This window comes from Equus przewalskii, chromosome 6 (assembly GCF_037783145.1).
Source record: "Equus przewalskii isolate Varuska chromosome 6, EquPr2, whole genome shotgun sequence".
Taxonomy (NCBI): Eukaryota; Metazoa; Chordata; class Mammalia; order Perissodactyla; family Equidae; genus Equus; species Equus przewalskii.
The window spans coordinates 55,455,741-55,599,919 of record NC_091836.1 but is presented as its reverse complement, the minus strand read 5'-3'; positions in this window follow the sequence as shown (position 1 = coordinate 55,599,919).

Here is a 144,179-nt window from a genome sequence, read left to right as displayed (position 1 = left end):
ACACACCAAACTTGCAGCTTTACACAGAGCAATTCCCTCTGCAAGAAATCCAGAAAGTGGCTGAGTGACTCCTACATATCAAGCAAATGAGAAAAAGCCCACATCAACACTGGTAGGAGGGGCTGAGACACAACCTAACCATAAACCCCATTCTTGGCCTAGTGACGTACAGTGGGGAGGGAACTGACAACTTCCGGCTTCTCCTTGAAGAGTGAAGAGTCTGTCCCAAAATCTAGCATCCCATTTTCAATACTTCTACCTGAGGGATGAGCCTCCAAAACACCTAGTTCTGAAAGCCAGTGGGGTTTGCTTCCATGAAACCCACCAAAGTATAGCAAGCAAATAAAGCAGTTTTAATGGGCTTCAAGGACTGCCTCGGTTATTCTCCAAGGGCCCAGAGCAGAAGCAGTAGACAGAAATGCCAAGCTCCCAGTCTTTCCCTGGAAGAGGCCTATTTGTATACTTTAACAGCTGCTGCCTGAGGGTCAGGTTTCTATTTCAACACACCCCTAGGGATGAGCTGAAATCTCTTCTGGAAGCCAGGGAGGCTGGTGGGCACCATCACTGCATTTTCCCCCTGGCTCTCTCCAGGTCACCAGTGTCTACCTGGAAGGAGCTTATACACATGTTTGTGCCCCTGTTTTTGCAAATGCCACCCAGGAGATACACTCTTTAGTCTCCTAACTCTGGTGTGCAGTGGGCTTGTGCTTGTGTGTCCCACACGACTGTAGCAAAAGGAGAAAACAGTTCTTATCTGGCTGTTCTGCCAGGGCTCAGCACAGAGGGAACAGACAGAAATGTCCAGCTCCCAATCTTCCCCTGAAAGAGGTTTATTTGCGTAAGTTAAAAGCTGCCACAGGATGGGCCAGCTTCCAATCAGCCTGCATCTAGGTGCTAACTGAGATCCCTCACTTTTGGGACACTGAAAGGTCTTGGTTCACTCTCAACTACTGGGAATCACTAAGAACAAAAAGGCTACTTGGGCAAGTACAAAGATTTAAGAGACAACATGAGCTAGGGCCAGGCTGAATAACTTTAAAGAAATGGAGATAAGTGATTTACCTGATAAAGAGTGCATATGGTCATAAAGATGCTCACCAAGGTCAGGAGAACAATATAGGAACAAAGTGAGATTCTCAATAAAGAGAGAGAAAATATAAGAAAGTACCAAACAGAAATTATAGAGCTGAAGAATACAATAACTGAACTGAAAAATTTAGTAAAGGATTTCAACATCAGACTAGATCAAGTGGGAGAAAGGTTCAGCTAACTCAAAGATAGGCCAGTGCAAATCATTCAATCAGAAGAGCAAAAAGAATAAAAGGATGAAAAGATATTTAAGGAATTTATGGGACACCATAAAGTAGACCACTATTCACATTACAGGAAGGAGACCAGTGAGAAAAATGTTAGGATTGCTTTTTTCTATTTCTGTGAAAAATATCATTGGAATTTTGATAGGGGTTGCATTGAATCTGTAGATTCTTTTGGCTAGCATGGACATTTTAACAATATTAATTCTTCCAAGAAATCTTGATAAAGAAGAACAAAGCTGAGGGTATCGCACTTCCTGATTTCAAACTATATTACAAAGCTATAGTAATCAAAACAATGTGGTATAGGCTTAAAAACAGACACAGAGATCAATGGAACAGAACAGAGAGCCCAGAAATATGCCCATGTATATATGGCCAATTAATTTATGATGAAGATGCCAAGAATATACAATGGAGAAATATTATTTTCTTCCATAAATGGTGTTGGGAAAACTGAATAGCCATATGCAAAAGAATGAAATTGTACCCCTATTTTATACCATACGCGAAATCAACTTAAAATGGATTAAAGACCTGACCATAAGACTTGAAACCTTAAAATTCCTGGAAGAATAGATAAAGGGTAAGCTCCTTGACATGTGTCTTGGTAATGATTTTTTGGATTTGACACCAAAAACAGCAAAAGCAAAAATAAATAAATGGGGCTACATCAAAATACAAAGCATCTGCACAGCAAAGAAAACCATCAACAAAAGTAAAAAGCAACCTATGGAATGGTAGAAAGCATTTACAAATCATATATGTCTGATAAAGGGTGAATATCCAATATACATAAAGAACCCATACAACTCAACAGCCAACAAACAATTGGATTAAAAATTGGGCATAAGACCTGAATAGACATTCTTCCAAAGACATACAAATGGCCAAGAGGGACATGAAAAGATGCTCAACAGTACTAATCATTAGGGAAATGCAAATCAAAACCATGATGAGATATCACCTCACACCTGTTAGGATGGCTATCATCAAAAAGCCAAGAGATAAGAAGTGTTAGCGAGGATGTAGAGGAAAGGGAAGGTTTGTGCACTGTTGGTAGGAATGTACATTGGTGTGGCCACTAGGAAAACATGTGGAGGTCTCTCAAAAAATTAAAAATAGGGGGCCGGCCAGGTGGCATAGTGGTTAAGTTGGTGCGATATACTTTGGCAGCCCGGGATTTGCCAGTTCAGATCCTGGGAGTGGACTTATGCACTGCTTATCAAGCCATGCTGTGGCATGTGTCCCACACATAAAGCAGAGGAAGATGGGCACACATGTTAGCTCAGGGCCTTTCTCAGCACAAACAGGAGGATTGGCGGCAGATGTCAGCTCAGTGCTAATCTTCCTAAAAAAAAGAAATTAAAAATAGAACTACCATATGATCCAGCAATTCCACTTCTGGGCCTCTATCTGAAGGAAACAAAATCACTATCTTGAATAGTTAACTGCATTCTCATGTTCATTCCAGCATTATTTACAATAACCAAGACATGGAAACAATGTAAGCCTCCATCAAGGGAGGAACTGATAAAGAAAATATGGTTTATATCATATTATTGTTCAGCTATAAAAAAGAAGGAAATCCTGCCAATTGCAACAATATGGATGGGGCTTAAGGGTGTTATGCTAACTGAAATAAGTCAGACAGAGAAAGATAAATACTGTATGATCTCACTTATAGGCAGAATCTTAAAAAATCCAAACTCAAAGATACATACAACAGATTGGTAGCTGTCAGAAGTAGGGGATGGTGAGCGCATGAAAGGGGTGAAAGTGGTCAAAAGTGACAAACTTCCAGTTACAAGATAAATAAGTCCTGGGATGTAAGGTGCAGCATGGTGACTATGGTTAAAAGTGCTCTCTTGTATATTTGAAGGTTGCTAAGAAAGTAGCTTTTACAAGTTCTCTTCAAAAGAAAAAGGTTGTAACTACGTAGTGATGAATGTTAACTAAACTTATTGTGGTTGTCATTTCACAATATATACACATATTGAACCATTACGATTTATAAACTAACACAATGTTATATGTCAATTATATCTGAATAAAACTGGGATAAAAAAAGAGAGAGGGCAGCTGAGTTGTGTCCTCCCAGAATTCCTATATAGAAGCCCTAACTTCCAGTATCTCAGAATGGGACGGTATTTAGAGATAGGGCCTTTAAAGAAGTCATTAAGGTAAAATGAGGTCAGATGTGTGGGTCCTAATCTGATATGACTGGTGTCTTTTAAGAAGAGGAGATTAGGACACAGACACTCTCAGAAGGAAGACTAAATGAAGACACTAGAAGAAGACAGCTATCTAAAAGTCAAGAGAGGACAACATAGAACCCAACCCAGACAACATCTTAATCTTGAACCTCCAGCCTCCAGTAATGTGAGAAAATAAATTTCTGTTGTTTAAGCCAGCCACTCTGTGGTACCTTGTTATGGCAGTCTGAGCTGACTAATAGAGGCCTTAATTAGGAACAGTGGCCTGGAAGAGATTTAGGTATACGGGTTTAATAAGAGAAAAATTCAAGGTTAAATCCTGTTAGTGACATTCACACTTTGATACAGAAGACCCCAAACAGTCTGTCCTGAATACATATATATTCAAAGTATAGTTTGGCTTGTAGAACAAGAGATTTGACATCTGAAGAATTGGTTCAAGTCCTGGTTCTGTTTTCTTACGTTATGACCTTTGAGAGCCAATAATCTATTCTTACCATCATTTCTTTTTCACCCATTAAATATGAGTAGTGGGATAACATTACTAATTTTCAAGATTGTTGAGAATATCAGACGTGGTACTTAATAAAAAAGCCCTTAACTTTAGCATTGTGATTAATAACGACAACAAGAATACCATTTGATGAATTTACGTTTATGAATATTATTTATGAAGCTATGAATATCATATTTATTATTGATTTAACTGACATTTAAAATGAAATTCTATGGCAATGTTTGATTGATAACAACACTGATGTTTTAATGAATAATTTGTTTTGTTTGGAAGCATCTACATTAGTTGTATTCAGGTATTATCTCTAGCTCCCTACTCATTAATAATAGAAGAATGATTTAAATGTTTTATTTACACTCTAGCAAATTAACTTCCCTGTAAGTGTGTAGCAATTTGAATTTAGAACGGAATTCTAATAGGCACACCTAGCCGGTTCAGTTTTAATTTGATGAAGGACAATCAATTTGCTGGTTGTGGCTTTAAACTTCTTTAATGCACTTATACATTCCACCTTCCCCCAAGTTTCTATGTAGACGTGCAGGTGTTACTGTATTCGTTCTACAGATATAAAGAACACCAGACTAAAGAACAGAAGGGTTTAGGCATTTGTGCACCACAGTCCCGATGTTAAGACCTAAATCCCAGTTTTGTTCCCTTACCAGTAAAATAATTCGAATAACTAATTGCTTTGGAATTTTCTTTCAAACTTTCTCTACATTTTTCTACTGATATTTTATTACATCATTTCCTTTTTGTTTGCCTCACCTATCTCTTATTACTCTAATAGATTCTAATATCTGCTCCTATTACTCATCCGAAGTGGATGAGAAGGAAAGAGCTTTAATAATACACAAGGAAACAGAAGCATAGAGTGTGGAAGGAAAGAGAAATCAGTAACTTAGAATGTGCCAGATACTAAGTTATGTTCTTTACAGGCATTTATGTCATCTATACTTCCAAAAGAACCACTGGGTAGGTGTCTCTTTCATCTACTTGTCCCTTGCCTCTCAGAAAAGTGAAGTTAAAAAGTGGTTAAGAGATGGAACAGAGATTAATCAGGTCAAGGTGATTCCTAAGTCTATATTCTCTCTACGACATCAAGTTGTTCCTCAAGGAAAATGTTATTACTTTGCATTTATCCCAGTTTCTTGTGTGCAGCATGTACCCCATAGGAACTCCTTACTGAGCCTTTAAGTCTTTCCAACTCAACATTCTCTGAAGAGATTAGTTATTCTGGGCTCCTTGATGCTCTGTTCTCTCTAATCTCCCCGGCTGAGGTCTCTGAAGTTAACCTCACACATCTGTATGTTTCCACTAGCAAACCTCTTATCTCTTTTGATCTGTAGCATCAGATCCTCGGGGCAAGCTTTGAGGATCCATTCGACTATTCCCAACACACTATAAAATAATCATTTTTATTAGTTACTTTCTTCTCATCTTTAACCAATCCTTTTCTCTTCATTAAAAAATATCTATCAGCACCTTCAGTTACCTAATCATCTCTGTTATCTTTATATTCCAGTCAGTCCTTAAGCAAAGTCATCAATATTCACCTGAACCCAAACAAATCACTAGTTTGTAAAATATGAGGTTCTATGTTTGACTCTTTTTCTCCTTTCACCCATGGGGTTTCATCATTGCAAATGTATTTTAAATTGCTTTATATCTCTTTACCCTAAACGCATCCCGTTATCTCCTTCACTCATCATACAAAACAGAGATTTTTTTTTAAAAAACTGTGAAGTAAGGAAAAATACAATCTTCTAAATAACAATGATGTTTTGATTCTCGAGAGAAATTCAGTTAGTGCATTCAAGTTTCAAAGATATGTTTAGCAACCTGTTGGCCTTGAGGAATTCAAAGTCTAGGGTGGACGACAAACCATTACTGCAGAATAGAGGGAGGAAAGACAATAGCTGCTATAGACAATTTACCCTAGGAGCACAGCGGGGGAATGAATAGCTCACCCGGATCAATCTTCAGAGACTTCATAGAAATGATGCTTTAGGGGCCAGCCTGGTGACGCAGTGGTTAAGTGCACACGTTCCACTTCTGTGGCGCAGGGTTTGCCGATTCGGATCCTGGGTGTGGACATGGCACTGCTTGGCAAGCCATGCTGTGGCTGGCGTCCCACATACAAAAAGTAGAGGAAGATGGGCACCGATGTTTGTTCAGGGCCAGTCTTCCTCAGCAAAAAGAGGAGGACTGGCAGCAGATGTTAGCTCAGGGCTTATCTTCCTCAAAAAGAAAAGAAAAGAAAGAAAGAAGGAAAAAGAAATGATGCTTTAGTGCCATCATAAAAGATAAATAAGCAGCATTTAAAAAGTCAGAAACTAAGTCATGAAAAGCTGACTTAGCTCAAATTGATCTGGTCTATGAAACAAGAGCTCTGTTGGGTGAAGAAGAGTACAAGGTTTGGATTCAGTAAAGATGAGGGAGACGTCCTCCTCCGTTAATTGCTGTGTGACCTGTGAGAACTCTGACAAATTACTTAATCCCTAAACCATGATTTTCTCATTTTTAGGGAGCAATCCTCTCTACTTCAGTGAGTTGATCTGAGGATTAATCAGGGAAATTTACATTAAATTCTCGACATATAGTGGTATTCATTCCAAGTTAGAGTCTTTTCCCTACAACCAAATGCAATGAACAGCTTCTCTGAAGTAAAAGGAAAGGCACCAGAAGGAAGAAACCATTTGGTTCTGAGTCTTCAATGGACTTGCAGGGCAGTGTGATAAGCAGAGCAAGAGTTTGGCAGTGACTACACGGACAAAGATTGAGAATCTGGACTCGTTCACTTATTACTGAGTGACTCTGAGCAAGTTATGCATCCTCTCTAAAATCCTCAGTTTCTCATCTATAAAGTGGGACCCTGATATAATTGTCATCAGTATTATTATTATTATGAGAGAATTCGTGTATGTAAAGTCAAGCACAAAAAAATCTTTCCCTTCTATCTGCAAATTTTCTTTGGCTATCTTTTTACCACTTGACTTTGGTTTCTCTTTTGTGTGGTTGCAGAAATCAACCTGCTCCCTTTCAGCACGTCATCCAGTCTTCCTTAATGTATTTAGACAAATTCCAAGTAAAGGTTTGTTTGGCCCAACGCCTTCCACCTTTTACCAGCTCACCACTTATGTTTGATCCTCCTGTCCGTTGGAGCTAACAACTGATTTATCACACACGTTACCATTAGATTGAGATAAGATCAATAGGACAAGGGCTTTGTGCACATTTGTTGGGTTCTATAAATCAATATGCTAGTTCAGCATCCCAAATAAATAGGCTATACATGTTTTTTTTCCAAGACAAAATGAAAATATAGTCAGATGTAGCTTTTATTTGAATCTGCTTCTAGACTTCATCAATTGTTGCTTGGTTAAATTTGTTCAAAGCACGTCTGGAGGGGGAAAATAATACTTCACTAATTCATTATTTAAACAAGTGAGAGTCTTCCTTTGAGTCAAATTCTCCAATTGTAATATGGGAATAATGATACCATGAGGTCCTCAAAGGCAGGGCCATGTTTTATTTATATTTATGCTACCATAACCCAGCAGACAGATGAACATAGGTGGCACATAAAGAAGTAAAATAACATTTGGTGAATTAATTATGTACATCTTGGCATTGCACAGAGGAATGAATAATAAAAATGATGCTATACAACATTAATGAAAAGTATACAAAATGCTAGACACTATGCTGAGTACTTTACATTTATTATCTCAAATTATTAAATAACTTTTGAGGTAGGTACTACAGTTGGCCCTCCCTATCTGTGCATTCCTCATCCACAGATTCAATCAACCTTGGATTTGGTTGAATCCACTAATGTCGAAACCATGGACATGGAACCATGGACAGGGAACCGTGGATACTGAGGGCTGACCAAGTGTCTTGAGTATCTGCAGATTTTGATATCCTCAGGGAGCCCTGGAACCAATTTCTGTTGCTTACTGAGGGACAACTGTGTTATCATCGCCACTTTATAGATTTAAAAATAGTTTTAAATAGTCTAGTGACTTGCCCAAGTTTACATAGTAGGTGCTAGAATCAAGATCTAAACCAAAAATGGTTAAAAAAGAAACTTCAGGTTTTAATCACAATGTTAAACGGAAAATGTGATAACAGAATTAAATTATGAATTCCCAAATTTTGAGCACAATCATAGATTTCTCCCTTGAATTTCAGATTCACATATTTAATTAACATCATTGTCACTTGCATATTTTAAAAAATCTCAAAATAATATGTCCCCAAATGAACATTCGCTATTCCCCACATCCATCCTAGCTCCTCCTTCAGTATGTGGCACTCCATTCCCCTCATTGTTCAGGAACAAAATGCAAATGTGTCACTTTCCTCTCTCATCCCATGTCCAAGTTATTAGTCTCTCCAAATGGCTGCATCTTCAATATATTTCCTAATTTTGAGCACTTCTCATCACTACTGCCCTAGTCCATCTGTTCATCATATAGCCTGCTGCTATGGTCTTCTACCTGGTCTCCTTGCTCCCCTCCAACCCTCAACACCCTACAATATATTATCCTATCAAATTAGAAACTAACACCGCCACTTATTCCATACTAAAGGAATAACATGAATCTATAAAAGGGAATATAAAGGATCTCCATACATTGAAAAGAAGTAGTCTAAGATATAGTGTTAAGTGAGAAAGGCAAAGTACAGAATAATATATACAGTAGGAAAGAGGATGACATGAACATGTACATGTGTTTCCTTATATTTGCAAGAAAAAAACACCGGAAGTATAAACAAGCAAACGAAACAGTTACCCAAAGGAAGAGAGGAATCAGCAATGAAAATAAAATTCCTCTAAATATACCTTGTTGTATAGTTTTGACTTTGGACTAATCTAAATGTAACACAATTTCAAAAATAAAATTAAACTGAAAGGCAAAAAAGCAATTCCTAAAAGTGAAAGCATACAGAAATGAATGAACCTGAATATATATCAAGTTGGTGACATAAATCTATATTTTTTCAAGTGACTTCAAAACACAATATTTTGATTATACATGCCAAATGGAATACAGTCAAAGGACAAATAAAGCTGGGGAAAAGTCTTAAGCTTCTCTCAGTAGTCTTATTTGGAGTACTAATATTATTATTGCTATTTTGATATTATTTCTACATTACAGGATAAAGAAAATTAGATCATTATTTAATACCATTTGGAACCGGTATTTCCTGGTTAAGAGAAAAGAGTTATATGTGCAAAATAAGTAAACTTTAACTATATTACATTCAATTTAGATATACCAATATGAATTCTGATTTTTTCCCCTAAAATTCTTATTCCCTAGTTCTAGCCATTGAAAATATCAGTAAACAATAATAAAGCCTTAGCAATGAATAGACCTACTGCTCTGATAGTGGTCTCCATCATTCTTCACTAAAACAAACTCAGTTTCTTGAGAGGATTGGCTAATTCCAGGATGGGGCAGGAAATATAGAACACGAGAAGGAGCCAGAAAGCAAACAAGCTTTCAAAGAACAAGGTTGTTTCAGAAGAACAAGAGTAAATACTCTAACTAAAAAAGTCCTCACGGGACAAAACTGAGAAAATCTGAGCATCAAAAACAATGATTACTACAATAGATTGAAGCATACTGAATATATAAAATCCATGAATTCATATTGATATTCAAAAGACAGAAGATACAGAGAGAGAGTGATACCATTGCTGGTAAGTAGAACACAAAATTCTTTCTCTGAAAATGGCCATTCAAGAAAAAGACTTTGACAGATATCTTGCCTTTCCTGTGCAAACTCTATTTAAAGGGAACAGTAGTCCTTGATATTTAGAGAAAATTCTTTTATACATAATTCCAGCTGATAAATATGGAAAGACTGACAGAATTAGAAAATTGTCATTTAGTAAACCCTAATGAAATAACTGATTCAGGCAAAAACCATCGAGGGATGATAAGATGAAATCTTGGCGGATTTTACAATGAAGGGATAAGGCTGTCACTGCCTGAACACACAGACCAATCTTAGCCTCAGTAATAGTGGGACAACTCTGTGCCTCATGCTGTGATGCAATCGGAAGTACGTGGCCTCATTCTTTTGGAAAAAAATCCAATCAAGACTTCTCAGTTAACTTCTAGTTTACAAAATTTTAAAAAAGAGAGAGAGAAACAAAGGAAAAACAAGTTAAGTGACACCACAACAGCGCAAACAGACAAATCCTTCCTGTGGGACATTCTATAGCAAAAGCAACCAGATGTATTCAACAAATCAATGGCATGGTGAAAATGAGGTGCTGTCGGGAGACAGAGGCACTGCTCTAAATTAAAGCAAATTTATGAGAAATAATAATCCAATACAATGTGTGTAATGGGTTTGAAATCTCAGTCCAATATGGTAGCTGTAGGAGACCACGTTTAAAAGAGAAATTTAAATGTAGACTGAACAGTACATATACTGAGGAAATATTACTTTTGTTGAGTAGAATAACAACCTTTAGAGTTATACATTCAGCAAGCAGAAGTGATATGAGATCTGTGTTTACATTTATTTCAGAAATAAATAAATAAGCACCAAAATGAGATGGATAGATAAAATTGTGTGCATGATAACTTCTTAACAACTCTTGAATATGAGTAATGGGTATATGAGTGTTCAGTGTACTCTTCATATTTTCTTATAAAATACATAGTAAAATTTTAGATTATTAAATATTAGATCATGTTATCCACTTGCTCAAAACCCCTCAAAGATTTTGTGTTAGAGTCAAAAAGAAATCTAAGGTCTCCCTAGGCTTTATATTACCTAGGTCCTTGCTTCCTTCCCAACCTTATCTCTCACACTTCTTCACTCACTCCCCCTGCTCCAGGCACCTAGGCTCCTTGTTTTCCTTAAAACACAACCAAGCAAGGCTCCATCTTAGGTGTTTTCTGCACTTTTCTTTCTTAAATGATCTTCCCCTATTGTATGCACTACACTAGAGGAGAAGTTGAATAACAAACATTTAAATACGTTTAAATGAAATTGGTAAAAGATTTTTTTGTTAAGTAAAATACACAGGATTTGATAGATTCACAGAAGACTCCAGATCTGCTGTGTTCCTTTTCATTTCTTTCTGTCCTTCACTGTCTCTTAGGCCCAAGGCCTTTGTAATCCTTGTTGATTTCTTTCTGTCCTTCTCAGCCCCAGGGAATGATGCTGCTTCTTCTCTTTAAAAGCTCTGAATCACTAACCAGATTTTTAAAAAAGCTTAGACATGGTTAGAAAAAGAAAAGTTCATATATTTTTGCCAGTGATATAAAAATAATTGTCATCCAAAAAACCAGGTTAACATCCTAAAAAAAATGGGCACTGCCCATTCTTGGGCTTTTGGTATTCTAATAAAATTTCTGATCTATTTTCAAATATATTTTAAACAAAGACAGTACCAAATGTCTTGAGCCCTTGATTCTCAGAGCATGTCCCTAAATGCACACCATGCAGAGGGCTACAGATATCTATGCCAGTGCAGCTGGGAAATTGGACCTACAAAAAATAGTGCTCTCCAAGAAATGAAAAGATATTGGAGTTAAAATTGTGTGTGGCATTTAGAAGTTGTATCTTAAATACCCTAATAACTCTTGAAATGGCTAGACTAGAAAGCTCATGCAGCAATGAATGCACAAACATGAGCTCCCAGCTCCAACTGCTCATAAGGTCTGATATGCCATGTAGCATTATGATTGCTTTGCATTTCTCTTCATTTGCCACATGGCCTATATAAATCAATAGAGGAGATTTGCTATATAACAAGGGTTAAAGAACTGGCTCTTACTGATTGAATTACTCTACAAGAATCTACCCCTTTAAGCTATTATAAAACCCAGTTAATAACATTGACTAAATGACAACGAATTTGAAGCAACTTTGTGATTCATATTTTTATAACTCACTTTTCTTTTGGGAAAAATGCTTCTCAGCTCTTCTTTTATATTCTCTGAGAAGATAATACATTTTCTCAAATTAAAATGAGTGAAAGATGTAGCTGTGACACTTGTCTCTCATTTTTTAAAAATTAAATTGCCATATTGCTGAAGTTCTAATTCTCTTTAATTAAGTAACCATTAAAAGGATTCAAGTTGACTGTTGCAAAAATTGTAGCAGATGTGAAACTGATTTGTTAATCTGGAGATCAGTGCTAATAGCCATGTCATTACTGTCATTTGTATTCATTTGCCATTTAAAATTAGAGGAATGTCCACTAAAGTTAAAATCTGAGTTGCACATACCCCACTTTACAGGCTACTGTGTAAGTGACAGTTGGAACTGCAAGACACTGCCAATTTTTATTTTCTCTTTGACAGCACTTAGCATATGGTACCCAAAGATTTCTATGGATTTTGGTTTCAACATCAAAAGTAACACCAAAGCTATAAAAATATTTATTTGCTCACTATTAGATATCTGTGATGGAGGCAGACAGCTTACCTGCTGTAATTACCTAAAATCTGTTGACGAGCAATCTGTAAAGTAGCATGGCCGATGCTTCGAGCCTTTCATGGCAACCTCATTTTTTGTGAATACAACCAACGTGGATTTATAGAAGGATTCAGAGTCTCCAGCAAGATTGTTGCCCTTACCCCTGGCAACAGTTAAAAGATAGAGAAAGGAAAGACATCTGGAGTGTGTCATTGAAGTCCTGATTTCTGCTCCTCTATACAAGCTTAACAAGAGAGAGAAAGGCAAATTATTTAATTTGGATTACACAGCAGGATGAAAAAGACAGATTTTCAGATTTACTTTTATTGATTGTCAGTAGGTCAGGAGATTTGAAATTAATTTACATGGGCATCTGCCTTGATGGTCAATTGAGTTTATAATCATGAATTGATGCAGAGCTGCTGCTTGCACTGAATCATGACAATTTCCTTTTTCTGGTCCCAATATGCATTTCATGTATGAAATCTAATGTAGTTTATAAGAGTTAGATTTCAGAGTCAGAGTTATGTTTGAATCCTAGTTCTACCATTTTCTAGTGGTATGTTATGAGTCTTAACTTCTCCAAGCTCTATGATTCCTCATTTGCAAAATGGGCATGGTAAAAGCAGAAATAACTTTATATGGTTGTTGTAAAAATTAAATAAAAAATGCATATGAAACTGTTAGCACAGTGCTTGGTATATAATTGTTCAATAAAACTGAGCTATTTATTTTTCAATCATTCCATGCTCATCTAATAGAAGAGAAAAAAATCCTGTCTATCCATTAAAAAGAAGTCCTATGCCTTCTCCTACATAATGTCTTCCCTGACTATCTCAGGAATAAATGAGTCTCTTTTTCATGTGCAAGTCTCTTTCAGTTAGAGTACATCTCCTTCCTTCTTTCTGTTAATACCTGTTTGCTTGACCTCCCTTACTTGTAGCCGTGCACTTCAGGGACACAACCATCACTCCCAGCTCCAGAAGTGGTCTGTTTTGTTTCAGGGTAGGACAAAAAGCAATACAGTATGGAGATTGAGTGTAGATTCAATTGCTTGACTTGGCTGACTTGCATCCTCACTTCCTCACTTTAAGAAAATTACTTGACTTCTCTCTCCGTTAGTCTCTTCAACTTTAAAGTGGTGAATCATTATCATCATTGTCATAATACCCATATCATAGAGCTTTCCTGAGGATTAAATGAATTTGAAGCACATAGAACATTGTCTGCACCTAGCAAGTGTTCAATAACTCTTGCTAGTGTTATTAAGGGCAACCCATTCCTCCTTCTTACACATGATTCAGGAGTGGACATATAACTCATCTATGAACAATGAGACCAGAAGGAGCCTCTGTGGGGAAGCCTGTGTGGAAATTTTCTTTGCTACTAAGACAGAATCATACGAAGAAAGAATCCCCTATTTTCCCTCTGCATGTTGTTGGGCCTGGTTCTGACACTTGGAGCCATTTTGCTCTTAGCTTGAGAGTAAAGTCAACACTGAGGATGACTGGGCAGAGATTAAAATAAACAGAGTCTTTCATGACATAACTAAGCTGATTGCTATACCTGTCCTGGATTTTATCCTACCAAAGATAGTGTGTCTCCTTATACTGTTTCCACTAGAGTGTCTATCCTAATTTAAATATCAACTATGAGGTCTTATCACATGGTGTCTTGCATTTTGTTATTTGTGTATAATTTCTACCCATCCATCCTCATTCCCACCACCACTAGCTTGTAAATCTTTGAGAGAAGGAACAACAGACTGGTAAAACGTTCATAAGCTTTGGAGTTGGATAGGTTTGGGTAAACACCCTGTCTCTGCCATTTCTATGCTATAAAGTTTTGAAAAAGTTACTTATGCTTTCTGAGTCCCAGTTTCTCCATTTCTACATTGAGGAAAATAATATCCACTTTGCAAAATTTTCTGAGAATTAGATGATATGTATGCAAAATGTCTTCCAGTATTTGGCCCTGAATTGGCACTAAATAAATGTCACTTCTATTTTGCCTTCCCCCTTTTAATTTGCATCCTTTTCTGTCTTACTTCCAGTAGATACTCAACAAATATCCCTTGCAGCCACAATTGCTGTTTCTAATTTTTGCATAAGGGCTGCAATAACTGTCCTGTGAATTTAAGAGCATCGTTCCGCAAGATAAGTGAAGCTGGATATCAACTGGGCCAATGCAGACAAGAGTGAGGATGCCGTTCCAGACGTTCCATAATGTCATGCTCCCTCCTGTCCAAGTTTCTGAATCCTCCCTAGCAATCAAGGCCCAGTTCCAATCTTTGCTCCTTGGTGAAGCTTTTCCTGGCTCCTTAGTCCACAGTCCTCTCCCCTGCCTTGGAATTCTGGAGTGGCTACATGCCCATTTGCAACCTAACAGCATGTCTCAGTTTATTAGACATCTGTTAACCTGTGTACAACTTATATTCACAATTACAAAAAAATTGAAGGCACATTTTCGCTTTGCTTCCTATCTCCTGATATCACTATTTAGTAAATGAGAAAACAGACTCAGAGGGAATAAACAACCTGTCCATGCTTACACATCTAACTTGAACCTAGCTGTTCTCTTGGGAACTTGGCCTGGTGGACAATGCATAGACGTGGCGTCAGACATAGTACGTTCCCATGCACTCTTCATGCCCACTCAAAGAAGCAGGACAGAAAGCAAGTTAAAGGGAATGATGTTGAATCCATTCTAATTATTTTAAGTCAATAATTCACAAACTTCACTACAGTTTTACTACTAATAATAAATTACTTATTAATAATAAATTATTTATAATTCAGCTTGCAAATTACAGCAACACATCAATGCCTCACCACATTTGTTTTGAAAATCACTGGTCTAGAGTGTATGGGCAGAGCACAAGTATTTCTGTTCGCTGAATCAGAAGGAAAAGCTAATTTCTGGTATCTGGAAGGTCATGTTTACTTTTTCCTAACTTTGCCTCTCTTTGCATTCCTTACATTTGAAAGCCAAATTATCTAGTGATAAGAATACTCTGAATGTCCATGTTGTATTACAGGGGAACAAAATGATAATCCAATTTAACCAGCGTCTGATGATCAAAAAACCCTGTTGATATAATAAGCATCAAATTTTGCTGCACCTCAAGCAAAGGATTCTGCTCGACTTTGTTATTCATGAGTTCAGGCTGATGGAGGACCTATCTCTACACACGGTTTCATGATCTTTGCAGCAGGGCATGAGGACATGGCAGATTGCACACCGGTTCTTCATGCCTGTGCATAAGGGACACTCAAGGTCCTGCTCACATTGCACAGGCCAAAGCAAGTCACAAGGCCTCGCCTAAGGTCCCAGAAAGTGCTATCCTACAGAATTGGAAAGAAACTCTAGTGCTTGTGAACAGCCCTAATCAATATCACAAAGACATGTCCAGTTTCAAAAGTATTCCTGTTATAAGCTGTACAGGATTCAGGAAAGCCAACATTCAAGGTTCTGATGATAACCTTGTTTATAATAATAATAAGTATTTGACACATGTATGTGTGTATATATATATGTATAAATATACATATACACACATAAATACAATATATATCTATATAAAGTTCCTACCTCCTTTCCTCTAGATACTTTTAGTACACACACACACACACACACACACTCAGTATTTATTCACTCTTCAGCTCCTTAAAAATTGCATCCTTCTCTGCCTGTGCTGATCACTTTCCATCCTTCAAGGACAAACTTTAAGTTGCTTTCCATAGAACATTTCCTTAACTTCCAAAACTAGATTATGTTGCTCTGTTTAACATTTTTATTGAAAGTTAGTTTTTTAAGGTCACTTATCACAACTGTAATTACATGAACATCTAACATTCCATCTCCTTCTGCACTTTAAAAAAATTGACCACAGTGTGTCTGGTGTCTAGTACAATATCAGGTACAAGATTACACGTTAAACATTTTGCTGAACTAACCAAGATTTCCTGGCCACCCATGACTGTACTTTTCTGAGAGTAAAATCCAATATAGATCTTGGTCCTTCTCTACCCCTCCCCTTGGTTTCTGTTCTTTTTAAAGAAACCATCTAAGCAATTCGAATCAGGTTTTTGGAGATACTGATGGCTAAGCTTCTCCTTGAACCTAGTGACAGGAATTTCAGGTGATCAGGGTTTTATATTCTATTTCAGCAGAATAACTTTCAAATGATTTATACTCTCAAGTTCACAGGACAGACGCAACAGGATTACATTTTCCTGTTCTTTTTTATTCTCCCAACATTTGGCAAAAGATTCAGTGTATCACCATAACTACCAACTCCCTTGTCTCCTTCTCGGCTGGGCGCTGAGTTCTTATGTTCACTTTAAAACCTAATCCCAGGATTTATACAGTCCCTGGCCTCTTCATACACATTTCATTCTGCTGAACTCACAAAATCCATCTTGGGATGTGTCGCTTGGCTCCTTGATTTTCTTCTCTAGAGAATGTCCTTGTCATATTGGAACTTCCCAATCAGAGTACAGACAGCTTGGAATCTGTGCTTCCCCCTAACATCTAAATTTATTACGCAAATTGGTATGCTAAATAAATTCAAAAGTAGTAATGTGGCAAGACTTTATTAGCACAGGACAGACAGTTCTACCTCTCTTCTTCCTCTAAAAACGACAAACAAATGAGAAATGAATTTAATACGCTATGTTCCTGGCATCGATTTTCCCATCTAGCCTACTTCTGTCTTCTTTTTCACTTTGCTATTTTACTTAATATCACTAAATTAATTTTCTCTGGGTTGAATTTGTTAACCCAGTCACAAACAATGAATAGTAGGAATTTGCCTGTGCATACAAATTAGGTAATGCAAACCTCACGTTGTCCTCAAAGGCAAAATCTAACCTAACATCTCAAGACCCCAATTATAATGACTGCTTACCTTTGAATAACTGGAACTTGTTCTGAGTGTGCTTTAATTACTTAGTTCTTCTCTAAAGACAACATTTTTCTCTTTGTTACTGGCTAGGTTTTCTCTTCTGGTCTTTTCATTGTGACTATGTCTCAAGGGATGAAATTTTAAGCCTTAATGTCAATTTATTCATTGCATATGGGGAAAATATGTATCCTACATAAAACATATATCCATGTTCACTTTGGAGAGATACCTGAAAGGAAGTCAGGGCCTCTCCTTGGTCAGTCTTTGGAGAGGCCGTGTCAGCCTCAACTCTGGCTGTCCTGTGTGTGAGATCCATGACTGCTAGCCAACCGTGTTTTCTCTCATGGAACTTGTCTCTTCAGACAATTTAATACATTCAGTGTGATTATAGCCAAGGGTTACCCTGCCTACGTATATATCATTCTTTAAAGAGACTTTCATATAGCAATTCAAATTTTTCATAGTTTACTTTCTTAGACCTACATTAGTTTTCCACTTTCAGATTATCTTGGAGATGTGGATGAAGCTTGAAGTGAAGGTGGATTGAATAAAATTGGAAACATCTGAGTACTTTATTGTACTTTTCTCTTCACAGACATTATTAGAACCTAATCAATTACTTCCTGTTCTATTGTTTTTAAAGATTTTATTTTATTTCCTTTTTTCTCCCCAAAGCCCCCAGTACATAGTTGTATATTCTTCGTTGTGGGTCCTTCTAGTTGTGGCATGTGGGACGCTGCCTCAGCGTGGTTTGATGAGCAGTGCCATGTCTGCACCCAGGATTCGAACCAACGAAACACTGGGCCACCTGCAGCGGAACGTGCGAACTTAAACCACTCGGCCACAGGGTCAGCCCCCTTCCTGTACTATTTTAATAGCCTTCTAAACTAGAGTAAACTTTTTAAAAATTTATATTTTATTTTGTTAAGTACATTTAACTTGCGATCTAATCCCTCAGCACATTTTAAGTGTAAAATACAGTTAACATTGGGACAATGTTGTGCAACAGATCTCTAGAACTTATTCATGTTGCATAATTGAGACTTTACGTCCATTGATTAGCTAAAATTAGACTAGTGAATAGTCTAAATTGCTAAAAATACCATTTAAGGTCTTATGTAACATCATATCAACCCACATTCCAGCTTCATTGCGCAAACCATGCTGTATATTTTCCAAACACTAGTAAAACTACAGGACTTTCTACTTTTAAAATATGCAGTATCCTTTCTCATGTCCCACATTTTGCTTAAACTGTTCTTTCTCTAAGAAATTTCTCATCACACCCTCCTTTGCAATCACCAGCAACAATAACATTGCTACAATCCTCTATTCTTCAAGTCCCTGTCTGCAAAGCACTCTCTTTATAAGATTTTTCTGATTGCCCCTCAATCAAACATGATCCCTCCCTCTTTTTAATCTTCAAAGTAATTTGTTTTCATCCTTTTATGACATGCATTTCAATCTAGTTTCTAAAATATTTTATTTATGAACATGTCCTCCTCTTTCACCATTTGTCTAGAAGGCTTTGTCAGACACTGCGTCCTACTCACCTTGATTCTGCTGCAATGTCTTGCACATAGGGCAGATGACTTGAAAAAGTAAGTTCTTTTATCTCTACAAAAAAGCAGTGCTCTATAAGCCTCTTTCTGCCAACTTTAGACCTAGTTCTTTGCCTCCAAACATCATTGAACAGTTGATAACTCTCTTAGTAATTCTCATAAGTGGACATCCATGATAGGACACTCTCTAATTTCTACAAAACCATCATAAGGTATATACACCTAAGACCCCTTCCTTATGATCTAGAGGTGAGCATTTACATCCTAGGTTCTCACCCAGAATCTAACATACCTGTGCAATGCTACATTCTTACCTTGCTCTTACTCAAGATGATGTATTTCCCCTTCCCTCTGAATCAGTACATGATTTCCATGGCAACCTGCCTCACTTTGATGAAATAGGCCTTCCAAATAATGGAAGAAATAAACAGAATTTGAAATGTGCTAGTGAATAGAGTGCTTTGGTAACTTACATGACAATGAACATTAACTTTTACTTAATTTAGATAAATTCTCAAGGGGAAATACATCAGTCCTCTGTGTGTACATGTGCTTATATGAAAAGCTTTATCAGAATCTGCACTGTCAAACTCTAACTTTACTTCCTGATGGAGCTTCATACTGTACTATCTTATCGCCTCTGAAAGTCACCATTAGAAATTAATTAATAAGGATCCTATCTCAATTAAATCATGTTACTTATATTGCTTTCTATTCTTCCTAATAAAATCAGACATTTCTAAGATGTTGATTAGTTCTACTTTGTATGAATTTTCCTAAAGTAGTTTTAGTCAATGAAATTCTCAGCTATAGATTTAGAAGTTACTTAATTTTCTTTTAACTCTTTTTATTCACAGCTGGTTATGGCTGTATGCAGTAACTGGAATTGCATATATTTGATCCATCAGACATATATTCTAGTCCACTGCTACCCAAGTATATTAAACAGTTAAAGTATATTCTTGAAACTTGCTCTCTCTTATATGGAAGCTCTAAGAATAAGACAAAGGTAGAAGCATAAAGGATTTCAGGCTTCGGGGGGTGTGTGTAGATATGCTATCACTGTGCTTTCTCCAATTTTGTGACACTGGAGGATTGAAAGAGAAATGTCAGCTTATGATCTGTATCAGTTAGCTGTTGTTGCATAAAAATCACTCTAAAACTTAATGGCTTTAAGCAACAAGTATTTATTATTATTAACACGTCTATAGGTTTGGTCGGGGAGCAGGGGGTTGATTGATCTAGGCTCTGTTCACCTGGATGGCTCTACTTTAAGCTAAGGATCTGGCTGAAGGTGGCTCCTTGCTGAAGTCTGGGCTCTGGTCTACTTCATGTCTGGTCACCTGGGCCCAAGATGAGGAGGTAGGAGCTCTTCAGGAGTAGTACTTTTCACTGAGATGAAAAGCAAGAGGGAAAGCAGAAACATATGAGGTCTTTTGAGGGCTCAGCTCAAAGTTGGAACCTTGTCACTTCTACCTCATTTTGTTGGTCAAGGCAAAGCACATGGGAAAATCAAAAGTAAGGGGTGGAGAGATGTTCGACGCTCCTTTAGTGGGAGAAACTACAAAGTGGCATGGCAAAGGGCATGGATAAAGGGAAGGTTGAAGAACTGAGACTAATAATGGAATTTAAGATGTGTAGTTGTGTATTGACATAATGTTATATAGTTAATTTGCCTAAATACATTATATCTTATTCCTAAATATGGTTATTTAAGCCATCTTAAATATGGTTTCATTGTTTCATATACCCAGTAGCCTCTCTCCCTGAAAGTTTTTTAGTTAAAGAACAGCTATAATCTTGCATTCGTCAAATGAAGGTAAGTTACATGAAGCCTTTATCCCTATTCACTCCTTGAGGGCAGGTACCATATTTTATGCTCCTTCTAGAAGTATGGTCCTAATAGCAATTAGAAGCCAAATCCATGGAATAGTTCTAGTCTTATTTAAATGTTCCCTGTAACGACAGAAAAGCCTGATTTCAAACATTGGTCCCATCACCAACCAATTATGTCACTTTGATTATGTAGGCCCTCTGGCCTCAGAGTCTTCATTTGTAAAATGGACGTTATGATATCAACTTAGTAAACTGCTGTAAGTACCAACGAAAAAATTTTAGTAAGCACTTGAGGTAGTACCTGATATAGAGTAGTATTCAATGAAGATAGATGTTCTTAGGCTGAAACAAATTGTACCTATCATGAGCAACCGTGAAAAATATGTACTGATACTAATGTAGCAGGTACAAATTTTGAAGCATTGTACTTAAGCATATAATGATAAAATTTCCTTTTATTTTTAATAACTTGCTTCTTTGATAAGTTATTTATTCTGTAAATGTATCTTGAGTGTCTTCTATGCACCATGCACTATGTTCTAGGCACTGGAGAAAAACAAAGAATAAGAAAGATGAAAACTCCTACCCTCAAAGCAGAGGAGACAGATAATAAGCAATACATATAATTTTTATATACATATTTTCATATATAAGCATGTATATATCTAATATACCTACTATTTATATTATTTATTTTCCCACTCCCTTGAATCAGATTTAAATGGATTCCTGCCATGATTTGAAGAAACAGTCCTTCCCAATATTGGAACAAGTGGAGTAGAACTTGAAACATGTTAGTGAATGTTCACGTAAAATTACCAGTAACTTACATAACAATGTAACTTACATGATGATAAAAATCAATTTTTAGTTAATTCTCAAGTTTCAACTTTCTTTAGATATATTGTCTTATTTGAGATGAGGAAATCAAGATGCAGAAAAGCTTGCCAAAAGTCACACAATCAAAAAAACTTTGGGGGCAGGCCTCGTGGCCAAGTGGTTAAGTTTGTGCGCTAGTTCAGATCCTGGCTGCAGACCTAGCACCACTCATCAAGCCATGCTATGGTGGCGTCCCACACAGAAGAACTAGAATCACTTACAGCTAGGACGTAAAACTATGTACTGGGGCTTTTGGGAGAAAAAAAAAGAGGAAGATTGGCAACAAATGTTAGCTCAGGGCCAATCTTCCTCACTAAAAAGCATAACTTAAAACAAACAAAAAAATAAACAAACTCGTCTCCCCTGAATTTAAAAAGAGAAAAAGAAAATGTCAAAACCAGTGGAGTTTCCACAAAATGCATTGTCCAAATCATGAATTTAAAACAGAAAATACCTCTAAGATTATGTAGTCAATTCTGCTTATTTTTAAAAAAGGTTACTTAATTATAGTTTGCTGTTTCAGCATTTAAATGTCCTATGTACAGTAGCCTTAAATGCTTAATGCCTGGTAAATTCTGCTGCTAGAATGATGTGATCAAAACAGTTTTCATATCTATTTACCAAATGCTCTGGAGTGAAAAGAACTGTATTATTACTATTTAGGGCAGTTTCCCTTTTCATAAGCTCTTGTTCTCAAATGACTGTTCCATATCTCCAGGGTATTCTTATCCTGAAATCTCCAGACATCTGAAGCACTGATTTCTTTTCTTTGATAACTTTCTGAACATTTTCTTTCATCCAGCCTGATCTGTTTTTATCCCTGCAACAGTTATTATGAGGAGTCTTTAAATATAAAATACTTTTTCTTTGAACAGGCTGTGCCATCACCCATTCTAGTATCTCATTTTACTTAATTGCACTTAAGCAAATCTGACAAACTTTCAAGTTTGATATTTTTATCAAAATTCAGAGCTTTATTCCTCCCACGCTTTCTTTAGTTTTGTTGGGATGGGTGGTGGTGGAGGGAGGAAGAGCGGTAAGGTATCTGTGCTTCTAAGACAGACCCACCCAGTCTTATTTATTGCTCATTTTGAATCCCCCTGAATTTTACAGGTACCGCACACAACATTTGGAGTGAATATTTTAATTTCAGGCAAATCTCAGAAAAATCACAGTGACAAGAAAAGAGTGGAGATTCTTTTACAGGCTTTTACCACGTTAATATTTTTTCACTTTCCATTTTTCTTTAATTTCATGGGCAGTATTTAGTTTTGGGAGATCTTATTTCCCTTTGAGTTTAAATAGTGACTTCTGATGTTCAGAAAGATGCTCAGACTCAGACATTGACATCTCAAAAATTAATCTATCTAAATCCAGTAATAATAGGTGATTTTAAAGTAATGGCAATAATATTGACAGCAATAATAATAGCATGCTATATGCCAACCTCTGGGCTGTCTGTTATAATGATAATCTATTTAATATTTGCAACAAACATATAAGATAGATAGTGTTAATAAATGCTATAATGCTTAAGCCTCTGGAATTTCAGATTTTTTGATGTATGTAACCAAATCTAATCACAACTGCTACCTTTTGTAAGAAGTTAGGTAGAGCTGAAAATACTTATACATAAATTCCAGTTATTGAACATTGTAATATACACCCTAAATATTCCCCATCACTGTGCTTGTTACCACCACTGTGAGATGTCTGGTATCCACCTTTTATTTTTTTATTCTTTTTCTTTTATTTTTTTGATGAAAATTAACCCTAAGCTAACATCTGCCACGAATCCTCCTCTTTTTGCTGAGGAAGACTGACCCTGAGCTCACATCCGTGTGCATCTTCCTCTTCTTTATATGTGGGACACCTACCACTGTATGGCTGACAGGCGGTGCCATGTTTGCACCCAGGATCCGAACCGGTGAACTCCGGGCCGCCAACGCAGAACATGCGCACTTAGCTGCTGTGCCACCAGGCCGGTCCCTGGTATCTACCTTTTAAATTTCCAGCCATCTTTCATTCTTAATTTAAAAATCTGAAAAATAATTTTTTATTGGTACAGGTGATGTTCATACTATATTGTGAGAGAAAATTCATGCTGAATATATGAAACATATTAACATAACCATCCCTGAGGTAATGGGATGGTGGGAAGTTTAGTTATTTGTATCCGTATTTTCTAATTTTTATGTAATAAACATGGATTATTAGGGTAAATTTATATATTTATTCGTTTATTTATTTTAAGGAAAAGTCTTCTAAGTAAGAAGAATCTAAAGTATAAAGAGTCAGTATAATGCAAGCATAAGTACGAGTTCTGAAGCATGGCTGCCTGAATTTGAATTCCAGCTTTGCTGTGTGACTTGGGCTAGTTGCTTCACTTTTCTGTGTTTCAGTTCCTTCTATGCTGGAGTTAATGAAACTACCGATATAGGATTATTATGAAGTTTAAATGAGATACATTAAGCGTGCATAGTGTGTGGTACCTAGCAACTGTATTATAAAATCAACTATCATTGTAGAATAAAAATAGGGAGTGTGGTGTGAATTCCTACTTCTTAACTTCTTTCCCATCTACCTCAAAGTAGAATCTTTACAAGATTGTCAAACTAGCTGATATGCCCATGATTAATGCTGCATTTTATTGGTATAAGATGCTAAATCTCTAAGAGGCTCAGAAGCGTAATGCAAGTATTTCCAAGGAGAAAATATTTTAAATTTCCAATGGTTTTGCAGTGGAAATATACCTGGGCTTATAAACAGAAGTTACGGACTCCAGTCCCAATGCTGCCTTTGTTTAGGTATGAAATGGGAAGAAAATCATTTTATCTCACAATGCCTCTGGACTCTTATCACTCAGGAAAATAATTCCTTTGTCATAGGGTTATTTTAATATCATTCTTACAGGTATTAACAAAGAAAAACCTTAGGTTATTTAGAAAATATGATAAAATATCTTCATGATCCCAGGAAAAAAAAAATACTTCTTTAAAAAGTACAAAAAGCACAAACCACAATAAAAATGATTGATATATCTGGCCATTTGAAAATGAAATATTCCTTTTAACAAAATACACCAAAAGTGAAATAAAATGTTCAGCTACAGGTAGGAGAAGTGACATAGGCAAAAAAAGGGTTAAATACAACATATGTGAAGATTTTCTTCAAATAAGTAATGAATAGATAAATAGCTCAGTTTTTAAATACAGTCAAAATTTGTGATAATGATTCTGATGGGAACTTAATTGGTTAATAAAATGCACAACTTATTAGCAATGATAAAATAATGCAAATTTAAATATTAATGGAACACCGTTTCATTCCCAGATAGTTAAAAAAAATAATAAAACCGATAACACCAAATTTTAGTGAGGATGTGAGGAAAAGAGATATTTATTGCTGGTAGGAGTATCCGTTGCTACACCATGAGAGCAAATTGGCAGTATATGAAGAATTGAAAATCCTATAAACTTTACTCGTAACTGTTCTACTTTGATGAAAACTGTGCATGAAGGCGATACATCCAAGGATGCTTACTGCATCTCTCTATAACAAACAAATAATCCCCTACCTCTCCTTCAATAGAACTCATACATATCCTATGTCTCATTCATACAATGGACTATTATGCATGAATTACCGCAAATGAACTGTACTACAGATACCAACATGGATAAATCCATAATATTGAATGGGAAAAAAAGAGAAACAAATTAAGTAAAATATTGCCATTCCTGTAAAAATATAACATAAAAAATGATATTATATCCTGTGTATGGTCACCCCTCAATAAAGTAGAAGTACAAAAACAGATCTAAGAATGATACACATAAATTTTATGATTGTAGATACTTCTGTAGACAGCTATGCCAAATTATTCCTGGTTAGCTAAGAAATTTTTTGATTTTGTTTACTTTGTCATGGATGTTAAATTTTATCAAATTCTTTTTTGGTACTAATCATGATGATGATACAGTATATTTTTGTTCTCCATCTTAATTGTCATAATACTACTTCCCAAAGTTAAATGACCCTCAGATTCCTACATTAAACTCCACTTGGTACTGATAGTCATTGTGTGTGTGTGTGTGTGTGTGTGTGTGTGTGTGTGTGTAGCGCTTGAACAGTTAGCTGTTTCTTTTGTTATAGGCTGTTGGCTTAGATTTGCTAATATTTTAAGAGATATTTTTATATCAGTATTGATAAGAGCGATTGCCAATGGTTTATTTGCTCAAATTGCTCTCGTCCAGTTGTGGTAACATATTTATGGAGTGTTCCCTTTTTTATTTTTCTATTCTGTGAAGTAACTTAATTCAGATGAAGGTTACTTGTTCTTTCAGCACTGGCCTATGAAACGCTTTGGTTAAAAAGAAAATGGATGGACAAATTATTGTATATTCACACAGTGAAATACTACTCAGAATAAAAAGGAATGAATGATGGATACATGCAATAATATGGATGACTCTCAAATATGTTTATGAAGAGTGGAAGAATTGTTATACAACAGAGTATATACAATGAGATTCCATTCTATAAAACAGAAAATCAAGAAAAAAATCAAGAATGTTGTTCACCCTGTGGAAGTGGAAGGTGATGCTGGGAAGTCTCATGAGGAAACTTTCTGAGACAATGGTAATAGGAAAATATTATACGTCCTAATAGAGGCTGGGTTTCACAGTTCTATTCATTTGTAGAAAGTCAATTGAAAATTTATCGCTGTAGTGTGTGTAAATTTTACATGAAAAGAAAAAAGCTGTAAAAAAATGGAGTTCTGGTTAACGGTATGTATTCTGAAATGATTAGTTTGAAACATACTGATGTCTGCAATTGACTTTGGCAAACATCAAAAAATAAGATGGAATGACAGACAGAAAGAAGCATAGATGGATGAATATGTGAAAAAACAAGCGTTATAAATGTTAATGACAGAATCTAGATGGTGGGAAGATAAGTTTTTCCTGTTAAATTTTTGTTCACCTTTTCAATATGTTCAAAAACTTTCATAATAAAACGTAAGGACAAAAAATCCTTGGTATTTAAAAATGCCCCACCACATAGAGTTTTAGTGCTAGTTTACCACTCTGATTTCAGCTCTCTTCTGTGTTGGTCCCTTAAAAATACCCCTTTATTTATTCCAAAGACAACTATATATTTAAAAATATCTTTTGAGTTTCTCAAGTATAAAAACATTCTGTAGTTTGAGGAATTTTCAGAGAACATAGTCCTTCATATTTCTATAGAAGAAATGGTATTTAATCTTTTTCAAATATACTTATTTTGCAATCTCTATTTGATAAATTTATTATATGATACTGTATTCTGGGAAGTTAACACAGCCATCCTTCCTCTTTTGTTAAAATTATGAACTCATCTTTGTAACACGCCCTACCCTGAAAGAATTTTCTTGTAGGCTCAATTTCCAGTGTGCTTTTTAATATTTGTTGCTTCTGGCACCAAAGGGTTATGCCTGGTGTTTATGTTAATATTTACGTTAATCTGGGCCATTCAGGTAGTGTCAAACCCACATGAAATACCTGCCTTGACTTAGATTTCTCTGGGGATTTTTTTTTTTTTTTTCTCCTCACACAAAAGCAAGCAGAGATAAACTGACTGCTTTATCGTTATCCTGTGCTGGTGGGTCTATTTTTTCTACGCATTACTTTCGCTGATATGCAGCCGTTTATGGGTGCTGGATTTATGCAAGTGTTTCAGTATTGTCTCACCAACTGGAGACTCAAATCCTTGTCCCTGTCTTTTCAGTTCACACTGTCATGTGACTGGCATTTGTTACCTCCCACAGGGCAACCTCGGTGCCAGTTCCTGCCCTGACTACACTGTGATTCAGTTCTCAGTGCATTACTGGCACTTGGTGACTTTAGTTCTTTTTGGGAGATCAACTATGCTTTAAAAATAATGGCAAAAAACATAACTTTTAGGAAGTTAAGCATTTCTAAATGTTTCTTAAGGAAGAGTTTCACGTTACCTAAATCTATAGTCTTTTCAGCTATGCAAGTCCAGTCAACTTTTAACCAATTCCAATGTGGCCACTATTCCAATCACTTTTCAGAAAATGCTTTGGTTAAGAATATCATATTGACAGATGCAGTGGTCATTTTCTGCATTTGACCACTGAGTAGCTTTCTATGGAGGTGACTACATCCTCATTTTTGAAGCGCCTTTATCTCAAGGTCTTTGTGACACACTTCTCTGTTTTTCTTTCACTTTACTCTGGTTGATCTAAATATCCTTTCTACTTCTCCTTTGCTGACTCTTCCTCTCTATTCCACTTCTGAATGCTGAGTGTTTATTTTTCTTTACTCTCTTGCTAGGTTTTAAATATCCTACTTGCAACTTTTATATCTAGACCTGATCTCTCTTCTTAGACCCAACTCATATTCAACCATATAATTTACACATCCAAACTTACTATAATTATGACTTCAACCTTAAGATACTCAAAGCCCATCATTTTACTTTCTCACTAAACTCTTGGTGTGTGTGTGTGCTCCCAGTCTCAGTATATCACAACCCCTTAGGAATCATTCTTAATTCTTGATTTTCCTGTACTTCACATGTCCTATCCATCCACTTCCATGTCCTTGTGTGCCTACCTCCAAGCCATTGTATGTTCAGAACCACTCACTTCTCATTTCCACAGATGCCCTACTGGTCTAGGTATCGACTCCCTTCATCTGAATTACTACAATGGCTCTCTAACTGCTTTATTGCCATCTACCTTTCCTCCAATCAACTCTCCACACAAGAGCAAGAGTGAATGTTTAAATCAGAAAATCAGATTATACCATTCCAATGTTTCTACATCCTTCAATCATTATGTATTGAATTCAGAAGAAAATTCATGGCTTACTTTATTTTCTGATTTGTTGTCATGCTGTACCTCCTCCATGTTCATTTATGATGCTTTCTAGCCACAATGATCTGATGCTCCAGCAATGTGCCTAGCTTTTTTCTGCTTTCAGGCTCTCACAGTTGATGTTCCCTTTGATTGACATATTCTTCTCTGTCTCTTTAGGTGGTTGTCTTCTTCTCAAGCTTTAGGTTTTAGTTCAAGTGTCATCTATATGCCTATCTAAATCAGTGCTCTATTCTTTGGCTGGAAGGCTTCCCATCTCCTCCTGAGTGATCAGTTCTGTCTAACAATGGGTTTCTGGAAGATCATAATTTTATCAGGTTATAAAATATAGAGTTTCATCTTTTCTAGGAGTTTTCCAACCTTATATTTGCATAATTAAAAAATTCCACTCTGTTGATCCTCTCTGAAATAGAAGATAGCTTTCTTAATATGACTTGCCTCTTGGTTTTCAACTAGGAGCATTTAGCATTTTGGGTGGGACAATACTTCCTTGTATGGGACCATCGGGCACATGGCAGCATCTCTGGCCTCCTGTTACTAACACTAGTAATGCTCCCTTGTCACTGTGATAAGCCAAAAAGACCCATAACATTTCCAATTATTCCCTGAGAAGGCAGCACTGCCCCTGGTTGAGGACCAAAGAAATAGCTAATATATTCTGTTGAAAAGAAAAATGACTTTCATGTGTGCAAACACTCTATTATGGTTGATAATGTGATCTACATGTAAGAAGTTACGGCAGCTCAGAAAAAGGAAATAATTTGCCTAATAAGTAAGTGGTGAATGAAATATCAAATGAAGATTTGCAGGACTCCGCATTCCACCCTGCATTAGAGTACCTCTGCACAAGTACCCATAAAATGGGGCAAATTAATGTTAAGAGCCATGAATGTCAAAATGAGTGAGAAAACCCTGATTCCAGAGTTCAGGCAGGGCTTCTTAGAAAAGAAAGAATTTAACCTGTACCCAAAAAATAGCTACAGGTTTACCTGACAGAATGGTGTGATTCAAGCACAGAGAACATCATCAGCAAAAAAAAGTATGGGAAAGCTCATAGTAGGTTCTGAGAACAATAAAGAATACAATTTGACTATGCATGCAAGGGAGTCCTGGAAGCTTTTTGGAAATACAATTTAGGGCCATGTTATGGAAAACCTTAAAGAACTTGTACTTTGGGCCAGCCTGGTGGTACAGCAGTTAAGTTCACACATTCCACTTGGGCGGCCCAGAGTTCACCAGTTTGGATCCTGGGAGAGGACCTACACATAGCTTGTCAAGCCATGCGGTGGCAGGTGTCCTACATATAAAGTAGAGGAAGACGGGCATTGATGTTAGCTCAGGGCCAATCTTCCTCAGCAAAAAAGAAGAGGATTTGTGGCTGTTGCTAGCTCAGAGCTAATCTTCCTCAAAATAAAAAAGAAAAGAATTTGTACTTGATTCACTGGGCAATAGGAAACTTTTGAATGTTTTTGAGTATCAATGAGCTAACTGAATGGAAGGGAAAAGTCAGAGGAGAAAAGAATCACTCAGCTCTTGACCACTAATCACCTTGGGTCCCCTAAGAACAAGCCAGCTTTTCCACTGCTATAAATGGAGTGTTAACAAGTTCTGGCTTTGGACTCAGGAAGTGTATATTTGAATTCATGTTTACAAAGTTGCTGTGTAATTCTGAGCAATGTATGCAACCCTTTCTCAAATCTCAGGTTCCTGATCTGTAAAATGGAGTTCATGAGAATTTTGTATACTGTTGGAACAAAGAAATCACCCAAGAAACAACAGCTATTGTTATAAATAGTGTCATTAGATTATATGCTTCCTGGAGAACAAGCTGCCTTGGATGACAGAATTCACTAGTGCTTTTAAGTCTGTGGTACATGTGAGAATCTTAGGCTCTGTGTATGAACTCTGTGATGCCATTTCAGAGGTTAATCTGATTCTGCCAACAATTGGGACCTAACACTGTGCATGTGTGTGCACGTGAACGTGCGTGTTGGAGTGCTAGTTATCAGCTCACTGTGGTACATTGTGGCTTTTTGATGCTCTTCAATAATGCTTGAGTTGAAATACACCAACAAAAACTTCACAGTCTCCATTTTAATGGTGAAACAGTCCCAACACAAAATTCTCTACATCATGCCTTCCCTGAACTCTCTCGACAACCATCGGGAGAGCTAGTGAAATAGAATTACCTGTTTGGATTTCCTCCATAGTGCTGCTTATTAGGCTTGATATTTTATGCTAAGCCATTTTCAAGACAGAGGAGGTGAAGCAGAAGGCTAATCAATTCCATGGTAAACTCAGCCTAAATATTTGCGAAAGCTTTCTTCACCAATCAGCTTTAGGGACTGAACTCTCTAGATTATACTCATTATCCACATTCTACTTTACTTTTGACCAACAATCCTGGGCTAGGTTCTCCCTGGAATATGAAATAAGGGGAGGATAATTAACAATTATTCAGCTTCAATCACATCCCATGCATTTTGCTTAAACCTCTTCATGTTCCTCATGTAATTCTCAAGTATTCCACAGAAGTTAATAAGATTAATTAACTTATAACATTTAGAATAAGACTAATCAAAATGATGGTGACTTCATTTGTTCCCGTTCTCTATTGGTGCTTTGGGAAGTCATGAGGCTACTGAGCTCTAGGGCTATATTTCAAACACAGATCTGTTTAACTTCACTGAACCACATTCTTCCTCCACATTCTTCCTCAGGTGGGATTTCACTATTCTTTATTTTAAAATCAAGAGATTAGTACATATCTCCCAGTGGATATTTGAAGAGTATCGAAGAAAATAAATGTGAGCAAAGTAACTACTACGGCTGACCTATATTAAAAAGTCAATAAATGATTACTGTCTCATTTATTTGCAAACTGCCAACTACCATACAAAGAGAAGATGACGATAATTACTCCTATATCTCAAAAACTATCACTACCTGTTAACAATCAAGGACTAAACCATTCATTGAGCACCTAATATGTACCAGGTTCTTGGCCCCTGTTATTTAAATCCTGCAAGATGAATATTATTGCCTTGGTTCAGATGAAGAAACTGAGTCTCAGGAAAGAAAAATGCCATCCTTTACACAGCATAACTGGGACTTGTCACCAGGTCTATCTTGCTGCAAATTTGAACTCTTTTTACTGTATTTGCTGCCTCTTCATATTTGTTTGGGTTCCTTTCTTTTACAGCCAGGGCCTAAGCTGATAAGCTTATCAAGGATTCTTTGTCCTATACAGGGTTAGGCTTAGTACAGTTTGCCTTTCACTCTTTTAAGAGCTGCTTTCTTGCCTTGCATCCAAAATCATTGAGTTTTCAATGAAGAATCCAATTAAACTAAAAAATTAGAGCAGGAAATATTTCGTTCTTATTGTATTTATGAGCTACGTGTATGGTGGTGGCACTTGGTTGAGGGACATAGCCTTAGAAAATAAGGTAATTGCTTCAAAGATTCTGACACTCAGCTAATTTAATAAAAGTTATATGAAATATACATGAGTAAGAATGTTTTTCAAAATATTTCTTTTAAAAAATGTCTTACTGACTCACTCATTGTTCCTATACCTTTCCGATGCTATCTATCCTCATATGCTGGATGGTCCATTGGATATTTATGTTAGCACTCCCTCCAATGTGCATCCACAAGATCTCATACTTCTCTCATAGTAGCTCCTATCACACTGTTGGAATTGCCTCCCTGCTTGTCTGAATGAACCTCCATAATTTAAGGTCTGCAAGAGAAGTGTCCATGTCTATCTTATTCATATTGCATTCCTAGGAACTCATGTTTTCTAACTCTACTCTGTTTTTGAAATAAATAATAATTGTCTCACCAATTTCTAAAAGCCCAAAATAGCGTTGCCATAATGGTATTTCCTGATTCAAACCTACTAAATCTAGATCATTGTTTGTGTTTCTTACATGCTGAGCTCCTTCCATATGATGAAGTATAGCTACAGTGAGGGTGATATCAAGGAAAACATTCTATATTCCAGTAGTCACATATAACACTTCTACCCTTCACACCTGTTGGGTAAGAGTAAGAATTATTCCTAATGCAGTGGACTTGAGAGAAGTCCAGCCAGTTGTAATCTAAGAGGTCTGACTTTACACTAAGAAAATTCTATATCCCTTCAGATTTCTACTCTTAAGCTAATACCAATTATTGTACAAAACTCAGGAATGATAAGGTGAAGAATCTTCCAATCTTTTCACAATAATTCCCTAGATCATTTTATAACAGACATTCTTTCTCCTTTCCTCTAGTAGGGGAGTTCCCCTTCCCTTTTAGCATTTGCATCACCTTCATCTTTAAAGACTATCAGTTACATGGGATACTATATCCCACTGGATATGGTGACTGATACAAGAATGGGACAATGCCTGGAGGTCCCAGGATTCATCTTTACCACCATGCTACAATAGGGAAAGTCTGAAAAAGAAAAAAAAGAAAGCAGTAGAGTCAAGATATGGAGAAAATGTCAAGATATGGAGAAAAAGGGAGAAAGAACTAATAATTTTCTGAAACCCATAGAATAGGCATGCCTGAATCCAGAAAACCACAAGAACAGTTCTTTGAACTAGTTATGAGAACACCTTTTTTCCTCCCTGATTAAGTTAAATTGGATTTTCATCACTGAAATACAAAACATAAGCAAAATCTCCTTCCTCTTTTGACCATATGTACATTAAACTGTTGACTATCTATTCCACCTTGGGTCTGTCTTCCATGGGTTTAGTTAAATATGGGGTTGTCAAAGATAAAATGCATTTATTAAACTTGTCTCAGGACTTGCAGTCAAGGAGGATAAATTAGAGATCAGAAACAATGGCTTCTATCCTCAAAGAGCTTCAAACTAGAGAAGAAAACCAGATTGACATATATAATCTAACCAGGGTAATGCATGAGAAATTCATGGGAATAGATTTTCGAGTCTACTGAATCTAGCAACAGGAGGAATGCCCATCATTCAATGTTCAGGAAGAGAGATGACCTCCTTGTCTTGTAAATATGTCTCTACCACCTCCTTATCACATGATAACCATCTATAAGGGATGCAGCCTTTTTTCCCAATAAAATTCAAAATACCTCAGGAAAAAGGTATCATCTAGTTTTGGAATTTAATTGTTTTTTAGTACAAGATGAGGAAGTAGGTTTTCTTTTCTGTCCCAACTATGAACAATTGATACATTTTGCCTGATGTATTCAGTTGAAAGGGATTTTGAGGACACAGTCAACCTGAGCGATAAAGATTATCAAGATTGATGATAATGTCTGCAAATGGATAACAACAGTTAGGACACTATTTGTTATTCTTGCCTTAGTGTGAATGAATTTGTCAACTCTTTTTCCGGAGAGCGACTTGTGATTAATGGAGTGGAAAAGAGAGTAACAGGCCACTCAGGACAGAGAGGCCTAATTGGGGAAGAGACAGTGGGGAAAGTCTAAATGTTTGAGTAAAGAACAACTTTGTTTCATAATTTTTCTTGGGCAAAATACTTGTCCCAATTTCACAAATCAGAAAATGAAAGGGAAAATCTTTTAAAAGGAAAAAAAAATGAAAGAAGTTGTGATTATATTTATGTTTCCAAATATAAAGAGAAGCCATGTGGTCAACTTTGCTGTATCATATTTCCATATTGTATTGCCATTTCCATCTCTCCGATTCTAGTTTTTTGGGAAGTTTATACCTTCCTCCTCTCTTTCAATTTCTTGTGAGCCTTCTGAAGAAAGCTTGAGCACAGATTTCTCCAGGCCAGAAAAACTTCCCCCAGACAACCTGGCTTCCAAAACAGAAAAGCAAGAATTAGCAAACTTTAGAATACAGATATAAGGATAAAGTAACATAGACCAGGACAGATGTTTGAATATGGTTATTTCATTGTAATGTTGCATTACCTTTTTTGGCCAATAATTCCAACGTTTATAATACCCCTTATGTTGTTTTCATTTTTCAAATACAATTCCTTTTTGAAGGGAATCATAAAAGTTGCAAAAGGAAAACATCTGTTGAACTCATCAGAGCAATTTTTGTAATTAACTTCATAAAGGTAAAATGATTACTCTCAATCAGCTTTTCAAGTCAACAATTAATTGCCTTATAATCTGGGGCATCCTTGTGTGCCACAAGGGTGGGGTAAAAATTTAATACATAACAATTATATGTCTATACAAGAACTGTATAAAAACACTGTTCTTAAGATAAAAAGCTATATTCTACCCAAAAATAGCTGTAGGAAATAAGTGTAATGAAAACTTTGGTTATATGCATCTTTCTAAGATTCTCTTTTACAGTACCCTGCCAAAAAATCACATAAGTCACATGTAGTCCTGAATTCTTTTGGTCATGTGTATCTTGTATATACTTTTTCAGCCCGAGCCAAGCCAAGGTATATCATCAAGTCATTCCTCTCCAGCACTCCTTGGTTAAAAACAGAAATATTAGGAGAGGTGAAAATACAAGTAATTATAGTAAAAAGCCTAAGAATTATGTTGAGTATCAAATTAATTAACTTTATTTGTCCATAATTAAAATAAAATTGATGTAATAGAGTAATTAGGAATTAGACTTTTTTTCTAGATAAAAAATTCATTGCTTATTCAACTTGTGATTCTCTTCAGTTCCTTGTTAAATGAGAAGGGCGCATTTATCAATACAGTGTCCTCTTGATTTTCTGCATGGACATCCCTGGTGAAACCAGTTTTGATTTTCTAAATATACATATATAATTTATTCACATGTTCATTAAATATTTATGTTTATTTATTATTAATTACCTGCTCTTTATGCCACATGCTAATCTCAGGAAATACAGCACTGAATAAGTCCTATTCTGCAGGACCTTACTTTCAAATGGGAGATAATGACAATAATATGATATAAAAATCATTATGAGTGCTATCAAGAAAAACATTTTTAAAACTGATAATATTGATCTGGTTTTAGGGGTACAATGGGATCAGAGAAGAAATCTTTGAGGAGATTAGATCTGAATGAAGTTAGGAGGTAATTCATGAGAAGATCTGTGGTCAGAGTATTCCAGACAATGGATACAGCAATTACAAACATGCTGTGTTTGTCCTATTCAAGGAAGAAAAAGGAGGCTTTGGTGAGTGACATGGAGTAGGTTAGAGTGATGCAAAGCAGACTTCTACAGTCATGCGGGGCTAGGAAGATCATGAAAAAGTGTTTTTATTTTCTTCTGAATGTGATCTAAAGATGTTAACATTTAAAATATCTCACTTTGACTGCTTGGTGGGCCAGTTAAGAGGCTATCGCTGTATTGAGAGCAATAATCATTAAGATATGATAGTGGTGTGAATCAGTAAAGTAGTGGAGAAAGTCACAAGAAGCAGTCAAATTAGAAATATACAGAATATATATATTTTAAGTGAAAAAGTGTAACTGGAATATTATACCTATAATATGCTAACTTTAATGTGGAGAAGACGGTTAAATGAGAAAATGTACATGTATCTGCTTGTTTATGCAAAAAAGATAAAACAGCAGATGTAAAGTCAACCTTATCAGTAATAATATTAAATGTGAATGGATTAAACAATCCAATCAAAAGGAATAGATTGTCAGACTAGATTTAAAAAAAACAAATAACCAAACAACAATATCCAATTCTATTCTCTCTATAGGACACAAGTTGTACATTCAAAAATAAAAAGATTGAAAGAAAAGATGAAGAAAAGGTACTCTAGGCAAACAGCAAACATTAGAGATCTGAATGGCTATACCCATATGAGAAAAAATTGACTTTAAAACAAAAGAAAGATGGTGTTAGAAATAAAGACTGACATTTCATAATGATAAAGGGGTAAATCCATAAAAGCAGTATAATAACTATAAACATACATGTACCTAATGATAGAGCACCAAAATGCGTGAAGCAAAAACTGAGAGAATTGAGAAAAGAAATAGAGAAATCCCAATAGTAGTTGGAGATTTTAATGTCACACTTTCAATAATGGATAAAACAACTAGGTAGAACATTAATGATGCTATAGAAGTCTTGACAATGTTATAAAACAAGTAGACCTAACAGACATATGCAGAACACTCCTCGAAAGAGTAGAATACATATTCTTCTCAAGTGGGCAGGGGGCATTCTCCAAGACAGATCATGTCATGGGTCATAAAATAAGCCTCAATGCATTTAAAAGGCTTTAAATTGTACAAAGAATATTCTTTGACCACAGTGAAATTTAATTAAAACTCAATAAGAGGAAAATTTGAGAAATTTATAAGTATATTTAAATTATACACACTATATAATAACTATCAAAGAAAAAAGTCGCAGTGAAAATGAGAAAATACTTTGAGATGAATGTACACAAAAACTCACTGTATCAAAAGTTATGGTATGCAGTGAAAGAAATGCTCAGAGAGAAATTTCTAGCTATCACCTATGTTAAAAAAGGAAAAAGTATCTTAAATTAATAATCTAATCTTCCACCTTAAAATAAACAGAAAAAGGAGAGCAAATTAAGCCAAACACAGCAAGAAGGGAGGATACAATAAATCTTTCAGTAGAAAACCCTAAATAAAGAAAAGAAAAACAATAGAGAAAATCAATAAAAGCAAAAGTTATTTGTTTAAAAAGGTTGGTAACATTGACAAACTAGATAGACTAACCAAGAAAAGACAAAGAAGATTTAAATGAGTAAAGTCAGAAATAGAAGAGGGGACATCACTACTGACTTTGCAGATACACAGAAAGGATTTAAAGGAACTATCACAAACAACTATATAAGGACGAGTCAGTAACCTGGAAGAAATGAACAAATGTCTTAAAGAAAGAACACAAACTATCAAAACTGATTTAAAAGGAAATAGGAAATCTGAATACATGTACAAACATAAACATACTCAATTAGTAATTTAAAATCTCCTGCAAAGCAAGCTTAGGTCAAGATGGCTTCATTGCTGAGTTCTAAAAACTATTCAATCAATTCTGCAAAAGCTCCTTCAAAATATAGAATAGCAGGGAACACTTCTAAACTCATTTTATAAGGCCAGAATTACCCTGATACAAAACCAAAAATATCACAAGAAAAGAAAACTATAGACCAATATCTCTAATGAAAATAAACACAAGATCCTCAACAAAATGCTAGTAAACCTAATCTACCAACATAAAAATTACAATGGAAATTAGGAAATACTTTGAGGTAAATGACAAACAGTAAACATATCATCACTTATGGGATCAGTGAAAGCAGTGTACCGTGAAAAAGTGGGACTTATCTTTGGAATGCAAAACTGGCTTATATCCAAAATTCAATTAATTCAACAAACCATAGTAAGAGAAGAATGGGGAAAAGACCCTACAGTAATCTCAAAAGTTGCAGGAGTATTTGACAAAATCCAAATCCTTTCACAATTAAAAAGACTTAAAAAACCTGGGAATAGAAGAGAAGGGCATCTATTAAAAAACACACAACTAACATCATACTTTCCCCATTAAATCTGAATATTTTCCCAGCAAGAATAGAAACATAACAAGAATGTCTGCTTTTGTCACCTCTACTCAACATTGAACTAGAGCTTCTAGCCAGGGCAATTAGTCAAGAAACAGAAATAAAAAGTGTCCCTAATAGAAAGGAAGAAGTGAAACTACCTCTATTTGCAGATGACATGATCTTGTATTTGGAAAATCCTAAGAATATACAAAATAAACACTATTCAAACTGATAAACAAGTTCAGTAAGCATATAAGATCAATACACAAAAGTCAATTTCATGTCTACACTCTATTAATTAACAATCTAATTTCTTTTACAGAAATTGACTACCTGATTATAAAATTCATATGGCAATACAAGGGACACAGACTAATCCAAACAATCTTAAACAAGAAGTTGGGGAACTCACACTTCATAATGTCAAAACTTACTACAAAGTTACAGTACTTAAGACAGCGTGACACCGTGGTTGCTTAGGACCAGTAGAATGGGATGGGGAGTTACTGCTAATGGGTATGTGATTTCCTTTGAGGGAGATAAAAATGTTCTAAAATTAAATTGTAGCGATTCTTGCAAAAATCTGTGAATATACTAAAAACGATTGTATTGTATATTTATTTTTCTTTATAATTCTTTTATTGAGGTCAAAATGGTTTACAACATTGTGAAGTTTCACTTGTACATTATTACTTATCAGTTTTTCTATAGACTGCATGGTGCTCACGACCAATAGTTTAATTTTTATCTGTCACCACATATGTGTGTCCCTTTACCCCTTTTACCCACTCCCCAACTCCTTTCCCCTCTGGTTACCACTAAACTGTTCTCTTTGTCCACGTGTTTGTTTATCTTCCACATATGAGTGAAATCATACAGTGTTTGTCTTTCTCTGTCTGGTTTATCTCACTTAACATAATACCCTCAAGGTCCAGCCATGTTAGTTGCAAATGGGACGATTTTGTCTTCCTTTATGGCTGAGTAGTATTCTATTGTGTATATATACCACATCTTCTGTGAATTATATCTCAGTAAATCTATTAAAAATGAATTAAATTATATCTATATTTGTTCATTCATACAAAAGGAAATGAGGGAAAGAGAAGCCAGAGCATTAAGAGATTGATTACCTACAGGGAGCTGGAAGCAATTGTGAAGAAGGAATAGAAGAATGGGGGTGAGAATGACTTATCCAAATGCACCATTCGGTACAATCCTGACTTTTGGAAACATGTTAATACTTCACATACTCAGAAAAAGAAAATGAATAAAATAAATAATGATAAGAGAAAATTCTAAAGTGTAATACAAAAAGCACCAAGTAAATTGAATCATATTTCAAATTAATTATAGAACCACACTTGAGTGGTGGAGAGAAGAATTAATTCAACTATCTTTTGAAGACACTATTTGAACTATAATGTCCCAGGCTTGAATTTTAAAGTACTGAAAAGTAACCTTGTTAGCAGGCTTCATTTTCACAAAGTCATGGCTTAGCAATTTCTAAACTACTTTCTCTGTAATAGAGGATTGATAAAATAAATGAATATATTGTGGAAATATAAACCAGGTTTCTCATTGTCAGAGAAGTAAAGTACAAAGAAAGTCAAAGGATAAAAGAAACCTTGTGGTTTGGAATTGGAATTATTGTGTAAACTCGTGATTCTAATAGGAGATAGATAAGTAGATAGATAGATGATAATTAGACACCCTAGCTGTATCTGCTGAGATTGCAAAGAAACAATGACACCCTAGTAGCAATGAGGACATGTAGTGCCCAGATCTTGCTTTCCAAACATAATTCTCCATTAAAAAGAACCAAAGTACCTTGAAGAAATGGTTGATCCAAGGACTGGGGAAAGGAAAACAAGATTAGCCTAGAAGATCTTGTGCCATAAAGTAGGAAAATGTTCGAAGAATGATAGGGATTTATCAAGGATCATCACAAACATCTTGAAAGGACAACCACAGGCCTATTTACGACAATCTAAGCATCAAAGTAAGTAATTATAATAAAAGATAATAATCCATTGAATAAAATAAGAATGCATGAGTCCACACTGATGTCAATCAATCAATCACTCAAGATAAGCTTTTCCTTACAGTAGAAAACTAACTAATAAATGTAGAAAAAATGATAGACTTGCCATTTGGCAACTGTGTTAGTTTTCTGTTTGCTGCTATAATAAATTACTGAAAACTTGAGGGCTTAAAACTCTGTGAATTTCTTATCTTACAGTCCTGTAGGTCAGAGTTCTGACAAGGATATCACTGAGCGAAAACCAAGATCTCCGAAAGCCTGGGTTCCTATCTAGAGACTTTAGGGGAAAAATCCATTTTCTTGCCTTTTCCAGCTTTCAGATGCTTCCCGTATTCCTCTTCTCATGGTCCCTCCCTCCATCCTCAGACTTATCAAAAGTGAATCAATTATTTCTCATGTTGCATAACTTGACCTTCCATAGTCTTATCTCCCTCTGACTGCCCCTCTTCTACCTCCCTCTCCCACTTTTAAGGACCCTTCTGATTAATTCAGGTCCACCTACAAGATATAGGATAATTTTCTTTATTTTAAGGTCAGCTGATTAGCAACCTTAATTCCTTGTTCAACTTTAATTCCCCTTTGCCATGTAACCTAACATATTCATGAGTTTGGGGATTTGGACATGGACATCATAGGGGTGAGGATATTATTCCTCTACCAAAGTAATCATCATAACAGTAGTTGATTCAGGCAAGAATCATCAATGGATGCTAAAACTAGCGGGAGCAAGTTTTGAGTGACAAGATATTTACGTATCTTCTCTCAATATATTTACTAATTATACAGTGGAAAAAAATATCTTTATAGTGAAGACATTTGGGAGACACCAACATAATCCAAATTAGCACAACCAGTAATGGGACATATCAGCATCATGTCTTTGTTTATAGAAAATACATAGCGAAGTATTTATTGCTAAAATGGCATGTGTGAACTTACTCTCAATCAGTAGAGAAAAATAATTATGCATATCATATATATAATATGATAGGATATGTGATGCTTACTTTTTTTAAACCTAGGTAAAGGATATATGTGTACTATTCTTGCAATATTTCCGCAAATCTGAGATTATATTTCAATAAAAGAGAAAAAAAAGGAATATATTTAGATTGTACGGTTGACAGGACTTGCAGGTTAGACATGTGATTGAAGAAATAACAAAATCAGGGACTTAAAATTTGTATAAATAATAGTACATTTAGTGAGATTGAAAATGCTGGAGGTGAGGCATGTTTGGAGGAAAAACCCAATATTGCATGTGGATGATATTTAAAACCACAGGTTTAAGTGAGAACATTTAAGGAGAGTCTAAGGAAGCAGAAGAGAAGTGGTTGAGAACTACGTTGTAGGGAATAATGACATTAAAAATGTTAGAAACAGATAATAACAATGGCTCCTACTCAGAATGACTGGATGGATACAAGAGAAGATAAAGTCTTGTAAGCCAAGAGAATTTTTTTTCCCCAGATCCAGGATTGATCGACAATGTTAAATATTACTCAGAGACTGAGTAAAATGAGGACTGAGATTAACCACTGGATATGGCAATATTGCATTCCTTGATAACTTTGACAAATGAGGTTTCAGGGAAGTAGTTGATTTAAAAACTAACTGGTGTGGGTCCAGGAGAGAAAGTATGGAAATTGAAGAAATATAAACAGAAAAAGAAGAGAATATTTGACAAGGATTTGGTACAAAGGAGAACATAGAAATGAAGCAGTGGCTACAGGAGATGAAGAGTAAAGAGAGTATTTCATCTTGTTTGTTTTTTCATTAGGTGTTAGTTAAAAAATTTTGCTGCTGATGATCATTGAGTGGAGGCAGAACATTGATAATGCAGGATAGAAAGAGAAAATTGGAGCAGAGTCCTTCCGTAGGTGGAAAGGATCTACATTCACTGCAGAAGGGGAAGGTTTGAACTGGACAGGAACAGGTCATCTCTTCTTACAGGAGGGAAAACAGAGTTTATGGGAACAGTTGTAAGCAGGTTAGTATATTTAGTGGTGAGAAGATGGGGAGCTTATCTCCAGATTGTTTGTATTGTTCTCCATGAAATGAAAAGCTAGATGCTCAGCTGAGAATTTGAGAAAGAAAAGAAAAAAATAATGAAGTTTGAGAAGACAGAAGAAAGTGTACAACAGCCTTATCAGAAGGTGGATAATGAACTGACTAGTGAAATGTAATAGTATTACTAAATAATGCCAAGGGCATCTTTCATTTTTACGGTGGTAAATGTAAGGTGACATCAGTCATTAGGGATCCATATTCATCTTCTCTGAGCCAATGTAGAATATAATTGGATTCAACTAGATTGGGATTTTACAAAGGGTGAACCGAAGAAGGAGAGAGGAGCAGGTGAGTTGAGGATTACAGTGGGGACTAGATATAGTGATAGGCAAATGGACTTTAAGCAACACAAAGTGAAAAGGAGAACATGAGGTAATAGAGAGTGAAAAAGTGGACGGAGTCAATGATTGGCGGTCAAGTTGTGAACCGAATGATTATTAGAATTGGAGAACTGTAAAGATGGGAGTAGAGATCAGAGAGTGGGGAACTAGAACATCAAGATTTTGGGGCAATGGTACAGCGATGCTTAATGTTAAGAAACAGGGATGACCAGGCTGTGGGTGGCTCAGGTAGGATGAGCAAAGACATCATCAGAAATTAGATATCAAGGAACTGAGAATCCAGAGTGTTGGATTAATGAATATTGAGATTATAATGCATATAGTGATAAAGAGAAAACATTAAGTAAAGTATTGACATTTTCATGAGTGAGAAAGCGATTACGAGGATCATTTATAACGAAAATATATGATAGCATCACCTTCAAAGGAGCTAGTATTGTATTATGTTTTTCTCTCTCTCTCTTTCTCTCTCTCTCTCCATTTATTTATTTGTTTATTTATTTATTCATTTATTATTGAAACAGCAATGAAAAGCCATGTGAATCCCTATCTTACCTCCAGGCCCTATGTTGATATGGGACATGAGAAAAAAAAACACCTCTCCTTTAAGATGATTCCAGGGAAAGCAAAGTTTTCCGGGCATGGTCAAGTTAGAAAAAGAAGAAGAGGATATAAACGCTATCCTTAATCTTTGTGCTTTTGGTGATTCTTAAAACTGAGATTTTTCAAGCCTTAGAAATTTGCCTGTTTTCCAAATTGGCACTCAATGCAAGTGGAAAGAGGACATTCTAACCAATGCATTTTTGCTATGGAATATCCTTTTTCTTCTAACCCAACAGAATACAGAGGGCGGCCCAAACATCAGCCAATTTGTCTTGCTGCGTGATGGAGATTTCCCCCTCTAAAATTTAATTTGTGGGAATCGCTTATAAATGTATCCTGGGAACAATTTTGATTAAATCCAAATAAATGATAAATAGCATGCTTATGTCCATTTATATTTATTTCTCCTTTGTTAACCGTGTTGGCAACACCTCAAAATTTAGTGCTATCTGCAAATTTCATTAGCAGGCAATTTATTCTCCCCTGGAGATGATTAATAAAGATGGAAAGTAAAACCTGACCTGGTGCCAAATCTCCTGCAGCCCCCCTACTAGCCACTTCCTCACAACTGGATGCACTCCCATTTATCACCACCTTCCTTTGCACCGACTCCGCCAGCACGCGAAATGATGTGACAGTGTTCATATCCGAGCCAACTTGAAACAGGTTGGAATACTACTTTTCTGGGACACTAAATGCTTTAACTATTGCCCCAATAAAACACAGATTGTATTTCACAATGCTACTAGCTTTGCCCTTCCACAAACTGATACAATGTTTGACATCATTTATTTTTTTATAAGCCTACATGGTCATATTACTGGGTCTATTGTTCTCTAGGTGTTTATAGATTCCCTTTCAATATCTGGGACTTAAAGAAAAAAATAAGTGTGACATCACACATATCACATTGCTCTGATTACTCTTTTCTGTTTGAAGTTTTGCACCCTGTCTGCTTTTCCTCAATTGCCTGGCATGATTCCAGTTCTTAATGATATTTCAAATATTCTTCTAAGTAGTTTAACAAATGTTGGCCCACTTTTCCTGCTCCTAAGTGACCGTGAGTTAGGCTATTCTGATATTAATATTCTCCTGAGTTCAAGTTTAAATGCAGCCATGGGATCATGTGGGTTTTGGTTGCTTTCCTTCTTTTCTCCCCATTAGTATCTTTTGTTGAGGTCTTTTTGCATAATTGATGAATCAGTTGTGAAATTAGTCCTATTTGGCCGTTAAGGCTTAAAACATTAGATTAACCTTTACTTTTTCAAGTTTATTTTCTTAATGAATAGCATAATCTAAATTTTTATACAAGTCAAAAGTCAGTTTGAACTATTCCCACGCAAACTTGATTCGAAATCAGTTCACCATAAAATGCACTTTAACTTCAACAGCTAGGATTTTGTTTTGTTTTTTTTTGGCTTGTTTTTTCTTTGTTTGTTTTGCTTATTTCAGCATGAGAGTAAAATTTCACTATTATATATGTTAGGGAAAACTTGTCTGAGATCCAAAATTTCTAATTTGACTTAGAAAATACTTGAAAACTTCATTAATTTTATGTAAACACTGAAACAAACTAATAATTCCTTGTTAATTATTATTAATAAAATAATTCCATCAGAATTATTTTGTAAAAATCTCTAAAATATCTGCTTTGAAGAAAATATGATTATTGGCAAATAACTTTTCAAACTCTTATTAGTAGCATATATTTAATAATTTTGATAAAGACAGAAAGAAGTTGAATATTGCATCATCTCTGAAAATTAAATGTGAAGTTGTAAATAAACTAAAGAGTATCAGAGTGAATACTTTATATTTCCCAACAGCAGTAGAGAAACATCTTGTTACACTATTAATATGTATTGGACATCCCACAGCTTGTTTAAATGTTACTAGATTATTCTAGATACCTGAGAATTTTTGAAGAAATATCATTGCAGTTAACAGACTAGTATTCGGAATATTCATAATGTCTAATACATTTTTGTATATAAGTGTTTTAATATTTCCACTTTTTTCTCATAAACTGAAACTTCTAGCATGTTGGTGGGAGTAGGGGTATTTATCTGATTATTCATCGTTCAGGTTTCAAGAGTTGCAAAATAACAAGGGGAAACAAAAGCCATCATGATATGAAAAAATTCACTAAACAACTGATTACTTACAAAATTAGTTTCCAGTAAATATACCCTTATACTTGAAAGACGCTGACAGTTGAGCTGGCGTGAAAGTTTGCATTTGAATTTTAGGCAATGGCTTCTCTGCTAGTCTCATTAAAGTACAAATAGCATTTCCATGGTCAAGGTCAGATTAGGGACCTGCAATGAGGTAAGAAAAGGAGCAAAGCAAGATGCCAGGAAATAGGAATATCTGAGGATGAAGAGTCATGTAGAGGTTATCGTAGGTGAATCACAGTAACGGAGATTGGAAGCCAAGTGTGTGGGTGTTGAGTAGTACACCAAGAAGTTGGACTTTTTGTGATGGGAAATTTGAAGCTATTGAAGAATTTAAGCAAAATTATGTGAATAGAATTGAGCTATAGAACGATTAATCTACTACAGAATGGGGACAGGATGAGAAAAGAAAGAGATATAAGCAGGGAACTAGTTAAATAAATATTGCAAAAGACCGGACCAGAAGGAATTAATATACTCAACAAACATTTACGGAGCTTCCACTATCTGGCAGGTTCTCTTCAAGTGGTCAGAATACGGAAGTAAATAAAACAACAAAATCCCTGACCTGGTAGAGCTTACATTCCAGCAGCAGGAGACAGACAACAAATAAAACAATAGTAAATAAGGAAATTATATAGTGTGTAAGGAGGTGTTAAGTGATTTGGGAAAAAATAAACAAGGAAAGGAGATCAGGAGCATGAGATGGGAAGTGAGGAGAGTTACAATTTTGGATAAGACACAGCAGACATCATTGAGAAGGGGACATTTGTGGAAAACCTTGAGTGAGCAGGTGACATGGATATCTGGGAGAAACATGTTCCAGGCAGAGGAATGATGCAGGGGAAAGGCCCTAAGGCAGAAGTGTACTAGAATATTCAAGGGGGAATCAGGACGCCAGCACAGCCGGAATAAGGTGATGCAAGAGAAGTGGAAAGTGAGATCTTGGAGGGGAGTTAGGAAGACTGAAGAAGGTTTTGTAGGACTCTCTAAAGACTGCTTTTGCTCTGAGGGAAATGGGGAGCTTAGAAGGTTTGAGCAGAGGAGTACATGATCTTATTCATGTTTTAAACAAATAAATACGTTTTAAAGAAATAATTATGTTTTAAGGAAACAATTGTGGCTGATACAGGGAAAGCAGATTCCCAGGCCAGAGCAGGGTCCAAGTAGAAGCCAGGAGACTTACTGCAATAATAAAAGGCTAAAATGCAAAGGTGACTTGGACAAGGGTGTTAGTAGTGGAGCAGGTGGGAAGTGATAACAACGACCTGTACTGGGATGGCATTGATAGAAATGGAAAGGTCTGAATAAATGAAGATTGATAAGGCTTATTAACAGTAAATATGGAATGAGGATGAGGGAGTATTTAATCATTAATCTCACTGTTTTACTTAAGATGACTGAGAGCACTATATTGCCTTTAACAGAAACAGGTAAGTCAGGAATGGGGGCTAGTCTGAAGGAAAAACAGCTGGTTTTAATCATACTAAATATGAGAAGTTAGTGAACTCTAGCAAAGCACAGAACTCAGAAAAGAGGTTGGCAAAAAAAAACCTCTCTCTATATAGACATGCAAAATTATGGACAGGTTCAGATGTTGTGGGACCTGAACCTTATCAACTTGGGGGGAGGGCATCTTTAAGAAAAATGAAGGAATAATGTAAATACAAAATTCTGTTTGGGATCTTGGAAGTGCCCCGCGAAAGTGAGAGGTACAGAAGCTTAAACATCACAATGAACCCACTTCTGGTGACACCATAGAATGGCTAAACTCTCCAAAGGAGTGAGTTAGATCTGAACCTCACTTTTGGAGACAGTGAGAGAAGACACTCTTGACAAATAGGGAAGATAGAAGAAGAGGCAACTACAGCAGCATGACAGAAGTCCTGGTTTTTGATTTTAGGATCTAGAGGTGACTGGAAGGGACAATCATCTGTAAATAGCTGTATGACAAGTACCGTGCTAGATGCTGGGAGCGTGTCACCAAAGGATGTGGTGATTCAGGAGGCTCAGATGAAAGCTAGGTTACGAAGGTTGACACACGCTCCAGAAGCCAAAAATATACAGAGTTCTCATTTAAGAAATACACCCACGTGATTACCTGATTTTCTTGTTTCTCATAAGTATAGGCCTATCTTAAGCTAATCACTGCTTTAATGGTTGAGTAGGAAAATATACTGACTCTAAATAAATTAAATTTCTTACCCATGAGAAGCAACTTAGCATATATGACCAAGGACTCTAATTCCCTCAGAGACTTTTACGCTTAACAGAATCTATGCATCTGAATCTTTGAATAACCCATTTGAATTTACTCCTAGGGTTAACTTCTTTTTTTTAGGCCATCACATTTCCTGCTAACTCAGAGCTCAACAAACTTAAAAAAAAGAAAACCTTCTGCCGTTTCTTATTTACACAATTACACAATTTCATTAAAAGAAATTTTTATTAGTCATAATTTTCTAATTATCTAAAGTGTTTGACATAGGAAAAATCAAGTATCCTAAAACTATACTATCATTTATTTCATCGATTTTTTTGGTGAGTATTTTGGTGATTATAGACACTTTTTTCTGCGTTATACTTTAAGGTAGGGCAAATTATTAGCTATTTTAATATTTATGAATCAATCAAAATGTTACTGAGTAATAAGGACTAAAAGCAAAGTATTCTATTTTTTTTCAGATAGGAAACAGAATTTAAGAATTGTTTCCTCCACTGACTAACACTCACATGCACATGCACCCACGCGTGTGCACACACATACACATTCCAAATCCGTGAAAACTGTGTTGTTGTTTTACCTGAATTTCTCTAGGAAAGAAAAAAAGCCTAAGAGTTATTGAACAAGAAAATCCTTTTGAAAAGAAATTCCTTTTGAAAGTCATTTCATTCTCCCCAATGGCTTATAAAAATTCTACCTAATCTAGCGTCTCTGTTTTGCAAAGTTGATCCCAAAATTCAGGACTAAATCAATCAACTACTCTTATGTAATCATTACCAGAGCTTACAAAGACTCCTCTACCAACCAATATTTTGAGAAGTAATGTACCTTCATTTTCCTGAGGCTAGGAAATATATCAGATTACGTTTTTGGTATCACCAACAGCAACTACCTATTTTTGACACTCAGATAGAGAAAACAAACTTGTAATAGTGGAAAGAAAGAAGACTGTGCCATTATGAGGCCTGAGTTTGAATAGAAGTCACCTTACTAACTACCCGAGTGACCTCAGGCCTGGCATCTTACCTTTTAGAATCATATGTATCCAATAGTTAAAACAGGAATAACTATGCCTACTTCAGAGGGGTATGAGTGCATATATGCCCAATGTTGGCGCATGAGTAGATTTGTTATTAGCATTTTGAAACCAGTAGGAATTAAATACTGAGGGAAAATTAGAATTTATTTTTTAAATTTCACACAATTTTAGACAAAAGCAATATGAGCTATTTTGTACCCTTTTTCTCAGTGTTTTTTCGCTAGGTTTTCCTTGTTAATGAAGTATCTTCAGCTGTCAAGAGGAAGTCATAGATATGTTTACTTTGTGAATCTGTAGGAAGCAAGTGTCCTGAACATTTGGTTTATCTATTTTGTGCCATTTTCTCCCCATTCAGAGGTACTACTTTCTTCAAAGTAACTTTCTTGCCTAACCCTCATTCAAAATCTGATCTAAGATAATTAGTAAACTAGAGCATAAATGACCCATATCTTCAAGTGATATCTCTTAACAGGTCACCAAGGTGTAAGGTAAATAATAAAATTCAAAACATTGGACTTCAAAAATGTAACACTTTAGAAGGAAACCCATAAGCAGATTTCTGTTCCACTTCTGTGACAGGGTGGCAAAGTTGGCTGCCTTTAAATTTTCAATTTCTTTTTCTTGTTCAGTGACAAGAAGTTAGGAGACTAATGTGTATTCTTTATTTGTTCATTTATTCATTCAGCAAATATTACCTAACATGTGTTACTGTTCTTGTGTTTGTGGATATAGCGGTTACCAAAAAAAGTTTCATCCTTCTTGGACTGAAATTATTAAGCAGGAACAGACATATACCAATATTTAAATACACGTTTTATTTAACCTTAATAGTACTCATTGAAAGACATTGCTTGTCCACATTCTCAGATGAAAAACTGAGACTCTAAGAGTTAAATAATTTAACAATGAGTATTAGTTGCAAGCCTTTGAACTAAACTTGGATGTGTATGATTCCAAAGACCATGATCTTTCAGCCAAACCTTCCCGACGTGGATATTCTCATAATTGTCGCTTCCTTCCCCAGTGTCTTGGGTCTTTCTGTCTCTTGAGGATCTTTCTTTTCTGTGTTTAACACGCTTAATTAAGTCTCCCACTTAATGACAAAAATGCTCCCTTGATCCTGTGTCACCTCTACCCACTAGTCCACCTCCCCTCTCCTTTTCACAGCCCATTTTGTTGAAAGAGTTATTTATTCTCAGTCTCTACTTCCTAGTCTGACATCCATACAGAACTTACTACAGTCTGGTTTTCACTCCCCTCACTCAAATGAAACAACATTTTATTAGTAAATTCAATGATCACTTGCCAGTCCCTATTTATATGCCAGGGACAGAAAAAAATCCTCCTATAGATTAAATTATATAATCACAATACAATTAACATAAGTAGTATGGGGAATAAATACAATCAACTCTTGGTAGGCATGAAAATCAGCATTCAATATGCCAGGGTCATAAATCGGTGTATTTCCCTAGATTGTCAGAGTCTGGTAACAGAATGAGTTTAATACTTTACTTGTAGGTATTTCTATTTTTTCTCTCCCAGCTTTTCAGGAGTCCATCCTTGGGCTCTTTACTCACTGATCTAGCTACAAGAAGTTCACAGAAGTTCAGAAAAGCTAAAGTTATTTATGTAAGTAAGAAATCAGGTAAAGTTTTTAGAGGAAAGAAGGGAAAGATGGATTGGGGCAAAGAAATAGGTCAAGAGGAATTTTAGGAAATTTAAATGTGTAACATAGTTCAGATATGCCCTCCTCAGTGGCCACCGGAGATATTCTATAAAGATGTCAACATTTGGGGCCGGCCCGGTGGCCCAGTTGTTAAGTTCGCACGCTCTGCTTTGGCGGCCCAGGGTTTCACAAGTCCAGATCCTGGGCGCAAACATGGCACCGCTCATGAGGTCATGTTGAGGCAGCATCCCACATAGTACAACCAGAGGCACTCACAACTAGAATATACAACTATGTACCAGGGGGCTTTGAGGAGAAGAAGAAAAAAAAAGATTGGCAACAGATGTTAGCGCAGGTGCCAATCTTTAGGAAAAAAAAAAAGATGTCAACACTTTTCAAGACATTTTAGAATGTTATTAAGGCTACTTTTGTTATCATTTTACATGTTATGTTGTCTCAGTTCAATCAGGCTATATTTAATTATCAGCTAAATTTGACTTTACTGACTATAGACTGATATAAACATGTCACCTTTTGCTTCACATTCAGGCCACTAAATATGCTATTGGCACTGCCTGGACTTCTCTTCTCCTTTCTCTGTCTGGAATGGCTATTTCTTACTTTTTCTTCAGGCCCTAACTTAGTCTTTGAAAACCTTCCCAGCACCACCTACCCCCATAATACATACGTATGTAATACATACATAATACACACGCACACAGACCAAATCTGGGTTGGTATCTTCACTTGTACTCAGGGTATCTCTATCTACTGCCTCCTCCCCATCAGAGTATTTATCTCACTACATTGTAATTAACTGGAAATCTCTCTGTAATACTTCAGTTTCTCCCTTTTCTCAAAAAAATTCTCAGATCTCCAAGGACAAGGATCACTTTTTCTCTTTTATCATTTTCACTGCAACCAAGCATAGTGCCTGACACACATAAACATATAGTAAATATTTGTTGAATGAAGCAATGACTGATGGATTCACTTAATAATGAATGATTGAATGAACTACATTACATTTCTATGGCTACCTCAAGAAGCTCTGGAGAACTGTTCACCATTGGAGGGGTGGTGTGTATCAAATTTACCCAAGAACATTTTCTCAATTCAAAAGCTTGAGCACACTCCTTCTCCACTACAGGCCCTGCCCTCTACAGCATAATTAATTTCTTGGGAGTCAGCAGTCATGAACAGTTTGAAAAGGTTGATCAAATGAGCTATCTGATCTACCCGTCATTGAAAATCTCTGCTATGGAAGGAAAATGGGGAACGCGTGGTGGTTCCAAAGAGAGAATGGAAGCACATCTGGGTACAAATGAATCATTGTAGCTACTCTCAGACTCTTAGCATGAGTAAGTACAAATGGGTCCCCCGAAGCAAAGCATATTTCACTAGACATGGCTCTTGGTTGTAGATGGGTTCTGTAATTTTAGGTTACATTGGAAGTTATACACGTTGGTTTTCTTTTGCCACAATTTTTGCTTTACTTGACATTTTACCATCAACAGGATTCCTGTCCAAAATGTTCATGCTACAACTATGATGTGTATTTGCATGGTGGCTGAGTGTTATTTTTTTTTCCATTTGAGAAACTAATTAAGTATCCTGCTTCTCTGAATTCTGAGTAATTAATGAAGTGTGCAGGAATTAGCAGCTGGAGGTAGCACACTGTGATTTTTTTCTTCTATCACTGTCCACAGTAAGTGCTTAAAATAAGCAAGAGTCATTCATTATTTGCTCTACTTTATAACTTTAATTTTAACAAATGCAAGAGAAATAGGAAAATAAAGTGGTCCAGTTGTGAGCTTGGTATTGTTTATGTTTTGCTTTGTTTTGATTTTTCAAATCCCTAGTTCAATAAGGATCAGCATTCTCACAAGTGAGGAGTTCCATGTTGGCAGATAACTGAATAGGTGCCATCACCAGAATGTGCTGAATTGACAGGATGTACCAAAGGAAACTGAGAAAAGGTTTGCCTTCGTTTGCTATGAATTTGCAATCAGGAAATTTGCAATCTCTATATCTAAGTTGCCAGTTCTCAAAATTCTCTGTACATGCTGGAAATAGAAGCAAAGTCAAGTCAGAATGCAAAAGCACTATTCTAAAACACATGTTTATGGATCTTTCTACCCTACAGGAACCCTGAATTTCCAGTGTGTCCAATAGAAATCAGTGTGATTGGTGCTACACATAAGTGTATATCCATCTCCTTCCTCTGCATCAGCACAATTCCTATTTATTCTGAGTCTCACCTCTTGTCAAGACCCCATACCTGGAATCCTAACACACTCACTTTCCTAAGTGAACCAGTTCTCCCAATCCTTTTCTAAAGCATGCTATCCATGAGATAGGCAACACTTCTTTCAGAAATAATTTTAATCTTACTTCTTGTGCTGGGTTAACTATTGATCTCATTCCAAAGAGATTTTTTATTACGCATATTCTCATTAGAAAATTTCACACTAGTGCACAATTCTAAGGGAAACCATGAACAAAGCAATTTTTCTACTATCCTCTCCAAACTAGTTTGAGCCTAGGAGAGTTTCACTTTCCTCTTAATCATATCATCATCCAAAATGTGTTCTAGCTCTTGTGAGTTTTAAGTGTTTCAAGATATTTCCATAGGAGAGAACAGTTAGGTCTGAATTCTCTCTTTCTCCCAAATGACAGCTGCCTGATTTATGTTCTCATACATGAGTGAAACAGTGAAGCAAAAAAAAAAAAAAAATGTTGAGTTGAAGAGCACAGTAACCCAAAGAAACCAGAAGTCCAATAAGACTAGGAAAGTGTTCTAATTGACACAAGGTGCCTAAATGTTTATATTAATATTAACCTCTTAGAATAAAATCTCAACCCTGCAAATGTCACTGCTTTCTAAGGTTCAGGGAAGTTCAATACAAAAAAAGTAGATTCTCTTTAGAAATAAAAGGACTTGTAAATTAACTCTGATTGAAGAACCTTTTTCTCTGCCTTGAAAATTGCTGAAGCTCCTCCTTTCAAGGAACTATAGTTGGCTTCCTGTCCTTCACTTGATGTGATGTTAATTATATACCTGTCAGCCTATCTACTCTATTTAGAAGGCAAGTTGCACATTTTCCAACAACCCACCACTTAGTTCTCTTCCAATTTTTAAATAGTGCTGACTGGTACTTTTTAATTAAGATTTGACAGTTGAAATTTGCATTCCAAAAGCTCATTGAATTCTATGGAAGTAGATTGCCTATTTTGCTCTGCACTCGCACGCACACACAAGTGCACGCGCTCACACCCCCTCCCACTCCCACGGTCATTCCTAAGCCACTCTGTTGAATGTACAAATAGGCTTTCCTCTGCCTGGGTCTTCAATAGCATAAGTTCTGCAGACTATAGGCAATTTGGCCTATAAAGCATTGTAAATTGGTATTTGCAATTTTACGTTCTGTTAATGTAGTGTAATTTGGCATGGTAGGTAATTTGTGTAACTATTAAAATTTCTGTTCTTGTCCTATTCATTATTAATTTAGATTAGCTACAAGCAAAGGAATTTGTTGCAGCTTACTGGACTTTGCTCTCAAAACTCTGTGGCTAATGCTGAGATTTTGATATGTAGTAAATGATAGAGACTACATAAATAGAAAGCGAAATTTTTAATTCTAAGAAGAAAAACTTAGACTCGTGGAAAATTATGTTAACGCCACTTATTATTCACGATAACCATGTTTTTAAACAACATTTCTTCAAGACAAAAGCTTACTTTATTGACATAAATGAACTTATTTTCTAAATATTTTAACATCATATAAAATAAACATCAATTTCAAATATATTACTTACCAGCTATGCGGATAGCAGAAATGACTTTTTCAAAGTCTATAGGATTTTTAAAAATTTTCCATTATATATATCAGAAAATATCATGTTACATATCATAAACATTGTGCTGCTACAAATGACAGAATTAAACCTATTTTTGAGAAGCACATTTGTGATATTTACCCAAAAAGGGAGTTATTTCTAAATTATATATAAATATATAATTCTACTTATGCCTTTGGGAATGCATATAAAAACCTCTAAGTAATTAGTCAAAAACTTATTTGATTTTCAAAATCATTGTGGAGTGAATTTATCTCGAATTGCTGAAACTTTCTTGCGCCCCAATCTAACAAAAGCAAATAAAGAAAGGAAGGATAGATTTGGATAGAGAAGGAGTCTTTGTTTCCTGAAATATCCATCAACATCAGTTAATCACATCAAGTCAAATTATACAATATGCATAAAAGTTTTGATCCTATTATGTGAAGTTAACATCAATAAGTTTCTTAGGTGGCCCTTTCCAACTTAATCATCAAACCTGAGTATATTCAACATTGAAACTCTTAACATGCTACTGAACGATAAAACTCTCCAGATCATTTTAAAAGGTTTCAGAGTCTACATGATATAATATTCAAAATGTCCAGAATATATTATAAAAATTTTTGACACACAAAGAACCAAAAACATTTGGCCAATTCTCAAGAGAAAAGTCAATCAACAGATGCGATAATGCAACTGGGGAATTATTTTGTGTATTAATCTGCTAGAACTGTTGTAACAAAATACCATGGTATGAGTAGCTTAAGCAACAGAAGTTTATTTTTCTCACAGTTTTGGAGCCTACATGTCCAAGAGCAAGGTGTTATCAAGGTTGGTATCTAGGCCTCTCTTCCTGGCTTGTAGATGGCTGCCTTCTCACTATGTCCTCACAGGGTGTTTCTTCTGTGTGCACACAGAGAGATAGAGATTTCTGGTGTCTCTTCCTATTATTGTCAGAATACTCACCATATCAGATCAGGGCCCACCCTTATGGCCTCATTTAACTTTGTGACCTCCGTAAAGGCCCTATCTCCAAATAAAGTCACATAGGGGGTTATGAATTTTGGGGGAACACAATTTAGTCCATAACAATTAGACAAAAACTTTAAAGCCATTATAAAACTATGCTTTGTGAAGTAAAGGTAAACACATTTGAAATAATTGAAAAAATAGAAATTCTTAGTAGAGAAATAAAAATGATTTAAAAAAGAACTAAATAGAAAGTTTTGCACTGACAAGTACAATTTCTTAAACACGGCCATGTGTCACTTAATGATGGGGATATGTTCTGAGAAATGTGTCATTGGGAAATTTTGTTGTTTATGACCATCATAGAGTATACTTAAACAAACCCGGATGGTATAGCCTACTACACACCTAGGCTATATGGTACTAATCTTATGGGACCATCATTGTATATGTGGTCTGTCATTGACTGAAATGTCATTATACAGGGTGTGACTTTAACAACAATAACAAAGTAATAACAGGAAAAGTTTAAATTACAGAATGGAAATAATGGACAAAACAGTCTGTGAAATTGAAGGGATGTCAATAGAAATTATCCAATCTGAAGAATAGAGAGAAAAGATCGGAAAATAAATAAAGCTAAGACACCATGACGTTGCGTCATTAATGTCCCAGAATGAAAGGAGAAAAAAATTGTTGTACAAAAAAATATTTGAAGAAATAATATTTGAAAACATCTCAAACTTGGTGAAGAATCTAAATTTAAAGATTCAAGAAGTTCAACACACACAAAACAGATTAAAATCAAAGTAAATTTTGCTCAGATACTTTAAACTCAAACACTAAAAAACAAAAGATAAATTAGAAAAATCTGGAAAAGACTCAGATAAAAATGACACATTACATAGAGGGGAAAACAATTTGAACACGATAGATTTCTCTCCAAATACCTAGAAGTGGAATAATAATATCTTCAAAGTGCTGAAAAAAAGTAACTATCAACCCAAAATTCTATACCCAGAGAAAATATCTTTTGGAAATGAAAGAAAAAATAAAGACATCATCAGATGAAAGAAAATTATGAGAATTTTCAGCCAGCAGACGTGCTCTGAAAGAAATACTAAAGGACGTTCTTTAGGCTGAAGCTAACTGATAAAACAGGGAAACTTGGAATATGGACAATGAAAGAATAGCAATAGAAATACCAAATATCTGAAAAAATGTACAGCTCTATTTTCTCCTCTTAGATTCTCTAAAATATGTATGAATTCAGAATGTATAAATCATGAACCATTTCTGGTAACATTTTTAAGGTATGCAGATGGAATATAAATGATAACTATAACATAAAGGGAGAAGGGATTAGAAAGAGACCTGAGGATTGTAAGGCATCTACATTTTATTGATAAAATGTTAACTCTAGGTTTTGGAAATTTAAATATGTATATTGTGATCCCTTAATCAATGACAAAAAATAAATGTAGCCAAAAACCAATAGATAAATTAAAATCTTGCACTAAAACACTCAAATTAGCAAAAAGAAGTCAGTAAAGGGAAAACTAAACAACTAAAATCAGAGAACATCAGGGAAAAAGATAACGTTTTAATGCATATTAATAATTAAATTAAATCTTAATGTTTTAAACACAACAATTAAAATAGAGATGGTCCAATTGGATTAAAAACAATTAAAAATATACTTTAAATCAATAAATAAAAATAAAATAATAAAGTGAATATATCATAAAAACAATAAAAAGAAATTTGGAATGGCTAAATTAATATCAGATAAAGGAGACTTCAGAACAAGGAATGTTACCAGCAGTAAAGAGCTACATTGTATAATGATAAAATGTTCAATAAGACAAGAAGACATAACAATCCTGAATGTATATACACCTAACAACAGAGCTTCAAAATACATGAAGCCAAAAGAACTCAAAGAAGAAACAGACAAATCCACAAATATAGTTGGAGGCTTCAACACCCCTCTCTGAGCAATAGATAGAACAAGTTGACAGAATATCATAGATAAAAACATATAAACAGCATTATCAACCACCTTAAGCTTACCAATATTTATAGAACAATCTACCCTCAGAATATACCTTATTTTCAAATGCACCTGGAATGTTTACCAAAACTGACAATATTCTGGGCCATAATACAAACCTGAACAAATTTAAAAGATTTGAAATTATACAAAGTACATTCTCTGACCACAACTTACGTGAACTAGAAATCAGTAACAGAAAAATACCTGAAAATTTCCCAAGTATTTGGAAATTAAAACACACAACACTAAATAATTCATGTGTTAAATAGGGAGTTTCAAAGGAAATTAGAAAATATTTTGAACAGCACAAAAACGAAAATACAACATATCAAAATCTGTGAGATGCAGCAAAGGGATTTTTATAGCATTAAGTGCTTATATTAGAAAAGAAGAAAGGTCTCAAATCAATAAGCTTAAGAAACTGGCAGAAGACAAATTAAATGCAAAGCAAACAGAAGGAAGGAAATTATAAGAGCAGAAACTAATATAATTAAAAATTGGAAACCAGTAGAGAAAATAAAACGAAACAGGTTTTTGAAGAAACTGATAAAATACATAAACCTCTAGCCAGACGGACAAAGAAAAAGAATATGAGATGACACCAATTACCAATTTTAGGGATGAAAGAGGGGATGTCAATACAGATTGTACAGATCTGTATTACTAAAAAGGTGATAAGGGATTACTAAGAACAAGTCTTTGACCATAAATACACATAGATAAACTCAGCCCATTTCTTGAAGGACACAGCTATAAAAGCTCTCTCAAAAAAGATTGACAATCTGAATAATCCTATGTTTATTAAATAAATTGAATTCACATTTAAAAACATTAGAACAAAGAAAACTCAAGGCCCAGATGATTTTGCTTGCAAATTCTGCCAAATACCTAAGGAAGAAATAATGCCAATTATACCCAAACTCTTCCTGAAAACAGAAAATAATCAAATATTTCCCAAATTATTTTATGAATCCAACATTTTCCTGATACCAAAATCAGAAAATAACATTTCTTATCCAAAAACATCCTCACAGAAACATCTGGAATAACATTTGATAAAATAGCTAGACACCATGGCCCAGCCAAGTTGACTTGCAGTTAAGCACCACATCTTCCAAAGTGGTCTGTAGATTCAATACAATACCGGTCATTATCCAGGGAATTTTTTTTTTAAGTCATAAGATGGCTATAAAATCTATATGGAAAAGAAAAATTCCTAGAATATTTAAAATAACTTTGAAAATGAAGAATTATTTTGGAGGATGTAACTACCGTATTTAAAAATTTAATATAAATCCACATAGTGATTTGCAGAAGGCTAGATACATACTTAAATGGATCAGAATAGAGTCTGGCCATAGATCCAACATATGTGGTCAATTGAGTTTTAATAGAGAAACAAAGGCAATTCAATGGACAATGAATAATCTTTTCAACAAATGGCACTGGAGCAATTTGACAACTACATGCGGAAGGAAAGAAGGAAGGAAGAATGGGAGGGAGGGAGGAAGGAAGATAGAAAGGAAGGAAGGAAGGATAAAACATTAACTCATACTTCCCACCTTATATAAAATTAACTCAAAATAAATTATAGACCAAAGAACAAAATCTAAAAATCTCAAATGTCTGGAATAAAATATAAGATAAAATATTTCTGAATTTGGATTAGGCAAATATTTCTTGGATATGACACCAAAATCACAATCCATAAAAGAATAAATGTATAAATTAGACTTCATCAAAATTAAAAATTACCCTGTGAAAACATGGTTAAGAGAACGAAAAGGGAAAGCGACAAAATATGAGAAAACATTTGCAAAACTCATATCTGATAAAGAATTTGTACCCAGAATATACAAAAACACTTAAAATTCAGTAATAAGAGAATAAAAACCAAAATAAAAAACAGAAAAAAGATTTGAACAGACACTTCATCACAGAAAATACATGGATGGCAAATAAGCATATGAAAAGATATTCAACATCATTAGGCATTGAAAAGCAAATTGCATCTATAAAGCTGTGCCACTACAACCTATTAGAATAGATTACATTGTTTAAAAAACTTGACAATACGACACACTAGGGAAGAATCTTTCATCACTCTGATGCAAATGCAAAATGCTACAGACATTTTGGAAAACAATTTGGCGTTGTCTTATAATGCTGAGCCTTTACCTATCATCTGATCCAGCAACCCCCTCTATGTATTTACCTAAGAGAAATGACTTGTATACAAATGTTTATCATGCTTTTATTCATAATTACCCCAAACTGGAGACAACCCAAATTTCCTTCAACTCTGAATGGATACACAAAATGTGGTACAGTCACACATATTCAGCAACCAAAAGGAAACTATTGATACAAGCAACAATATGTATGCGTACTTGTGCGTTCTTGTACATAAGGGAAGCCAGACTCAAAAGGCTACATACTATATACTTCCATTTATATAACATCTGAAAAAGGCACGTTTACAGCTACAGAAAATAGATCTGTGCTTACCAGAGGCTGAGATTTGGGGGAGGGGTCGACTCAAAGGGACATCACGAGGGTTTGTGGCAGTAATTATTACATGACTGGATGAATTTTTCAACACCATAAAACTGTACATCAGAAATAAAAATCTTGATCCATTAAATTAAAATAATGACTTTTATATATATATTAAAATAAGAAATAGATCAGTGATGGAATTGCTCTTCCAGATATTCCATTTTAATTGGTCTGTGCATAGTGCCCAGGCATTAGTAGTTGTTTTTTTTTAAACTCCGATCTCTTTTGATTTTCACAAAAATGCAAGGAGAAGTTATTATCATTTAATTTTCCTTTATGGATGATGGATTGGAATCTCCACAGCCCATTCTTAGAAGCCAAGAACACAAATATCATAGGTTTAGGAATTTGATTCCTTGAAGCACTAAAAAGTTCCCTGAGCTGGAAGTCAGAAGACCTGTAGTTGTAATTCTGGCTCTGTCACTTACTTTCTGTCTGTTCTTGGGCAAGTAATAGGGCTGCTCCATGAGGTACTTGCTCTGATTTATAACATGAGTGGTTTGACCCAGTGAGCTCTACTCTCTCTTCTACCTCTGACATGCTAGGTTACAGGAGCTCAAGATTCTAGTCCTAGATTGGTCCTTAATTTAATGTATGGCTTTCAAAACAGTCACTTTAATTCTTCTGAGCCTCAAATTCTTCACCCGTTAAATTAGAAAAAGAAAATGTAATAAAAGAACAACATAACTGAGTGGAGGGAAAAACCATATACTCTCTCTGTGTGATCTTACCAGCCAGTAAAATAGAAACTTCTATTCCTTTGAAAATAATCAGTAGAAATCACTAACTACCCTCTCTCCACTTTTCACTGGCTTCTCCCCACAGGAGTAACAATGATACATCTAGTTGCTAAAAAGGCAAAAGACTGAGAGACAGTCATCCAGATTTTTCTATTGTGGTGAGGGTAATATTTATAGGTCATTTGTAAAGAGGATACTTCCTCCCACGGGCCCTCTGCACTCACCTGCGTGTGCCTTACGTGGGGATCCTCTTTTCAGCTGGCTGCTGACTCAACAAGCAGGTCGCAAGTTTTAGGCTGGGGGTGGAGGTTGGAGAGTATGAGGAAACCCATTTTGGCCACAAAGAGCAGTGGACAAATAAATGCTTAATAACTGGATTTCCAGGGATGGGGGAGCTCTGAACTGTAACATTTTCTGATTTCCACAGGGTAAGTAGTGCCACTGTGCTCAGTTTCAAACTACCAAAATGATGCCATTGAATGTGGAGCTGGGAAGAGATGCATAATTGGCTCTTGCAAACCAGTACTAATGGCTGTAGCACAGCACTAGCTACGTATCCAAGTGATGTAGTTCAATGAAATTTTACAAGCAATAAATCTGATACTTGGAAACAAATTACACTGATAACCACTTCTCACCAATCAGATTCACAAATACACAAAAGCTTGACAATATACTGTGTCGGTGAGGCTGTACTCATATTTGTTACTGGGAGTGCAAAATAGTATTTACCCATATTGAAGGGACTTCAACAATATCCATGAAAAATATAGAAGTATTTAACCTTAAGAAACCAAGCTCCCTTAGGTGACATGGAAGTTTATTCATGAACAGGATATTCACATGGCTCAAAGTATCACAGATCACTTTTTAAACTGTCAAGAGAAAAAGTTATCTTTAAAGTGGAAAAAATATATCTCTATAGTGACACCACCTTAATTAAGCAATCAAATTAATCCTGCCAGTAATGGGAGAAACTGAAATCCTGTGCCTTCTGATGTGATGCACTGAAATGGACACAGCATCTACCTATATAGAATTCCTGCTAAAGGGAGATGACACAGATTGATTTAGAGTTTTGTGTATGTGTGTGTGTGATTTTTTTTTTTTTTTGAGGAAGATTAGCCCTGAGCTAACATCTGCTGCCAATCCTCCTCTTTTTGCTGAGGAAGACTGGCCCTGAGCTAACGTCCATGCCCATCTTCCTCTAATTTGTATGTGGGACGTCTACCACAGCATGGCTTGACAAGCAGTACACAGGTCCACACCCAGGATGCGAACTGGCGAACCCTAGGCCACCAAAGCAGAATGTGCGAACTTAACCACTGTGCCACCAGGCAGGCCCCAAGTGTGTGTGATTTTTTTATTGTGATAAAATATGTATAAAATAAAGTTTGCTGTTTCGACCATTTTTCGGTGTATTATTCACAATGTTGTGCACCCATCATCACTACTGAATTAGTGTTTTTGATTGCATCTGAATTTTTTTTAAGCCATTAAGGATCTTACTTGGTCAATTGGTATGACTTTTTGAATTGGCTTTGTGAATATAATATTTGTATTGTGGTCATGTAAGAGAATATTCCTGTTCTTAGGAGACACACACAAATGGCTAGGGGTGAGGAGTCCTGGATGTATGCAACTTGCTCTTAAGTGGTTCATAAAAAATAATATGAATATATATAAATGAGAGTAATAAAATGAATGAGAGATAAAGCAAATATAGCAATTTGTTAATAATTACTGACTCAAAGTCAAGAACACACATCCTGGTGTTGATCGAACTATTCTTTTAAGGTTTTATAATTTTGACACTTTTCAATATAAATTTCTTCAAAATAAAAGTTGAGAAAAAATATAATTGGACATGAGGTCAAATATATGTACATACATACAGACATGTTTGTTATAGTGTTGATGCAACAAAATGTTGCAAACAAACTCAATTTCAGTATTAGGAATGTGATTGAATAAATTATCATTTCTCTATGATGGATAGAGCAGTTAAAGTGATGATAGTTTTTAGTTACTGGACTGGCCTTTGGGTGTTGGGATGTCAACTGATTTAAATCTTTTTCCTTTTCCCTTTTCCCTTTTTTCTAGTGTTTATTTTTGGAAATGTTTAAGTTTTGTTGCCAAATTTAAAAATGGAAATCTATAAAATACAGCAAGCCTGAAAAATTGTTTTAAAACACACAAAAAACAGGTTCTTAATGTCTATTAGATATGTGAAATCATACTTCTTCACTGGGATTCCTGATCTCTTGAAGAAATTTCCTATAACTTCTACAGATGGATGTTTCTCAGGGTGTATTTTTCTAGAAGTCTATTTCTTGGAGAAATTTTACTTTCCATAGCCACAATATTTACATATTTGATATGTAAGTAGTTTCTTAATTTTCATTACCTGCTTTGCACTTATTATGTGCACCTTTAACCAAGTTTTTTAAGAATTGTTTTTGGAGACATGGTGGTTCATTTATTAGTGAAAATAGTTTCAGGGTTTAGTTAAAATTATTTTTAATAAATGCGTAATTTTTTGAAAATCAGACTATTTCCCACTTTTTCCTTTTACTTCTATGTACGAATTACACTTTCTTCTTTAATATATTTTTGTACGTTGACTCCCAAATGCCATTGAGTCACATATAAAAGTAAAAATTCAAACAGAGCCCCATCGAGAGAAAATATGCTACTGAATATTAACTGCAGAAAAATTACATTGACTACCATCCCTCAGAGATTCACTTAAACCCACTACATGCACATTTTCTCATCATTCTTATTCTTAATAAGAAAGATTGCCTATTACAATTATTTTTATTGCAAAATACTATGCATTTGCTTTATTGTAGATTATTTTACGCAAAATATTAAACTGTCATTCACTGTCCTATAGAAGATCAAGTTTCTTTTCAAAAGTTTTCTTTTCCTTTTTTTTTTTAATGTAATGATTCCGTTGATGCCAGGCACTTCAAAAACCCCAGCCATAAACTATCTTTGGTAGATCTAAGTCTGTACTTTGGGGGTGAGAATATGCCCTGACCTCTTGCTGTCTTTTGTGATAAATTGAGGACTCTGTGTACCATACTGTTATCTTGAGCACAACTCTGTTTTCAGACTTTCTAAATCCCTGGATTATTTTTAAAGCATCAGGATGGTTGAAACTCCAAACCTTTGAAATGGTCCTCTGAGGGATAACATCATATACCTTTATTGCCTCGCACGGTAATCTCTCTTACGCTCTTTGGGCTCACTAGAAATAGGATCATCATCATAATAAAGCCTCTGAGATGGGGAGGCACAGTGTGGGAAGCATGGCCGTGAATGCAGAACTCGTGGTGCTCTCACTGGCAGCTCTTGTAACTGTTTCACTGCCCCAAGCTGCCGGCGTGGCAACAGCTGTTTGGCTTCCCCTGCTGGAAGCACCCGACTCCAGCCTGACTCCCAGTGGCATGTTTTGAGAGTACAATGTGCATGTTTGTGCAACCCAGTCTCAGCAGAAGGATCATTAAAACCCACTAGGAGCCAATAACACATGGTTCCCTGTAGACCAGAATATCTCCATGGCATTTGGAGGGTGAAACATCAGAACAAGAATTTACAAAGTTTTGGCCAATCTAAATTGTACTATTCAAGGCACTTTTGATGGGCAATTTCTTCAAAGAGTCATGGGGCATAGGACAGAGAACTTTGGGCTTGGATTCAAAAGAGTAAGGGTCAAATTCACTCAGACCCGAGTGACTCTAGGAAAAATACTTAACATTTTGAAAATATAATTATAATCCTTAACTGACCGGTTTGTTGGGAAAGTTATAAAAGATAAAAACAGGTTGGCAAAAATAAACAACCTATTAAAAAATGGGCCAAAGACTTTTAACAGACACCTCACCAAAGAAGATACACAGATAGCCAAATTCTAGAACAGTGACAACACCAAGTACTGGCAAAAATGTGGAGCAGCAAGAGCTCTCATGTGGGAAAGCAAAATGGTACTGCCACTTTGGAATTCAGTTTGGCAGTTTCTTATAAAATTAAACACATGTATAACATAAGACCCAGCAATCACACTCCTTGGTATTTACCCTAAGGAGCTGGAAACTTATGTCCAGACAAAAACCTGTACATGGATGTTTACAGCAGCTTTATTCATAGTTGCCAAAACATGGAAGCAATCAAGATACCCTTCAGTAGGTGAATGGATAAATACACTGTGATTTATCCAGACAACGTATGTTATTCAGTGCTAAAAAGAAATGAGCTATCAAGCTATGAAAAGACACAGAGGAACCTTAAATGCATATTGCTAAGTGAAAGAAACCAATCTGAAAAGCCTACATAATGTATAATTCCAAGTACATTACATTCTGGAAAAGGCAAATCTAGGGAGACAGTCAAAAGCTCAGTGTTTGGCAGGGGTTGGGGCACTGTGGAGGGATGAACAGGTGGAGCACAAAGGATTTCTAGGACAGTGGAAATATTCTGAGTGATGTTATAATGATGGATATATGTCTGAAATAAGAATGAAAATCCTTACAATAGTTTCCATTCATTGGTGCTTAATGTCTGCCTGGTCCTACACTAGGTATTTCAAGTACATTTTCTCATCATCATCACAACCCTAAGGGAAAGGTATTGTTAACACCTTTAGTGGAAGAAGAGACTGATGTCTGGAGAAAATCACTTTCCCAAGTTCTCACCTCATTAAATGGCAGAACTGAAGCAAATCTCTGACTCTACGTTCCAAACTCAGTTATCTAGTAGGCGAAGGCGACTGTTGACACAAAATAATGGAAGTTCTTTGTACAGTTTTGAAGGAGATCTTTAAATGGCTCATGAAATGATACTCAATTCAAGGAATAAAGTGGAGAAAAGTGTTTATTTCAACCAAACTATAGATTTTGATAGTAATAAAAGCCAGAATTCTGAATTCTTACTATGGTAGACACTACACTGAGCACTTTATATACAGTTTCTCCTGCAATTATCACAATCCACTATTTATTAGTGGCTAAATAAAACTAGTGGGAGAGACACAGAGATGAGCTCCCCAGATTTCTCTTCAAGCAAAGACTTGATGTAAATCTGTATGGAGTGATGTCAGGAGATAATCTCTGTCACCTCCTTTGGGTTGGCCCCAGTGGTAGACTGTTGCCTAGCCCATGACCACAACTTTCCAAGAGCAGCCTTCATTCAGTGACTGAGCAAGACAGGTGTATTGATTCTTTTGGCCCTACATGGAACACTTTGATGGGCAATTATCTCTCCGGAGCCCCTCACCTTGTTGGCGAAGACCTTGTCAGATCTGCATCTCAGTTTGATTCTTAGTCTGCCCTGTCCTACCCTCTCCCACTCCCCATACCCCACCTTCCGTTCTTTCATAGGTATTGATCCCTAATAAACATCTTGCACCCCAAACTCTCAGCACTTGCTTCCAGGGAGCCCAATATGCAACAACTAACAATGCTCAAAATGTATTTGGAATATAGTCTTTGAATTGCTGATAAAAGCCAAATAAGGAAGTCTGTTTTATAACTTTATTTCACCTGGTTAGAAAAACATAGTTTTATTATTCAGATAAAACGACAAAGTAGTTTAATATGTGGGCCTTGAAGGATGATTGCCCTTTTCTAATGATGATATCAAATCATTCATTCTTTCAAGATGCATTCTTAAGCACTTATTTATCAGAGACTGTACTAGACACTGAGGATGCAAAGATAAATCAAGAGTGCCATTGGGGCTATACAAGCAAATAGAATGACAAGTGAGGCATTTAAAAGCACATGAAAGTCTGACATTAAAGTCCTTAATCCATTTCAAGTTAATTTTTGTATATGTGTATTTTGAAATGAGGGAGTGTGATACCTCCAGCTTTGTTTTTTATTCTCAGGATTCCTTTGCTATTTGGAGGTTTTGTTGTTCCATATACATTTTAGGATTCCTTGTTCTATTTCTGTGAAAAATGTTCTTGGAACTTTGATTGGGATTGCATTGAATCCGTGGATTTCTTTAGGAAGTATGGACATTCTATGTTAATTCTTCCAATCCAAAACCATGGCATATCCTTCCATTTCTTGGTGTCTTTTTCAATTTCTTCCAGCAACGTTTTATAGTTTTCAGTGTACAGCTCTTTCACCTCTTTGGTTAAATTTACCCCTAGGTATTTTATTCTGTTTGTTCCAATGTTAAGCAGTATTATATTATTAATTTCTCTTTCTGCTACTTCATTGTTAGTGTGTAGAAATGCAACTGATTTTTGCATGTTGATTTTGTATCCTGAAAGTTTACCTCATTCATTTATTATTTCTAAAGGTTTTTTGATGGATTCTTTAGGGTTTTCTACATATAAAATCATGTAATCTGCAAACAGTGACAGTTTTACTTCTTCCTTTCCAATTTGGATCCCTTTTATTTCTTTTTCTTGCCTGATTGCTCTGGCTAGGATTTCCAATACTATGTTAAATAACAGTGGTGAAAGGGGGCATTCTTGTACATAAAAACTCTAGAAGAAAACATAGGCAGTATGCTTTTTGACATTGGTCTTAGCAGAATATTTTCAAGTACCATGTCTGACTGGGCAGGGAAAACAACAGAAAAAATAAACAAATGGGACTACATAAAACTAAAAATCTTCTGCACAGCAAAGGAAGCCATCAACAAAACAAAAAGACAACCTAACAATTGGGAGAAGATATTTGCAAACCATATATCTGATAAGGGGCTAATATCCAAAATATATAAAGAACTCACACATCTCAACAACAAAAAAACTAACAACCCAATTTAAAAAATGGGAAAAGATCTGAACAGGCATTTTTCCAAAGGAGATATACGGATGGCCAACAGGCACAGGAAAAGATATTCAACACCACTAATTATTAGGGAAATGCAAACCAAAACTACAATGAGCTATCACCTCATGCCCATCAGAATGGTTATGATTAACAAGACAAGAAATAACAAGTGTTGGAGAGGATGCGGAGAGAAGGGGACTCTCATACATTGCTAATGAGAGTGCAAACTGCTGTAGTCACTGTGGAAAACAGTACAGATTTCTCAAAAAATTAAGAATAGAACTACCATACATGGGGCCAGCCCTGTGGCTGAGTGGTTAAGTTCACGCACTCCACTTTGGTGGCCCAGGGTTTCACTGGTTTGAATCCTGGGTGTGGACATAGCACCACTCATCAGACCACGCTGAGGTGGCATCCCACATGCCACAGCTAGAAGGACCCACAACTAAAAATACAGAACTACTTTCTGGGGGGCTTTGGGGAGAAAAAGGAAAAATAAAATCTTAATAAAAAGAACTACCATACAGTCAGCTATTCCACTGCTGCATATTAATCCAAAGAACAATAAAATATGAATACATGAAGGTACATGCACCCCTTGTTCATTGCCGCATTATTCACAATAGCCAAAACTTGGAAGCAACATGGGCCCAAGGGACAAATGGATAAAGAAGATGTGGCATATATACACAAAGGAATACTACACAGCCATTAAAAAGACGAAAGCTTGCCATTTGTGACACAGATGGAGCCTGAGGGTATTATGCCAAGAAAAATAAGTCAGAGGGAGAAAGCCAAATACCATATTATCTCACTCATAAGTAGAAGATGAAAACAACAACAAACAAACATATAGAAATAGGGACTGGATTGGTGGTTACCAGAGGGGAAGCGGGGAGAGAAGAGGGTGAAAGGGTGATTTGCACATGTGTATGGTGATGAATAGTAATTATTCTTTGGGTGGTGAACATGGTGTAATCTACACAGAAATCAAAATATAATGCTGTACACCTGAAATGTATATAATGTTATAAACCAATGTTACCTCAATAAAAAAACTAAAATAAAATAAAATAAAATCACGTGAAGAACTTAATTAGAGAATTCTGCAGGAAGGGTTGTGGAGGAACCCCCCAATCCTGTCCAGGTATGGCAGATCTTAAAGGATTAGTAGGAGTGAAATACACACATACATCCAAATTGAAAAGATTGTAGCTTAAGTTCTGAATACGCTTCCATGTTTGAGTCTTAAAAAGATGTTCCAAACAATGGCAGTATCATTAGAATGAGTGCATTATCTCTTAAAGTGACTGGTTTTTAAAAGAAAGTACTTTTTTGCATATATACATTTTACTATATTTAGGCTCCCTTGGCACTTTCATTAAAGTATGTGTCATATACTGTAGTTTAACTATTTATAATAATATTGTGTTAAGGCACTATCCTCTAAGTTGTTATGCTATACTCTACTTTGTCTTCCCAGCTAAATAATGGAGTTATTTGGGGCATACTTTGACAATGAAGGATTGTATGTATAAATAAGAGAATTGTATTAAATGAGACAGGACCTGGGCTGACCCTCAACAGCTATCATCACATTCTCCGGTGCTAATTAGGAGTTAGAGAATGACACTATGATCCATTCTTCCCATTAGTTAAAGTTCTATTTCAAAGGTAAGTTATTCAGATTCTGTGTATAATGACAGCCGTGGCCTCTGATCATTCCTCCATGCATCTTGGCTGCATTTTTTTTCCCTTTCTTTCCCTCCTTCCCATTCCCTCCATAAATGTCCTTCCTAGTGAAAGAAGTCTGCTTTTAGAGTTATACTTCTTTCGAGTCTGAGGGAAACAGATTGAAATTTCAACTTTGACTCCCCATCTCTTCCACCACCAACCCCCTCTCTCAAACTTATAATTGCATCCTCTGTTCTTGGAAGACTGTACTGACAGTAGTTTTGTGACCCAGGATTTTTCAATTTCTTATCCAAAGCCAACCTCATCTCAAGTTCCAAAATTTATGGGCATAGTTGATGACATATGGGATTAAACTCTTGATAGATTTTGAACAGCGACCTGCCTTTGGCAGTAGCCAAGGCTTTCTGTCAGGAGGAAATGTGGGGAAAACATTTCTCTTCGTTGTGCAGTTGAGTATCTTCCTTCCTCTTCAGGCAGTCCTCTTTGACCCATCCTGGCCCTCATCCCTCACTACTACCCACCCAAACCACCACCAACATTGGTGAAAAGATTCACTCACCTTTTTGAATAACTCAAATGTTAGAAGTTAGGAAACCATGAAACTCTTATAAAAAATTAAAAGTGATCAACATGAAAGAATAAAACAGTTTGAAATGCTGAACTTGACTAGAAGCCCATGTGTTCCCCACAATGCTTTCTGGGTTTGGTTCCTGTTGATCTAGATATTGTACTGTTTGAAGAACTACGTGTATCTACCTGTGCACTTCTCTAGCAGCCTGTCCAGGCTTGTCTCCCTGCAAAGTCTAATTGCAGTGTTTTTCTTCATTTTGCTTCTCTTAGTTTTATCTTGGAGATGCCAATAACCTCTTTTCTTTTCGTAGTAAATAATCCTCCTTTGCTCCACTTCTCATCATCTGTAAGCATAGCTTCTCTAAACATAACTCATTACTCTTTCCTGATTGGCTTCTGGAGAACATCACTATTGAAGGCATGTCAGGAATAGGAAAATCATGTCAATTATTAGCAGTATAAACCAATGAATTATCTATCATTTAGGAGATCATTCTCTTAAGTCAAAAAATAATATTTTAAGCATTTATAAATAATACCTCGTCATATATTCAATATCAAAGAATTCCTAAATTTGCCTGCTCCCTCAGGATTAGGAGGACAAATTTATAACTGTGAGGTTCAGAATCACCTAAAATGTTCACTCAACTTGTTTTAAAAAATGTTTTTCCCTTGTAATGATAAATATGGGATATTTTTGATTCAAGTGCCAGCCTCAGTTTCTTTCTTTTTGAAAGTAGAAATATAGTACTGATTTATTCTAAGATTTTGGGAACCTCTTTTTAAACTAGACACTATTTTCTCTGCTACCATATCACTACACTTACCATTAATTCATGTATTTCATCATTGCTAGCCTAGGATAATTAGAACACCAGCACAAAGTTTGAATGCAAGTTTTAATCTGCATATATTTCCACAGGATATCTTGGGCATTGGTTCCCATTCAGCTTGGGTAGGCATACAGATTTTAGGTCATACTTCCTCCCCTCAAACATTTTTGTTTCTGTAATTTAATACTGCAGAGACAAAGCTTTACCCCCTTTGGTATGTACAAAGACTTTTTTGTTTGTTTAATTGTTTCTTAGTTTCTGTTTTATTTTCACCGAATGCTTGTGGGATCTCCCCCTTTTTTTTAAAACCTTGAAATTAAACAATTTCATCTTTGCATATCTTGACATATGTTGTTTTAATAAACATTATATGAGCCTGTTTGATTTACAGATTCAAGTCCTTCCTCGGCTCAGCTAAACTTTTTTATCTAGTATATTTTTGGCCTGTTTACTTCTTGATTGCATTTTGGGTGTCAGTTTTCTAGATGACTTCCCTTTAATCACTTTCATCATCTCTTCTTTGTTCTCTGAATTCTGGGAGAATTTTCAGATGTTGTGTTAAATGTCTGGAGTTTTTTTAATATTGCTGATTTGGCTTTGTGCAGTCTAGATACAACAACTATTTTAAATACTGTTGTACTCCATTTCTTCAATTTTCTTCTTAAATTAAACAGTTATTTCATGCAATATGTTGTCATATCATCCTCCTATTTTCATTACTTTTCTTTTTTAAATTTATTTTTTATTGTGGTAAAAAATACAGAACACAAAAATTATCATCTTAACCATTGCTAAATGTCCAAGCCAGTAGTGTTAAGTATATTCACATTTTTGTGCAACCAATCTCCAGGACTTTTTCATCTTACAAAACTGAAACTCCCTATCCATTAAAGGACAACTCCCCATTTCTCCCTCTGCTTACCCCTAGCAGCCACCACTCCACTTTGTGTTTCTATGAATTTGACTGCTTTAGATGCCTCATATAAGTGGGATCATACAGTATTAGGCTTTTGGGGACTGGCTTATTTCACTTAGCATAATGTCTTCAAGGTTCATCCGTATTGTAGCGTATGTCAGAACTTTCCTTCTAAAAGATGAATAATATTCCATGTGAGTACATACCACATTTGTTTACCCATTCATCCATGATGGATAATTGGGTTGCTTCCACCTCTTGGTTATTGTGAGCAGTACTGCTATGAACATGGATGTGCTATTTTCATTAATTTTCTTGAGAATGAAAATTGTTTCCCCAAACATTTCTATTTGGTTCAATGTTACAGAATGTGCTCTCACATGCTCTAAATATATATATATATATATATATATATATATATATATATTCATTTATTTATTTATTTATATAAAACATATTTTAATGCAGCAACATATTTTATTAATCCAGTTTTTTTCCTGTTTACTTGTCCTTGGATAAGTCCAGGTCTACCCAATCTGCTCTGTGACTGGATCCTTAGCAGGTCCCTGATCTATGATGTGAAAAGCATTTGCCCCTTTGTTTTGAAAAGTAAGCTGTAGTGTCAGTTGACATGGGTTTGTAATACCAGTTCAGTCACTCGATAGCCTGAGGTTGTTTGTAGGGAAGTATAGAACTTTGTCTCTGTGAACTTCTCCTCTTTGTTTATTTAAACTGCTGAAGGAGGAATTGGTTTTCCATATCTTTGTTCCCACTTTGCCTCACTGCAAGCATATGATAAAGTTATGTCAAGTCTTTTTCCTAGAATTTCTTCATCCATATTTGAAGGACTGACCTAAATCAACTTATGCAGATATTCGGCAGTTTTAGAAAATGCTCCTTGTATTGAGATTAAATAAAAATCACATCTTATTCACATTGTAATTAACTGTGTACTTGCCCACCTGAACAACACAGTTGAGATCAGTCCAAATCCCATGCCTGAAAAAAAAGAACTTGAATATGAAAGGTAGTTTTAAGTGCTTAGGGTGAAAATGTAATTCCCTGGGGCCGGCCTGGTGGCACAGCGGATAAGTTCGCAGGCTCCGCTTCCGCTGGCCAGGTTCCCCAGTTGGGATCCTGGGTGTGGACCTATGCACGGCTTGTCAAGCCATGCTGTGGCAGGCATCCCACGTATAAAGTAGAGGAAGATTGGCACGGATGTTAGCTCAGGGCCAGTCTTCCTCAGCAAAAAGAGGAGGATGGCAGCGGATGTTAGCTTGGGACTAATCTTCCTGGGAAAAAAAAAAAAAACCAAGTATATGTATATATATATAAAAATTTTTAAAAACGTTGTTCCATGACATGAGATAATTTTGTGACAGGTAAGCTAGAACCTCCAAGCAATTAAGACTTTGCTCTAAATAGTTGAAAATCTTGGAAACTGGTAGGAATTGCTTTAGAGCTTTAAGGTGCAAATACTTTGTAATTCCTTATTTTTTGTCAAATTAAAGTGGCCTAGAGAGCCTACTTGCCAAATTGAGAGAAGACCCCTTGCCACATGGTGTCACTATTGAATGCTGGTCTTCCACCATCTGACCTGCTAGTTGATACAAGTTGTAGCCAAGTCTCCCTGGCCTGGGTCCCAGGACACACTGGCGTTGTCCATCGTCGAAGGCTGGTCTGCGGAGACTCTGCTTCCTGTGTGTTTGCTCACCTTGCTGCCCCTGCAGCATCCCCCAGGAACTAACTTTGAGTGCCCACCCCCAGTTAAATACACAGCCATTCTCCTCACAGGCACTGGGGCAGAGTAGTTTGAGTGTCTGCCCTTGAAGCACCTAGATGACCCTCCAGCTTTCTAGGCTCTTAAAACTCAACCGGGATACAGCCAACTGCTTTACTTTTCAGCCCCAGAAAATTAAGACAGGTGATTCCACTTACATTCAAGCAATAGGGTGTTTCACACTCTCCTCCAAGGGAGTCTTTGAAGTTTGTTTTCCAAGTTAGCCGACCCCTTCCAAGTAACACTTTTTCACAAAAGTTTAATGTTGTCCTTTGTCAAAGAAGGTTGGATTGCCTCCAACAAGGGTCATTCCATGGGGAAAAAAAATGATCCTTTTTTTCTTCTCTTTTTAGAGACAGAAATGGTGTTGGAAGGATGCAGTGATTTTTGGGTTTTGGTTTTTTTTTGTGAGGAAGATTGGCACTGAGCTAACATCTGTTGCTGGTCTTCTTCTTTTTGCTTGAGGAAGATTGTCACTGACCTAACATCTGCACCAATCTTCCTCTATTTTATGTGGGAGGCCACCACAGGGTGGCTTGACCAGTGGTGTTAGGTCTGAAGAACGTGCAAACTTAGCCACTATACCACAGGGCCGGCCCCTCAAGGGGATAATTTTTATGCCTTAACAGTGATCTTAGCCAAAGTGACTCCCTATCACTTTTCCAGCTATAGCAGAGGGAAAAACAATATTCTGTGAAAAGACAATCTAATGCATACATATTTCTTAATTTAAAGTAATGATTCTTATACATAAACAAAGTACCACACATGTCATTTGAGGAACATGGCAAAATCTTCCCTTCTAAGCATATCTCAGTAATTGACTTCCTACAGATTGTGATTCCTTTACATTATTTAAGACACAGCATCTCTTTAAAGAGATCTCCTTTAGAACAAAGACACCGCTGTACAAATAGTCGTGGTATTAGTACCCGTAGAATAAAAGTTTGATATTTTTCCTTTTGGAACAACAGGCATAAATTGTCTCCAGTGGTGCCATGCCCTAGAATCAAGGAAAAAATGTTTAATACACTGGAAGTGATGGTAGGGTAACATTCAAGCCTCCAAAATGAGGCCAAGATACACTCCTTTGACCCAGAACATAATATGTGCGCATAATAAGAGGAATTAGATACTTTTCATGCATAATCTCATTTAAACATCCCAACAGTCTTATGGGGCAAATAATAGTATTCTAATTCACATGTTAGGAAAACAAGTCTCAAAAATATTAAGTAACTTGCTATGGTTCACACAACTTGTAATTGATGCTGACAGTGTTCAAACACTGGTCAAGCTGGTCACCAAGCTCATGTGCTTCGTCATATGCTATACCCTTTGCTATGGGGAAACATTTAATTATAATGACTAAAGATTCTCATTCTTTTATGGTTTATAAACTGCTTTCTTATAAATGGTTAAATTTTTGCAACGATCGTATGAGGTATCTGGGACCATTATTATCCCCATTTTAAGATAAAGAAAAAAAAGGTCTGAGAAATTGAGTAACTTGACTGAGATCCCTTAGCTAGTAAAGAGTGGAAGATCGAAGTCTAGCTACTTCCAAAGCCTCTATATCTGCACACTTGGACAGACTTAGTCCCACGTGGGACTTCTTGGAAAGAGAGGTAGCAGTGACAGAGAATTGGGTACCTCAGGCTAAGGCAACCAGAAAAAGTCAAAGGGTAACTGTATGAAATGAAATAAGTGGAAATCATTTTGCTTACAATTTATCTGGTCAATTGTCTATGCAACTTATCCTTAAAACTAGACACAGGACGTGACTAGATCATCAAAGCAACTAAAAGAAATATTTGGGGACACGAAACAACCATGGTAATTCTGCCAAACAAAAAAGGATAAGGTAAAACATGAAACTGTCTCTTTAGACCAGTAAACACATAAAAGAAAAATAACTATAAAATATAGCCTAGGGTTTTCACAACTTCAATCACAATTCTGGACTAGAATTTTATGCATCACTAAGTTTTAGGACAGAGACACTGGGACAACATGGTGTTGTTTCTGACTCAGTTTTATACATTAACTAAAGGGTTCTACAGAATTGTCTTGATTTTATTTTTTTGCTTTTGTGTAGCTAATTTTTCTTGTGACTTTGCCATGCCATCAAGGTAATGACAAGCCATTCAATTACAAGTGGTCAGGAGTTATTTCCTAGTTTAGAGGGCAGAACACTGGATTGGTTTTCTTGAAGTCATATGATGTGTTTCATTAACTTGGAAAATGGTAGCCATTGCAATACTCCCACTCATCTTCTGAGCAATTAAAGGGAGGCAATGAGGCATATGCTTTTCTCTGTGGTTGAGAAGTAGCTGGACAAATGGAAATTCAGGGTTATCAGAAATAAAAAACATCAAGTTTACCTTTCCTGGTATTTAGTAGACATTTAACAAGCTGTGCCACCTTTCCAGTCAATCATTCACATCCTATACACAAAGAGAGGTAAAAATTAGCATACGCGTTTTGACAAATACTACACATGCATTTAAAGGGCAATCAGAAGAGAAAATATAAAATGGGGAAGGCCCTTGATTCTTCAGGATCTATTATCCCAGTCAGTAAATCTCTCCTGTAACGTTTATGAGGATCTGAGTTTCCCTTCCGAGTCACACTCTTCCTCATTGAAATAATCAGAAAGAAGGTGCCATGGCCATGGCATTGCAGTGCCCAAATCTCTAATCATTAAGACTATTGGTGGGCCGGCCCCTTGGCCGAGTGGTTAAGTTTCACGCTCCACTGCGGCAGCCCAGGGTTCAGATCCTGGGCGCAGATACGGCACTGCTCGTCAGGTCACGTTGAGGTGGCATCGCACATGCCACAACTAGAAGGACTCACAACTAAGATATACAACTATGTGTGGGGCGGGGGGTGGGTTGGGGAGACAAAGCAGAAAGAAAAAAAGATTGGCAACAGTTGTTAGTTCAGGTGCCAATCTTTAAAAAAAAAAAAAAAGACTATTGGCTTCCTCCTACACCATCCACCCAATCAGCTCCCATAAGGCTACTCTTTACCTCTATCTTGCCATGTCCAATTAAGACCATTCTGTTCCTCTTTTGTACTCTTAGCACCATGCCATTATCTTAGTTTTCCTCCTTTATTTCTAATGGTTTGCTCTCAGTGGCCTTTACCAACTTTTCTTAACCCAGATAATAAATACTAAAATTACTCAAGATGTATTCACAGCCTTAAATTGTCATTTACAATCCTGACTCATTTCTTTAGACCTGTAAATCCATCAGTCGTATGATTCACTGCTTTCTCAAACCAAATTCTTGGTCTCCCACAAACCTCTACACTGCTTTCCTCCTGTTTTGATCATCTCAGTAAATTGAACTTCATATCCATTGCTGAATTCTGAAACCGGGGTGATATTCCTAATATATATTCCTCTTTATAGCCCACATCCATTCCATGTGTGTCTCTTTAACTCTACATGTAAGACAATTCTTGAATCTAACCAGTTGTCTTCACCTCCATTGCACCTACCCTGTTACACTTCTAGTCTGGGTGATTGGCAAAGCCTCTTAATTGGACAAACTATTTAAATGCACTCTCCATTTAGCAGCTGAAAATCTTTCTATAAAGTATAATTCATATCACTCCTCTTTTCTCTCACATTAAAACTTCCCTGTGCAGGCATCTCCTCTTCCCCTGGATAACTCCAAATAGCCTTTTACTTTTCACATCAAATATTACGTCTTCAGATAGACCTTTGCTGGCCTCACAATATAAATTAAATCTTTCTCATTATAATATTTCATAGCACCCCTGTGACACAAATATAACATAAGATGATATAAGATGAATGGTCCTTATCTTGAAATTGGAACTGAAGAGTAAAGCTGAGAAAAGTAGGACTGCACCCTCACATTCTCAGGAGAGTCGCAGGACGTACTAAAAGGTATTCATGTTAATTCTTTAATCATCAACGCGTCACCAAACTCTTGGGGTAAAAGAGAAGAGGAATAAAATAAGAAAAAAAAAAAGATTTTAAGACTAACTGAGGACAGATTCCCTTCCTTCTTTACAAACAAGTAGAGTTTCTTCTACAACTCCAAGTCAAATGAGGGTTAAAAAGACCATTCGATCACTTCTAAGATTAACGGCAATTAGGTGCTCTGAAAGCACTAAGAACTGCAATACAACTAGATCATGAATAAAATAATATTTAAAGGCATCACTTTTCTTTTAGAAATAAGATATATTTCTAATGGTAAATAAATGAAACAAATAAACAAAAAAAATGTGAGCTGAAATAAGAGTTATGGGCTGGTAATTAAAAAGTCAAAGTGCAAGTCTGTGTTTCCAGGTGAATGCTGGGTCCTGGACAATAAGACTTGGGTCCTCTGAAGGCCAATGGAGCTAAACCTGACACTTGACATGAAGGGAGTAAGATGCTCAAGAGGTCCCACATTGATTGTACCTTCCTGGAAAAGGCGAACAAAATCTTCTTTGGCGAAAATTGGCTGAATTATGGCAGTTCTTCTAACTGAAGACATTAATCCTCCTCTTCAAATTTTGCCTTCCATTGTGCAGACCCAGGAAGATTCAGAAGCAGCAGAGTGAATTGAAAAAGACGTGTAAGTGAGTAAAAAGGGAGAAGTGTTGTATGGCATATCAGATTGGATGTGAGATTTTGAACTGGACTTGAGATTTTAAGTGGACTAGACTTTCCAATGTCTGAAATGAAACTATTTTAACTTAAAGAGACCTGAAATGTATGGATTTGCCTGAGATGTTATCAGTGACTGGGAAAGAGTGATTCAACAGAGTGTGTTTAACTCCAGTAGTGGGAGGAGAATAAACCCTTATCCTAGTTGTGTCCAATCAAGGTCTGTCCATTCAACAAACTGTTACATAGAGGTAACAGAAAAAAATTAGCTTCAAGTCAAGTTCTTATGAAAGCGGCCTTTCACATTTCTATTTCTCTAATCAGTTAAAAAAGGTCTGTCCCCGGTGGCCGAGCGATATACTTAGGCAGCCAGGGGTCTCCGCTGGTTCATATCCTGGCGAGGACGTGGCACTGCTCATCAGGCCGTGCTTAGGTGGTGTCCCACGTAGCACAACTAGGGGGACCTACAACTAGCATATACAACTAGGTACTGGGGGGCCATGGGGAGAAGAAAAAAACAAAAGAAGATTGGCAACAGATGTTAGCTCAGGTGCCAATCTTAAAAAAAAAAAAGAAAAAAGAACAGGAAAAACAAAACAACGATATAAGTTAAAGTAGTGGAGACCCAGATGTGTTTCCTCCATCATCTGCTGAATGTAAAGCCATGATCTTAACTTACTCATAGAAGCTAAGTCATTTGGTCAAGGTTGCGGTTTTAGTTATATATTGCTGCATATCAAACTAGCACCAAATGCTGTGGCTTAAAACAGCAATTATTTATCAATGCTCATGCTTCTGTGGAATGGGAAAGGCTCAGCTGGGTAGTTGTTCTGCTGTTCTTGTTTGGGGTCTCATGTGGTTGCAGTCAGATGGCAGCTGAGGCTGAACATCCAGGTGGTTTCCCCATATGACTAGATGTGGGCTTCTTTGCAGAGGAGGAGGATTTTAGAGAGGTCGGGCCCCATTGTCCAAGTGCTTATAAAGGCTTTGCTTGTGTTGCACTTGCTAACATTCCATTGGTCCAGGCAAGCCACCTGAACAAGACCAGAGATAATGTAATTAGGAGCTATACGAGGATATGAATGACAGATTGCATGCTCATTGGACTTCCAATGAAACACTATACTGCAGTTACGCAGTCACAGACAGAGCTCAAGTTGAACTCAGATTTGTTAGACTCCAAGGTTATCACACCACTACAGTACAATGGCTTCTCGGTCATTATGAGGTGCTTTTCCCATTGTAACTTGAAAGTTTAGTAATAATAAGAGATAAGTAAAGTTTGAGAAAAAAAATTGTCTCCAAGTACCACTGTTTTTTTGTTTCCTACAATTCTGCTTTCTTGACTATGGCTTGAATATATTGCTCATACTAGTTCTAGCCAAAGCAGACTCCAGGGTCACTTTCCTTAGGATTCTAGTAATCATGCTCTCCTTTCCTGTATTTTTCTTGCCTCAATTACTATTACTCTAAATTCTGATGATAAAACAGATGAGGAGCGATATTTCCCTTGGTGAAGACCCCTTCTCATTCACATCCCCTGCATAACAAAAACTTGTATGCACGTGCATGCACACGCACATTACAGTGTTTGGTACCCAGAGCACCATTTTACTAAATAATTTATACATTTCCTAACTACAAGGTTGTAATATCTCCATTCTGTAGATGCCTTAGAAATGTTAAACTTAATGATATGACACCACTGCACAAGATTATTTCTAAGACTAGCCATAATTAAAGTAGCCTTAGTGAAGTGACTTAAATGTACTATGTTTAAAATTTTTGAAAGGAATAGCAAATCTTCCCAATAAGGAGCAGGAGAACTTAGATCCATTCATAAAGGCATCACCTTCATATGAAAATAATGAATAGAGGAAATGGTATGGGACATATTTCAGCAAAAGCTAGTCAATGACATGATATATTCTGGCAAACCCAAAGTTTAGGAAATGAGGCAGAATTCTGGCAAGATTAGGTAGTATTTGATATTTTTTCAGGTGTGAAAGACTTTAATGGAAGAAAAGTATGGACTGACTCCTAAACTTAAGATAAAACTTTGAGCTTTATGAATATGTCACATTAGAAATAGCATCAACTTTGCTCTAATTTCTACGCACTGCGTCTACTTTAGTACTTCTTGAAATTACAGAAAACAGTCTTCTCTATTTATTTTCCTTTCTCTAACATTGATATTCTTCCTGTGTCACTGATTATAATAATTACATAGATTCATATTTGAATCTATGACCCTTGAATATCAAAGAGCATCCAATATGCTTCTTGAACTAATCATTACATCACACTGAAGATTGATACAACACATTTAGATTGTATCATAGGTGGTCTGTTTCTAAGAAAGCAATTGGCATTATAGCTTCTTCATCACTGCATAACATTGAGCTAACAATACAGTTTACCTAGTCTTCAGTGTTGCAGATATAAAATTTATATTTGCAAACAGAGTATCTGCTAGGGTAGGATAATATATTAATTTCTCTATGTCCCCAGCTCTGAGCATGCTCCTGGCACTTGTTAGGAAGTTAGCAAAATTAGATCTATTTTTTTGTTTTTGTTAAAGTTTGCTTAATATCCCTGGAAATGATCAGTTCAATGCTAGGAAATACATAAATGATCTACACACTCCATAGATGGTCCAGTTATATTTTATATGACAAAGAAAATTCCAATATTTAATCAGAAAATGAACCACATGGCCTTTTTGATTACACAACTTGGTTTTGGAAAAGATAGAAAACAAGCTTCATAGATAGCAATTAGGTAGCTCATTCAACACAAGATAGTATCGGTTAGAAATAGCACTGCCTAATTTGCAGTTGTGCGAGTTGGTTTTGTCACTTTCCTTCTACTAGTAACACCTGGCAAATATATGCTACTGGCTTAAATTCCCAGGAAGAAACAATTTGATTAACTGAGAAACTAGTTAAAGGCAGAAGGCTATGAGTGCCTGTTATAGAGACAATTGAATCTCCTTAATTAAGAGACTAAAAAAGTTCCCCAATCACTTTGGAAAAACTTACATATGTTAGCGACAGACCAAAAGAGTCATAAATAAAGGCAAGTCGAACCAATCCGTCAGAATTTACTTATGTCCACAGGAAATCCATTAAAATATCCTCTATCTGAAACATACAACTTTAGGAAACTAAGGATTTTCCTGGATCTGTTTAAATGTCAATTTATAAAAATATTCAAAGAATTTTTTTCTCTACTCTAGATTTTTCTCCTGAGATAATTAGTGACAAGTAGATTTATTTTACAAAAATATATCTATTAAGTGTGCCTTTCTAATTTAAACCTGGTTATTTTACAAAGGATTTCCTGAATGACTGCTTTTTTTAAAAAAAAAAAAAATTCCCTAACATCTTAAATCCCTCACAACAAGCTAGATTTTAACATATCTTTAAAAATATATTTCACTTTTCTGCAAACTTCTTAATCTTTTTGATTTCTCACTTAGGTGAAGTTTTGGGAAATTTTTCCTTTACCTTCTAAGTTTACTCTGTTCTATTGTCACTAAAGATATGCTAGTATAACATTTTATCACATTTCATTCAATGAGTGATAATGTGGCATTGGGATATTTCGACACCTGAATTAAACGTTGGTGATAAGTCAATTGCCGTTCTCCTACAAACACATATGCATGAACTCAACGCAGAGCCCTCTTCTGGACCCTATTCCTCTGACCACATTCCCAGTCCTTCTCCTAACTCACTTCCGTCTGGTTTTCACCTCTATGCTAGTTTTCCTCACGCTCCAGTGTGTGCTTCTTTAGCATACTATGCTCCCCTTTTTAAGATTTCAACATACCTGTTTAAATTCTGCATTTGCTGGTTGACTCTAGCCGCCACATGAGGCAGAGTTCCATATTACTCAGTGATCTGGGGGAGTAGACTTTTAGAAAATGCGTTTACTGTCTATGACCAACACTGGGGAGGATAGGACAAAATAACAAAATTTTTCTTCAAGAAGTTCTTCTTCTGTGTTCTCCTTCCACTGCATCCCTCTCCAGACAACCCGGAGCGCAAATGGAAAAGGCAGATATGACCTCGTCCTGTTGTTTCTCTCTACATCTAAAAGTCCAGCTCTCCAGCAGAAAGATGGCTGATTAATGAATTTGGCCACCTGACAGGTTAAGATTAATTACACAAAATGCAAAGCTGTTTGTTTCTAGGCGAACAGCCTTCTTCAGGCAACAATTTATTTTATATTAACCTGGAAAAACCTTTGTTGTTTAGACTTTTTTTAAAAGATAGTGAACAAAGAGATCATAATATATCGTACTAAATCAAGGAAGAAATTTCCCTGAAAATACTTTCCTAATAGTCTGTTTTCTATAAAATAGTCTTTCTCTAATTGATATGCTATTGTTTTTAAACACTATGGCTATTATTTATTTATTTATTTATTTATTTATTTTTTTTTTTTGAGGAAGATTGGCCCTGAGCTAACATCCGTACCCATTTTCCTCTACTCTATATGTGGGAAACCTGCCACAGCATGGCTTGATAAGCAGTGCGTAAGTCCGCACCTGGGATCTGAACTGGCGAGCCATGGACCCCTGAACCAGAGCACATGAACTTAACCAGTATGCCACCAGGCCAGTCCTTTTATTTTTTAATAATTGGTAATCAGTTTTAATCTCAATAGTAATATGATTACAATTCTTTGAGGAAACCTCTCTATACTCCATTATTGCAATTTTTAAAATCTGTCTTCCAACTTTACCATTTAGTTAGGAGTAATGAGTCTAACAAGATGAGTCATTCTCTGAACATGCAAACATAATTATCTTCATATGCAGTTTCAAATTTCTTTTAAATAGAAGAATTGTTCTCTGATCAGATTAATTACTATATTTCAATCTTAGAAGAATATTGTCCATTTTTTATTCAGATCAGTACCAAGTTGTTGAATTCAGAAGCAGAAAATAACTAGGTTTCTGATCTGTCATCTGAGTATTCTGGAGAATGCCCCAGAGTAAATATTAGGAAGAACATTGACTTTTCAATCTCTTCCCCATCCTGCTTCACTCTGGGAGAAGCGCCCCCAGACACAGACAGCCTGTGGGCTTATGATTTTAGGCATTTGCCTTCGGAGCTCTCCAAAGACCTGCAGGTTCTTTCTTTGCCAGTGGGATGAACATCAGGTTTCCGTCATCTCAGTTTGTTACTTACAAAAGAAAACAAATGCATCTGTGTCAAAATAACTGACCAGCGTTCTTCAGAAGCGTCAAGGTCATGACAGACACAGAAAGCCAGAGGAACTGCACAGACTGGAGGAGATCAAATGCAAGATGAGGTCCTGGAACAGAAAAAAGATCCTCAGTAGAGAATTTCACTAGAAAAACTAGTGATGTTACAGTAAAGTCTGTGTTTATTAGTATTATAGAGATGATAATTCCTGGTTTTGATAATTGTCTGATGGCTATGTGAGATCTTCGCATTAGAAAAAGTTGTGTGTGGAAATAATATAAGAATTCTGGGTGATTTTGTCACTTTTGTATAAGTTTAAAATTCATTCAACGTGAAAGGTTGAAAAACAGATTTTTTTAAAAAAACGAAGGCCATAATCTCCTTTCCCAAAATGAGCATTTCTCGATTTTATAATGACATATCAAAATTTCTTTAAAGTGAGTCTATATTATTTTCTAAAATGCCAAAAATCACAATGTAAAAATTTATTTTCTTCTGTATACAAAAGTTTTATTTACAAGAATGTGTTATTTACAGCAGGTCTCTATTGAACAATGCAACATAAAGTGTTTCGTGACTCTAGTCTTTGTTTTTACTTCAGATGTTACTGAAAATCTAATTCCAAAAGTGTTGACAAACATGAAATCCTCTTTCTTAAAGTTAGTTCATTCAATCCAGAATATACTCAAAACTGAGAAAAGAACAGTAACAATGACTCCCAGCGCTCTGACTGCCTCTTCAAGCTTCTCTCAGTAAGAGGAGAGTGGGTACTAATTGGCCAGTTGGCTGAGCAGCACTTCCTCAAGGAAGAAAGCCGGAGGCCATTTCTTGCTGATGGTTACTCTCACTGGGGATGGGCTGCTAAGAATTCTCATTCCTTAAGATGCAGCAGTAAAGGAATTACCTTATTAATCTCTCAGAATCGAGAATCAGCACAAATCTGAAGGCCTGCATTTGAGAACCACTAAGATCTTACAGAAGTAAAATCCTCTATTCAGGGATTTATAATTTTTTCTGTAAAGGGATAGCAATAAATATTTTAAGCTTAGAAGCCGTAGGATCTCTGTCACAACTACACACCTCTCCCATTGTCTACTGAAAGCAGTGATAGCCAATGAGAAAACAAATAGACATGTTATGCTCCAATAAAGTTTTACTTACAAAAGCATGTGGTGGTCTGAATTTGGCCCATTAGCTATAGTTAGTTGACTCCTGCTCTATTTCATATTCTTTTTCATAAAAAAGAATGACTCACCACCTAAAACTTCTAAGCTGTAAAACCAACAAACTTCTTGGAGATGCTTGCTGGTCACCATAGCCATGGAAGTGGTTTAGAGAATCCTCTGAGACATACTTAGAGCAAGGTCATGGACACATTATTTGAGACCTTGCTCATGCATCCTCCATTATAGTGTGCCTCCATTGCATCATAAATAAGGTGAAAAAATAATTTTCTGTAAGAGCAAAAGCATTGACTTTTGAAATAGGTCGACTTGGACTCCAGTTCTGACTATCATTTGCTACTCGAACAAGTTCTTAAAATCCTTGACCTTCAGTCCTTCATCTATAAAACAAAAATAAAATATATTGCTTAAAGGGTAGGAATGATGGCAATGAATAAGTTGCATGCATATGAACTAAGACTGCATTTTTCTGGAATCAATATGAGATAACTTTCAAGGAAGATTATTCCAGCATTTCAAAGGTCACAAAATAACTGAAATTTCTATTCGAATCTCTCAGAGAAAAGTTTTAGGCAATCTAGTCCATAATATCCAGCACTTTTAACAGTCCCTTTTCTCTCCTTCACAAAGTGCTTATATCGTTCAATGGCTGAAGAGCCTCCATCATAAAAAACCTGCACATCTCTCCCAGATTCTTCTTCTTTTTTCTCCCTTCTTCCCCAACTCTTTATTAAGGATGTTATTTAACTTATCTGGCTTTTGTTTACCTTCTCTCTGATGTACACACTTACTTCCATGTAACACACAGTTTACTGATTTTCTATATTAATTGACCAATATTGGCTTTTTCTCGTGGAGTAAAAACTCCATGAGGGCAGGAAATTTTTCTCTTTTGTTTATTTGATGTACCTCACATACCTAGAACAGTGCTTAGCACAGAATAGGCACTTAATGAATATTTGCTGAATAAATGAATGAATGAATTCTTCTAATTTTATATTACGGAGCCTTAGGAACCAGTCTGACAGGACTAAATGCTTCCTGTGTTAGAAGGGGAATAAGAAAGAAGAGAAATTGTGATGGAAAGTTCAAACTTATTTTGAGGGCAGGGGCCACTGAAACAACTTACACGTTAGGATACGCTGACCTCAGCGTTAACATATACTACTTGACATACAGAAGCCTCGTAAAAAGTAGGAGTTTTTTGTACATAGCCTATATTTTATTATACAGATTTACGCCATTCTTAAATCTGTTGGCAAAAATTGTACTTAGCTATCTCATAACTGCTGAGTCTGGCCAAGATGAAATTACAAGGCTCTGATTTACCCTCCTACATGAAACGACTAAAATACAAGATAAAATGTATGAAACAATGGATTTTGAGACATTGAATATAGGATACAAAGAACAGTGATCCCTGAGAGACAGGGGATAAGGTAAGGTAACAGGTATAAGGTAGGTCCTACGATTGCCCTCACTTACTGCCTAGAGACAGTTTCCAAGTAACGGCACAGAGAAGGAGAACCCAGTGGGAGCCCAGCAGTCAGTCTCCCTAAGTTTAGGAGATTGAGCGGGGAGTCCAAGCAGACCAAGCTGACTAGAGTTGAAAAGGCAGAGGAACAGGATGGAGGCAGCAGTACAGAGCGAGATCTCCCTGCGGATCTGCAGAGGATTCCCTTTGATTCTTCATTTCTGGACAAATGTGAGGAATCTATCCAAGAAAGAATCGCTTGGAAGGATTAGAGGAAAGAATTTCCAGTGCTCACATATGACTGATAATAGTGCCTATTCGTACTAGCCATAGTGGAAAATCACATAATTCATAGGGCATTGGGTAGAGTATTCAGAAATGTTTTGCCTTAGTAGTGGGGCAAAATTAGTGCTGACTAGATGTTGGGCTGGTTCGCTCTAAAAAATTAAAAAGCAAGACTAAAGAAGGTCAAACTGTTCCAAGTAATTGACTCATATCCCAAGAAAAAAGGTTCAAGAATACTTATAGGAATACAAAAATATCTAGCAGCCCCAAATTTAAAATGTGTAATATTTAGCATCAATTAAAAATTACCGGGTATGGAAAGAAGCATGGAAATACAACACATAATTAGGAGAAAAATAAATTAATCAAAACTACCCACAAATGATACAGATGATAGGATTAATAGAAAAGGGTATCAAGATAGTTATTATAACTGTATTGCATTTGTTCAAGAAGCTAAATGAAAGATTGAGACATGGAAGTTACTAAAAGATAAAAAAAAGATCCAAACCAAATTTCAAGTAATGCAAACTGAAACATCTAAGATGAAAAATGCACTAAATGGGATCAACAGCAGATTAGATATTACAAAGGAGAGGTTAATAAATTAAAGGTACAGCAATAAAAATTATCAAGAGGGAAACACAGGGATAAAAAAACTTAAAAATGAACCAAGCATCAGTCAGCTGTGGGACAACTTCAAGCATCCGATTATATGTATAATTAGTGCCTCTGAAAGAGAGGAGAGAGCAAAGGGAATAGAAAAATGTGAAAAGAAATAATAGCTGGAAAAGTTCCAAATTTGATGAGAATTCTAAACCTAGATATTCAAGAAGTTCAACCAATCTAAAGCACCAAAACATATGAAAAAAACTACACAAAAGTACTTACCTAAAACCAAAGAGCATCCTAAAAGCAACCTTAAAAGTAAGGCTTTTTCATATACACAAAAGCTGAAAAAGATTTATCACTGGCTGACTGACACTACAATAAATATTGAAGGAAACCACCCAAATAGAAGGCAAGTTATACCAGGTAGCAATCTGGATCTACACAAAAAATCAAGAGAGGCAGAAATGGTAACTACTGGTAAACATAAGAGACTTTTATCTTCTAATTTAAATCTCTTCAAACAAAGCTTGACGAATGCCTTGTTAATTTGGATTCTGCTTTCCAACATTTCTTTGTGTTCTTTTCTACCTATCTTTAGAACTCTGAGTTACTCAGAAAATAACTCAATAGTAAAATTGTTCCAACCTATATAACTAAGAAGTGTCTGGAAAGATGCATTGTGGATGCAGCATAAATGTAATTTGTTAGCTTGAGATACAAAGGGACCATGACCCACCCCATCCCTTAGGTCATCCTGATTGTTACCCAGCCTGGCTGTCTTCTTTCCAAAACATACAATTAGCCCATGTTTGTCTTATTAGATTACTTTAGGTTCATGAATTTCTTCAGAGAGCAGCTTTGTCTCTGCTCGTTTTATTACTATTGGTGCTGATTATATATCCTAAATTAGAGAAACTGTGAAACTAATTAACATTCTGCTCACCTCCCTCATTCTGATGATAAGTGAGGTGGTCATACTGAACCAGACAACGCTGGCATCTGAAGTTCTTTCTCTGGGCCCCATCGCCACATTCAGCCTCTCCATTTTTCATTATCTTTCTGTTTACATCCTGAAGACGCTTTTATATCTCTCTGACAGGTTCCACTGAAAGTCAGTTTACATTTTATTTTTAGCATTGTGTTTTGGTAAATCAGAAAACAACCCATGGTATGGAAATAAGACACAAAAGCATAGATGAGCGCTGATTTCTAAGGCAACAAGATATTAAGGTCATGGAAATATTTAGACTTCCACCCTCTGAATGACACACAGGATCTTTTTCAAATTGCCTAAGGCATTGAAACTCTGGGGATTGTACCATCTGCAGCAATCAGCAAAAATCATTGAATGGAGCATTAGCCAAGACCCATATAAAACATTCTTTCAGAGGTATTTTTACCAAAAAATACTTTTGCATGATTTGCTACTTATCGCTCATTTAACAAAGCATTTTGAGCACCAGCTATGTTTTGGTCTTTGTTCTCAGCACTACAGATTCAAGCATGAATGGGATATGAATTGTACTCTAAAGGAGTTCACAGTCTTTTGGGGGAAACATATAAGCTGGATAATTAAAACAAATTAAGTTCTATAAGCACAACTTATTCGTACACTCATTGCTTTGACAAATATCTATTATGGTGTTATGGGTTTAATTGTATCCCACCAAATTTCATACGTTGAAGTCCTGATTCCCTGTAACTCAGAACATGACCTTATTTCGAGGAGGGTCTTTACAAAGGTAGTCAAGTTAAAGTTAAGTCATTAGGGCTGACCTTAATCCAACATGACTGACGTCTTCATGAAAAGGAGATATTTGAACATAGAGACATGTACAGAGGGAAGACGATGTGAAGATACAGGAAGAACATCACACAAAAATGAAGATGGCCATTTACAAGCCAATTAGAAGACCTGGAAGACATTCTTCCTTCAAAGTCCTCAGAAGCAATCAAACCTGACATATCCTTCATCTCAGACTTGTAGTCTTCAGAACTGTGAGACAATCAATTTTTGTTGTTTAAGCCACCTGGTTTGGGGTACTTTGTTACAGCAGCCCTAGCAAACTAATACACATGGATTATCTACTTCACTATGTGCTGGAGATACCTGGATCCGGGGTGTGAGGAGAAGATAATAGCCTTTAGAAGCTTTGAACCTAATGGGTGAAACTGTTAATAAGTACTCACAATAGAGAATAATACTGATTTTAATAAATCAGCAGATAGTTGTATTGGAGCACAGGGTAAACTAAATCATGTTAACACCTGGAGTAAGATATCAAGCATCAATTGTAATCAACTAAAAAAGGACAGGAAAACATGGTCTAGAAAAGGATGGTGCATGTTCAACGGTGCAGAGGCAAGAATGAACAGGGTGTATCTTCATAATTAATAGAAAGGACATAGATGTCCATTTGGTAATTGCTTCTGTACCTTTTCTCTCCCTTGCTACAATATTTTTTCTCTAATTTTTAAACTTAGAAATGTACCATAATATAAGTCATTCCATAACTTGTGGCAAATGAATTATTTGTGCCTATTTGTTCAGCATCAACCTATAGGATCACAGTACTGATCTACATTATGGTGTATTTCTCCTCAAAAACCAATTGCAACCAGCTCTGCAGTATTGTCTCTCAATACTCTTGAAGAACTCCATTTCTATAAACCACTCTGCTTTTCCTACACTCCCCATCTCTGTGTTTTTGTTTATGGCATCACTCCTAGAGTTCCCTTTCAACTCTCTGCTATTCTAATTGAGCTAAACTCCTTCTTAACAAGTTAATTACTAACAATAATAAATTGCACAAGTTTAATCTTGTTACTGACGACTCCAACAACGTCTAACTGCAATGACCATTTCCTCCAGTGGTTCCTTGAAGAACTTAAAGAAATACAGAATTTAAGATGAATCCATACTGTTCACTTGGTATTTAGTATCTACTATCTCAGATATAGAGCAATATATATAGAAATAGACATATAGATATAAATGCAGATACAGACATAGCGTTAGAGGTACAGATGTAGATATATCTGTTGATACATCATCTTGTCTCTCTAGATTATAAACTTCTTGAACTTATATCTGATTATCCTTCTCAACTTTTATATACTTAGGCCATCTGTCTTTGATGATGATGATTTCTGTGGTCTAATGGTCAACAAAAGTTATATATATATGTAAAACAAATTTATATGCCTGTATATAACTTTTTAAAGTTAATTTTTTTAATTAGTAAATATTTTGTTTGTCATTCACCCATATATTTTCCCAGAAGTAACAAAAAGCTATTTGCTGATAATATTCAAGGTTGTTTCATTTTTCTTTTAATGACTCATGAAAAGTCTGGATCACTTAAATGATAAGTGATTCTTCATAGACAAAGGCAATCTACCTATCTCAGAAACAAAATACAGAAAAATGATATATAATAGCATTAGCCAAGTTTGATTTATACATGAACTATAGTAACTAGGAAGCATATCTCTTATACTCTTTAGAGAACAATCTTCTAAGAAAGAATTTAGTGGGATTTAGTTTGTGAGAAGTACCGAGTATTATGACGTAAGGTGTTATACCTAAAGACATATAAAAGAATCCAAATATTAGTGTATCAGTCTCCACAAGAGATCTTTCCATGTGTAAAAATCAGAAGACCTCTTCTGGAAACATTTTATTACTTTTATTGTTTACTGTAAAATAAATGCCAAATCTACTTTAAAAGAGTAAAAACTTAATAAATGAAAGATTCCTAACATGTTTAGTGAGCTTGTAATTGATGTCTATAATAGGGAAAAAATAAAAATCAGACTTTGAATAATAAAGACACAAAAGTAAATTATTGACCTAACTGTAGTTGAATAAGAAAATCACTGGAAATGGTGAAACTAACAAGGTAAATTTCAATTTAGGCTTGATAAATGTATACTAATTATAAGAATTTTCTATTTCTACTTTACAATTTTCAGTGTGATGGATCACATAGAGGATGGACCATTCTTTCACATACTTTCTTTGAATTTATTTGAGGGGAACAAGTGGAATTGTGGAATAACAAAATGGACAGACTTCTGTAAGTCAGGACTAACGCTAGGCTTTGTTCATAGTAGGTACTTTATCATTGCCTCTTTAATTGAAACATTTCCAACTGCTTTTCTCGGGAAACTTATTCTGGAGACTTAAGGCTATTGCCATCTGAGAGAAACCCCTCTTTTAATAAGGTCTGTTGAGATGGCCCTATGCAATATATGTTCACGGTAGGCAAGTGCAAGACAAATTTTGCTTCCTCTGAGGAACAGGAAAATGGACTTCTTGGATAATGAGAACCAAGTAAACATCTATGTGACTTCCAGAATTCTCCGATGGCTCAATGAACATTTATTGAGTGCACTCCATGTGAGCCACTGAGCTAGATACTAATTCAGCAGGATACTGGGGATACTAAAGGTCAGTAATTATCCTTGGGGACTCATAGAGTTAATTATCTTGGAGGAAACAAAGAAGTTACCATAAAACCATAATAGCGGGTTTTAGAATCAACAGTGCTTCACTTCATCTGCTTTCTAGCACTTGTGCTAGTGAGTATGAGAAGGGCAAAATAAAGTTGAACCTGGGAATAAGAAGAAAATTTAAGCAAGAACTACACAGAAATTGAGAAATATATTTAAAGAGTTTTGACTATTTGATTATCCAAAATATTCTCCAGAGAGCTCTGTGCATTTAAAGGGCTGAGAGTAGAAGTAACTAAATTCCAAGAAGCTGAACTAAGGGACGTATAATTTACTTTTCCCTTCCCCTTTCTCTTTTATTCTTAATGTACTGATTTTCACTCGTGATTAATGCTACTACTATAATTCATTTTATAGAATTCTTTATAATCCCTTTACCATTTTATAGAATAAAACTGGACCATATGCTTAAATAGCACTGCTACCTAAGTCATCAAAAACATTTTGACTTAAATATCAGAACAATTATTGCATTTCTTACATGGGTGAATCCAGTGTTTATTCTCATTTCAGTGAGGAAATTCCTTGACAGTCTCTTAATGTTAATGAGAAGGGGGTGATGAGTCTTTCTGTAAACACATTCAACGTTGTGGCAGTTTGCATTGAACAAAAGTCTGCCTGATTATAAACCAGCATTTTTACTAATTTGTTATATCAGCTTCTACTGTGTTATACTGTCTCTTGGTCAATCATATTGGGGGAAAAATTGTGAAAAACACAAATTTCTACCCCAGTATACAAACTTTAGACTGTGTACTGTACCTATTGTTACTATCATGTGGCTTAATTTTTATAGTTACAATCATTATATTTACCGCCTTCCAAGTTCTACCTTTTTTAGTTATATTCATTCTCAGTTTGTGTATAGTTCTTATACTTATTCTAATGACAATATAACATTTCTTTATTTTAACTGCCTAGCAATTTTCTCACAATTGGTCATCTGGACATTTTTTTCAGTTATACTATATAATGAAGCTATAAGGATTTTTGCACATATAGGCTTTTTTCCCTTCCTGCACTATTCCCATGGGATAGGTTCTGAAAAAATGGTATTACTAGGTAGAAGAATACCATGATTTTTATTATTTGTGTCATGAGTTGTCAACTTTCTCATCCAAAATACTGCACCAATTTACGTTGCCACTAGTGATGTAGAAATCTGCTTGCTCCCAATACCTCTGTAGATGTTAAATTTCTGTCAATTAAAAAAGATTTCTCTTGGATAATAGAGTGATATAATATATCCTACTTCTTCAACAATTTGATAATTTATTAGTGGTCTGGACCTTTAAAAGGTACTTGTTTAGTGTTTATAATCCTTTGTTTTGTCTGTTCACGGTGCCTGGCGTATACAAGGTGATAAGTGTTTGTTGAATGATTAAATGAGTAGTTCTTTGACCATTTATCCACTAGAGTTGTGTTTTACACTTTAGACTCAAATATAACACATGTTTTTTAGAGATCAATCATATGCATGTTATACTTATGAGAAGAGTGTACCCTGTTATCTTTCTTCTTATTTTATATTTATTTTACTTAATTTTTATATATAATCAGAGACACATGTGTTTCATTATGTAAATGGTGAATGATTATTTCTTCTTCAGCCATGAAACATAGAATGTCGCCTTCTTAATACAATTGGGATAAGTATTAAATTCTATCTTTTCCACTAGCTTATTGCTTTTTTAAAATTTCAGCTTTATTGTGGTATAATTGACAAATAAAGTAGTAAGATATTTAAAGTGTACAATTTGGTGATTTGACATATGTGTATATTGTGAAGGGATTCCCACAACTAGTCAATTAACATACCCATGGCCTCACATATTTATCTTTTTGTGCATGTGTGAGAACATTTAAGTTCTACTCTCTTAGCAAATTGCAATTATACAATACAGTGCTATTAGCAAATTGCAATTATACAATACAGTGCTATTAACTATAGTTGCTATGTTTTACATTAATGCCTCAGACCGTATCCATCTTATAGCTGAAAGTTTGCACCCTTTTATCAATCTCTCCCTATTTACTCCACCCTCACCCCCACCCCCAGCACTTGGTACCAACTTTTCCACTCAGTATTTTTATGAGTTTGACTTGTTTTTTAAGATTCCACATGTATGTAAGACCATGCAGTATTTGTCTCTCTCTGTCTGGCTTATCTCGCTTAGCATAATGCCTTCAAGGTCCATCCATGTTGTTGCAAATGTTAAGATTTCCTTCTTTCTCCTGGCTGAGTAATATTCCATTGTATATAAATATATCTATGTGTGTATATATATACACCATATGTATATATATATACCATATCTTATTTATCCATTCATCCATTGATGGACACTTAGGTTGCTTCCATATTCCACATCTTGGCTATTGTTGAATAATGCTGCCCTGAACATGGGGGTGCAGATATCTCTTTCTTTTTTTTTGAGGAAGATTAGGCCTGAGCTAACATCTGCTGCAATACTCCTCTTTTTTTTTTTTTCTGAAGAAGATTGGCCCTGAGCTAACATCCATGCCCATCTTGCTCTACTTTATATGTAGGATGCCTGCCACAGCACAGCTTGATAAGCAGTACATAGGTCCACACCCGGGATCCGAACCAGCAAACCCCGGGCTGCTAAACCAGAGCATGTGAACTTAACCGCTGTACCACCAGGCTGGCCCTGCAGATATCTCTTTGATCTCTTGTTTTCATTCCCTTGGATATATACCCAGAAGTGAGATTCCTGAATCACAAGGTGGTTCTATTTTTAATTTTTTGAGGAAACTCCATAGTGTTTTCCATAGAGCCTGGACCAATTTATATTCCTACCAACAGCGCACAAGGATTCTGTTTTCTCTACATCCTCCTCAGTGCTTGTTATCTTCTCTTCTGATGCTAGCTGTTCTAATAGGTGTGCAGTGATATCTCATTGTGGTTTTGATTTGCATTTCTCTGATGATTAATCGTGTTGAGCACCTTTTCATGTATCTGTTGACCATTTGTATGTCTTCTTTGGAAAAATGTCTATTCAGTTCCTCTGCCTAATTTCTAATCTGATTGTTTAGGTTTTTGTGGTTTGGTTTTTTTTTTTTTTTTTTTTGCTGTGAGTTGTATGAGTTCTTTATAAATTTTACACATTAACCCCTTATCACATATATGATTTGCAAAAATATTCTATCATTCCTTGGGTTACCCTTTCATTTTGTTGATAGTTTCCTTTGCTGTGCAGAAGCTTTTTAGTTTGATGTAGTCTCATTTATTTATTTTTGCTTTATTTCCTTTGCTTTTGTTATCAAATCCAAAAAATAATTGCCAAGGCTAGTGTCAAGAATCTTACACCCTGTGTTTTCTTCTAGGAGTTTTATGGTTTCAGGTTTGTGTTCAGATCTTAATCGATTTTGAGTTGACTTTTGCATATTATGTAAAATGAGGACCCAGTTTTGTTCTTTTTCTTTTTTCTTTTTAAAATGCTTAAATCTATAATATATTAGAATATATTGAAAAGCATGATATAAAATTCTAATTGGATATGATATTTTCATAATAATAGTCATATTTTCCTCATATAATTTACTAAGTACTTGTTTTAAAATATTTGTCAAAAGCAAACGGACATAATGGTTAAAAGTTGAGTACCTGTGTGGTGAAGAAACGTGTGTTTTGAATTTCTGTTTCTCTTTTTACAGGCTGTGTAATTTTGAGTGGGTCACTTAAGGTCTTCAAGTCTCATGTATAAAATGGAGAAAATAACAGTACTTACTTAACAGGATTGTTATGAGAATTAGAGGAGATGGCTCATACAGCATGCGCAGTACAGTGAGTGTCCGTAAGAGTTCAGTAAGTATTAGTGGTTATTCCTGCCTCAGCACCATCAGATATAACTTCAACCAAGTGCAATGAGGCATTATTTTTTCCATGTATTTTTTATGTATATATTTCTCTCATATTTTATATGTTTTAACACAATATAGACTATTCTGTATGACTAATTATTAAATTTATTTTTTAATCTTATTATAATGTGGACATTTTATATCATTATTTTTAAAAGATATTTTCACACCTGCATAATGATTGACAATCTAATGTTCAGTGAATTGCTTACACATTACTCTACAGTTGAACACTTAAGGGGTCCAATTGTTCGTTATAGTGGATGAATCTTCAGTGATACTCCTTGCTACGTATTCTTGTCTATATCTTTTATTATTCCCTGTGGATCAATAGCTAGAAGGAGAATTATTGAGTTAGATCTTGTTACACATACTGCATTCCTTTCCAAAAAAGTTGATCTAATTTATGATACAAACAGTAGTTCTTGTCTCACAACCTTGCCAACATTAAGTACATTGTAAAAATCTTTGCCAGCTTGATGATATAAAAATGATATCTCATTGATATTTTAATTTGAATTTGATTCCTAGTGATTCTCATATGCTTATTAGCCGTTTGAGTTTCCTCCTTTGCAAAGAGTTCCTTAAGCAACTAAGAGCTCTTTGCTTATTTATCTATCTGGGGAGTTATGTTTTCTTCATTCTTTTATAATAGCTCTTTAAATATAAAAAAATTTTCTTGAGTTTACCTTCAATTAATTTTATGCTGTTTCTTAACATATGGATGTTTTCATTTCTAATATACCAAATCTATCAAAATTTCTTGGGATTTTTCATCAATTGGTTTATGGTTTTAATGTTCCCTTATATCCAGAAGTCTTTCAATTGAGCCTTCAATTGTTTGCTACATTCAATTTTCTATGTTGAAAGTTATTTTGAGGGCAATTTATTTTTGTGTATTATTTAATGTGAGGATCTAACTTAAATTTTCCCTTTAGCCACCAAATTGTTCTACCCTTTATTGACAGAATGCTGCTTTTTCTACTCTCTTATTTATGACGATACTCTCATAATTTAGAAATTTATTTTTCATTATTTCCTCCTAATAAAAATATAGTATACATTAACAATGAAAATATTGGCAAATACAGTTAGAAACAAAGAACAAAATCAAATTACCAGTAATCTTACAAAACCTAGAGAGCTTCTCTCTTACGATGCCGGTACATATTTTTCTAAAGATACAGAGGTAAACATAGACCTATTTTGTTCAGAAATACAATATAATACTGTACATTTTTAAGCCTTTATTCTTTATCCGACAACTACTTATTTTCCTCCTAATCACTTTCAGGCATCCTGCTAACAGCTAAGGGTACAATGGTGCTGTTGAAAGAGCCTGCTCTCATGTAGTCTATCAGGAAAAGTTAATAGTAAAAACCTAAAATCACATAAGCAGTTCATGATTACATTTGTGATAAGCGCGACCAAAGAGGAAAAGAGAATGCTTCAAGAGAGTGTAACAGAAGGACCTTAGATTTTTGGGGTATTCAGGGCCCTGAAGGATGACCGAAGTTAGATACAACATTCTATGCTGTGGTGGCTTCTCTAAAAACATCAGCAAAAAACACCCAAAAACTCAATTGGAACTTTTGTCAGACCTCTTGCAGGAAGTGTTGATCTACTGATTGAGATTAAAGATGTCAATTGTAGTTATTACACTTATTTGGGAACATACCCCCCAAATCTGATTTCTAGATTATTACAGTTGATAGACTACGTGGAAAGACATATTTTTAGTATTTAATTTGAAATGTGGAAAAAGAATATCTATTTACAAACTCATTTTAAGAGAGATTTCCTTGAAAATAATTTTATGATCTCTGGAATCATTTAAAGCAGAATTTGATATACAAAAATGTAATTCATTTCCAGCTCCCTAAAACCATATTTCTAACGTAAAATAGAATATATCTGGGTCAAACCATTGTACAAATGTCTTTTCCATTGGTTTTCATCTCATTCCACTCTTTTTGGCATTCTAAATTGTGTTCATGTTCGAAGGAACATCAATACCAGCAAAGTAACATGCATGGCCGGAATACAGAAGCATCAATAAAAATAAAACGTCTTCCAACAATATGAGGCCAGAATTTATGTGGCAGTCGAAAGGACAGTGGCCTTGAAATTAAGAGATCAACTTTGAGTCTCTGCCTTGACACTTATTAGCCACGTGACCTTAAGGAACTCATTTTACTTTTCGGAATGGATTTTTTCTTCTGTAAATTAGGGTACTGGCCTAATTCAAAGCACCACTGTGAGTCTTACATGAGATTTGTGACAGCAGTTTAAAAAACATTCAGCTCTTTGTACTTTTATGCTCTTTATGATTTATGGATAATCATAATAGTCATATTTTACAGCAAAATTATGTGTTTTGTCAATTATTTGGGAATTTGATCATTGAGAGTGTTATCTTTAGTGAGTTGGATAGCTACAAACTGCAAATTCAAGGTTTATGTCCTATAAATAAAATCCAAGCCACCTTAGTAATTTTGTTATTGACAACTATGTATATAACGTTGGCTCTACTTCAGTAGAAAGGAGACTGTGAAGGCAATTGAACACAATAGACATTTTCCCCATGGTTCAGAATTATGGAACATGTGGGCCAAAAAAATAATAGGCTTCTGTTGATGCACTATGATAATTCATGAGACTCAAGGGCCCTCCATATATTTCAATCCTTGCCAAAAAGTAGGGTCATGGTGTTCAAGTGACTGCACAGTGAAGCAAGAAAGAGCTCACTCAAAAAATACCTCTTACAATGATTGTTTCGGAAGAAACACTTCTTGTAGTGAACACCTGTGCCACTTGACTTGACAACAATTTTATGTGTCATATTAAAACACTTTCTTTAGGAGTTGCAAGGTGGAGCTAGGAGCATACTAGGAAACTGAAAGCAGCTTCCACTAGGTTGATACGTTTTTCTATGGTTCTAGGAAATTATTTTCTCTACAAGAGTAAATATTGTTTTCCTATACACATTGCAATGAAAGTCCATGCTCAGTTTCGTACACTGTTGTCGTTTAAAAAAAATATGACTACACAAGCAGATAATGAAAATGTCACAGGTTTATCAAAATCCCAAATAGGTTAAACCCCACAGATAATGTGTCACAAATTTTTGCTTATGTATATACTGGATTTCTGGACGATGAGAATTCTAATCTTCATATAGTACTTTGCAGGATTTAGACCTTTCAAGATTTAGAAAAAAAGCCAATGTTGTTAGTTACTTTTATTTTAGGCATTCCTCAAACATAGGAGAGAGAACCAAACTCTCAAGAACACTCTTTATGTCTGTCTAATCCACTTCCAATTCTGCTTAAAATGTTAATCATGAACATTCTTTTGGACTATGTTTGGACACTGTTCTGAGTGCTTTCATTAAGTATCTTTTCAGTCATTATCATAACCAGGTAGAAGTAGAATCTTCATTTTACAGATGAAGCATTAAGGTTTATAAAGGTTAAACAATTTACTCAAGTTGTAAAAATAGGATTCAGACCCAGGTCTGACTCAGAGTCTAAGCTATTTTGTCTAGATTTCAGGCCTAAGGAGAGAAATGAGAGGTAAGTAGAAATACAACTTACTAAAGACAGAGAAGAAGAGACCCTCTAGCAGCTACTGGGAATAATTCTATTTCAGATCAGTCATTTTACTAGTAAGTAACTAGAGTTTCTCAAAAGGAAAAAGAGTCATTATTATCAGCTCTTATACTTAGAAGATGTAACAGCAATTCTTGCAGATAAGAAATTAGATTAATGTGATATTCCCAGGGCCAATGGAATTATTAGTAGAAAGCATCTATTTTTGATTAAAATCTATAAGATAGTTTAGACTGAACTACATCATGGGGATTTTCTCTTAGTGCATGGTACATCTCATGAAAGCTGGTGGAAGACCCCATCCTTGTTTTGCCATTAGGGATTTAGTTGTCACGGAAGTCACCTAACAGAGCGTTAATTTTGCACCGTGAAGGAAGCAGTGGAAGACAGAGTTGTGGCAAGAGTACAAAGACCCAGTCTCCAGTCCTAGTTCTGGAGGTGATTGAAAGATACCAGGCACTGAGGCAGCTCTCACACTGGTCTGCTATCTCACCTTATTGGTGTGGGATGGCACCTGGACATGAAGTTTCTCCAGATCCTGCCAGATCGTCTCCTTAAACTTCTCGAAGTCCTGGGCCAAGTGTGTGTACAACTCCACGGCAAAGGTCCCTAGTTTTTCCTACAGGTCAACTGCAGCGCTGAGATTGGAGATTATGAGGGACAGACGCAAAGTACAGTCTATCTTTGCAGGTTTCAATTTGTCCCTGCTCTCAAATGCTTTGCTCTTGACTGCCAGTCAGCCGATCTACACTGACTTCAGGCTTAAGAGGCAATAACCTTCATAGACTTAAGGCTTAATACTAGATGTAGGGTTAACAGCCTGCATAGACAGCTCCACTAGCTCCTAGAGTTGTATAAAGTAACTCCTATAGGTAATAAACCCCTTAGTCTATATTATTCATAGCAGTTCTGCTTCTCTAATCAGACCCTGACTGACACATTGTTTATTTCATTTATTTCTTTAGCTTCTCAAATGATCTATCCTAAACCATGCCACACGATCAAAGAACCATGGATCTGGACTCCTTTACCATTGTCCTCTTGAGATTGTTCCCATGGACTTATATTTAAGCACATAGTACCTTGCCTGTTTGATGGAGATTATATGAAATAACTTTATAGAACTTGTCATCATGTTTACTATAAAGTACTAGAATACTGCTTATTATTTTATGCAGTGTCTTCATGAGGACAAGGAGGAGAAATTTACCCTTGAGCTTTAGTAATAGGATTAATTGTGCATTTCCTAAGCAAATTATTTTATTTGTAGTTTATGAACACTGGGCACCTTACACATAAGACTATTTACCTCTTCGCATCAACTCCTAGCACGTTCAGAGCCACATTTGTGTACCCCTGGAACAAGTTGATTGCCCTCTTTTTCTGCATCTATTTTCCTATTTCATTTTTTCTTACTCATTTTATTTTATTATGTTTTGATTTTTAAGCCACTTGAACTTTTTTTAACAGAGCAGGATAAAAATTGAAGTTGGAAGTGCCTGATACCTTCAGAGTAGAGGCTTTAATTTCACACAAGTTGTTAACAATTTCTATTTTTTTAATTACTTCTACTGAAAGTATACAGAATTAAAGGAAATCCACCAGGAAGCTCTCCTTACTATTGTTAAGACAGTAATTTTTAAAATAAATTTGACCCCCTCAACAACCCTCTAAGATAGCTCTTTCTAGCACAGAGAGGTTTTCTAACTTGTCCAAGGCCATACAGCTAGTAAGTGGTACAGCCAAGATTTAACCCCAGAACCATGACCACATGGCCAGGCACTGGATGGTACTATCTCAGCCGGGTCGTCTAGTCCTTGCTTTACACAGTCTTGCTTTGTGACTTTCTGGATTAATGCAATCCTTCTATTTAGAATATATTTTAATTTACTCAATCTCTGCTTGTAGAGTGATCTCTCTATTTCTTTTTTTTTCCTTTTCTAAGAATACTTGCTTAAATTATCTTATTTTAAGAGAAACTACATTATTTGTAATTTATATCTATGGATTATATTAGTGTAGATTAGGAATCACATACCATATAAGTTAATATGAATGATGTTCCTCTAAATATTTTGTCAGTAATGATAAATAAGTTTTGAGTCTTAATATTTACTCAAGAATTTGGAGGAACATATTTATCGTATAAAGCAGAAATTGTAAAGTTTTAGCCCACAGCCTGAATTTTGATTCAAAGATGTATTTTGTTTGGTCAGCATACAGTATTTTTTCTCTAATAATTTTTTTGAAGTATGATTTACATGTAATAAAGAGCACGTATTTTAGGTTTACAGTGTGATGAGTTTTCACAAACATATACAGGGATGTATCCATCATCAACTAAGATTTAGAATATTCCATCACTCCCACCAGATTCTGTCATTGCACCCTTCCCTCTTGACCCACATAATCACTAAGATTTCTGTCATTATAAATTGGTCTTGCTGGTTCTAGAACTTCACATGAATTGAATTACACAAAGTGGTCTCTTATATGTTTGGTGTCTTTCACTCAAGTATCCATTTTGTTGCAGATATCAGCTGTTGTTTGTTTTTTAAATTTCTGAATAATGTGTCATTGTATGACTATAGCACAGTTTGTGCATTCACTTGTTAAAGGACATTTGAGTTGCTTCCAAGTTTTTGGCTAATATGAACAAGGCTTCTATGAACATTCAGGTACAACTCCTTGTGTAGAGATGTTTTCCTTTTCACTTGGGTATATACTTAGGAGTTGAAATCTGGGCCATCTGGTAAATATGTGTTTAACTTTATAAGCAGCTGCCAAATTGTTTTTCAAGTGATTGTACTATTTTTGGTCCAACCAGCAATGTCTGAGCATTCGAAATTTGTGCCAACACTTGGTATTACCAGAGTCTTCTTTTGTTTATTTTAACTTTCCTGGTAGGTAAAGATTTTCTGTATATTCTGGACTCACATCTTTTGTCAGATAGATATATGTATTATCGATATTTTCTCCCAGTCTGTGGCTTCTGTTCTTATGGTCTTAACACCATCTTTTAAAGAACAAAAGGTTTTAATTGCGATGAAGTCCATTTTATCATCTCTTACTTGCTTTTTTGTATTCTGTATAAAAAATTTTGCTTACTGTAAGATTCTTCAGAATTTTCTAGGTGAATAATCATGTCTTCAGTGACAATGTTACTTCTTTCCAATGGGAATGATACTTCTTCCTTTTTCTTGACTTTTGCACTGGTGAAAACATTCGGTATAACTTTGAATAGAAATTGTGATAACAGATAGCCTTGTTTTGTTCCAACATTATTGGGACAGCATTCACCTGTCACTGTAAAGGATGAGGTTAACTGTAGCTTCTTCATACATGCTCGTTATCAGGTCATGGAAATGTACTACTTTCCCAGTTTGCTGAGAATATAAAATTTAGAAAAATATTTTCTTACTATCACTTCAATGTCTGTAAAATCTCCTTTTTTATTTTAAAATTGATAATTTATGTTTTGCTCTTTTTTTCCTATTGGTCTTGCATGGCTAATCAATGCTAGTAAAACTTCCGAAGTACTGACTTTTGCTTTGCTCTATCCTTCTGTGGTTTGTTTTAAATTTCATTGATCTTTTGTTCTGATCATGATCAGATCTTTCCTTCTTCTTGCTTTAGTTTAATTTACTCTTCTTTTCCTAGATTCTTAAGGTGGAAAATTAAATGGTTAAATTTAACTACTTTTTTCTTTTCTAATACAAGAATTAAAGCTGCAAATTTCCTTGTACACTTGTGTTAACTGCCTCCCCAAAATTTTGATATGTCATATCTTATTATCATTCAGGTCAAAATATTTTCTAATTTCCCTTGTAGTTTGTTTTTTATCCATGGCTCATTCATAAATGTGTTTAGTTTCCAAATATGTTTTGCATTTATACATATCTTATTATTATTAATTTCCAGGTTAATTTTGTCATCAGAGAACTGACTCTAAGATTTTAATCTTTCAAAATTCATTATCAAAATTTATGGCTTCATATATGATGTACGTACACTTAAAAATAATATGTATTTTGAAATCATTGGATGTAAAGTTATGTAAATGTCAGATATATAAATTTGGTTGATAACATTGTTCGGATCTTCTGTATCCTAACTGGTTTTTTCCCCACTTAATCCAATCAGTGACTGAGAAAATCTTATTAAAATCCTCAACTATACTGAGGATTTATTTCTCTTCTCAGTTCTATCAGTTTTCACTGTATGAATTTTTAAGATCTATTATCAGGTGTATAAATATTTGTGATTTTTATATTTTCTTGGTAGATTGCATCTTGCACCATAATAAAATGTTCCCTTTATTTCTTATAATATGTTATACTGAGATAATTTTTTTTCTACTATAATTATAGACATGCCAGGGTTTTTTTTTTGCGTCTATTTGCATATATTTTTCCATCCCTTAAGTTCCAGTTTATTTGTATCTTTGAATTTAAAGTGCTTCTCTTATTATAACATATATTGAGGCCCTTATTTTTATCTGACAAAATTTGTCCTTTAATTGGAGTGTTTTATAGTTACTGTACTTATTGATATGGTTGAATTTAAATCTACCAGCTTGTTAGCTGTTTTCTACTTTGTTGTTTAAAAATTATTTGTAGTGGTTCTAGGATCAAAAGTGCTCATTCTAAATCTATTAACATTTATTTGAAATCAGCACTTTACCACTTCTCTTTTCTCACTTTATGTCTCACCTACTACCCTTTGTACTTCCCACTTCCCACGCCACGACTGATATTTTAGAGTTCTCAATTCCAACCTCCCACTTCAAAAACATCATAAACTTACAAGAGTAAATTTCCATTTAATTATCACCTCCCTTTGTTGTAGTATTATCCTATTTTAACTTCTACATATGTTAAAACATTAGTTTACAATGCTATTGTTTATGTTTTAAAAGTGTGTTGTCTTTCCAAGAAAACTATGATAGGAAAACATAGTTTTTATGTTTATCCATTTGATTAACATTTCTGGTGTTCTTCTCTTCATATTGTATATCCAAGTTTCCATCTGATAGAATTTCCCTTCATCCTGAAAAACAGATTTTAGCATTCTTGTACTTCAGGAATGCTGGTGAGGAATTTGTTGGATAGGCATATTTTTGTTTATAGCTTGTTATTTCTTTCAACACTTAAAAATGTTGTTCCACTGTCTGAGTTTCTAATATTTCCGAGGAATGTCAGACATATTTTTTTGTCATTGTTTCCTGTATATGATGTGTGTCTTAGGATTTTCTCTTTATTTTTGTTTTCAGTAGTTTAATTTCAGTGTACCTATGGGTGACTTCTTTTGTATTTGTCTGGATTGGGTTTTTCTGAGAGCCTTGGAATCTGTAAATCGAAATTTTGCATTAAACTTGAGGAGATTTGAGACATTATTTCTCAAAATTTAATTCTTTCCCCTTGCCTTTCTCTTCGCTTTTTAAAACTCCTATTACACATAGGATATAACATCTTATATTGTCCCACTTTTCCCTGAAACTCCATTTATTAGATAATTTCTATTGGTCTACTTTCAAATTTACTAATTTTTTTTCTGTCATCTCCAGTCTTCTGTTACTCTCATCTATTTTTTAAAATTTAATTTACTGTATTTTTTAGTTCTAGAGTAGCCATTTGATTCTTTTTTATATTTTTTTCCTCTCCTGAAGATCCCCTATCTGATCACTTATTAAGATCATATTTCCTTTCAATTTTTTAAAGATGTGATTCTTTGGTTCTTTGAACATCATTCTGTTAACTGCCTCAAAGTCTGTATTTAATTAATCCGATGTCTGTTGGTGAATTGGAGTCATCTCAGGTTAGATTTCCATTGTTTTGTTTTGTTTTTTACAATGAGTCCCATTTCCCCTTTTATTTATATGACTAGAAATTTTTGATTGTGTACTGGACATTGTTAGTGGACTATTTTTAGAGAATTTGAGTTCTGTTAATTTCCTTTGAGGATTGCATATTTTTGTTCTAGTAGGTAGTCCAATTACCATCTTGAACTTATTTAGGCTTTGTTTCATGCTGTGCCATCTTGAACTTATTTAGGCTTTATTTCATGCTGTGTTAGAGTAAATTTGTTGAAAGACCAAGGTGTTTCTCAAGTTCCTCTAACTTTTGGGGACTTAACTTCCAAAATTTGTCTCCTCTGTTTATGTTGTTAGAGTTTGTTTTGAGGCATTGTTTGGAGAGGCCTAGAATAAGCTCTTCTTTAAAACATAGTCCTTATTCCTATGGCATGGCCTTTCTGATTTCTCAGCCAGATACCATGCATGGTAACATGGTCTCTTTACTCTGGCTGAGCCAGAAAATCAATGTCTCCAACACTACTTAATATCAATATTTCTGTTTCTTTCTCAACCTCATATAATCCACTTTCTGGTGAGCTTCTTCTAGTCTCTATGTAGACAGAGGTAGCCCAGCTATCTGCCAAGGACTTGGTTGGAAAACCCCCCACAGACTTGTGGACTTCCCTCTCCCCTGTAGATTCCAGCTACTTCAGCTGCCACAAACCATGGGTCCTTGCCTCCTCATCTCAATGAGATCACCAGGTTTTGCTTGAATTACAGATCACTGTGCCACAGCTGGGTTTTTCTTTCCAAGGCAGAGAATCAGCATATTTGGAGAGCATGGCTTACAAGTTTCCTTTACTAAGGAATTTAAGTTTTATGCTTCCTGTTGTCCTATACCTGAAAATAGTTGCCTCATATATTTTGTCCAGTTTTATGTTTGCTTATGGCAAGAGACCTAGTCTGGTACTAGCTATTTCATCATAGCTGGAATGCAACTTCAGCAAAGGATTTTAAAAATTAACTTCACATATTTTCAAACTGGGAAATATAACATAAAAATCTGGACTTCTGCCTTCTCTTTGAAAACGTGGCAAATATTTTTTCTGGCGAGCCCTAACTAGACAAGAGTAGCAGCTGCCTCTCTTAAGAAGAGCATGATCTCTGCAGCTTACCACAACCTCCAATACTGCCTACAGACACTGCATTTGAGTTTCACCCATCTTTGGTTTGCATTGTTGTTTAATTTTCATCTAGCCCATTTCACTTATTCTTTTGTACCTGAGTGTGCCTTTGGGTTGTTGAATTTGAAAACTTTGTCATAAAGAAAGAATGTTTGTTTGGTAATATTTTTTATGACTCCATATCAATGCGTTTTTATTATACTGTATTGTCTCTCCTCATCTGAGTTCTATCCCACAGGAAGCCAGACAGCACCCCATGATGTTTTCCATGAGAAATGTATTTTTCGTAAGCAAATGCTAAGATTATAATCTGCCAAGCTAAACTTTTACAGTTATATTTAAATGTGCTATTTTTTCAATGTTTTGGGCTTTGGGTTGTTTTGCCATGCTGCATAAAATTCTGTTACTTTCGTAATCTGAAGGTTAAAAAAAATTTGTATATGTGAGTTTAAAAAAGTGAAGACAACTATTATTTTAGTTTTAATATGACAACAGAGTTTGTAAGTGATTTACTAGCTGCAAACTGAGTACAAATATGCCTTTCTACGCTACTATGCTACTCTGATAAGATCTAAATTAAAACAAGTGTTTAATAACATCACACTGAATATCTATAGCTTTAAGGATTTTTTTTTTTAAAGATTTTATTTTTTTTCCCTTTTTCTCCCCAAAGCCCCCCGGTACATAGTTGTATATTCTTCGTTGTGGGTCCTTCTAGTTGTGGCATGTGGGACGCTGCCTCAGCGTGGTTTGGATGAGCAGTGTCATGTCCGCGCCCAGGATCCGAACCAACGAAACACTGGGCCACCTGCAGCGGAGCGCGCGAACTTAACCGCTCGGCCACGGGGCCAGCCCCTATAGCTTTAAGGATTTTGAAGGACTTATAGGATTGGACATGTCTCTTCTTTCACTCCTGGTGCCAACCTCAAATTTTGCCATATACAGAAATGAGGATATTCCCATACATAAGCACTGACTGAATCTTGATAATATATAGAGAGAGCGATATTCCTCAGTGTGAGAGAAAAAAGTTACAAATAAGTAAGGAAGAGAGATTAGAATGAATCCTATGATTATATTACAGCCAGAGTTATTCATATGAACTCATATATATTTATGTATATGTATTATAAGGGATATAAATCATTAGTATGTTATAATATTCTATAATGTACTATATTTTAGACAGTAGAGCCTAGAGCACCTTATAATGCCAGAAAATCATCTCAAAGGAGCACAGGAATAAACCTAAAAGAGCTCTCAATGGTCATAACTGGAACAGTTTCAGAAAAAGATGATAGATAGAGAGATAGATAGATAGAGTTATAACCCAAAGAATAAAATAAATTTGTGCATAAGTACTGATATGAATAAATGATTGAATAAAAAAATAAGGAAGAAGGGACAAATCTTCCCAATTGAATAATTCCAAATTATACAAGTAGATACTTCCCCCTTTGGAGATGGAACTTAATTTTCCTCCTCTGTAGTGTAGGCTAGACTTACTTACTTACTTCCCAAAAATAGAATATGGAAATGAAAAAGGTAATAACATTACAGTAGAAAAATGTGGTAGATACTACCTTAACCAAGTGACCAAATTTAATCCCACCAGTGATAATTCGTGGTTATCTGTATGCCCTGATAGGATGCAGTGAAAAGGACACTTTACCACCACTTCTGTGGTATTCTTCCCCAAAACTTATAACCTGACTCTATCATGAGAAGATATCAGACAAACCCAAATTAAGGGACATTATTCAAAACATCTGAACAGTATTTTCTAAAACTATAAACGTTATGAAAAACAAGACTGAGAAACCATAACAGACTAGAAGTAGCTAAGGAGATGATGACTAAAAGTGTGTTGTATACTGGAACAGAAAAAGGACTTTAGTGGTAAAATTACTAAAAATTGCATAAAATTTGCAATAGAGTTAATAGTATTGTACCAATGATAATGTCTTAGTTTTGATAACTATACAATGATGATTTAGAAGTTAACATTAGGTGAAATTAATTGGAGATTATATGGGAATTATATGTACTATTTTTGCAACTTTTCTGTAAATCCAAAATTGTTCCTGTATTTAAAATTTAAAAACGAAGGTAGAGATGTCTTATTCTTCAAAATTATCAATGTCATAAAGAACAATGAAAGCTGTAAATATTCCAGAATAAAGAAATCTAAAGTGACATTGACAACTAAACACAGTATCTGATCCTAGATGAGATCCTGTATTGGAGGGGAAAAAATGCTATAAAGAACATTATTGGAATGTGAGTGGTCTATTAGATAAAATTAATGCATCAATATTAAATTTAGAGAAGTTAATTAGTGTTCTGATTATTTAAGAGAATATCCCTATTCTTAGGAAATACAGTCTGAAGTATTTATGGGTATAATGTCATTGTGTAAGCAATGTACTCTCATATGATTCAGAAAAAATATTATGTGTGGCAAAACATTAACAATGGTTGAATTTGGGTAAGGGGTATATAGATATCTTTTTGTGAATCTACTCTTGCAAATTTTCCATAAATTACAATTATTAAGAAAAATGTTAAAGATATATTTTTGCTCCTGATTATGATATTTTGCTCCTGATTATGTCAAGATATATTCTTGATGCCTTATTTTCAGCATATATATATATATGCTGAAAAAAATGTATACATGTATACTTTTGCTGAGGAAGATTACCCCGGAGCTAGCATCTATTTGCGTCTGTTGCCAATCTTCCTCTTTTTTTTTTTTTTTTTTTGCATGAGGAAGGTTCGCCCTGAGCTAACATCTGTGCCAATCTTCCTCCACTTTATACGTGGTTTGCCACAACAGCATGGCTGATGAGTGGTATAGGTCTACACCAGGGGTCCGAACCTGCAAACCTGGGCTGCCAAAGCAGAGTGTGCTGAACTTAACCACTACACTGTGGGACAGGTCCCTCAGCCTATATATTTTTAAGGGAAATTGATGGCACTGAAATACATCCAAAGGGATTAGGGTTTAGTAAAGAAGATGTCAGATCTAGAAGCAATGATCTAGGAAAGAAGTTGTGCACTTCCTCCACACAGAAAAGACCAAGACGCTGAACTGGAAAGGGACTGGATATAAAAGATGGGAAGAAGCTCAAGCAATTATCTTTAAAGATTTCTTACTGAGAAAGAAAGGAAAGAGGACTGAAGTGTTTGACGTTCTACTAAAGCTACCATGCTTCCCTAGCTGTCTATTTTAAATTCAAAAGAAAATGATATCAATTACCCTTATAATTGGACGCCCAGATCAGAATTTACTAGTGCACTCAATCCTGAATGCCCTGTCATTGGAGAACTAGATGCTATGCAGGGCAGTCTACATAAATACAAAATAATGTGAAAGGTGTGACATAGGAAGAGGATATTAGACCATATAAATGTTTAGTTTATAGAAAAACACACTGAGAGAAACATCAAATATTTGAAGTATTGTTATCTGAAATCAGCAAAAAAAAAAAAAAAAGACCTATCTTCTTCCAGACAATATACAATATTTCTCTGAAGTGTCACATCAACCTTAAGATGTAGGTATTATCCTTGTTTTATAGTAGAGAGCTTAGGACTCAGAAATATAAAATCACATATATAGCAAATAGCAAAATCCAAACCACACATATAGCAAATGGCAGAATTGAGATTTAAATATTGTCTGACTATAAAATCTAATTCCTCATTACACAAAACACATTAATCGTATATTCACAGATTAGAAAGGGATGAATTGATAACAGTTACAAAAAAGTAAATTTCAAATCGGCTTGAATAAGACTTTACTTTTGATTAGGGGAAGCCATTAATAGAATACACAATTCTGTAATCTGATTTCTGATGCTACATGGAAGAGAGGCTCACCCTAGTAATGTTTATGGTATTGTTGCCTTTGCTTATAGGATCACATACACCCAAAATGAGACACCGCATATCCTGTGCAGAAATTCTTTCTGAAACATAGGTGTCCCCTCAGCTCTCCTTGGGAGCATCCAGCGATAGTTCCATCACTCTTTTCAAAAATAATCTTTTCCAGGGTTTTCAGCATGTCATTCTTACAATATTATCAATTTTGCATTTTCAGTGGCAAGTCTCACACATACATATGCATGCATGCACACACACATGCGCAGACCACCTAAAAAGATTTAAGTAAAATGGGAAAGTTGATAAGCTAAAGGAACAAATATTCCGAGGTAGGCCTAGCTTAATTTGGGCCCAAAGTCAAAAGCTCTTTTTCCACTGAGTGTATTTTACTTCAAGCTCCTCAAGGCAACCTCAGCACCTTTTGCCAGCCATCATCATCAGAGCTCCTCCTTCAGGAGAGAACTTTTCACAGAAGTCAAAGAAAAGTCCCAGAATTGAATCTCTGGGGCCTGATTAACTGGCTACAGTCCTGTGTCCATTCCTGAATCAAGGAACCTATAGCGTGAAGGCAGCCTTATTGGAAGCAGATGGGCTGAGATAACCAACATTTCCGTCGCCCCTCAAATTTTTCTCATGCCCCTTTGTAACCTAATTCTGCTTGTACTCCTGCCTTTAGGCAACTGCTAATCTTCTTTCTGTGATTATAGAGTGCATTTTATAGAAATTTATAAAAATTCAATCATACATATGTATTGTTTCTAAGATTTCAATCAAGATAATGACTTTCAGATTCATTTATATTGTTGCATGAAACAATACTTTACTTTGCTTTATCACTTAGTATCATTTCAACATATAGGGACACACTACAATTTGTTTACCCATTCACTTGTTGATAGACATATGGATTGTTTCCAGTTTGGGAACCAGTTGCTATGAACATTCATGTGAAAGTCTTGGTATGGACATATATTTTCACTCCCCTGTGTAAATAACTAGGAAGAGAATTATTGGATCATTTGTCAAGTATATGTTTAAATGTTTAAAGGAACTGTCAAACTAAGTCCATCTGGTCTAATGTGCCATTTAAGGCCAATCTTTCCTTATTGATCTGTTTGGAAGATCTATCCATTGATGTAAGTGGAGCGTTAAAGTCTTCTACTATTATTGTGTTGCTGTCTATTTCTCCTTTTAGGTCTGTTAATAATTGCTTTATTTATTTTGATGCTCCTCTTTTGGGTGCATAGATGTTTACAAGTGATACATCCTCTTGTTGGATTCTTCCCTTTATCATTGCGTAGTACCCTTCTTGGTCTCTTGTTGCAGTTTTCGTTTTAAAGTTTATTTTGTCTCATATAAGTATTGCTATCCCAGCATTCTTTCATTGCCATTTGGATGGAGTATCTTTTTCCATCCCTTCATTTTCAGTTTGTGAGCGTCTTTAGGTCTGAAGTGTGTCTCTTTTATGCAGCATACATATGAGTCTTGTTTTTATATCCAATTGGCCACACTATGCCTTTTTATTGGAGCATTTAGTCCCTTGACATTTAAAGTAACTATTGATAAGAATGTGCTTATTGCCATTTTGTTCTTTTTTTCCTAGTGTTTTAATAGTTCTTCTCTGCTCCTTTTTTCTTCTTTTGCTCTCTTCCCTGTGGTTTGCTGTTTCTTTAGTATTATGTATGGGTTTCTTTCTCTAAATTTTTTGTGTATTTATTATAGGTTACTGGTTTGTGATTACCATGAGGTTCATATATATTATCCTACGTATATAGCAATCTATATTAAGTTGAAGGTCTCTTTAATTTGACTCTTGCTAAAAGCTCTAGTCTTTTACTCCCCTCCTCCCACATTTTATGTTTTTGATATCATATCTAACTTCTCTTGTGTGTGTGTGTGTATCCATTACCCTTTTATCACGGCAATGGGTAATTTTGTACTTTTGTCATTCGACCTTCATGTTAGCTTCATAGGTGGTTGATTTGCTGCCTTTACTGTATATTTGCCTTTACCAGTGATTTTGTTTGAGTTCTTTTGGATAATTTTCTTATTCCTATTTGTGTCCTGCTGCATGTGCATGTCCCAACCCATTGAAGCAGAGCCAGTCACCCCACTGCAGAAGCCCCACACACTCTACCAATGCAGGCCCACCCCTTGCTCACACCCTGCCCCACAGAGGTAGACTCACTAGCCTGGTTCCAGGCACCCTGCCTATGCAAGCCAACAAGTTGCAGGAGGGCTTGCTGTTGGGTGGGTCCTGTCCGTTGAGTGAGCTGCCTGACCTGGCTGAGCTGGAGTAAATTGGTGCTTTAGTGGGTGGGTCAGGCCCCTGTGCTTACAATTCCAATGGCATCTGCCAGTATCCGAGTCAGCACACCTGTACCAGGTCACAATAATAGCGGCTGCCAAAGTCTCAGTCCCTAGGGAGGTGGTTCCAGCTTGGGGAGGTCTTAGCTCTCACTGAGATGCACCCAGAGACTATCAAGTGAGTCTCTTTTCACCAAAGGTCTGTGAACCTTTCTTTTGTGTGATTTTAGGTGGGTTTCAAAAACAGGTGAATTTGTGCATGGACCCTTTAAGAGCAGGCTTCCCCCACCCCCTTCATGTCTGTAGCTTTCCTGGGTATTCCCTGTTGAGGTTAATAGCCAGCAAAGCCAGATATTGTGACACTTGTCTCAGTTGTGCAGAGTCCAAATGCTGCTTATTGCGATAATGCTCCCCTGCTCAGATCCCCCACTCCTCAAGGGAATGCTACATACCTTAAGATTGCTCCCAGCTGGCCTTGAAGTGCTGTGACTAGAAAGTGGCCTTTTTCTCTCCAGAAAGGAATTTTTGTATCTTCTGCCTCAGTCAGTACTGTCCCTTGTTATGAAGGTTCTTTTTATCCAGTTTTCAGTTCTCTCTCAGGGGTAATTATTCCAAGAGTAGTTGTAAATTTGTTGTGTCAAGGGGAAGAGGTGAGTTCAGAGTCTGCCTGTGCCACCATCTTGACACCATCTCTCTTTTTCTTTGATTATAATGTATCTAGGCATAATTTTCTTTAAATTTATCCTTTCTGATGCTTTCTGAGATTCTAGAGTTGTAATTTTTTTCCACCAAATTTGATATTTTTTTGTCCTTTATTGCTTTAAATACTTTTTTGGCCCAATCTCTTTCTCCTCTCCTTTGATGACTTCAATTATTCATATGTTAAAATTTTTTTACATTATTCCACAGGTTCCTGATAATTCCTTAATTTTTTCACAATCTTTTTTCCTCTGTTCTTTGGAATGAATAATTTCTATTTTTCTATCTTCAAGTTCACTTATTTTTTTCTCTCTCATTTCCATTTTCCTAGTAATTGCATTTACACAGCTTTTAATCTCATACACAGTATTTTTCAGTTCTAAAACTTTTATTTGGTTCTTTATTAGTGTTTCTACTTATATTCTAATCTTAGTTTTTCATTTATTTCAAGTGTGTTTAACTTCTCTGCATGGAACACAGTCATAGTTGTAGATTTAAAGTCTTTGTTTCATAATCCTAACATCTGTGTCATCTCAGGATAGGCATTTGTTGGGTGTCTTTCCTTTTGAGAATTGGTAATGTTTTCCTGGATATTTTGACGTGGAGGATATTTGTATTGTATTCTATGTGTGGTAAATGATATGTACTAGATGTGTCAGGTACTGTCATGATCCTCTGAAGAATGTTGATGTTTCTGTTTTCACAGGAAATCAATTCACTTTAATTCATACCATAAGTTCTGTCTCAGTTTGTATATTAGTATAACTGAGTTTTATATTAGTCTTTTCAAGGTGCCATACAAAACTCCATGGACTGAGTGACATAAACAACAGAATTTTGTTTCTCAACAGAAATTTACTTCTCACAGTTCCGGAGGCTAGGAAGTCCAAGATCAACATACTGACCCATTTGGTTTCTGGCAAGAATTTTCTTTCTGTTTTCAAATGGGTGCCTTCTTGCTGTGTCCTTACATGGTCTTTCTCAGTGTGTGCACATGCAGAAAAAGAGAAAACAAGCTCTCTGATGTCTTTTATTATAAGGACAAGGATCCTGTCATGAGGATTCTACCTTCATGACCTCATCTAACATTCATTATCTCCCAAAGGCCCCAACTCGAAATATCATCACATTGGAGGTTAGGGCTTCAATATACGAATTTGAGGATAAGGGACACAAACATTCAATCCATAACATTCCACTCTTGCCCCTCCCCAAGCCATGTTCATCTCACATGTAAAATACATTCTTTCCATTTCAACAACTGCAAAAGTCTTTAACTCATTTCAGCACCAACTCTAACGTCTAAGGTCCAAAGACTTTAAAATCTTGAAATATCATCTAAATCAGGTATGGGTGAGACTTGAGGTATGATTCATCCTGAGGCAAAAGTCTTCCCTAGATGTGAACTTGTGAAAACAGATGAGTTATGTGCTTCCAAAATATTATGATGGGACAGCATAGGATAGACATTCCCATTGCAAAAGGGAGAAATACAAAGGAGTTAAGGGTCTCAAGCAAGTCTAACCTAGGAAGGCAAATTTCATTAGATGTTAAAGCTTGAGAATAATGCTCTTTGACTTGACTCCATAACTTGCAGACCCATTGGAGTGATGGTCCAACCTCCTGTAGCCAAGGCTCTTCCAGGCAGTGACCCTGCCTCCACAGCTGAGCAAGACAGTCTCACCCCCAAGGCTTTGGTCTGAGGCTGTCTGGTCTGTTGAAATCTAGGTGATGGCCCCATTCTTTGAAATCAAGGAGGCAGCTCTGATAATCTCTGAATCACCTTCAAGTCATTCTTCCCTTTTCTTGAAGAATAGCACTGAATTACAATGAAATAGTTCTATGATCCAGTCCTATAGGATCTAAGATGTCCAATAGTCTTCTGTCAACTTGTTCCGCTTTCTCCCTCCCCTTTAAATCAAACTGTCAGTGTCTTTGCTGGTATAATTCCACCTCTCTTCCTGGCCTCTGCTGAGATGGCTGATTAAGTTCAAGAGGCACACTTATAATCTCTTTCAGCCACAGGTGTTCAGTCTCACCCTTACTACTCTCTTCAGAACAAGCTTTCATATGTTTCACAATATAGATAGACTGAGAATTTTCCAAATCTTCAAGCCCTGGTTCTTTTTTGCTTAAAAATTACTGTCAATTCATCTCTCTCTTTTCGTATTTTACTATAAACAGTCAGAAGGAACGAATCCTTTTCTTCAATACTTTGCTTACGAATCTCCTCTGCTAAATGTCCAATTTCACCACTTACAAGTTCTACATTCTACAAAATATAAGAACACAGTTTAACCAAGTGCTTTGCTACTTTATAACAAGGATCTTCTTTCCTCCAGTTTCCAATAAGATTTTTCTCATTTCCATCTGAGAGCTAACCAGAATTGCCCTTAACATCCATATTTGTAGCATACACCTCTGAACTCTTCCAGCTTTTACCCACTACCCAATTCCAAAGCCACTTCCACATGTTTAGGTTTTTGTTACAGCAACATCCTACTTCTCAGTATCAAAATTTGTATTAGTCAGCTTTCTCCAAAAAAAAATGTACCAATGAGATGTGTGTGTGTGTGTGTGTGTGTGTCCAGATAGACAGATAGAATGAATTCTTGTAAGGCATTGGCTTATGCAATTAGGAGGATAAGAAGTCCCAAGACTTACAGTCAGCAAGCTGGAGACCCAGGAGAGTTGACGGTATAGTTCCAGTCTGAAAGCAGACAGGCTCGAGATTCAAGAAGAATTAATATTTCAGTTGAAGTCCAATGGCCAGAAAAGACCGCTGTCCAGCTCAAATAGTCAGGCAGGAGGAGTTTCCTCTTACCTGTGGGAGAGTCAGCCTTTTTTTTTCCAGTCAGGCCTTCAATTGATTGGATGAAGGACATACATATTACAGAGGGCAATCTGTTTTACTCAGACTACTGATTCCAATGTTAATCTCATTCTAAAATAGCCTCACGCACACATCCAGAATGTTTAATCAAATATCTGGGTACCTCATTGCTCAGCCAAGTTGACACATAAAATTAACCATCACAGTTCACTTCTCTAATCTCTTTCTATATTGGTTTGTGTTTATTCCATGCACACATAGCTTATTGGTTAGTCTGAGACTTGTGCAAGTGTGTCACATTTCGGTTCAGCTCTGTGAGATTTTTCTATGCTAAACTGGATCTGTCTTTTATTCATATTGCTCAAGGGTGGTCAGTTTGAGACTTACATCATTTCATACTCAGAATTAGAGGATCTCCTTCTCTGGATGCCAGCTTACAATGGTCCTTTTTCCTTGTTTCTCTTGGACTTTTTCCTTTACACTCTAACGTCTTACACTCTTAAGTCTTTCCATGGTGAGGGATCACCTTCAGGGCAAAGGCACAAGAGAAAACAAACAGGGGAAACACATCTGTACAGGTTGCTTATTTAAGTTTTGATTTCTCTCTATAATTTACCTACTTTTGTTAACTTTCAGGGCCTTCAGGGTGTTGCTTTTTATTTTGTTGGAATTTTCAGTTGTAATCAGCATTGGGCTGCTTGGGCTGTTGTGGGCTTATAAGCTCACAGAAAACCAGAACTCTATACTCCGTTGGCTGTTTTAGTGTTGTTTTTCCGCTGGAAAATAAGAACTAGTATCTGTTACATCTATTATTGTTTCTCCAGGGCTAAGAACAGTGTCTGGATACTAGGAATCCCTCATAAAAGTACTTTCAGGAACAATGCTTTTGAATTAATATTTCTTATGACATCCACTGCTCAATACTTACCGTTCAAAAAAATATATAATGTACACAGCAAAAACTACACCAATAAAATGTTAGAGTGGGGATAAAGTATAAAATTTTTGTTCTGAGAAGTCTTGTTTAAGTTATCAATCCATAGATACAACCAACTATATTTTATATTTAAAAAAACTTAAATTATGGAGCACAAAATGAAATGGGTTTAATAAAATTCACAGATGAAGAACTTTTTTCTTCTTTTAGGCCATATTTATGTTTGTACAATATGCAATGGGAGCTATAAACTACATAGTCTAGAACTCTGCATGTGCATATCTTGCAGACATTTCAAAGGCTTCTAAATAACTATCAGTACCTGTTGGTCACATGATATTCTTTTGGGGCCCTAATTTCTTTCATAGTAAAATGAGAGGGCCTGGAGGAAAAGATGTGAGTATGCTTTAAAATGGTATGTATGTAGGATCTAAAGAAACCAGGAAAAATCCAAAAATGATTAAATTTGAGAAGTCCAGGTAAAGATCAGCTTGTTCATGGCCCATAGTAAACAAGTGAAATATCTTCCCATTAATTCTCAATAAATTTTAATTTCATTACAAAATGTAAATGTGTTAGACAAAACACTGCCCTGATTTTTATTTTTCATTACAAAAAAGTTATAATTAAATCTGCTATTTGAATGAGGTAACATGGGTATTCTTGTTTGATCATGAGAGTATAATTTATAATAAACATTTTTTTAAAGTTTTATGAGTGCATATCTAAATCTACATTTATGATATAAATATGTACATATATGAATTTATCAACATATAGCTAAATATATATGTGAATAATGTATAATAAATAATAACTATATTGATGTAGTAAATTATATAAATATATAACAGTAATATGAAATAAAAAGATCAGTGCAATCCTAGCAAGTAGCTTGGCTGAAATCCAATGCAAGACCTTGACTCAGAACCCCCCAGTTAAGCTGCTTCCAGGCTCCTAACTCACAGAAACTAGGAGATTATAAATATTTGTTATTTTAAGCCCTGAGGTCTGCTGTAATTTGTTACATGGGACTAGATAACTAGAATTTCCTCGACCTAATAAAGAGCATCTTTGAAAAATATACAAGTCATAGCATGCTGATTGGTGAAATATTGAATCTTTCCTCCTACATGAGGAACAAAGTAAGTATGACTGCTCTCACCAACTAGAGTTTACAACTAGTGCAATAAGTTACAAAAAAGAAATATAAATACCCAGATTGTAAAGGAAGAAGTCAAACTCTAATGTGGTTTTTCTTTTCCATGTAGAAAATGCTATGGAATCCATAAATAAGCCAGTAGACATAATAAGTGAGTTTATTAAGGTTGTAAGATACAAGATCAATCTGTAAGAGTAAATTACATTTCTATTACCAGCAATGAAAAATGAAAAGTTGACATTTAAAAAATATCATGTACAAGAGCATCAACAATATGAAATATTTAGAGATAAATGTAACTCAAGGTTTGCATACTAATACACTGGAAACTACAAAACAGTGCTGAGAGAAATTAAAGACCTAAATAAGTGAAGAGATATATAGTGTTCATGGATTAAAACACTTAATATTGTTAAGATGGCAATTCTCCCTAAATTGATCTATAAATGCAATGGTTTACTAGCCAAAATCTCAGCAGAATTTTTTTGTAGAAATTGGAAAGATGATTCCAAAATTCATATGGAAATGCAAAGGACCTAGAATCCAAAAGAACGTTGTAAAAGAGGAATAATGCTGGGGGATTTCACCACCCAAGTACAAGATTTATTAAGGACTACCAAAGTCCAAACTGTGGTGTTGGCATGTAGATAGAAAAATAGATGAATGGAACAGAATAAAGAGTCTAGAACTACACACATACACATACAGAGTTGATTTTGGCAAAAGTGCAAAACCAATTCGGTGGAGAGCAGTCTTTTAAACAAATGGTGTCAGAATCTTTGGATATCCATATACAAAAAAGGAACCTAAATTTATACCTCACATGGTACATAAATTAAGTCAAAGTGGATTAAAGACCTAAATGAAAATCCTAAAGCTAAAAGAACTTCTAAAGTAAAACATAAGAGAAAAACTTTGTGACCGTAGATTAAGCAATGATTTTTTTACATAGGACACTAGAAGCGTGATCCACATAAGAGAAACATTATAAATTGAACTTCATCAAAACCAGAAACTTCTGGGCCTGGCCCAGTGACATAGTGGTTGAGTTTATGCGCTCCACCTTGGCGGCCCGGGGTCCATGGGTTTCGATCCCAGGTGTGGGCCTACACACCACTCATCAAGCCACACTGTTGCAGCATCCCACACAAAACAGAGGAAGAGTGGCACAGATGTTAGCTCAGTGACAATCTTCCTCAGGCAAAAAGAGGAAGCTTGCCAACAGACGTTAACTCATGGTCAATCTTCCTCACCACAAATACAAAAATTTTAAAAAATTTAAAATCCCAAACTTCTGTTCTTCAGCAGATACTGTTAAGAGAATAAGAAGACAAGCTAAAAACAGGAAAACAAATACTACAAACCCCATATTTGATAAAATTCTTACATCTTGAATATTGTCAGAACTGTCAAAATTTATCAAGGAAATAAACATTCCTATAAAAGATGGGCAAAAGATTTGAACAGATACCTTTCTAAAGATGATATACAGATGGCAATATGCCCATAAAAATATCCTCAACATCTTTAATCATGAGGAAAATTAAAATTAAAACCATAATGAGAAAACTCTACAAACCTATCAAAATATCTAAAATTAGAAAGACTGACTAGACCAAGTGTCAGTGGAGACATAAAGGACTTCAAAATCCCATGCACTGTTGATTGGAATAAAAGTGGTGCAAGCACTTTGGAAAACAGTTTAGCAGTTTCTTAAGTATTAAAACATCCACCTACCATACGATAAACATACTATCACTTACAAATGCTACTTCCAGATATGTATACAATAGAAAAACATGCAAAAGGCATGTGTAAGAATGTTCATAGCAGCATGATTCAAAAAAGCCAAGAAATTGAAACATCTCAAATGTCAAACAACAGGACAGATTCATACGTAAATTTTTCTTATTAATATAATCAAATAAAACGTAGCCATGAGAATTAATAAATGCAACACACAGATGAATCTCATAAACATAAAGTTGAAGAAAATAAATCAGACATAAATGCACAGATTGAACAATTTAATTTATATAAAGTTAAAAAATAGACAAAACTCATCTATGGAGTTAAAAATCCAGGGGCCTGGCCTGGTAGCGTAGCAGCTGAGTTTGCTTGCTCTGCTTTGGCGGCCCAGGCTTCCCTGGTTGGGATCCCAGGCGCAGACCTATGCACAGCTCATCAAGCCATACTGTGGCAGGGGTGTAAAATAGAGGAAGATGGGCACAGATGTTAGCTCAGGGCTAATCTTCCTCCAAAAAAGAGAAAATCCAGATATAGTTACCCTTGATGACATGGGGGAACACAGAGGCAGGGAGGAAGCGTGATGGGGGTTTGTCTGGTACAGATAATGTTCTGTTTCTTCATCTGGATGTACATTACACAGATCTTGTACATTTTAAAACAAAATAATCCTATTAAAGTGCAATTCGCATACGATAAATGCAAATATTTAAATTGTACAATTGGATAAGTTTTGACATATGTATAGATCAATGAAACTATCACCACAATCAACTTAGAGAACATGTTCCTCCCTCCTGTCCTTCCCTTCCACTCGCCGGCATCAACTGGTTTGCTTTCTATCACTAAAGAAATTAATTTGTTGGACCAGCCAGTGGCCTACTGGTTAAGTTCAGCATACTCTGCTTCGGCTGCTGGGGCTTGGTTCCTGGGCACGGACCTACATCGCTCTGTTAGCGACCATGCTGTGCTGGTGGCCCACATACTAAAATATAGAAGAAGATTGACACAGGTGTTAGTTCAGGGCAAATCTTCCTCCGCAAAAAAAAGAAAAAAAAAAGTAGTAGAAATTAATTTGCATTCTCTAGAGTTTTATAAAAATATAATGATTCAGTATGCTCTTGTTTTTTGTCTGACTTCTTATACCCTGTCTAATTATTTTGAGATTCATCCATGTTGTTGCATGCATCAATAGTTCATTGTTTTATTTTATGAATATTATTCTCTTATATGAATATATCAAAATTTGTTTATAATTTCACCTGTTGATGGACCTCTGGGTAGTTCCCAGTAAGTGGCTATTACAAATAAAACTGCTACGAAAATTTGTGTACACATCTTCTCATGGATGTATATTTCCCTTTCTCTTGGATAATTCATGTTTTGAAAATTCACCTTTCAGTGCGCTTATAATTGTGCTACCTCTGTATGCTATATTTTAATTAAAGGTTTACATTAACAAAAAGACTTCATGAGAAAGCAATCAGAATATTTAGCACAGAAGCAGTAATGAAGACATGCTTTAAGAAAATTTCTAGAACTAGAAAATAAAAATAACTATAACTGAGTATAAAAATGGAAGCTATTCCATTTCAATAGAAGTATTTTACGCAAAACAAAAATTACACTCTTGTTTTTAAAAACTAGCAAAATATTTGAATTGCTCTAATAAAGAATTTTCTATAGCTGGTATACAAAACACTCACAGACACAAAATATGATGGACAGGGCGCCATTAGATGGATGAACCCTTAGATGGTCCCAGGTGAGTCCAGCCTTCCGGTCATCACCGCCAAGATGCCTGACAGGTGAGTAAAGCCGTCTTGGCTCCTCCAGACCAGCACATCCTCCGAGAGAATAACTCCAAGTCATCTCTATAATGTTGCATGTAATGAAAGTTCTCCGCATTGAACTCTGCCCAAATTCCGAACCCATAGCATCCTGAGAGAGGATAAAATGATTACTTCTTTAAAATAAGAATTTTTGATGTAGTTTACTCCAAAAGGTAGCTGGAACAAGAGGCTTGGATTGGGTTTGCATGATGGATAAGAGAAGGAGGGCAGTAAAGAGAAGAGAGCAGAAACAAGAGGAACAGAGCACTGATTTTTGACATTAGCAGAACATTGGAATGACTTAGGGAATTTTGTGTTTGTTTTTCAATGTGGATGCCTGTGTGCCACCATCAAGTTTCTGATTTAATTGGTATAGAGTATGGCCTGGACATTGAGATTTTTAAAAGCATTTAAGGAGATTCTACTAATCAGCCTAGGTTTATAACCACTGGTATGGAGTATATTAATTCCTCATTTTTGAAGAGGAATGAAAATGTACATTTTATTATTTTATTTTGACAGAGATCAGATATTTGATATTTGATCAGAGAATACAGATTACATGATATCTGGGAAAAACTTAAAACTAGATATATTTAAAAGTCACTGAAAAAAACATACTTTTTACAGAAAATAGTAGAAAAACATAAAAGGAAAAAGAGTAATTATGTAACTAAACCAAAATCAGATCTATAAGTTAGAAACAAAACATTCTCATAAAATGCTCTTGTGAAACAACAAGGATTCTCATAACAAATTGTTAAAAGCAAAATCCATCAAAGGTATATCCAGCACATATTTTTCTCAAGCAAATGGAGATGAATAGAAAAAAAATCAACATTAATTTTTAAGAGCCTAGACAATCCACAAAACAGCAAAAAAAAAAAAAAAGATTATTCATAATAAGTAAGAGTATAAAAAAAAAAAGAGAAATATTGCTCCTTAAATAACAAATAAGAAAAAAGAAATAAGACTTGAATACATCTCATTGGTTTTTGTCCTAAGGAGACAAAAATTAAGAATGAAGAATTTGAATATTAGGACTAGTGAGTTTAAATTAATAGATACTACATCAAACTTGATATTGAAATGAATTCAATTTACCCTTACAAACCTCAAGCCAGATATACTGAAGTCATCTCTGTAACTTTACTTGTACTCCACATCCTGTCAACCACCAAGTACAATGAGTTCTACAACCCAAGCATCTCTCAAATGTACCAGCTTCTCTCCACCTCACAGTAATGTGTCACTGTGTGCCCACACCGCAATTAGCTCTCGAGTAAACCGGTTACCGCCTTTGTCCCCTCTCTGGGCCCTCCACATTTTCACTTGCCCCTTGCCAAATTATTCTCCACATTGAAGCCAAAGTGTTTTAGAAAGGCAAGTCCTATACCATCACTTCACTGCCATTTTCCTGTGATGCAGTAAAAGACAGAAACATAGTTATATATGAAATTTTTATCTAAGTGTTTTTTTTCCAAGTGAAAAGAATGGCCAGATGAATTTTCACCCAATTTTCAAAAAGAGTTTTGATGCTCAAACTTGAAAAACAGTCTCCATGAGATAGAGGAAACTCACTGCAGGGACGCTCCTCAGGGTACGGACCTCAGAGAAAGAAGCATCGTTCTCCACAGCAGCTTGGAGCTACTTGCTCTTGAGCCGATGCTACACGCTGCCCTGTGCATACACAACTCCAGGATCTGAAGCAGCAGGTTTGTGATTCTACTCAGGAGCTTTGCATGTCTATAAAATATAAGTTAAAAGACTTGAATGGGTCTGAAATATCTTCTACCAACAAAAGTGAATAAGCACTGATGTTTGAGCTGGAGTGTTTATTCATATTACATGTATATATACATATACACACACACACACACACACAAAAGCATTAAATGTTCTGAACACCTTCCTATAGTAAACAAGACAGATTTATTCTTGCCCTCATGGATGTAAAATCTAAGACTGGAGGTTCATTATATACAAATAATTGTACATATACCTTATTAAATTACAACTGCTAGGAAGGATATTTATTTGAATCCTGATTCTCAGCTATATTCTCTTCTAATGAAATTGCTGCATAAGAAACATTTACATGACTATCACTATATTTGTTGATGACGGCTAGGTGGGGCCAGAGGATTCTGGGCTTTCACAGAAAGAAGATAGAATTGCCCTATCCCCAAGCTTATTATATCTATTACATCTCTGCATTTGATCCTGCAGTGATGTGTCTCATGATACCATTATAATGAAAAGGATATTTCAGAGTAAAATTATGAAAAAAGCAAGCCTCATTCCAATTCTCTCTAAAGGAAATAACACAGAAGTGTAGAACTAGAAGAGGCATTCACAAAAGATCTTTTCCTCCTTTCATGAAGTAACCGAAGCCCAAAGTAGGGAAATAGTTTGCCCAAGATCACTCAGCTGTTCTGTAGCAGAGTTCAATTCCATCAAAATAAATATCATGGGACATTACTTTTGGAGGGCACGAGTATGGAAATAAGATTACTTTTGAGGATCTCTAATCTTAACTTTTTTTTTTTTTTGAGGAAGATTAGCCCTGAGCTAACATCTGCTGCCAATCCTCCTCTTTTTTCTTTTTACTGAGGAAGGCTGGCCCTGAGTTAACATCCATGCCCATCTTCCTCTACTTTATACGTGGGACGCCTACCACAGCATGGTGTGCCAAGCGGTGCCATGTCTGCACCCAGGATCAGAACCTGCGAACCCCGGGCCGCCGAAGCGGAACGCGTGCATTTAAGTGCTGCCCCACCGACTGGCCCTAATCTTAACTCTTTAATCTATTCGTTGAATCAATAAGTATTTACTGAGCACCTAAAAACAAGGTTCTAGGAAGGCTAAAGTTGAATGAGACCTGTTCTGTGCCTTTAAGGAGATTACAGTGTAGTTGAAAAGATAAATCAGCTAAACAAGCCAGTTTAACAAACTGGGGATTGAATAATAAACACACAGTTTATTACCACTGTAAACTTGGGCTCTTTTTTATTCAGTGAGGGTGTGAGAATTAAATGAGATAAAATATATCAAAGTGCCTGAAATAGTAGGCAATTATCAAATGTTTTTCTTTAAAGTTATCAATTGCTATAAAATCATTAAAAGATAAAAACAACAACAACAAAGTCTTGGTAAAGGACAGCATATCAAAGAAGTAGGTACCTATACATTTTAATTGAAATGCAGAGTTGAGCTTATTCTCCAGATAATTAAGCAGGGCAACATATAAATCTCAGTGATCTGGTCCATTTCCCTGCCTTTGAGGCAGCAGTTTCCCTCCAGAGTGGAGTCCCAGAGCTCCAACCTTCATTGTTTACTGATTTGTCTGATGGACACGGCCTCAGCTTCCACGGTAATGCACTGATTGCTATTTGCTTCTAGAAATAAACGTGGCTTAACTGGGCTTTATTGATTGATTAGTTGGACTAGGCCCAGACTGACAATAAAGTTTGTAGGAGGAAAGCAAGGCAGCCCGCTTTCAGAAAAGAGAATGTTAAAAAGGCCCCTCTAGCTGTGTTGGTGCTGAAACAAATTTCCCCGTGCCAGGAATGCCTTGGGAAGCCCCTTTCACTTTTGTTTAAACCAGTCTACACAGTTGTAACAAGAAGAGAACAAATAATACTTGAAGCCACAGAAACGCATTCGGCAAACTCCCCCACCACTTCGGAGGCAGGAGAGATGATGCTGCAGATGGTAAATTGCCTGACATGTACACAAGCTGACAAGGGTTCCAACCTCCAATGATTATACAGAATCATTTTCTCTTTAATGCAGGATTCCCACCCCAGAACTTCACTTTATATCATTATTTGCTGTCGGGCTACTGTCAGCTTCAGGGCAGCACTGCTTACGAGACTATAGTGAGCCGCTTAGCCACAGCTGCCTTCAAAACCAGGAGATAAGATAAAAGTGGGGGATAACTCCACTTGTTCAGGGGATGAGCTGTGGGTTAGCTCAAGAGAAAGAACAAGCCAGTGTCAGGAAACATTACAGATGTCTCTCCATATTGAACTCTCCTGAGAGGACTGCAGACAAAGCAAGAGCGATAGTAATGGTAATATCTACTACATACTGAGAGTTTTCTATGTGTGAAAAGCTTTGCATCAATTATTTCTCATCCTTACTCAACTGTGTGAGATTGGTAGGATGATTCCCACCTTACACACGAGAAAACTGAGGCTCAGAGAAATGGCTCATCTCCAGCTAATAAGTGGTTGATCCTGGAAATAAACACAACCTATCTCATTCCAAATCTAATGCTTCTTTCAAAAGATCATATTATTATAAACATTTCTCCTATCTCGATGCACACCAAATTCAGGGGAGTGAATACCTCTGGGTAAGAAGGCAGATGGACAGATGAAGCTTCAACTACAATCTATAACGTTTTATTTCTTAAAGTCTAATAATATAAAACAAACATATGGCACAATATCAGTATTTACAACGGATTTTAGTTGTACTGTTTTCTATAGTTTTTGGTGGGCTTGAAGTATTTCATTTAAAAACTTGTTCCCACTAATAAATGGCAAAGCTGCAGTTGCTTCTTTGCTAATGGAATTATGTCAGGAAACCAAAACATTGCTCATAAATGAAAATAGGATGGCTCCGATAAGAAATTAAACCCCTTCTGTCCTCGTTCTACTGATCCAGATCAATAACTGCCGTGAATACAGTCAGCTCCCTTCACAAAGCATAAAGGTTTTCTTTGATAACAATTCTTTAATGTTAGGCAGTTCTCACTTTGTGCAATGGTTGGTTTGTGCTTGGTCAGGATTGTTACCTCTCTGTGCATCAAGTTCTCATCTATAAAACAGAGAAATTAGTACCTATTCATCTTATCTCATGAGTTTGAGGGAGGGATAAAGTACAATAATGTACATGAACGCATTTATTTTAGTATATTAAATGAAAGATAAAATCAGATTCAAGACTCAATCTGCAGCTTGTTTACTGTGCAACTTTGGAGAATCCACTCAACTTTTATGACTTCTAATTTCTGCTGTGAAAAAATGAATATATTATTAATATCTAATTCACGTGATTGTGTGTCAAAATATATATCTGATGTGAAAGTGCTCTGTTAAAAGCAAGCCCCAAGCAAAGTTCATTTCTGTTTTGGTGTACTTGTCATCATAGGATCTCTATCATGAACTTTTGCTGTGCCAGTACTTTCTTTTCAATGCTCTCTACTGGAACAATAGTACCAGATTAAGATTCCTTGGGACCACTGCTCTAAATTATGGTCCTCGGAGCAGCAGCAGCAGCAACACCTGGGAACTTGTTAGAAATGGAATAGTTGGGTTTCACATATCTAGATCCTACCAAAACTGAAACTCCAGATAATGAGCCCAGCAATCTCTGTTTTATCAAGCTCTCCTGATGAGTCTTAAACATGCTACAGTCTGAGAACCACTGCTTTAGGACAACTTTGGTTCTAAAACTTGCCTTCATATTAGTACCAACTAGAAGTGCTTTAAACAATATTGATACCTGAGTTACATCCTCTGATTTTAATTTAATTTGTCAGGTGCAGGCTAGATGGAAGGCAACACTTACAGACATAAAACAATAGTACAACAAAGTACTAAACTTAAATATTTGCCAAATTCCATAATGACAAGCATATCAGGGGTGCAGAGATTATGGAAACCAGGAAAAGTTCTTCAGAGAAGCTGAGATGCAACGTGACCTAGAAGGAAGGGTAGACTTTTTAAGTGGAGAGGGTTAGCTCTATACGGGTGCAGGAACATTGGCGTCATGAGGATACGAAATGACTCTTGAAAGAAAGCCACAAGGATATAAAATATATAAAGATATGTCTATTAGTCCATCAGTAATACAATAGTTGATAGAATTTATTCTGCATTGGTAAAGAAGGATTTTTTAAATTATTTTACAAAGATGCTTATAAGGCAAGAAGTTAGAAAATACAGTAAAGTCCTTTTTCTCCAACAGAGATATTGGACCAGTTGGGGTTATTTCAGGGATGTAAGCTTGTTTTAATATCTTAAAATTTATCAACATAATCCACTGTCTTAACAGGAGAAGAAAAATTCCATGAAAATATCACAACATAGAAAAAGCATTTGACAAAATTCAACACCCCTTTATAGCATAAAAACTATCAGAAAACTAGGAATATGGAGGAAATTTCTCAAATCGATGAAAAGCGTCTTCAAAAATACTCATGCTACCATCATATGTATCTGTAAAAGACTGAATGTTTATCCCCTAAGATCAGAAACAAGGCGAAGATGTTCACTCTCACCGCTGCTATTCGACATAGAAATGGAAGCACTAGCCAGCATAGCACAACCAGAAAAGGAAATGAAGGCATGCAGAGCAGAAAGGAAGAAATAAAACAATCCCTATTTGCAGGTAATAAAAACATCTATATGAAAAACCACAAAATCTACAATGAAATCACAAAATGTTATTGTAAATCCTAGCCAGTATCATAAGACAAAGAAAGAGAAATGAAATGTATCATACTTGAAAATAAATCAACAAAAATGCTCCCTATTTGCATAAAACATAATTTCTACAAAAATGATCAAGGTAAAACAGGAAAATTTAGAGCATTCACCAGTCTTTCTGGTAAAATTTCACTCTTCAAATAATGATAGCATTCTTATTAGTCAGTAATAGCCAGTGCAATAATAATAACAATAATTCTGATTTACCAAGTAGCATCATTATGAGATGTCTACAAATAAATTCACAGAAAGATGTGAAGATTTTATTCAAGAACGTAAAAAAAATGAACAAATAGAGATATATATTATGTTCGTGGAAGAGGGGATTTATGTCACAAAGATGTAAATGTCTCAAAATTAATTAATAATTTTATGAAATTATAATTTTATAACACTGTAATTATAAATAAAATTAATTACAATTAATTATTACAATTATAAAATTAACTAAATTAACACAATCATATAAAATTAATACAATTATAAAATTGTACAAAATTAATACAATTTTATACACTTGAAGTCTGAGAACCACTGCTTTGGGACAACTTTGGTTCTAAAACTTGCCTACATATTAGTATCAACTAGAAGTGCTTTAAACAATATTGATACCTGAGTTACAGCCTCTATAAAATTAATAAAATTATAATTAATACTTCAATAGGTTATTGACTTTTTGATATAGCCCCAATCATAAATTCATATAGAAGGTGAAAATAAAATAAAGTACAATTTAGAAGAATCAGGTAGTAGGGTTAATCTTACTAAATATCATTTTGAAATAAGGAGGCCAGAAAGAGAGCAACACCATTGTACAAATTTGATTTACAACATTAGTAGCATTAAAAGTTAGTAGGAAATTTCAGATTATTCAATAAAATATGTTGGTTATCCTTATGGAAAAAGTAACCATACATTTAAAATAAAGTATTTCAGATGGGCTTAAATATTTACTTTAGTATTTAACTGTTCATGTTTAAATTTTTACTAAGCCAGTATAAGACAACATTTTTATGATCTTAAGATGGGAAAGTATTTCTTAAAGAAGTCATGAATAGTAGGTCATATAAAGAAAAACATTAATAAATATCAGTACATTAAAATTTCTGTGAACAAAAGAAAACACTAAAAAGTTTTAAAAATCAAGTAAACAAAGAATATTGCTAACAAAGGGAAAACGTCAATAATTTATTTTTAAATACTCTGCAAATCCTAATGAAAAGGACAGACAATTCAGTGGAAATTTGGCAAGGACTAAAACAGGGCAATTTATAGAAAAGGACACCAGAACAGCTAATTATCTCATAAAAATATTTTAATTCCATTGATATCCAGGAAATGCAAACTAGACAAGGTGCAATATTTTTTAATATCTACCATGTCAACAAAATTTAAAAGTCTGAACTTTTCAATTAATGAGGAATATATGAAGAAGTAGGATATCACATACATTACTAAAGGGGTTATAAATTAGTGTAATATTTGTGGAAAGCAGTTGGTCAGTAAATGGTAAAATGCAAGCATTTGTATCCTTAGACCACCTCTGTACCTGTGGATGTATACAGAAACCCTAGCACACATCTCCATGGAAATATGAACGAGGATGTTCATGTGGTTAATAATAAAAAACGGAAATGATTTAAATGCTCATTAAAAGAGAATGAGTAAATAATGGTGGCATATTAACCCAATGGAATAAAGTAGAGCTAATACGTCTGTACAGAGAATTCCAATAAACATTATTTAAAATGAAAAACTGGTATCAGTTTTATAAATTTTGCAAACATCCATTCAAAAACTGTTATGAATATGCAACATAGAATATCATATTGTATATTTTTATGGATATATGAATATGTAGAAATTATATGTGGCCATAAACTTTGTCTCTCCCTTTCCGTGATAAACAAAATGAATTTAAGATCTTAAAGTTCTGTGAGGAAAACAGGAAATGAGACCAAGGAGGGTATCTTGTGGGTTTCACTTTGATATGTAGTTATTTTGCTTCTTAATAAATGAACCTGAAACAAATATGGTGAACATTAATATTGGAGAAAATTGAATGATAGAAATGTGAATTTTTGGTATATCGCTCTCTGTTCTGTGTGTTTTATATATGTTATAATAAAAATCTATTAATAAAGAGAAAATAATAATTTAAACCTCTCCCATGAACCCATTTCTTTAAAATCTAAGTTTTGCCTTGTACAACATCCCCTTTCTTCCCTCTATAAAAGCCACTATGATTAGGAAGTGTGAGACTAATGCTGAAAAGCAAAGTTTTCTTTTTTTCTAGAGGCAATTAAATTTAACACCTGGCCGCCTGTTAATCAAAGCCTTGAGCTCAGCTGTTCTCCCGACAGATCTTTCTTCTCCGGGTTTCCCATTTCACATAGCAGGGAATCAGCTTTGCTGAATTCCACAACTAATTTCCAGAGCATAGCAGAACTGCTTTATCAAAAATCACACATAACCACTTTTTCTAACCCACAACAACAACAAAAGCTCTAACTCTTCACTCCAGTTTTGCTGCAAAGATACATGTTAATCACATCTATATGAAAATTGCGATAAGCAATTAACTTTCTTAAACAAACTAAACATGTCTCTCAGCTCTAACGCCAACACAACCCATGAATGTTTTTTTTTAATTTAAATTTTTGGTTTCTAAATTCATAAAACTAAGCTAGAGACACTGGTATGATTTCTTACTTTTATCTCTGCTTTATGCTCCTTATCCTATCTTTCTGTCACAAAGTCCAACAGTAAGGACTTCAACACGTATCACTGACTTTATCAGCCTCAAGCTAGAAGGAAGCCTAGGAAATATTGTAATACAGACATGTTGATTCAAAATTTCTGGAGTTCCTGGAGTGAAATCTGAAAGTGGCCCTCAAACAGAGGGCAGACAAGACTGAAGAAAAAGGCAGACCACTCCAGATCGGTAGGCGGCAGGTTTAATGAGCAAAGGAACTCATGAGGCTTGTCTAGGGAGGCTTCAAGACAGTAGACCTCCACACCCTCCCACCAAAAGTCTTGAAAGCTTATGCAGATGCCTTAACTGGGTTAATTATGTATACTGTCGAGATGGTCTCAATAACATGTGGCTTTCTCAAGGCTGTGTCCTTGAAAACAGTTCCCTCTGTGGGAACTGTGGGTGGAACATACATTCCAAAAACAGGGCAGAGGAGAAGCCTCTGATTGCATGAGTCCAGTTCATAGGTCAACCTCCTCCAACAAGACAGCATTTTGATGATGGGCTACGTCCCGGAGAAAATAAATGGCTTGCTCTAGGATGCTCTACTAGATCAGAGCAGGGCCAGGGTTAGAACCCAAATAAATCTTCTGTTCCCGAGAATTACTCATTGCGTGACATCTTATATCTTCAGGCTTTTTTCCATACTCACAGCCATCGCCTCAAACTAAAATCAGTGTTTTAACGTCACTTTTAAACTTCCATATGGTCTGCCTCACTGCAGGCTACCCTTACCCTATACTAAATTTTTCCTTTTTATTCTATTACTTCCTTACTATAGTATAGGCTCCTCTGTTAAACTGCCAAGGTCCTTTATAATCTTTCCCCAGACTTATTTCCCTCGTTTCTCTAGTCTCCTCCATCTTGAACTAAATGTTCTTTTTAGTAAGGACAATATTATGTATGACTTTACATTATATTTAATATTCTTTCCTGTAAATTCTGGAAGCTCTCCCCATCATTGTAGGCACATATTAATTCCTGTCCACTCCATGAAGTCTTCTCAGACAGTACTCGCCCATAATTCTACTACCATTTAACTATCATGCTGATATCCTACGCTGCAGAATTGAATAATTTGCTTACTGGTTATCTCAAATGCATTGTTTGTTTGTTCCCCGACTATTGTCTAATCTCCTCTAAACCTAGCAATATATCTTATGATTGTTTTGTAATCTCTTCAGAGTCAAAGCTAGTGATGATCCACAATAAGTGCTCAATTAATTGACTAAACTTAATTTAGAAAGTCAAATGACAGAGGATGACTAGTAAATGAAATGGACAGTAGATGCCTAAATTATTTGGATTAGCTATCTGTAACATATCTAAGTATGAGAATCAATTTGCTTGCCCCACATAACTCCAGAGAAGAGCAGCACAAGTGAGCACACATCTCCACTGAACACAACTGCTAACATCTAAATTTAACCACGTCTAGACACTCCATTAGCACAGTGGATTCTTCCACTTGAGAAACAGAACTAGAAGACAGATTATCCACACAGTACTGTGTTGTTCTATAGATAAAAATCCATGTATTGTTGAGGTCAGAGTTTGTGCCAAGACAAATCATAGCCACAGTCAAGTTATAGTTATGGGGAAAATGACATATAGAGTAAGCAGAAAAGGTGGTTTCCAGAAAGGAGAACGCAACAGACAAGCTCCTAGAAAAGGAGGGAAGGAAAGAAGAAAGGAAGGAAAGAAAGAAGAAGGAAGGAGGGAAGCAGGGAGGGAAGGAAGGAAGGAAGTTATTTCCTATTATGTCATAAAAGGAAAGAAGGGAGACCTTCTGTGTGTCTGTGTGTGTGTGTGTGTGTGTGTGTGAGAGAGAGAGAGAGAGAGAGAGGGAGAGAGAGAAAGAATGAGAGAAAGATATTAGTTCCTGAGAATCTAATTCCAGTCCCATGAGGCCCAGCTATACTCTGTTCCTTGTTATTAATGTCAATGAGATTGTTTGTCATGTTTACATAATAACCCAAATCTCCCCTCATCCATATTTGAGCAAGTTTTGTTGCGTTTATTTTCCTTGCAACCTAAATTCCCTTATCTATATGCACTCTGTGCAATGGAAACTAAATCTGAGTTCTAAGATTATCTGTCCTATTTTCCCAGCTAATACTGATATTTAGGTGGATGTCCTGTCCAACGACTCACAATATTTCTTGGCTGTATATTTGTTTACAGCTAGTCCACTACTCCATCAATCCTCTTTATTATACCTTACCTCTGTGTAGGTAATGAAGGAGAAAATAAACAGAAAGCAAAGAAAAAATTGTTATGCCGCTTGCTATCCATTTAAATTTCGGAGGAAAATATTTGATATTAGCCCAAATTATTTAAATTTCATTCAGTGAAATAATTTTATTGAGGAGAATTATTTCCAATTCAGAGCCTCTGTCAAAGCATCCAAAACAGCAGGTTTAATTACCATGAACTCATGCATTTAGAAGTGGCATCCACTGCTTTAGATATTAGTCATTCCTGATATTTTCTTTATGAGTACTGTGTCAGTCATGTCATGACATCAGTTTCCAGAGTAATTTTAACACACCTTGGCTCAAATTAATATGCCTGTGTCATTTGGTAAGAAAAAAAAATTTCCCAGAATGGAAGTGTGTATGAGAGACTCTTGCAGATAATAACACAGATATGAGTCTGTGTGAGTGTATGATATTTGCATACATCGATGTGTGTATGCGTGCGTTTATAATATGTGAGTATACACACCAGCACACGCACACAAACATGTACTGAATCTCACTGGCTTTTATGACTCCTTACTTCTATTCTTTCAAAAAGACCAGACTCCTTTCACAACTGATGGCACATGCAGAACTCCAAAATATACCATCTTTTCATTGAAGTTTTTGCTGGAAGAAATGAAGTTATCAGTGAAACGGTGAGTCCCTCTTTTCCCAGCTCTCAGATATCGGCAGAGGTCATCCATCTGTTTTTTAGTTCATACTGATATGTCAAGACTGTATCAGTCATTTTCTCTTGACAGCAGCTCTTTTCAAGATTTCAGCTTATGGAGAAGCATCTTTACTTCCCCATAAATTGATTATATGTGAGAGAATTTTCTTTGGCTGTAAACCAAAGCAGATAATCTTTGTTTTCTTCATATCATCGCCATCATCACACTCAGCAACACAATCACATATATGGGTATAACCCTTTATCCTTAGTAAAGTATTTTCACCTACTTTTTCTGGAAGAACAATGTGTTTACATGAAGCAAAAAGAACCAGAGCATTTTTCTTACATCCTAGACCACAACCCAGATTTTGATTGTGGACAAACTCACAACTGTGCAATGTAATGCGAATTATTTTGGGACTCTGAGAGCTTTCATTTTTCTAAGAAACAGAATATACACAAAGTAAACATAAAATAAATGCTTCTAGTGAACAGCTTAAGCCTCATGAAAAGGAATTTAAACCAGATCTTGCTGTCTCAATGCCCCTGCCATTGTGTGTGCTATTCCCTGCTCCTCGTGAGTCTGGAACATTTGTTTAGTCACAATTATCATTTACTCTAAAAGCCTTCACTGACTCCATTTTGAGACTCACCCTTGTCTGTCTCCAGGCAATTAGAGGCTCCATTAGTGTTCATAGCACACAGTGAAGATGCATTTTCTGTAGTACATATGACATTGTTTTCTGTTTATTCACTTAACTTTCTTGTCAGTCACTGGGCTTCTTGAGGAAGGTACCATATCTTTTCTTTTTTTTTTTAGCAAGATTAGCCCTGAGCTAACATCTGCTGCCCATCCTCCTCTTTTTGCTGAGGAAGACTGGCCCTGAGCTAACATTGTGCCCATCCTCCTCTACTTTATATGTGGGATGCTCACCACAGCATGGCTTGCCAAATGATGCCATGTCCACACCCGGGGTCTGAACCGGGGAACCCCAGGCCACTGAAGCCGAACGTGTGAACTTAACCGCTGTGCCACTGGGCCGGCCCCAAAAACATATATTTTAAAGCATATCTTGGGACTTGACAAACCAATGGTAATAAAAATAGATAAATTGAGATTATACTTCGCCTATTATGTGTAGATCTAGAGATGGAATTGTCGTTTAGAAAAACGTTTATAAGGAGAAAAATAATTTTGCTTTCCTTAACTGCGGAGCTCTTTAAAAATTTAACTTTAAAAGAATAAAATGTGTTAAGACCTTTTATAGGCTGAGCTACATGCTCCCCAAAATTTGTACAATGAAGTTCTAATTCCCAGTATCTCAGAAAGCGACTGTATTTTGAGATAGTGTCTTGAAAGAGATGATTAAATTAAAATGAAGCTGTTAGGTTGGGACCTAATCCAGGCTGACCGGTGTCCTTATAAGAAGAGAAACTGTGGACACACACAGATACACCAGGGATGCATGCATGTGGAGGAAAACCATGTGAGGCCTCAGGAGAAACCAAACCTGCTGACACTTTGATCTTAGGCTTCCAGTCTTCAGAACCGTAAGAAAATAAATGTCTGTTGTTTAAGCTGCCCAGTCTGTGGGATTTTGTTCGGGTAGCCCTAGCAAATGAATACGATACCAGAAATCACTAAAGTACTGTGGCAAGGATTTCTCTACTTTTAGATCTACAGCAGAAAGGCCCTCTCTCAAATTCTCAGGATAGCAAATTCTTAAAAGAAGGTTTAGATTTTGTCAAGTGGTTAGTTTTTGGCTGTGACTTGCTCAGAAATGCAATCTATATTCCATTGACAATTTCATTCTAAAATTTTAGTTTCCTAGAGTAAGAGAGAATTACAGGTGATGTGAATTCGGTGTTTTAGTAATCCCTAAGGCCCCAATAGCCTAATTTCAGTGTCCTCATTTATCCACTCTCTAACCCTCCTTCCTTTTAAAAAGATTATGCACCCTCACTTGTTGCTGTGAAGCTTAAATTGCCACCCCACCCACACACTCCACCCCACACCATTCCCTCCTCATTGATATAGAGCTTGACTATGTGAAACGCTTCAGCCAATTGAATATAGGCAGATATACACCCCAGCAAAACACAAGTTTTATAGGACCTCTACCTTTCATTCTTGCTTTTTCTCCTCTGCCATGAAGACAGCCTGCCTCAGATAGAGAATGCTCCTTTAGGCTGAGGCTGGGAATGAGGTCACACAGCGAGCATCTCTAAAGCAGCAGACCCACAGCTGGAACCTGGTAAGAAATAAATGTGCGCTGGTTTAAGCCACTGAGACTTTGGGATTGTTTGTTATTGTGGCAAGCCTGATTTACAAAACCAAGTTAATAGAATTAAGTGATTTGGACTTAGCATAAAAAAACTAAATGGCAATATTTAATGAGTACTAAAGCTTTATAAACCACTTAGAAAAATGAAGACTACAAAGATGATTAGGATAAATTAATATCTTCCAAGAAACTCAAAGTCTAGCTAAGACATCGGATAAGTAAATATCTAATTAAAACTCAAATCTGAATAAAGTAAGTGCTATGGTGGCTAAAAATTATTTGGGGGACAAAGACAGGAGAGTTCATTAATTCTAATTCAGGAATGAGCTTCAAGACTGGTTTGAGAGTAGAATAAATCACTTAGTTTTCAGTCAAGATAGATTGTCTAAGGGTTCATATTGGACAGAATGGTCCCAAATTCCCAGGCTGGGAGTTCATTCTGAGGCAGCAATGTCACTGCTTCTTTAGAGGGAAGGAAGTGCTGTATTCCCACTTGTTGCCTGCTTGCTTTCTATCTGGGAGATGCTGTTCTGAGTAGTTTGCGTGTATTACTTCCTTTAATTCTCAGAACCTCTGTTAGGTAGGTATTCATATCCTCGTGTAGCAGAATATGAAAGTGAAGCCCAGCTTAATCAGTGATTTTCTGCCAGTAACTGGCAAAGCCAGAATTAAGTCTGTCCAACTTCAAAGCTCTCTCCCTTAATAACCACAGTATGCTACGCTGTACAGGATTAGAGCATGCAGACTCCTAGGGAAGTCTGAATATATATTTGCTTGCCTAATGTCCAGATTTGACCTCCATTGGAACAAGCATCTAAGAACTGTGACTTTAGTCACCTTGCACCTACTCTTGCCTGTCTTTTTCCCTGGTCCGAGTAACTCTTGCTCTTCTCACCATAAAGTCTGCCTCCAAACACACGCCGGCCTAGACTGTTCCATCTTCATGCAGCATTGCTCTCAGCATCTTCTAAACAAACACAGTGTCAAATGCATTACTTTGTTCACTTTTTATAAGCCATCTGAAATTGTTTTTGGAAACAGTCGGAATAAAACTAGATAGATGGATGATAGATACATAAATAGATTAAAAGAAAATATCTAGTGATTGAAAGATAGGTGAAATTGGGCTAGCACCATATTTTTTATTGTAACCACTTCCTATGCATATTTATCATGTCCTTGTTAGCTTCATAACTGAAGATTGATGATGGCAACTCACAGTAAATTATTATTTTCTAAATAGAAGCATCTTGGTTTTTATCATCTTAACATATTTTCTCAGTCATGCAAAAGACTGCCTGCTACATGTAAGGCACTATAATAAGAGTCAGGTGTGCAAAGACAAATAAGGTACAGAGACTGTGCACACAAGCGAGCTGAGAGCTACCTCTACAGCACACACTGTAATATGTTATGTCAAGGTGGATATACAATGAAGCTAAAAAAGAAAACCTTCAGGTTTCTTCCCTTGCATGGATGTCTCTCTTGTACCCCCTACAAATATTATCTTCGTAATTTTATATTCTCTTTCTTAAAAGAGTGCTCCATATTTATTTAAGTTCCAGGCACCACAGAACCCAGAGTAGAACCCCAATAGATATAGAAATTAGTAGAAGTGGAAATTAGGATAGCGGCTTTGGAAAATTCATTAGCAATATCTATTACGCATAGCCTTTGACTCAAGAGCTTTACTTTAATATAACAGAAATGAATATACTTTTCCATCAATAGACAAGTACAACAATGTTTACAAAAGCACTGTTCATAATAATCTAACTGGAAACAAATATGTCCACCAGCAGTGGAATGGACCAAAAAAAAAAAAACTGGTAGCATATTCACAGCAATGGAATGAATAAACTACAACTGTATGTAGTAACATGGATAAGTCTCCCAATCTAACGTTGAGCTAAAGAAGCTAGATACAAAGCAGTACATCCTCTACAATTCCATTCATATAAAGTTTAAAAATAGACAAAATTAAACTCTTGTGTTATAAGTGGTTACCATTGAGAGAGAGTGTCATTAGACGAGGTATTAAGGGGTTTTTAGGATGCTGATAAAGTTGTTTCTTCATCTGGTTTCTGGTAATATGAATGTATTCATTTTGTGAAAAATTATGGAGTTCTATTCTCATGATTTGTTATTTTTTTCCCTACGCTATCTACCAATAACTAGCTTGAGAAACAAAGTAAATGAATTTCGAGTAATACTATCAAGTGTGTTGTAGAGAAACCAGAGAAAAAGTCTTATAGAATAAGAAAAAGAAGGGAAGAAAAGGCAAAAATGATACTTCAGGTAGATTTTGAAGTATGTAAAAAGCTGTTACATGTGTTCACTGTGGTAGAATCCAAGTGAGAGGGTTTAGGCAAAATGAAACAATGGCACTAGATAAAGGAATAGATTTCTGCAGGATACTGTGACATCTTTTCTAAGATCAGTAAAAAAATTTGACACATCATCAGCACGCAGAGAAGACTTCAACCTGTGCTGCACCCAGCCTACTTTGAGCAAGCTTAGTTCCCTCTGATTTTGGACACTAGGTGGGCTGGGTTTATGTAGTACTTGGATGAGATGCTTATATTACAGGAAAGAAGCAGCTGACTTCTCAAGATTCCTTCAAGCCTGAGATGTCCACTTCTGTGACAGGGGCTTTCCCCTTTACTCTGAAGAGAGACAGAGGTGGCAACCTTCCCTTAAACTGAGCTCTTCATCGTAGAATTAAGGCAAAAGACAGTGACTGACAAGACTTTGCAAATTATATGGACTAGGTTAATAATTCAGGAAAACGAATTAGGAAATTGAACGAGACCATGTGTTGTGGTACCTATCTCTCAGAATATGAGTTGGCCACCTCCTGGAAGATGTAGAGCCTCTGACTTCTATGCATTTCCTCTCATTGCACAGCTTTCCAACAAGAAAAAAGAAATGAAGATGGGAATCACATTCTTGTCTTTTGCTCAGTATTTCTATCATTAGATTTTAGTTAATGAGATAGCCACAAAGATGGTTGCAGTTTTCTGTTTGGAATTTCCCCTGCAAATTCTATATAATAAAAGTAAATGTTCTTCCATCTCACAGTTATCAGAACTTCTCCAGCAGGTGATGTGTAAGCCTGGTCCTGAATGCGGAGGCACAGGGGTGGGACAAGAGGACCAGAAGAGATCAAAGAGGAGGGAAGACTGTAGTCCAGGGTTAGATGTCTTTTTGCCATTGAAATCTGAGCATAATTTTTTAACAAATTACAGTAAGAAGTGAGGCAGGAGACGGGGAGGAAATGGTGGCTTGCATGAGATACTAAAGTGTTCTTACTCTTGAAGAAGAAAGGATCTATGGGAGATTTTTAAACGAAAAGATGCCTTAATCAGAATTTTGTGTTTGAAATATCCTTCTGACTGTTGTATAAAGAATGAAATAAAGTGAGGGCAAATGGATGAAAAAAAGTAACAATTTTGCCTTCCGGGTATTTTGAGTTTGGGGTTCTGAGTTCATTCTAGAGGAGACATTAAGAACTTTGGCCTCGGGGACTAGAGAATAGGTGAGGGTCATAAACTTGATCTCTAGATAGTTTGATTAGCTGTATATAAAGAGTACTGTTTACAGAACTGGGAAGCTGATCAGCAGAATGGACAGAAAAAAAGGATAAGACTAATAAGTGATCTCTGAAAATTCAACCAAGCGGCTACAACTCAGAGATTTCATTTTAATTTCTTCTTTAAGGCCATTTCTGCCTCTTGACCCCTCCAGCCCTCCCTGAGATCAGGCATCAGTACAAGAAGAGAAAATAAATATTAGTGAGGTACACTTCTTGAAGGGTAAGAGATGGAAAACTTGCTGCGTGCCTGTGCTACACTCAGGAACACAGTATTTAAACCTCAAACTAAATAGTTTAACATGTGAGTGAAGTGAGAATCAGAGAAGCTTAGTGACTTCACCAAAGTAACACAAAAAATGAGAAGCAGTGTTAAGATTTTTTTCCCAGATTTGTCAAAAAGCAAAGCCACTCCGATTTTCACCACTCCACACTGCCAGCCACAGGAAGTTCCATCATCGTGTGGTACTGACTCATGTTCCCAGGAAAAGAAAATTAAATTAGAACCCATCTAAAACTGCCAAAAGGAGTACAACAAATCATCCACTGAGCCTAAAGGCACATGAGCCTTTTAATCAAAGAGAAAGATACATTTATGACAGAATATCAATACTCACAAAATACGTAGCTGTCATTATCTGATGCAGAAATTCATTTGAACATGAGCTGCTATGTTGATGTGCAGGCAGTTGCATTCTTCTGATTAACTAAATATATCTTGCATGAGATCAAATTCTTTGTTTTTTTCATAATGATTTGATTTAAAGGAAGCATACATGAGCTTCACTGGTAAGTATTTTGGGAACAGAAATGGGTTGTATCTACAAATCAGGAGGAACAGAGCTCTATTAATACCTCAACTCAAGGCAGTCACTCCCCAGTCAGGGAAAAGCTGCAGAAAAGCATTAGGTACCCAAGTCAAGGCTGACTTTCCACCTCCGACAAAGCTGTCCCTGAAAGATCCTGTAGGATTCAGCCTGCGGAATCTAGGTCAGTGCTCTTATTCTCCAGCTTTCTCCTACAGCTAGACTTCTGTAGGATTTCAAACAGATCTGTCTTTTTACTTAGACCTAAAAAGACTAAGTATGTGGTAAGAAATCAGGATCTGAGAAGAAAAGTAATGCAAAATCATTTCCTTTAGGAAAATTGCAGAGATTAATTAAATAGTGTGGTTGAATGGTACTCCTTCTGATTTGTTATTAGGGAAGTGTGTACGTGAGGTGTAATATTTAAACAAAGATTCTAAACAATGATAAAATGATATTAACTGCTGCTTTTCATTGGGCCCTATTCTGTGAAGAACACGGGTTCTGGGCCAGTCAGATCTGGCTTGAAGATTAACTCTTCCTGCCTCTGTGTGACTATGGGTAATTTACTCTTTCTTAACACCGGCATAGTAATGCCCTTCTTAATGGTTATTGGAAGGTAAATGCGATATCACATGCAGATATGTATGTCTGACAGTACGTGATATGTAGTAGTTGCTCCATTTGTGCTAATTATTGACCCCTTTTCTGGTCTCATTCCTATTTTATAATGGTTATTTGTACTCTTTTTGTTTTCCTGCTAGCTTCTAGGTTTTCAGAGTCACTACTAAGATTTTTAAACTTTGCTCCTGCACTAGCTTATAAAGTGTTTGCTCTATATTTATTGAAAGGCAATGGAAAGGGTAAAGTCCTGATTTGGTTGCTGCTACTAAAGTACATTCACAGGGTGACAATGGGCTCTTACTAATAAGCAATTGCCCTTAACAGTCAAAATATAAAGTTCCATTGAGCACATTAGAAAGCATGGATATGAAGAAAACCTCTTTGATACCCTCTTTTAGTTATGTTGTCAGGATAACATGAAATATGTTTGCAAAATGCTTATCTCACTTTGGCACATCATAGGCCCTTAATAGATGGGTAAGTTTTTCTCCCTCTGTTCATAAGGTTCGATGCCCATCTCCACATTGGTGCCTTTACTTATATTTTTCTGCTTGAGATAAACACCATTCCCTCTTTCTAAAGTAGATCTTATCCCACCTTCTCGAAGAGGCTTTGTGATAAGCTGTCTCTTCTTCTGAAATCCCACATCACTAATCTCCAGTGTATGGGCTGAGGCATATCTGTGGCAAAAGGTTGACGCCTGAATCCCTGTCCCAGCCTGCCTGCTGTGTGCCTTTGGATAGGTCCCTCTGTCTCTCTGTGTCTCAGTCAGGTCCTTTCTCCCTCTCAGTACAATCTACAATCCTATGAGTCTTATGGTGTTTGTGTCATTCATCATTGTTTCATGCATACTAATTTTGTTTCTTGATTATCTGCTTTTCAAATGTCAGTCTCTGGGTCACATCTACTTGAATGTGTCCTTCACAATGCCAAGCTGATTGATACTTGAAAAGCACTTGCTAATTGTTTGAAGTGGGAAGAAAAAATGGCTCTAAGCAAGTTTGGCTTTGTGGGAATTACAATACCTCTACCCGCGGCCTTGGTGTAGAAGTGCCGCTCCCAGTGTCTTGAAGAGACATCAGAACGGAAATTGCAGAGCCCGGAGGAACTCAGGGGTGGGCGGTGAAGAGTGGCCCTATGGAATCCTCATCTGGACTCTACAAGGAACAATAAGAAATGTAAGAAGAAGTCTTCTGAGACCTTTGGAAACTGCTTTCCAAAGACAAGCTTCGCCTCTGCATTTCACTAGTGACCTTGATCAAGCCAAATCACTTCCCTGAAGGCCAATTTCCACACACATAAAATGGCAAAATATGTGTTTTTGTTTAGCAGTGATCAAAAAAATGTGCAGAAACATACCCTAAAACTGTAAATCACAATGTAAACTTAAGGTATTATGTGATTTCTCAGCCAAAGTTTAGCATTTATAGAGAATGTGGGTACGGAAAATACCACTAGGCTAAAAGATTACAACTTCAGTAATGATGTAGATGCTAATGTTCCAAGATAAAAAATTAACTTTGTAGCCAAAGCACTTAATAAAACATGTATATTATATCATAAATATTTTAGGGTGAAAATAATTTACCATACTATTTTAAGGGGTAAAAACACTGTAACATGCTTAATAGCTTGCAGCTGACATTGTGAAATTGGAATTCAGGGTTAGCTAATGGTAATTATGGGAAAAATAACAGAATTAACTGTGCTATACATTTCCATGCTTGAGAGAAAGTCACAAAGACATTAGTTATTTCTCTTCAAAGTGGAGGTTTCTTGGGACCTAGACGAACACGCTCATATGCACATGAGCTTGTGCGTGCACATACACACACAAACACACACAGAAAACTAAAGCAAGCAACTTCAGGAATTAGAAATATTGTAACTTTTCAGATAAGAATGCAGTCAAAGTTCTCCAAAGCTACTTTTGTGTTTCTTTGGGAAATGAAAGCCCAGACTGGGCATGAGGTGGGCTCTGCCCCAAAATCTACTGATGGGAGGAGTGGGAGGCAGGATTAAGTGGAATTTGTAGTGAAATTTAGCAGCCAGAAATGAACCTTGCTGATAAAGAGTAGTTGGGCATCACTTCCTGGGTGAGAAGCCCAGGTAGAATGCAGATTTTGTCATTCTTTATGGAGAGGAAGGACAATCCAGTAAGCACAATAAGTATCAGAATCTTCTAGACCCAAATTCAGGCAAAATGATAGTTCCAGGTGGTCAGTCTATTTACAATTATTCCATTCAACAAATATTTATCAAGTGCCTACACTGGATAAAATGAAGAGGAAAAACAGACATAGCCTTGCTCTCATGGAGCTTGTAGTCCAGTTAGAGATATGAACGTTAATCACATTATCACACAAGCAAGTGAGAAAAGAATTTCATGGCAATTTATAATAAAGGAACTAGACCTTGTGTGTGTGTGTTGGGGGGGGGGGGTGGGTTGTGGTCAGGAAAGACTTCTCTGAGGAGGGGATTCTTAGGCTAAGTTCCTCAATCAGTAAGGGTGAGGAAAGGACTGGTACTATTATCAGCAACCTTAAATACTAGTGGCTAGCCTTACATAAAGCCAGTATGGATATTCCTGGTTGAGAAGCATTATTCCTGGACATCAGGACTTCAAACAGCAGCTCAGGCACCAAAGCTCCTTGTATCTGATAGTCCGGCTACCTTCAATATGTGACCTCCAAGAAACAAAAGAAAGAGGACGTGAAAACGATATGCCCACTCTGACTTGCCTCAGCCAAAAGTGACACATAGCTTCCACTCACATTCTGTGGGGGACAACTAATTACACAGTTCCGCTCTAAATGTAGAGAGATGGGGAGATGAGTTTTGGCTATGTGAAAAATAAGCTGATTTAATGGGCATCTTTCCAACTCTGTGCCGCATATCTCAAGGATGAGTGGGAGTTAGTTCATTAATTGGTTGGTTGGGGGAGGGAAGGTGGAGGAACGCATTCCAAACACAGGATACAGCACATGTAAAGGTCCTATGGCAGAAGGGCGTAGGCAACGTTTAAGGAAAAGAAGGGTTATTGTGGCTGAAACACGAAAGCTGTGAGTGGTGATGATGAGGATTATTTTAGGCTGGTTACTTTTAAAACTGCAGATGAGAAGGGGGCTGGTTACTTTTAATAAAAGCAACTCTGAGGAGCTTGGCCTCAGCGCTTGCTTGCCCTTTGTTGGGAAACATTTTCATTTGTAAGGGAAATCTCCATCTGTAAAGATGCCACCCTCTCTGCACCAGGAGGAAGGTGGGATGGCCTTATCTCTGGAAACTCTTAATGGGGAAGGCAAGGACTTAAGTTGTTTACTGTGTGGCACCCTCATGTAACTGACTCCCCCCACTCAACATCCTCTTTAGCTGAAGACAATATTTAAGCGGTGGCTTCTGCCATTTACTTAATCCGGTTTGATTCTTATCTAAAAGTTATAGGACCACCCAATAACCAGAACCCTGCCGGCACTGACACCATTCCAACAACTCTTTTTACATATTCTTTCCTTTGTCTTATAAAGAGATAACTCGCATACCTATGCCTTAAATTTAGCCCTACTCTCAACCCATGTTTGCAGCAGCAGCTCTGACTGCCCATGGGTCCTGTCCCCATGCTATTCCACACTATTCTCTAAATAAAAGAGCACTACTGCCAGATCTTGAGAGTCCAAGAAATCTTTCTTTCAACTCCTTGGCTCACCGACCCTGCATCAGTGAGACTTGGGCGAAGGCTGGAGAGGGATGTAGTGTCCACATAATTCAAGGCCTCTGAGATATTGTGATTTATAACAAGAAATATATATTTGATCTTAATCCCCATTTCTGTCACAGAGGACCTAAAACAGTTGGAATTTTCTAAATGATGAGAGCAAGAAAAGCGTCTTTGGTTATGGTAATGAGGTGACTTTTGGTCCACACCTAAGG